The 144,179-nt window shown below is 36.3% G+C and overlaps 2 protein-coding genes across 3 annotated transcripts; one reads left to right on the forward strand and one right to left on the reverse strand.

The window, feature by feature from the left end:
* The first annotated feature begins 5,162 nt into the window (after positions 1-5,162).
* SERINC1 (serine incorporator 1) lies at positions 5,163-38,049 on the forward strand. Its single transcript, XM_007190777.3, has 10 exons — positions 5,163-5,306; positions 21,585-21,746; positions 24,626-24,795; positions 29,618-29,697; positions 29,950-30,087; positions 31,797-31,966; positions 32,072-32,162; positions 33,719-33,863; positions 33,979-34,209; positions 36,447-38,049. The coding sequence occupies exons 1-10, from the start codon at positions 5,268-5,270 to the stop codon at positions 36,580-36,582; spliced, it is 1,362 nt and encodes a 453-aa protein (XP_007190839.1). The 5' UTR covers positions 5,163-5,267; the 3' UTR covers positions 36,583-38,049.
* A 2,366-nt stretch (positions 38,050-40,415) lies between these two features.
* On the reverse strand, positions 40,416-79,159 carry HSF2 (heat shock transcription factor 2). 2 transcript variants are annotated; one of them, XM_057527971.1, is made up of 13 exons: positions 78,953-79,159; positions 63,467-63,575; positions 63,165-63,292; positions 62,184-62,308; positions 59,932-60,007; positions 56,582-56,643; positions 55,587-55,674; positions 53,922-54,070; positions 52,951-53,190; positions 52,191-52,296; positions 47,042-47,095; positions 44,224-44,305; positions 40,416-43,786 (listed from the first exon to the last, which is right to left on the reverse strand). In XM_057527971.1, exons 1-13 carry the CDS (start codon positions 79,043-79,045, stop codon positions 43,494-43,496), a joined length of 1,605 nt encoding a protein of 534 aa, XP_057383954.1. In that variant the 5' UTR covers positions 79,046-79,159; the 3' UTR covers positions 40,416-43,493. The 2 variants fall into 2 exon arrangements, with proteins under 2 accessions (XP_057383954.1, XP_057383955.1); XM_057527972.1 differs by lacking the exon at positions 47,042-47,095 and having other exon boundaries at positions 40,417-43,786.
* Positions 79,160-144,179: the final 65,020 nt, after the last annotated feature.

Here is a 144,179-nt window from a genome sequence, read left to right on the forward strand (position 1 = left end):
AGAGTGTGCCTTTAACATTATTACTATCATTATTTTAAATATCAAGATCACTGAAAAAAGCATATCTTAAATCAGGATATGGTCTCTTCCAATTCTAAGTTTATACTGACCTCTATAGGTTATTATGTCCTAATCTATTTCTGGCTTATTCTTAAAGAACATATGGTGAAATATTTAAACATGTTTACATTTAGGATTAGTCATAAAATACTTTTTTATAGGCCTTTTTTCTCCTTATAAATGCAAAATTTTACTCATCCTTTAAGACAATTTATTTCGAGGGCCCAAGGTGTTTTATCCCTCAATAGTTTCAGTGTTGGTCTACTGAGGACAGGGGAACTCAATAGCAAAATCCCTAATTTACAGCGAAATATGACCTGATTATTTTCCATTAAAAATCTGTTCTATTTTCACAATGTTTCATAGCTATAGTCCATTAAGAAATTAACTTTAAAGTTGATACAGAAATTTGTATAAAGGCAGGAAAACCTTGGGACCAAAGGTAAGTCTGATTTCAGTTAACCTTGATGGAGGGACACTAATTCTAGGTTAAACAGGGAATTTTTAAAGTGTTGTGCAAGATACTAAACCATTTCCTTATGGATATGGGTGAGGAATTACAGGAGAGGGTGAAAGGTTACAGACCGCTGGCTTCTGGGCACAGGCATCTCCAGTAACAATTAGTGGGGAAGGAATTTTCTGCGGATGACCACTAGACAATATAGAGAGGAGCATGGCAGCAGCAACCAGCCAAGGCAGCAGTGGAAATTGTCCCATAGGTCATCATTGGTAATCTACAACAGGAACTCTATATACTCCGTATGCTTCCTTAAATTGCCAGCACCTGAATGAGATACTGAACTAATTTCTTCCCAGTCTATACATAGATAGTAAGAAAGGGAAAATCTCCACCTCTTAAAAGAAGAGTTTCAAGTGTTAATTATCAAGGAGCAGGAACTACAGCAGCTCAGCAGTAAGTATGAGGTAGGCTCCAAAAGGTATAATGCCATGAAGTCCAGAATGTCCGTTCTATATTACTCTGTAATAACAAACACTCAAGAAGGAGTAGTGCATGACTATGAGACATCTATAACTAATGTTTAGAAAGATCTTTCATTATTCATGCTTATTCTGGAGGAAAAAATCAGTCATGGACTATGCTATATGAATTTAATATGAAGCCTGACTACTTTTGTTTTTCTTAAACTTGTACTTTAATCTAATCTGAGAATTAGGGATAATCGAACGGTCTCCTTCCAGATCAGATAGTAATTTCCAGAGTATTATAGAGCAAAGATGTGTTTTGATCCTGTTTATGACTTGAAACTAGGCATGGATTGCCAGAAAAAATATTAAGTATTTTCCTTTACACTGAAGATATGGTTTTATTGCCATACAGGTAAATTCTGAAACCAAAATTATTATTTGGGTAGATACTCTCACAATACTAATAACTGATAGTCAATAAGTCTAAATTTCAGAGTAACTTAGTTACATTAGGGTAAATTTTGTGCCCAGTTCATCCTGGGGATTACACTGGTCTAAGCTGATTTTTATTAATGTATTATTGAAACATTTACTATTAACAGGATAACCTTGGTAACCCTGCTTTACATTTTTCTCAGGCTAAAATCATCACAATCATGCTCTACGTGGGAACTTTGATTCTTTGTTCATCCATATGTGAGAATGAACCCAGAATGTTTCCTGAGGAAAATCTTAAGCCTGCCTACAGTATTCCAGAATTCTCTCAGCCCACTCCTGTGCATGTCTATTCTGATCTGTGTCTTGGTCTTACTCCTGAATTTCCCTGAGACTATTAATTTTAAATTCCATTTATTTTAATGCCGAAGTTTATATCTTGTCTTTAATTGGCAACATAGAGCATGCTCACATTCTTGCCAAAGAATATAACCTTGAGCTGCCTAATGCTCAAGAAGATCTAATCTTTTGATCTAATGATCAAAAGCTCAGTTATGAAAAATGATATTTTAGGAGGATTGCCAGAAGGCTCTGCAGTCCATCCTTTCCTCCATCAGCATATCTTAAACTATCTTCCACAGAATATTAATTATGATAGATATTAATACCTGTTTCTTGGAAAAGAAAAAAGGGTTTTTAAAAGTCAAATGTTTCAAATGTCAACATGCAACATCAATCACAAGAATATAATATGCAGTACCACCCAAACATATTTGAAATCTTTTCGGGGGTGGATACCTATTAGCATTTCTAATATTTTTGGAAATTGCCCACTTGAGATCTTCTAAAGTTGATCCCTGAATCAGGTCACACCATAGGAGAAATGAGCAATTAGCATTTTTTAAAACTCCTGATTTACTTACTTTTACTGATTTGTGCTTTGGCATTATGACTTTGACTTGTACTATAAGAAGTAGCCTGGAGAAACTGCTCCTACTGAATTGCTGATTTGTACTGAAAACATGTTTTGGGTTGTCTTCGAGTACAAATCTAAAAAAGCCATCATTTTAACTCTTTCACAGTTGGCAAGGAGACAATCTGTTAATTATAACTAATAATTCTTTCTTTGCTTTACTATTGGTTTACAACTAATGGTTATATTGTCCCTTAGTGGGTATCACAATAATTAGGAGTAGGGGATAATTCTGACAGTTAGTGAGTGGAAGTTAATAATACTAACAAATCTGTCTCATAAAGCATAATCTCACATAATAAAGTACTGTCTAATCTAAAATGAAAATAATGTCTCTTTGAGAAACACTTTAGCCACTAAGAAGCTTATAGTCAAATTTATCACACACCTCTAAAATATGATCAAACTCTTATGATTACTGAGGCTATATAATTTATTATCCAAACTTGACAACTTGACCCTAAAATATATATATTAAAAAAAAAGCATCAAGAACAGCCAAAACAAGTATGAAGGGTAAGGTATAAAAACCCTTCCAGATATCAAGACTTACTTTAAAGCAACTATAATTAAAACCATGTATTTAGAGACGCAACTATAAAACTATGTGTTAGTAAACTATGTATAGATGGACAACTCAATCCATAAAATAGAGTTCAGAAACAGACACGTGTATGAAATGTGACATATGACAGCAATGGTATTGCTGCCATATGAGATGAGAGAGAAAGGATTATTATTCTAAAATTCATACTAGAACAATTGGTTATCCATATGAAAAACTAGAATACAAGTGAACCTAGTGGTATGTTGGTGCTAGATCAAACCGACCAGTTGCTAAATAAATAGTCAAGAATTTCACAAGTGTATTGTTAAAACAATGGTAGATGGGAATCAGCCACAGTGGGAGTATTTATACTGGAAATCTGCAAATGCTACATATCAGGGCTATTTTTCCCCCCCTGGAGAGGCAGTTTACCATCACATCATTGATTGGATTTCTACCTCATACCATACACAAAAATCAGCTCTAAGTGGATTAAAAACCTAAGTGTTTAGGAGCAAAATGTTAAAACTAGAAGAAAATATACAGAGGAAAATATCTTTAAAATCTTGGTACTAGTAAGGAGTTCTAAACAACAAAATCATGTAACTTAAGGATCAAGTCTGTCAAATTTGACTACATTATAGTAAATTTAAAACTACGCTAAGGTGTCATCAAAGGACACCACAAAAAAGTGAAAGAATAAGTCCAGACTGGGAGATGTAATTGCTCCACACGTAACAAAGAATTTGTATCCAAAAACATATTAAAACCATCTACAAATCAATAAAGTATAGATGGATAACCCAACTGATAAATGGGCAAAGGACTTGAAAAGGCACTTTATTCAGAAGAGGATGTTGCAATGGTCAATAACAAAAGTTCTCAATCTTACTAGTTATCAGGGAAATGCAAATTGATAGTATAATGAGACATTTCACTTCTCTCATGTTAGCTAAAGTGTGACAAACCCAAGTGCTGAGAAAGATGTGGAGCAATTCTCATGCACTGCTGGAGAAAGTGTACATTGGGAAAACCACTTTGAAGAGCAGTTTGCAACAGTCAATAAATTGAAGACATTGTAGCAAGATTGCTAGTTGGTCCCTAACATTCATTCATTATGATCATCTCTTGGTGGAGGGGGAGGAGCAATTCTATTTGTAATGTTTTATTTCTTGAAGACAGGGGAAAGTTCATGGTTATGACGTTATTCTCTTTACCTTTTTGTAGGTCAAAATATTTCAAATTTTAAAGATGTTTGTATTAATAGCTTATTGGGTGATACTTCACTTTCTTACACTTTGCATTTAATTGCCCATTAGGCATCCAGATGAATCCCCTTACGGAGATGAAAATGTGGATCTGCCCCTCTGTCTTGAAACTCTGTACTACTTGCACGCCACTCCTTCTTAACTGGATTTGGTAGATCTTCTGATCTCCCATAATTGTAGAGTCCCTAAAATGTCTTCCCAAGGATTGTGATAAATCAAACTTGTGTAGAAGCTATGATCTTTATAGTGGAGATACCACTTTATTTTTGGATTGCATACAAGAGGTCGATCTCATATAAGTAACTATAAGCCTACCTGAGGAAAAGACACAGCTCTGCAATCATAAATTGCAACTGAGTAGCTCTCTAGATGATCAATTAAGATTAAGTGCTATATGGGTTTTATACATAAAGGTATCAAGGGATCTCTTTTCTCAGAATATCTTCAGGGACTAATCACTATAAAAATAACTGGAACTTTTAGTGAATACATTCCATGGAGATGTCCATTATCACCTATGGACAGGGTCTAAATGTTTCCTCAACAGCTCGTGACATTCAGTAGAATCAATAACATGTTTGAGTTATTACTAAGTCTTATCTAACTAATTTAAAATTTTTAAATGTGCAAACTTCTTGTAACATCTTAATAGGACAAGAAATTAAAGTGCGTTCTCAATCGCAAACAGTGATAGAACTGGAAGCACCCAAATGAGTAGAAATATCCCAGTAAAACTTGACCTAGGCACTGGCCTTCAGAAATAAGTTGAGAACATAAGTGGGAAAAAAAAGATGCAAAAGTTGAAAAACGAGACGCGTTCGGGAGTTGCATTGGAAGAATAATCGCGCCAAGAAGCTAGCCTCGGGTTCCAGGGTCGCGCATGCGCAACCCCAGTACTCCACCCTCCCCCTCCCCAGGCCACGAAGGAAGTGACGCAAGCTGAGGGGCGGGGTGCGCTCTGCGCCGGAAGTGGCTTGTAGTTAGTAAATAAGCACGAAAAGGCGAGAGGCGCTGTCTCCATCTTGTTGGCATCTGCTATTCCTGCGACGCTGTGGAGATGGGGAGCGTCTTGGGGCTGTGCTCCATGGCGAGCTGGGTAAGGTGGTTTTTAGCGGCCTTCGGGGTGCTAGCGTGAGAGACAGAAGAAAGGCACCAGAGCTGGGCTGGGTGAGGCCCAGCGGGACCGTGGTACCCCACCCAACGGGGAGTGCCTTCCTTCCCCATTTTCTCCCTGTCTCGCCTGGCCACTCCGACTCAGCTTCGGGGCCCTGAGTCTTTCGAAGAGCTGACCGGGGTGGCCGTGAGGAGCAATGGACATGAGAAGTTGACCCCGGTGGGAGAAGTGTAGCAGAGAGCTGGTGGTCTCCCTCCCCCACCCGTCTTTCGTGAAAGCTTTTCCCGATTCTTCCAGGCCCCTTTTTGTCCTATTTTTCTTATGTCTGCCTAGGCTATTTCTACAAAGGTTTTAGGCCCCTTCCTTTTGTGGAGTACCCCATCTCTTCTCGTCATCTCTTCCCAGCGACCTCAGACTGCAGCACTGTCATCCCAGGAGGCATGTCGGCCTCTTTGTTCTGTCACGCAGACTACAAATAAGTGACGGATATGTAGGGCAGCTTGGCAGTAATACTGATATAGTTATATCCTTTTTAAATAGTCCTAACTCTGCGACTGGGTCCTCGACCTCAATGGTATGAGAAAATTACGTACTTCTCAAGTAATAATTTATGTATCTGAAAAAGCTGGTCAGTTCTGTTGTATTAAATACCTGTTTTTTGACATAAAGATGCTTGTGTAATTTGACATCTCAGTTTTAATTAGGTGCACGTTGCATTTTGATTAGATAGCGTTGTTAGAGTGACACCATTCTTCATTATAGTGGCAAGATTTCTTGTTTCAGGTGGTACAAATAAATTTGAGTTTGATATAACCACTCCCCCGCTCCCCAATAGACAAAAATTGACTTTACAGTTAATAAAGATATTTGTAATATGGGGCGAGATATTTGGGTTCAAGTCATATTTCTTTAATCCATGATTTATAAATTCCACTTACAACAATTGCTGGCCTGACTTCTCAGATGACCCCATTATATACATTAGCCAGCATTTTTAGTGTTTTACATACCTTACCTCTTTTTAAAAAGTTTTTGATATGGCTTGAACTATAAGTGTTAAATTTTAGTTAAATAATACATAGAGGTTACTCCAACCCAGGTCATTGTCTTATGTTATTTTTTCTTGTAGTTCGGTGTGGAAAGCTGGTATATTTTTCTTTCTTTCAAAGCTCAGAAAGTAGAGAATCTACTTGAACCCATTGAGTATCTTATAAGAGGCATATTTAGTGTAATAATTTAAATGTATTACAAAATGATTATTATAGAATTGTCTTAATTTGGGGGATGTTTAATTCGGCTTGTAAAGTCAGATTTTGTCCATTTATCAAGTGGGCCTGTTATTTGTATATAGTAAGTCATTAATTTAGATCAGTTAAGCCAGAATTAAAATGAACCTCATTCTTCCCTTGCTCAAGTTTCTTTAGACTTAATCAATTTTTGTAAAGGTTTTTTGTTTTATAAAACTGTAGAAAATATCTCAACTATGAAAAAAAGTATAAAAAGATTACATGTAACACTACTATATAGAGATTAGAGTGTTGATTTTTTAATTTCATTTTGTGGTTTTCTTGTTTTGTGTTTTTGTTGTTAAGTGGCCTAGAATTAGATTGATCTTAATTCTTGGTTCAAGCATGGTTATTTGATTGATGATTACTTCAAGCATTATTATAAACATCTGTGGACCTCCTGCCTAATCCTGTAACTACAACATTACCAGCAATTTATGCCTACTTAAGTGCTTTTCCCCACCCCAATCTTACAATGCTGTTAGTGAATAACATTGATTTTTTTGAATCACTGTACTTTATATACAGTAACTATCATTTTTTGCCCAAGATATTTAATGTAGTTAAGTAATTGAGAAGAAGGAGCTTGTGATTCCTGACTGCTTATTTTGTGCAGCCTCTGCTAGATTTTTATTTTTTAGTACAATGACTTGATTTTGTAGGAATGATTCATAGTTGTTATGAATAGTCAAGTAGTGCAGAGTACAAAATGTAAATGTCACCAACAAAGTCCCACCACCAATAACATTTCTTCTCTCTCAATGCATATATACAGTTGGATGAATGAACAGACAGAAATACCTTGTTAAGGAACGGTAGCATGGTGGACATGTATTTTTAAAGAATTTATTTTTTTTTTTCTGAATTTAACAAAAGAATGCAAAAGTAAAGGAATAGCTGAATGTTAAGTAAACATTTCTTCTCAGGAGAGGTTCTGAAAAAGAGTTCTCTAAGGAGGTGTTTCTAGAGCAGTGGTTCTCAGCTGTCCCGCAGAGAATATTTGACAATGTCTGCAGGTATTTTTCATTGTCACAACTTGGGATAAGGGTTGCTAATAGCATCAAGTGGGTAGGATACTGCTAAATATTTCACAATACACAGGATAGTCCTCAACAACAAAGAATTATTTGGCCCAGGATGTCAGGAGTGCCATGGTTGAGAAATCCTGCTTTATCCTCTTCACTTGGCCAGTGTAAGAAAGGGAATGAAATTTAAAAGAGTCTTAACTGCTCTTTAAAAAGGCATTCACCTAATCATCCTATTTTCACCTCTGCCTTCAGCCTCACTTATGGAGGCACCTGGTGCCACCAATTCCTGATGTATATGAGGATTCTATACAAATTTTATTGCTTAACTTTTTCCTTTGATGGTTTATAATTCAACTTGCTTGACCCATTAAATCAGTTATTATTTTGTTCCTTCCAGGTTTATTCTCCTGGGTTTTGTTTTTTTTTTTTTTACTTTTTAAGTTTATTCTTTCTGTTAAAAATCCTTTTATTTTTCATTTTATTGGTGTTTCTAAAGTAATTCATATATTCAGTTTGCCATCTTTAACCAGAATTCCTTTGTATTATTTTTTATATATGGCTGTATTGTCTTATAACCATAATTCCCACAGTTGTTTAATCTTAGAACTGAACCAGTCATTCTTAAAATATCCCGGACCCAGTAGCATCAACACATTAGGAGACTTACTGGAAACAGTGACTGGGCCCCAGCATTCTGTTTTAATATGCTCTCCTCATGATTCTGATGGAAAACCACAGTTCTACACTTAAATGGATTCAAAGCTCAAAGCATTCTTTTCTACCATGGCTTCTCCCAGTTTTTTTTTAATGTTAATGTCATCTCATAATTGACCAAATTTGGTCCTCCAGTAGATTTTTTCAAAAAGGCTTTATGGATGATGAAATCCCTGAATTTTTTCATATTTAAAAATGCCTCGTATGTTCTTGAGAGACATTGTAGACTGGTATAATAGTGTACACATTTCCTTCAGGACTTTGTAGTTATTTCTATGAATTGTGTTCTGTCTTATCCCACCCTGGTAGTCATTCCCTTCCAACACATCTCATATACACAATTGACCTGTTTCTTCTGCTTGGGTATCTGAAGAGCTTTACTTATCTTTGAAATTAACCAAGTATGTCTGACTTTAAATCTTTTATCACTTTTTTTTTCTGGAAAATATTGTTCTTTTGAAAATACAGATTTATTTCTTTAAGGAAATTGTTATTGTATTATATCTTTGAATGTCCTTTTTTGTTTTATTTATTTAGAGGATTCTCTCTTTTAAAGGCATGAGTTACTTTCATGTTATATTGTCTTAGTTTTCCTTCCATATTATTTTTCCTATTTTTATTTTTGTTATTTTTTAGTTGATATAATTTATATAAAATTCATACTTTGTAGTATGTGGTTCTGTGAGTTTTGACAGATCATGTAGTTGTGTAACCACTACAGAACATTTATCACCTTAAAAAATTATGCCGTCCCCATCCTGGAGAATCCCTGTTTTTTTCAGAGTCCTCCCTTTTCAGAATGTCATGTAAATGGAATCATACAGCGTATAGCCTTTGGAGTCTGGCTTCTTTTACTTAGTGTAATCCATTTGAGATTCATTCATATTGTGGTGTGTATTAGTAGTTTTTTCCTTATTATTGTTGCATAGTATTCCATTGCTTGGATGTACCACAGCTTGTCTGTCTATTCACCAGTTGAGGGGCATTTCCAGATTTTGGTGATTAAGTAGCTGTAAGCACTGCTGTAAAGTCTTTTTCTGTGACTATATTCTTATTTTGTTTACCTAAATACCTTGCAGTAGGATTGCTAAATCATATGGTAAATATACATTTGACTTATAAGAAATTGCCAAACTGATTTCCAAAGTTTTTATTCCCACCAGCAAATATTTTCTTCAAGTCTGTGGCTTGTCTTTTCATTCTCGTAATGGTGTCTTTCAAAAAGTAGAAGTAATTGTTCTTTCTATATTGATTTGCTTTGGCACTTTTGTCAAAAACTTCTTTACCATATTTGTTTAAGTCTGTTTTTGAACTCTGTTCCTTTTATGTATCCATACTTTTGCCTAAATTACCCTATTTTAATTACTGTAGCTTTAAAGTTAGTCTTGAAATCAGGTAGTGTGAGTCTTCCAACTCTGTTCTTTTTCAAAATACTTCGGGCTACTCTACTTCTTTTGCCTTTCCATAAAAGTTTTAGAAGCAGCTGGTTTGTTTCTACCAAACTCCTGTTGAAATTATGATTGGAATTGGGTTGAATTCATAGATCAGTTTGGAAAGAATTGATATCTTAATATGGATCCTTCCAATCCATGAGCCCAGTTTATCTTGCCATTTATTTAGATATTTGATTTCTTTCATTAGTGTTTTTTAATTTTCATCATTTGAAAGCTAGTGTATATTTTATTAGATTTATACCTAAGTATTTCTTTTTGTTGGTTTAATTTCAGTTTCCAATTGTTTGTTGCTAGTACTCAGAAGTATAATTGATATGTCCATACTGATCTTGTGTCCTGTGACATATTAAACTTTCTTGTAGTTCTAGTAACATTCTTGTAAGTTCTTTGGGGTTTTTCATGTTGACAATTACGTGTGGAAGAAAGCAGTTTTATTTCTTCCTTTCCAAAGTATATACCTTTTCTTTCTTTTTCTTGCCTTGTTATATTGGCTGGGACCTCCAGTGTGCAGTCAAATACAAGTGGTGAGAGCAGAGATTCTTGGCCTTGTTTTGGATCTTAAGGGAAATCATTCAGATTTTCACCATGAAGTATGGGTGACAGCTATGGTTTTTTGTTTTTTGTTTTTTTGGTAAATGTACTTTATCAACTTGAGGATATTCTGTTTGTTTGCCGAAAGTTTTTTAGTTTGTTTTTTAATGAATGGGTATTGAGTATTTTTCAAATGATTTTTCTGCATTCACTGAGATGGCCAAAATGGTTATCCTTTAGTCTGTTAATGTGGTGAATTCATTTGATTGATTTTCAAAAGCTTAATCAGCCTTGCTTTTTCCCAGCTAAACAAACCCCACCTGATCACAATGTATCCTTTTGTATACTTTTTCTATTTTTTTTTTTAATTTATTTATTTTTATTTATTTATGGCTGTGTTGGGTCTTCGTTTCTGCGCGAGGGCTTTCTCCAGTTGTGGCAAGCGGGGGCCACTGTTCATCGCGGTGCGCGGGCCTCTCACTATCGCGGCCTCTCCTGTTACGGAGCACAGGCTCCAGACGCGCAGACTCAGTAATTGTGGCTCACGGGCCCAGTTGCTCCGCGGCATGTGGGATCCTCCCAGACCAGGGCTCGAACCGTGTACCCTGCATTGGCAGGCAGATTCTCAACCACTGCGCCACCAGGGAAGCCCTCTATTTTTTTTTTAAAGCAGTTTTAGTTTCACAGAAAAATTGAGAGGTAGAGATTTTCCATATATCCCCTGCCCCCACACGTGCATAGCCTCCCCCATTGCCAACATTCCCCACCAGAGTGGTGCATTTGTTACAATTAATGAACCTATCAATACATCAACACATCATAATCACCCAAAGTCTATAGTTTACATTAGAGTTCATTCTTGGTGCTAGACATTCTATGGATTTGGACAAATGTATAATGACATGTATCCACCATTATAGTAGCATACAGAGTAGTTTTCCTGCCCTAAAAATCCTCTCTGTGCTTTGCCTATTCATCCCTCCACCCACTCCCCACTCCTGATCTGTTTGCTGTCTCCATAGTTATGCCTTTTCCAGAATGTCATACAGGTGGAACCATACATGTATGTATGTAGCTTTTTCAGATTGGTTTCTTTCAGTTAGTAATATCTATTTAAGTTTCCTCCATGTCTTTTCATGGTTTAATAACTCATTTCCTTTTACCATTGAATTATATTCACTGTCTGAATGTACCAGAGTTTATTTATCCATTTACCTACTGAAGGACATCTCATTTGCTTCAGAGTTTGGGCATTTACAAATAAAGCTGCTATAAACATCCATGTGCAGGTTTTTGTGTGAACATAAGTTTTCAACTCCTTTAGTTAAATACCAAGGAATGCAATTGTTGGATTTTATGGTAAGAAATGTTTGGTTTTGTAAGAAACTGCCAAACTGTGGGGATTTTGATTTGGATTGCATTCAGTCTGTAGATCAAGTTTGAGGAACTGACATCTTAACAATATTGAGTCTTCCTAATCCATGAACATGGAATATCTGTCCATTTTTGTAGTTCTTTGATTTTGCTAATCAGAGTTTTGTAATTTTCCTGCTATCGATCTTGTACATACTTTGTTAGATTTATACTAAGTAATTTGTGTTTTTGGATGCTAACATAAATGTTATTGTGTTATTTCAAATTCCACTTTTTCATTGCTGGTGTATAGGAAAACAATCGACTTTTGTAAATTAACCTTGTATTCTGCAACCTTGCTGTAATCGCTTATTAGTTCCAGGAGTTTTTTTGTTGATTATTTTGCACTTTCTACGTAGATGACAATGTCATCTGTGAACGAAGACAATTTAATTTTTTTTTTACTAATATATGTATACCTTTAATTTCCTTTTCTTGTCTTATTACATTCTGGACCTTCCAGTAAAACGTTGAAAAGAAGTGGTGAAAGGGAACATCTTTGCCTGATTTTAACGGAAAAACTTCCAGTTTCTCACCATTGAATATGATGTTGGCTGTAGGTTTTTTTTTTTTTTTAAATCTGACAAATAGTGGCTTGTTTATTTATTTATTTATTTATTTATGGCTGTGTTGGGTCTTTGTTTCTGTGCGAGGGCTTTCTCTAGTTGTGGCAAGCGGGGGCCACTCTTCATCGCGGTGCGCGGGCCTCTCACTATCGCGGCCTCTCTTGTTGCGGAGCACAGGCTCCAGTCGCGCAGGCTCAGTAATTGTGGCTTACGGGCCCAATTGCTCCGCGGCATGTGGGATCTTCCCAGACCGGGGATTGAACCTGTGTCCCCTGCATTGGCAGGCAGATTCTCAACCACTGCACCACCAGGGAAGCCCCCTGGCTGTAGGTATTTTGATGATATTCTTTACCAAGTTCAGAAAGTTCTCCTCTATTCCTAGTTTGAGAGTTTTTATCATGAATGAGTGTTGGGTTTTGTCAACTGCATTTTCTGTATCTAAAATGTGATCATATAATTTTTCTTATTTTATCATCTTGATTTGATGGATTACATTAATTGATTTTTGAATGTTGAACCAGTCTTGCATTTCTGCGATAACTTGGTCATGGTGTGGAATTCTTTTTATACATTATTGGGTTTGATTTGCTAATGTTCTGTTAAGACTTATGTCTCTATGTTCATGAGAGAGGTTAATCTTTTATTTTCTTATAATGTGTTTGTCAGGTTTTGTTATTAGAGTAATGCTGACTTCATAGAATAAGTTAGGAGGTATTCCCTCTACTCCTGTTCTCTGAGATTGTAGAGAATTGATATAATTTGCTCCTTAAGTGTTTAGTAGAATTCACCAGTGAACCTCTCTGGGCGTAGTGCTTTCTGTTTTGGAAGGCTATTAATGATTGATTAATTTTCTTTAATAGAGGCCTGTTCAAATTGTCTCTTTCTTGTGTGAGTTTTGGCAGCTTGTATCTTTCAAGGAGTTGGTCCATTTATGAAGGTTATCAAATTTGTTGGCATAGAATTGTTCGTAGTATTCTTTCATTATCCTTTTAATGTCCATAGGACCTGTAGTGACATCCCCTCTTTCATTTCTGGTATTAGTAATTTGTGTTCTCTCTTTTTTTCTCAGTTAGCCTTGCTGGGGGCTTATCAATTCTGTTGATCCTTTCAAAGAACCAGCTTTTGGTTTCATTGATTTTTCACTATTTTCTATTCCTAATTGCATTGATATCTGATGTAGTTCTTATTTTTTCTGTTTATTTTTGATTTAATCTGCATTTCTTTTTCTAGTTTCCTATGATAGAAGCTTAGGTGGTTGATTTTAGATTTTCTTTTCTGATAAATGCATTCAATGCTATAAATTTTCCTTAAAGCACTGCTTTCATTGTATCCCACAAGTTTCTATAATTGTGTTATTTTCATTTAGTTCAAAAATTTTAAAAAATTTCTCTTGAGATTTCTTTGACCTATGTATTTATTTTAAAAAGTGTATTGTTTAATCTCTAAGAATTTTGGGATTTTCGTTATCTTTTTGCTGTTGATTTTTAGTTAATTTCATTGTAGTCTGAGAGTAGTCAGTGTGTGGTTTCTGCTGTTTTAAGCTTGATAATGTGTTTTATTGTCAAGAATGTGGTTTTGGTGAATGTTCTGTGTGATCTTGGAGAGGAATGTGTATTCTCTGGTTATTGGATAGAGTAGTCTATAAATGTCAGTTACCCATTTGGTGTTGTTGAGTTCAACTGTGTCCTTACTGGTTTTTTGCTTACTCAATGTCCATTTCTGAGAGACAGGTGTTGAAGTCTCTTAACTATGATAGTGGATTCATCTATTTTTCTTTGACGTTTTATCAGTTTTTGCGTTACACAGTTTGATGCTCTGCTGTTAGGTGCATACATATTAAGAATTGTTATGTCTTCTTGGAGAATTGACCCCTGTCATTATGGAATGCCTTTCTTTATCCCAGATAACTTTTGTTGTTTTGAAGTCTGCTCTGTCTGAAACTAATATAGCTATTCCTGCTTTCATTTAGTGTTAGCCTGTTGTATTTTTCTCCATCCATTTACTTTTATTCTGTATATGTGTTTATATTTAAAGTGGGTTTCTTGTGGATGACATAATTGGGTCTTATTTTTTGATCCACTCTGACAGTCTCTGTTTTTTAATTGATAAATTTAGACCTCTGATCTCCAAGGTGATTATTGATAGATTTGGATTCATATTTACCATATTCGTTAATGTTTTCTGTTTGTTGCCCTTGTTTTTCCTGTTGTGTGTTGGGGGAGGGGCTGTTTAAGCATTGTATATGATTCCATTTTCTCTCTTATTTAGCATATCAGTTAAACTTTTTTTAACTTCTGTAAAGTTTTATTTATTTACTTATTTTTGGGTTGTTGCCCTATTTATTAGTGCATTTGGGCTGCGGTAAAAAAAAGACCACAGACTGGGTGGCATGTAAAGAACAGAAATTTGTTTCTCACAGTTCTAGAGGCTGGTAGTCCAAGATTAGGGTGCCTGCGTGGTTATCTTCTCTGTCTGGTGAAGGCCCTCTTTGGGTTGCAGACTGTGAACTTCTTCATATGTCTTCACATGGCTGAAGGGGTGAGGATCTCTCTCGGGTCTCCTTTGTAAGAGCACTAATCCCATTCATGAGGTCTCTGCCCTTTTGAACTAATTCTTCCCAAAGGCCCTATCTCCTAACATCATCATATGCATTAGATTTTCAACATGAATTTCAGTCTGTAGCACCATAGGATTTGCAGTGTACGTTTACAATTAACCCACTTTCAAGTAACAGTATATCACTATACACACTTCAGTATAATGCTGTACCAGTTGATGGCTAGTATGAATACCTTGTAATAGCAGAACAGTCCTAATTCTTTCCTCCTTTCCCTTCTACATTACTGTCATTCACTTTGTGTGTGTGTGTGTGTATATAAACAATGTGTGTGTATATATATACCTGCATATATTTATGTATACAGAAGTATGTGTATAGGCATAACATATGTGCAGACATAATTTAATACATTGTTTCTCTTGTTATTTTGAGCAAACGTTAGTTCAACTAAGAAAAGTAAGTTTTAATTTCACTTTAATTTACTTTCTTTATGCTCTTTTTTATGTAGATTAGTTTCTGATCTATATTATTTTCCTCATCTCTAAAGAACTTTGAACACTTCTTGCAAGTAGGTCTACAATTTGGCAACAAATTCCATCAGCTTTAATTTGAGAAAGTGTTTCTACTTCTTTCAAAGGATAATTTGCAGAGTAGAGACCTATAGGTGGGTGAGTTTTTTTCTCTCAATGCTAAAATATTTCACTTCACTCTTGTTTGTGGTGTCTGAGGAGAACTTGGATATAATTTGTTACTTGTTTCTCTATAGGTAAGGTGTTTTTTCTTCTGGCTTCTTTCAGGAATTTTTATTTTCTGTAGTTTCAAGCGATTTATCTAGGTGTAGGGTTTGTTTATTTTGTGGCGGGTGGGGTATATATATCTGATGTTAATTTGGGAAAATTCTGTCATTTAAAAAAAATTTTTTTTTCCTTCTCCTGGTATTCCCATTATATTATACCATTTGTAGTTGTCTCACAATTCTTGGATATTTTGTTGAACAGAATATCAGTCTTTACTCTCTTGGCTTTTCAGTTTGGGAAATTTCTATTGAGATAGTCTACAGCTCAGAAATTATTTTCTCAGCAATGTCTGCATACTTCATTTCTGTTAGTGTTCTTTATTTCTAGCATTTCGTTTTGGTTCTTTTTTAGGATTTTCATGTCTGCTTCTTGTAGGCTGTCTACTTTATCCATTAGAACCCTTAACGTATTATAGTTGTTTTAAATTTTTGGTTGGTAAGTCTAACTTACCTGCCATGCTGGTTTTGATGCTTGCTCTGTCTCTTCAAATTGTGTTTTTTGCCTTTTGTTATGCCAGTAATTTTATTCCTAATAGCCAGACACTATGTACCAGCTAAAAGGAACTGCTATAAATAGACTTTGGATCATGTCACGGTGAGGTGTGGGGAAGGAGAAACATTCCATCATTCTCTGATTAGGTCTTAGTCTTTTAATAAGTCTATGCCTCTGGACTGTGAACTTCACAAGTGTTTCTCAGTTTTTTCCTCCCCCCTTAAATGGGGGAGGATGGCTAGAATAGGCTGGAGTTGAATATTTCTCTTCCCCTAGATTATTTATCCTCTGATAATACCCTAGCAAGGTAGACTCTATTTAACTAGTTTCTTTTGAGGTCGGGTGTTAAGAACAGTGTTCTAGTGTATTTCAAAATGGTTCCTTTTCCCCTTTGCTGCAAGAAGCAGGGGGGAATTTTTCTCTCATGTTTACTATGAGAACCTGGTTGAAGTCCTAGAGGAAAAGTTCACAAATTTGTGGGACCTTTGTATAACTGGGTTTTCCTGGAATTTTTAACTCTCAGACTTGTCCACAATGAGGCTCCAGCAATTCTTCAGTTATTCTCCAGGATATCCTTCCTGCACAGTGGTTCCCAAGTCAGTTTCCACTTGTGGGCTCTAGTAAGCCACGACTCCCTATACTCACCTGTCTGTCTCTTCAGTGTTGGGGGCAGTGACTTACCCTGTGTCCTCACCTAGTTTATGGATCCTAGAAGAATTGTTGATTTTTTTAGTCTGCTTGACTTTTTACTTGTTGTTAGGATGGAGTGGGGTTTCTAAGCTCCTTACCTGTGGAAATGGAAACTGGAAATCTTTGTATACTTTTTATATTGTTGACTTGACAAGATATTAGGGATTTTTTTTAATGCCCATAAAAGATATTGGTCTGTTGTTTCCTTATGATATCTTTGGATTTAGTATCAGTTTTTTGCCTTTTCAGTTTTCTGGAAGAATTTGGGTAGAGTGGTTTGATTTATTCTTTAAATGTTTAATGGAATTCACTACTGAAGCCATCTGTGCTTGCGAAGGTTTGTAACTACAAATTCAGTGTCTTGAATAGACACAGGGCTATTCATCCTATATATTTCTTATTGAATGATTTCTGGTAGTTTGGATTTTTCATGGAGCATGTCCATTTTATCTAAGCTGTTGAATTATTGAATAAAATTGCTCATAGTTTTCTCTCATAATCATTTGATGCTTGTAAGATCTGTAATGTTTTCTCATTTCCTACACTGATGATTTGTGTGTTCACTCTCTTGCTGTTTTTTATCCTGATCAGTCTGACTATATAGGTTTCTAAATTGTAATGTTCTTCTAAAACTAGCTTCACGGACTTCCTTGTTTACTGTTTTTTACCTCATTGATTTATCTTTATTCTGCCTATTTGGGCTACAATTTGCTCATTTAATAACTTAAGGTGGAAGCTCTGATCAGTGATTTGATATATTTATTCTTATTTAATATAGCCATTTAATGCTATAGGTTTCCTTTAAACACTGCTTTAGGTGCATTCCAAAAATGTGATATGTTATTTTCTTTCTCTTTAATTTATTCTTTGATGTCTTCTGCCTGTGGGTTAATTAGACTATGCTATTTAGTTTCCAGAGATATCTTTCTGTTATTGATCAGTATTTAATTCCATTGTGGATTAAGAATCCATGTATGATTTGAATAATTTTATATTTATTGAGATTTGTTTTATGGCCCAGAATATAGTCTGTTTTGGTTAAGTGTTCTCTGCTTTTGAAAATAGTTTTTACTGTGCTTTCATTAGATGGAGTATTTCCTAAATGTCAGACACAGTTGATTGATAATGTCGTTCAAGTTTTCTATATATTTATTGGGTTTTTTTCATTCTATTTCAGTTAATGAAAGAACATAAATGTGGATTTGTTTGTTACTCCTTTTAGTTTTATTAATTCTTTCCTTGATGCATTTTGAAGTTCTCTTTTAGATGCAGAAATATTTAGGATTGTATGTTGTATGTTTCCTCCCTGAATATCCCATATTTCCATGTATCGATATGTCCCCTTTTATTATGAAATGGCCCTCTTTATCCCTGGTAAAATTCTTTACTCTGAAGTCTACTTTGTCTGATACTGCTGTAGCATGGTATGTGTGTATTTAGTTTTTAGTATTTATCTTTAACTTAACTACAGTCTACCTTTGTGTGATATTCACTTTATTTCTAATTTAAGTGTACAGTAGTATAGTTGAATGTCTCCTCTTCCAGCCTATTTGTTTTTTTAAAAAATTAATTAATTTTTTTTTATTATTTATTTTTTGGCTGCATTGGGCCTTCATTGCTGCACGGGCTTTCTCTAGTTGCAGTGAGCGGGGGCTACTCTTTGTTGTGGTGCATGGGCTTCTCACTGCAGTGGCTTCTCTTGTTGCAGAGCACAGGCTCTAGGCTCATGGCCTCTAGAGCACAGCCTTAGTAGTTGTGGCCCATGGGCTTAGTTGCTCTGCGGCATGTGGGATCTTCCCGGACCAGGGCTTGAACCCGTGTCCCCTGCATTGGCAGGCGGATTCTTAACCACTGCGCCACCAGGGAAGTCCTTCCAGCCTATTTGTAATTGTCACACATTTTACTTCCATCTTTGTTATAACCACCAGAATACATTGCTATTATTTTTGCTTTAAAAAAATAATAATATTTTAAAGTAACCTTTTTGATGTAAGAAAAAATACACACTACTTCTTTTGTTCATTTCTGTTGTTTAGATCCACATTTCTGCTGGTGTAACTTTCCTTCTTGAAAGATAGTTTAGATTTGTTAGTTTTGGATTCATTTTTCTATGCCTAAAAATGTCTTCACTTTGCCTTAATTTTTGAAAGATATTTTTGCTGAGTATAAACTTCTGTGCTTACAGGTTTTTTTTTCATTCAGTAATGACGTTTGGCTTGCAGTATTTCTTACTAGAAGTCGATACCTTTCTTTGTTCCTCTTTATATAATGTGCCTTTATTATTTTGCCTGCTTTTAAGATTTTTCTGTTTATCATTGTTTTTCAGCAGTTTATGATGTGACTTGGTGTGTAGTTTTCATTATGTTTGTATCACTAGGGCTTTCTTGAGTTTCTTGGATCTGTGAGTTTATAGTTTTCATTAAATCAGGAACATTTTGGCAATTATTTCCTCAAAAGGACTTTCCTGTCTCCTGTCTCCTTCAGGAGCCCCAATTTCACATATATTAGGCTGTTTGAAATTGTGTCACAACACTAATCCTCTGTTATTTTTTTTTTAGTTTTTTTATCTCTTTAATTTTGGATCATTTCTTTTGCGATGTCTTCAAGTTCATTAGTCTTTTCTGCAGTGTCTTATCAAGTACTTTTTGGTTCAGAGATCTTATTTTTCATCTTCATAAGTTTGATATAGATCTTTTAAATTATCTTCTATATCTTTTCTTGACATGCTGTGTTCTCTATTTGAGCAAATGAAGTATAATTACAATAACATTAGAATACCATTATTTATAACTGAATTAAGTCATCTGTGTAATTTCAGGTTGGTTTTGATTTATTGACTTTTCTCCTCATTGTAGGTTGTTTTTTCCATACTGGCATGCGTACCAATTTTTTTATTAGCTGTTAGATATTGTAAATTTTACCTTGATGGGTGCTGGATGTGTTGTATTTTTAAAAAACATTCTTGGGCCCTATTCTTAGACACAGGTGAGTTATTTGAAGAGAATTTGATCTTTTCAGTGTTTGCTTTTAGGCTTTGTTAAGTGAGACTGGAGTGGTTTTAGCCTTATGGCTTATTCCACCCCCCCCCCCCAATACTGTGTAATAATAATAGCCTTATAACTCTGCTCAAGGCCTCATGGATTATAAAGTTCTTCCACTCTGGCTGGTAACACCACCCTCCCCACCCTCCCCACCCCCACCCCACAGAGTAATTTACTCAAACGCATGTACTGATCAGTGCTCTGCTGAAGACACAAGTTGAAGCTTCTGCAGATACCCGGAGCTCACTCTTGGTGTAGCTTTCTCCTCTCCTTGTTTCTGCCCTATGAACTTTAGCTGCCTTCACTTCCCTGAACTCTCAACTCTGTCCCAGCTCTGTCTCCTCAATTCAGTAGGCTGCTGTCCTCTGTCTGGATTCTCCTCCCTGCACTGGAAACTCTTTCCCAGGCAGAAAGATTGGGCCAATCATAGAGTTCACACTGTTTCATCTCTCTCAGAAACTAGTGTCCTACATTGCCTATTGTTTTCTGAAAAACCATTGTTTCATTAATTTTTTCCCTTGGATTAAGGCAGTAGGGTAAGTCTGGTCACTGTTACTCTATCTTGGCTTGAGTTTATGGTACTTATCCCAAACTTTATTTATCGATCAGATTTTATTTTCAGCTGTTTTTGTTTTGTTCCATGATGATTACTGTTTTTTTAAGCATGTTTTTCCCCTTCTCGTTTCTTCTCAGCCTTGCAATCCTCCTTTTCAACTTGTTCTATTCTTTTCATTTTGAGCTCTCCTTTTTGCTTCAGATATACCAATTTTAGGGAATTTCCTCTTCTTACTGAGTTATGTTTTATTTCAGATTGGATTTTTCAAATGCCTTTTTTTTTGTCTGAGGGGGCATGTTTGCTTATTTTTATGTTTTGCTAAAGTGTGTTTGCATTATTTCCACGACATTTATTTTTATCTTAACTGAAGTTTAGTGTAAGTGGTTCTTATCCTACCTTATATTGGTTACTATAGTGTGTCTGGCTTCTACAATACTCCCTTCCTGTGGTATCTGATGGTCTGGTGGAACTCAGCCTAGATTATGTTCAATTCTTTTGAGGATACTTTTCATTTTGCCTTTCTGAGATATTGTTAAGTTCCATTACTAGTATTCGCTTCTCCTGCTGAGGGAGATATTCTATTCCCCTAGGATATACTACTAGTTTAGTGTGGAGTTCTGTTAGACAATGCTTGCTAGCCCCACTTGTTCACTTATCCTGTTTCAGCTGATTCTAATAGAAAATTTTACTGTTATCAGTACCACCAAGTCAGAAGAGGGAAAAGATAAGGATACCAATTCACTTCTTTTCCTCCTCTGGCGTATCTGAGAAATATCAGACTTTTGTGAATTCACCAGCATGATTTCTGGGGTTAAAAGGCAGGAGTTGGAGATCAGCTTGTAATTATGAATATTCCATTCCTTTTCTCAGCTAAACTTTGGTTGCTGCTGCTGGGTTTTTTCCCCCTTTTGTTTTAACTGAGTTTACTCATTTTGCTTGATATAAAGGGCAAGCTTTACTTTGCTTCAGTTTTACCCAGAAGTTACTAAATTTTATAGTTTATAGATAATGTATGTGAACCAAATTTCTTGGTAATTACTTTAACTTCAATCCTTTCTTTTTTGAGTAGATAGAATGTAAATTTTCACTGTATCATTTTAAACTATACTGATTTTTAATGTTCTTTTTCCAGATACCATGTTTGTGTGGCAGTGCCCCATGTTTGCTGTGCCGATGCTGTCCTAGTGGAAACAACTCCACTGTAACTAGGTTGATCTATGCACTTTTTTTGCTTGTTGGAGTGTGTGTAGCTTGTGTAATGTTGATACCTGGAATGGAAGAACAACTAAATAAGGTTAGTTTTCTTTTTTTTTTTAAATGATTAACTGAACCTTTAGTATGTATATGCATAAAACTGCTTCTTGTGTATTGGAAACAGAATACTGTAAAAAGGAAGAATACTTAATCCCAGTTTTAGTAGTTCATGATCATTTAGGAAAGACAAACAGTGAAAGGCAGTTTATTAAAATTCTTTGATGATAGGGCAGAAAATGTGTTGTGTTAATATGAGGAAATCGGTAATTCTAACCAGGGAAATGTCGGAATCACTGTGGGTCTCATGGAAAAAGGGACATTGTAAGAATCAGTAAATTTTTGTATGCAGAAATTGAAAAATAGGAAGCAGAATGAGGATAAAAGCTTTTTGAGCTAAGTGTGTACGCCTTAGGAAGATTGATCTGAGAATTAGGATAGAAGGCAGCAGTTAAGTATGGTGGCTGTTGGAATGGTGTAATCAAGAAAGGCATAGAGGGCCTGAAATAATTATCTGAATGTAGAATTGACTGAATCTGGATTTAAATATTGGCAGTGATAGAATAATAAATAATAACTAGGTTCTGATCCTAGATAACTGAGAGGAAACTGTTGCTGTTAACTCAGGAAAAACAAGAAAGAAAAGGTGTTTTATTAAACTTTTTTTTTCCCCCAGGGAGTCAAGTTGTGCAAAGAGATGGGGAAAATATAATCTAGTATATAATATTGTTGGCTTGTGGGTACTGCACTACATTGTGTGTGTGTGTGTCCAGCAGGAAGTAAAAAATTTGGGTGTGTAACTCATAAAAGAAATCAGAGATAGAGATGAAATTCAAACTATGGCAGCATATGCTGAAGAAGACCATTTGGAGTGAGGAGAGCTAGAGCTTTGACAAAAGCTCTTAAGGGAGTTGGTGGAAAAAAGGGAACCTCTGAAGGAACAGTGAAAAAAGAGAACCAAGAACCTGTTTAGTAGGCCTTAGGAACAGAGTCTTAAGAATGACAGCATAATGTCTGTGTGAAAAAAGTCAAGGAGTGTGAGGATTAAGAAGTAGCCTTGGGATTTGACAGCCAGTATATGTCTAGTGTCTTGAAAAAGCATTTATAGAGTGCTGGCCTAGAAGGATTGGGAGGGAGAGTTAGATGGCTATGAGGAAATGTATCCAATGAGAATAGACTGCTGATTTAAGGAGTTTTGTAATGCAGATAGTAAGTCTTAGAGGGAGGCTGAATTAAAGAAGTTTTAGGCTGGGGAGATTTAATTATTTGTATTTTGAGAATAGTCATAAGGGATCTAACCTGTGAGAGAGAATGTGATCAAGAGAAGGCATATAGAAGTTACTTTTCCTCCAAGGAAAAATGAATGATAATAGAAAATTTGAGGTTGAGAGAGTGTTCATGTCAGATAACCTCCATTTTAAACCACAGTTGTCTGCTTAGGGTTGACTTTGGGGTAAGGAAAAATAGTGTAAGTTTGGGAAATGAGCTTATTACAGTTTGAAAGTAGCATTGCACATGGCATATGTAGATGCTCAGTTAATGTTATTCAAGTCCTTGGTATAAGCAGAAGACGTTCATATGGTTTTTGTCATGGATCCAGTTGACTGTTGTTATGAATGGTTTAGTTGATAGATGATAGTTTGTAACCCCCAATATTTCTGCTTCTTTGCTTTCTGAAGGTCATCAGAGAATTGCATTTCCTAGAGTGCTTGTGATATGTAGGGTCATGTCTCTAGTACTGGTCAGTGAGTTATGAGTAGAAGTGATAAACATCACCCTCTACTTGCTAATGCAGATTCTCCTTTCTTTTCTCTCACAACCTGTATATCATTTGAGATGGTGGCTTCTCTGGCAGCCTGGATTCTTTTAGTTGACTACTTAGAACCAACCATGTACATGTACGTGAGCAAGAAATACATCTTTGCTGTTTAAGCCACCTATATTTGGAGGTTGTTACTGTAGCAACTTAACCTGACTAATATAGGTGATTGAATTAAAACTTAATGATGGGAATTAGCCAGGTGGTGTGCTGCTCTCATTTAAGGGCATGGGATAATTAAGGGTGCTAGTGAGTACATGTTGCAAGTCAGTATGGGTAAGTACATATTGCCATAATTGTTAAACTAAGTTGGGAAAGTAGGGTTCAAGTGAGACCAAGAAAGAGCTTATAGATTGTACAGGAACTAGCAAAAAGGAAGTAGCACCTGCATTAACTTAAATATAATTTTAGGTTCTTGATTTTAAAGGCACACATTAACAGTTGTATGTTGGCATATTGGTTTACTTTAACGTTTCTGGAGGCAGTAATTCACTCTGATATATGTGAATAGTGTATCTACTCCCATTTGTTTCACTTAAAAATATTTTAAAAATACTTTCTTGTACTCTGATTCCAGTGTGATTTTCTGAAATGGTCATCAGTCTTTTTTAAGATTTTAAGTTAAAAAATAAAAATACAGCCAGCCATTTTGCTGTTAATCCAAATCCATCCATTATCAGAAATAACACTTGTAGAATGAGGGACCTAAACTCAAAATGCCATCATTGTTTTCTTTAGTATTTAGAAACTGATTTAGTTACTCTGTGATTCTTTACACTTTTATTGATTGTATTTTTCTCTTATACATGTGATTAGTATATCCCAGTGGAATGCAAGTTTTAAAAAAAACTTAGAATTAAGTCTGCAAGTTAAAATAAGCATCCACTTTAGGATTGACATTTGTAGCTTATCCGGTGCTCACATAAAGTAAAAAAAGAGTTACACTTCTGTCTTGTGAAAATGTGTAGACTTAACCTTGATTACATTTCAGCATAAACTGTAAAGTGAACTTCAATTTTCTAAACCTTAAACTATTTGATTACACAGAGTTTTCATTTTTTCTTGAAAAAATTCTGGATCACAAATTCTTGTTTTGTTTTCAGATTCCTGGATTTTGTGAGAATGAGAAAGGAGTGGTCCCTTGTAATATTCTGGTTGGCTATAAAGCTGTATACCGTTTGTGCTTTGGCTTGGCTATGTTCTACCTTCTCCTATCTCTGTTAATGATCAAAGTGAAGAGCAGCAGTGATCCTAGAGCTGCAGTCCACAATGGGTAAGGTTTTTAATAAACTTCAATATAAAGTCTGGATAGTCTCTTCTCAGTAATTTTGAGTCTGTCTAAAGAAAGTTTAAAGTGAAATAAACTTGAACAATTGCAGAATTATTTTATTCATGAATGACAAGGTAAGAAAATCCTCTTGTCTCTACTAGAGAATGTGTTGGAATTTGGAAATATAAATATTAAGTAGTAGCCTTGGGTCATTTATTGGTATAGTCTCTGCATAATGTTTAATAAAGTTGACCCTTGTGAACAACGCAGGTTTGAACTGTGCAGGTCCACTTATACGCAGATTTTTTTCAACAGTAAATACTACAGTGTACTACACAATCCATGTTGATCTCTAGTTGGTTGAATTCACAGATGAGGAACCTCGGATACAGAGGGCCGACTATAAGTTATACATGGATTTTCAACCATGCAGAGAGTTGGCACCCCTAACTCCAGCATTGTTCAAGGGTCAACTGTATTTTCATCCTAAAAAGGAAGATTTATCATATCTGTGACTAATAATGAGGAGCTTATTCCTCCTTCTCCTTTTAGCTTTTTGTAGGCCAATCTCACTACATAAAACTGAACTCAGTTCCTAAGACGTACAGTGAAACCAAAATGAAAAACTTTATTCCTTTGAAACAAGGTGATTGATTGATTTTCTAAATGGTTATACTGAACAACCTAGAAACTTCAGGGTCCCTTTTATCAGTCTCCCTTAATATAGAGCACTACTTCTCACACTCAATTTTGAATGTTTTGAATTTTATCACTGTTTTTTCCCCCCCATAAATTAAAAAATTTTTTTGGAATATCTGCTATCGCTTATCTATTAACATGCTACCAAAGACAGGAAGAATGAACAAGTGAAATATAAATATTAATGAAAAAAGATGTGCTGTGCCAGGTTGATTTTATTTTATTTTGTTCCCTTAGTCATTGGTTGTTTTAATTTTTTAATTTTAATTTTTTTTGCACTCTTAAAACATCTTTACTAAATGTGTTTTTAAACACTTCTCAAAGTGCATTACAGGATGGCTATCACAGTCATTTCATGAGATAACATTCTTCTCAAAGCATGCACTAAGCACTCATGTCACTGTTAATGTTTTTTTTTAAATTGAGATATAATTGATATATAACATCGTGTTAGGTTTAAGGTGTACAAAGTGCTAATTTCATACTTTTATATATTACAGTATGATTACCATCATAGTATTAGCTAACACCTCTATCACATCATGTAATTATTATTTCTTAGTTGTGACGAGAACAGTTAAGATCTAGTCTCTTAGAAGCTTTAAAGTACATTTTTCTTTTTCAGAGTCCACATATTGGTAATATCATAAATCTTTGTTTTTCTTTGTCTGGCTTATCTCACTTAGCATAATGCCCTCAAGGTCCACCCATGTTGTTGCAAATGACAGGATTTCCTTCTTTCTCATGGCTGAATAATATTCCATTGTGTATATATACTACAGTTTCTTTATTCATCTGTTGACAGATAATTAAGGTTGTTTTTATATCTTGCCAATTATGAATAATTCTGCAATAAACATGGATGTGCAGATATCGTTTCAGTACCCTATTTTCACTTTCTTTGGATATATATGTAGAAGTGGGATTGCTGGATTGTATGGTAGTTCCACTTTTATTTTTTTTTGAGGAACCTTCATACTGTTTTCCATAGTGGCTGAACTAGTGTACATTCCCCCTAACAGTGCATAAGGGTTCCCATTTCACCACGTTCTTACCAACACTTGTTATTTCTTGTCGTCATGATAGCCATTCTAATAGGTCTGAGGTGGTGATATCTCATAATGGTTTTGATTTACATTTCTCTGATGATTAGTGATGTTGAGCACCTTTTCATATGCCTGTTGGCCATTTGTATGCCTTCTTTGGAAAAATATTTAGTTCCTCTGTCCATTTTTTAATTGGATTGTTTGTTTTTTAATGAGTTGTATGAGTTCTTTATATATATTTGATATTAACCATTTTTTGATACATGGTTTGCAATATTTTCTCCTATTCTGTAGGTTGTCTTTTCATTTTGTTGATTGTTCCTTTTGCTTTGCAGAAGCTTGTTAGTTTGATGTAGTCCCACTTGTTTGATTTTCCTTTTGTTGCTTGTACTTTTGCTGTCTCATCTAAAAACTCATTGCCAAGACTAATGTTGTGGAGTTTCTTCCTTACTTTCTTCTTCCCAGTATCAGCATCTTTCTAGTATTGATATCTTTTGTGGTATCAGGTCTTAAATGTTTAAGTCTTTAATCCATTTTGAGTTAATTTTGTGAGTCATGTAATAAAGGAGTCCATTTTCATTTTTCTGTGGTTACCCAGTTTTCCAAAGACTGTTGAAGAGACTCCTTTCCCCATTGAGTGTTCTTGACTCCCTTGTCAAATATTCGTTGATCCAAAATGGAAGGGTTTATTACTAAGCTCTCTCTATTCTATTCCATTGGTCTATGTGTCTTCTTTTATGGTACGACTGTTTTACTTACTGTAGCTTTGTAGTATAGTTTGAAATCAGTAAGTGTGATATTTCCAGCTTTGTCCTTCTCATGACTGATTTGGCTATTTGGGGTCTTTTGTAGTTACATAACAAATTTTAGGATTGTTTTTTCTATTTTTTTTGTAAGTGGCATTGAAATTTTTATAGGGAGTACTTTGAATCTATAGGTGGCTTTGGGTAGTATGGACATTTTAACTATTCTTCAGATCCACAAACACAAGTTATCTTTCCATTTGTTTGTGTCTTTTTCAGTTTTTTTTTAAAATTCATCCAGCCACTGTGCCTTTTGGTTGGTGAATTCATTACATTTACATTTAGCGTAATTATTGATATGAAGGACTTACTGATGTCATCTTATTCATTGCTGTCTGGCTGTTTCATATTTCCATAATTTCTTTTTTCTTTGTTAACGCCTATGTAAATTGGTGATTTTCTTTGTAAATTGGTGGTATGGTCTGCTTCCCTATTTTCTGTAAATCTAGTTTAGGTTTTTGCTTTGTGGTTACCATGAGGCTTACATAAAACATCTTACAGATAAAACAGCCCATTTTAAGCTGATAGCAACTTCAGTTGCATACAAAAGACCTACCCATTTTACCCATTTACTCCTCTTTTATTTTTTTGATATCACAATTTATCTCTTTTTATATTGTATATTTATTAACCAATTATAATAGCTATTGTTTTTTAATACTCTCTTTAATCTTTATACTACAGTTACATAGTTAACACACCATCCTATTAAAGAATTAGATTCTTCTAAATCTGTGTATTTCCATTTACCAGTGTGTTGTATACTTTTGTATGTTTTCGTGTCACTAATTTAGTGTCTTTTCGTTTCAGCTTGAAGAATTCCTTTCACCATTTTTTACAAGACAAGTTTAGTGGTGGTGAATTCTTTGGATTTTGACTGGGAAAATCTTTATTTCTCCTTCGTATCTGAAGGATAACTTTGCTGGACAGAGTAATCTTGGCTGGCATGTTTTTCCTTTCAACACTTTGAGTATGTCTCTTAAAGTCATTCTACTCTCTCTTGGCCTATACGGTTTTCTACTGAGAAATCCACTGAGAGCCTGATGGAAATGACTTTGTAGATTACAATCTTTTTTTCATCTGGCTGCTTTTAGGATTCTCTCATGTTCTTTGATTTTTGACAGTTTTCATTATATAATATGGCTTAAAAGGTTTGTTTGCATTGAGCTGATAGTGTGATCTATTAGCTTTGTGAACTTGGATGTCCAGATTTAGGAAGTTCTCAGCTATTATTTCTTTAAATAAACTTTCTGCCCCCTTCTTCCTCTCTTCTCCTTCTGGAACCCAATCATTCTAATATTTGAATTCCATAGATTACTGAGGCTTTCTTCCCTCTTTTTCATTTTTTTCTCTGTTCACCCCTGATTGGGTTATATCAAAATTCCTGTCCGCTTTTTCTGTCTTCCATTTGATCTGCCCTTCTGCAGATCTCTATTGTATTTTTTTCATGTCTTTTGTTGAATTCTTCAGCTCCAGAGTATGTTTGGTTCTTTTTTATGATTTCTGTCTCTTTGTTAAATTTCTCATTCTTTCATATATTTTTTTCCTGGTTTTTGTTGAATTATCTTTGTGTTTTCTTATAGCTCATTGAGTTTTCTCAAAACAGCTGTTTTGAATTCTTTATCTGCTAGACTGCAAGATTTTATGCCTTTGTGCTCAATTATTGCAGGATTATTGTTTTCTTTTGGTGGTGAAATGTTTTCTTGATTCTTCATGTTCCTTGTAGTTTTGCATTGCTGCTTCCACATTTGAAGTAGCAGATGCCTCAAATCTCTACCAGTTGTCTTCAGGTAAGTTTATTGATCCTGTTATATCTAGGGTTCTCTCTGACTCTGAACACCTGCTTCTCACTTCTTGCTCCTTTCTGTGGCAGAATTCTTAAGCTTTTTATGTCTTCTCTGGTTCTTTCAACTCATCTGGCTAGCTAGTGGAAATCTGTTTTCCAGGCATTTATTGTGTGTTTCCAAAACTATTCATTTGTACAGTGTACCTTATTTACACTTTTCATGTACACCAATTATAATAGCTATTGGTGTAATGTAAAATAAACCTGTGAAATGAAACTAATATTCTCATTTTATCATAATGAATTAAAACTGTCCTAAAATAGTTTACATGATATTCTTCACTTCTCGTTTTCAGGATATCCTCAGAAAGAATAGAATAGTCACATAAAGTGTAGCTGTTCTTTAAGAATAGCTCTTCAAAGATTTCATATGTGAAATTACTTGTTGAATTAATCTTTATTAATAAAAAATTATTTCTTTTTGTTTTTAGATTCTGGTTCTTTAAATTTGCTGCAGCAGTTGCAATTATTATTGGGGCCTTCTTCATTCCAGAAGGAACTTTTACAACTGGTAAGAAATCTTTTTTTTTTTCTTTGTGTGATGTTGATATTTTATAAGGAAATTGAAATAATTGTTGCCTGGAACTGTAACTATTTGTTTTGTTTTTTCCTTTTCCTCCCCCCCCCCCCCCCCCCCGTTGGCCAAACCAAGGCATTTATGTAAAATTTTATTTTTCCTTTTGTGTATTGATTGTGAAAATGAAATAATGAAAAGTGAACCAGTCACTCATTTGTGGTTTTTTGCTTTTTTTTTTTCTTTCAGTGTGGTTTTACGTAGGCATGGCAGGTGCCTTTTGCTTCATTCTCATACAGCTAGTCTTACTCATTGATTTTGCCCATTCGTGGAATGAATCATGGGTTGAAAAAATGGAAGAAGGGAACTCAAGATGTTGGTATGCAGGTAAGCTTTTTGTCTTACAGAACATCTTCAAGATAGTTGAACTTTGAAAGTGAGAACAGATATGTAGACTATGGGAAAATCACGATTTTTATGGTATAATTTTCTGTGAGGAGGTTTTTAGCTTAAGTTTGTGAGTGGCATCTTATCACATTATATCAGCAACTTTACTTGTAGAGAGAGTTTTTGGCATGTCAACTAGGAACATACCCAAGAACCAGGAAATAATCCAGAAGACCATGAATGGCTAAAATAGAAGTTCCAAAGCCTATTGCTGAATGCGTATATTTTACAGCCTAATTTCCTGGGAAGCCTACAGAAGGTTAAAAGTAAAATATTAAAGGGACAAGGACTGCTAGAAATAGATGAACAAACAGTGGTACAATTCTTAAACATCAGCAAGCAGGAAAAATAAAAAAACAACTCTGAAACATTTTGCCTAAGTGCAAAGAATGCTCTTATGTGTAACTAACACCTAAGGGAATTTTTACAGTAGTGTATTTAATGTTTATTTATAATGATGAGCTTGAGTCCTGTGGTTAAACTCTAAAACAGGGATCAAAATTCAGATGCTTACAACAGGTAACAAAAATGAGGGAGGAGAACCAGGTTTAAGTGCATTTTCAATCCTTTTGCTAATAGAAGGGACTGTGATGAATTGGAGAATGTAAAGGCCTTTATCTAAAATGCATATAGCTACTGCTCGGTTCCATCTAGTAGTTGCCTTGTGGAAATGTGAACCCAGTGTTGCTTAATTTTTCTGATTTTTCCAAAAGAAGCCATAAATCTGGATTTTTATGTGTAATGATCTGAGTTTCAGCTAAAAAAAAGAACAATTTTTTTTTTTTTAATCAGAATGAAAGCTAAATCCAGCATGTCTGCTAGCTTCATATTTTCTCTCATACAACTAGTTTGTGGTATTTGATCTCAGTGGTTAAAATAAAGGGTTTGGTATTCAAAGAAATGAGCTTTGGTCATTTGGAAAATTTACTTATATAGAATATCTCATTTTTTAATGTTAAATCTAGTGTAAGAGTTTCTGCTTTGTTCCCTACTATATCCCTAGGGCCTTTGTAGGTACTCAGTAAATATTTGTTTGATGGATCCCCTGTCAGTGAGGCACATCGACATACATACATGTATATAATAGCATACATTAGCACAGAAACTAAAACGTGTGTGTGTGCTAGAAGAAGCTTAGGTTGTCTTACTAAATAATAATGACTTACTCTTGAATAATTTTTTTTTTTTTTAAGATTTTAGTTGATGAGGAAAAGCATTGTTTTGCAGGCTTAGCATTAACAAAATAATTTTCTTAATGCCCTTGTTTACAACTGAATGATTATCATTCTTTAAAAACCTTAATATTCTCCTCCTAGTTATTTTTCTGTATTTTGAAAATAATGGCTAATACATCTGAATGTGTTTTGGAAACTCTATGTAAATATTACTATAAATGAAGATCATATTAGTATGTTATTGTCCTTAAAAACACATCATCATAATGAGCTATATGTTAAGACTATAAAATTCTTAATGTGATAAAGCTGAGAATATCTTTACCTACTTATATAGCCTGTGTAATGCTGACACAATGTTAGTTGCTTAAAGTAATATTTTTGAATAAAATAAGATTGCTTGTAAAATGAGCCGTATGCCTAATTCCTAATATTAGTGATAAAATCTAATTGTCCAATGTATTTCTTTCACAGCTTTGTTATCAGCTACAGCTCTGAATTATCTGCTGTCTTTAGTTGCTATCGTCCTATTTTTTGTTTACTATACTCATCCAGCCAGTTGTGCAGAAAATAAAGCGTTCATCAGTGTCAACATGCTCCTCTGCCTTGGTGCTTCTGTAATGTCTATACTGCCAAAGATCCAAGTAAGCTTGGATTAGTTCATTAATTTTTATGAAGCTTCTATTTTTTAAGTTTTTCTAAATCTTGAATGATAACAATATTTTTCTGTTTTGCTTGTTTTTTTGTAGGAATCACAACCAAGATCTGGTTTGTTACAGTCTTCAGTAATTACAGTCTACACAATGTATTTGACATGGTCTGCTATGACTAATGAACCAGGTATGTTCGTTTGCCTGGATTTGTTTCTTTTTAATGAATCCTACAGCTTTTCGTTTTTCAAAGATGGTCATTTTGTAAAATTAAGCTTACAGAGAAATGAAGAGAATGGGAATAATACTATTTTCATCTTTGATGTATTGCTGTATTTTTTCACTTAGTTTCTTCTTTCACTAGCAAAACTATAAGAAATTATATGAAAATTATAAGAAATATACCTCATTTGTACAGTGCATATGATAGTATATGTAAAGAAATAAGAGCTGTTAAAATGTTTGTTGATTCTACTGTAAATAGTTTTTTTCACTTATTTTTTGTCTGTGATTACCTTAAAAGTGAATATAATTGGTCTTTGTAATCTTTTTATAGGCCAGTTTTATTGCATTCTGTGGGAGTAGAAGCCCGTATATGTCATTTGTGGTGAAACAAATTAGAAATTAATAATTACAGTCGATCCTTGAACAACAGAGTTTTGAACTGCACAGGTCCACTTATCCATGGATTTTTTTCAAATATATGTACTGCATTACTACACGATCTGCAGATATGAATGGCTGGATATGGAGGCCAGCCATAAAATTATATGCAGATTTTCGACTGTGTGAGGGGGTTGGGCCCCTAATCCACTTGTTGTTCAAGAGTCAACTATACTATTTTTTGAAAAGGAAAAAAATGGTCTCTCTTCCTCAGAATAAAGAAAAATTATAAAATATGTTTTCTGAATCTTATATTTCATTGAGTTTATAAATTTCATAGGTGCTTTATCACTAGTTGGAGAAAATTTTTTTTTTTTTTTTAGTATACTAGAGAAAGATTCCTTATATTTGTCCAGGTAAGTGTCTAGAAAAAAACTAATAGTAATTTGCTTTAGGGATTATCCTTATATGAATGGCTTAAGGATAAAAATCATTTTTCATTGATAAGGTGGCAATTGACATATCTGGCTTTGTGGGAGGAAAACATATGTGGGACACTTAAGTGAATACCAACCCCATTTAAATTCTTTATTTACGGGAGTCAAGAAGCTGAATAAGCATTAGGTCATTATGCCTTATTTGCTCATTTCCACAAACTATTTGCTAAAATTCTAGTAACTGATTTTATGTATAAACTATATAACAATGTAGTTTGACAAATTGATAATAACAATAGTCATTTTATAAAGTTTATCTCACAGTTTGTAATAGAAAAGCCAGTGCATTTTAGTTTAGAATATCTGAATTTTATTCTTGACTCTACTTGAACTTTACTATGCTTTAGAGAGGTCATCTAAATTTCACCAGTTTCCTGATCAACAAGAAGCTTAATGTCTCAGCTCCTGCATGAGGTTGAAAATGAAATTGTTTTCCAAGCACGTCTATAAAATTAGCACTATAAAATTTTTATAAAAAGGTGTCTATAAAGTTGTCTTAAAGTATTTTTTTGTTATGTTTGTGCCTTTTTCTAACAAAATGTTTTGAATTTGCAAGAGTATAAGAGTTAAAAAGAACTACATTGTGCTCTGAAAAAAATTTTTATACTATTCTAACATTTTAATTTGACCTTAATTTACATTATAGAAACAGAATGCAACCCAAGTCTACTGAGCATAATTGGATATAATACAACAAGCACTGTCCCAAAGGACGGGCAGTCTGTACAGTGGTGGCATGCTCAAGGAATTATTGGACTAATCCTCTTTTTACTGTGTGTGTTTTATTCAAGGTAAGAAAAGTTATGGATTTTCTTTTTTAAAAAAGAAGTCCAGCTATTATTCATATATGAATCTTTAAATTCCCCTTTTTTTTCCTTTTCTCTTTCTAAACTGTCTTCCATGCAGCATCCGTACTTCAAACAATAGTCAGGTTAATAAACTGACTCTAACAAGTGATGAATCAACATTAATAGAAGATGGTGGAGCCAGAAGTGATGGATCACTGGAGGACAGAGATGATGTTCACCGAGCTATAGATAATGAAAGGGATGGTGTCACTTACAGTTACTCCTTCTTTCACTTTATGCTTTTCCTGGCTTCGCTTTATATCATGATGACCCTTACCAACTGGTACAGGTACTTATATTTCATGAAAACTTTGCATGTGGAAACTGATGGCTTTTTTGTGATTCCATTGTTAAATGTGGTATGGAGTACTTTTTAATCCTCCAATATATTTCAAAATTTACAACTAAATGAATAGTGAGATCAGTTTCAGAAATGCAGGCTTTATTTCCTTGCTTCAGCAATAACAGTCATTGAAATATTTCCAAATCTTGAAGAGACTGAAATAAAGTTTCATGAAACTAACACATTGCTTAGGGAAATACATGTTGACAGTTGATCAAACACAGGGCTTGCTTTTTCTTTTTAATACTAACCAGTTCCCAACATAGTACAATAAAAAGATACGTTTCTTCTGTTTTGTTCAAACTTTGTCATTAAAATCTTTGAAGATTTCAAAATTGAGGTGCGAATACATTAACATAGATGGATTCTTAGAATTCTTCAAAACTAATTTGTTTTTTTATCACTTCAAAACTAATAAATCTTTTTCTGTTAGTTGTAAGATAGTGGTTTATATTTTGTTTTTAAAAATTCTGGGCTTCCCTGGTGGCGCAGTGGTTGAGAATCTGCCTGCCAATGCAGGGGACACGGGTTCGAGCCCTGGTCTGGGAAGATCCCACATGCCATGGAGCAACTGGGCCCGTGAGCCACAATTACTTGAGCCTGCGCGTCTGGAGCCTGTGCTCCGCAACAAGAGAGGCCGCGATAGTGAGAAGCCCGCGCACCGCGATGAAGAGTGGTCCCCACTTGCCACAACTAGAGAAAGCCCTCGCACAGAAACGAAGACTCAACACAGTCATAAATAAATAAAAGAACGTGAATTTCTTAAAAAAAAAAAAAAAATTCTAATTTTGGGACTTCCTTGGTGGCACAGTGGTTAAGAATCCGCCTGCCAATGCAGGGGACACGGGTTCGAGCCCTGGTCCGGGAAGATCCCACATGCCGCGGAGCAACTAAGCCCGTGAGCCACAACTCCTGAGCCTGTGCCTAGAGCCCATGCTCTGCAACAAAAGAAGCCACTGCAATGAGAAGCCCGTGCACCGCAGCGAAGAGTAGCCCCCTCCTCACCGCAACTAGAGAAAGCCCACGCACACAGCAACACACACCCAGTGCAGACAAAAATAAATAAATAAATTTTAAAAAAAAATTACGATTTTGTCCAAAGGATTACTGAAAGATTTAAGATTCAAGTTGAACTATATGGTTAGGGCAGTTCTATTTTTAATAATTTTTAATGCATAATATCCTTAACAGTTTGTAAGAGGGCTTTGAATACCAGCAAAACATGTAGAGAAAAGATTATTCTTTGCTTTCTTTCTTTGAGAGCAGCCTCTACCAGCATTTATTATTGAAAAATACATATACTTAAAAATTCCTACACTGCAGCTTCTTAAGGTATAAGAACCCAAATAGTTCTCAGTAATTCACAGCTTTGGCTGTCAGGTTAATAGTAAACGTTAAGATTAGATGAAAAATATTTTTGGTATGTTTCATCAACATAAAAGTCAGCTAACTTCGGGATGTATTTCCTTCCCAGTTTCTTAAATCTGAGAAGGTGGAAGGGGTTCCCATATACACTCTGAACAGATTATATTCTTATTTATTTATTTATTTATGGCTGTGCTGGGTCTTCGTTTCTGTGCGAGGGCTTTCTCTAGTTGTGGCAAGCGGGGCCACTCCTCATCGCGATGCACAGACCTCTCAGTGTCTCGGCCTCTCCTGTTGCGGAGCACAGGCTCCAGACGCACAGGCTCAGCAGTCGTGGCTCACGGGCCCAGTTGCTCTGTGGCATGTGGGATCTTCCCAGACCAGGGCTCGAACCCGTGTCCCCTGCATTGGCAGGCAGATTCTCAACCACTGCACCACCAGGGAAGCCCCAGATTATATTCTTTATACAGTTTAGAATTGCTAAGTCTTTATGTTATAATGTCTTATTTATCTAGAGGTCACACTCCCATTTCTCTATCTCGTAATTAGTGAGCCAGAAAAAGATATTCTCTGAGTATTATCTAAAAGAGCTATTTCAGAGGCCTATGTCCTCTACTCCTTTAAAGGAAATTGATTTTTTTTTATCTTCACATTAGCTATCAAAGTGGTGTGGAAAAGGAAGGCAACAGATTAGTCCAGCAACTGTGTATCTGTTATCACAAATTATTTACAAAGAATATTTCTGAAGTAATGAAGCCTGATGGCTTGATGACCGATATTCCAACCTCTCTCCCCTTTTTGTTTTCCTTAAATTTTAGGTATGAGCCTTCTCGTGAGATGAAAAGTCAGTGGACGGCTGTCTGGGTGAAAATCTCTTCTAGTTGGATTGGCATTGTGCTGTATGTTTGGACACTGGTGGCACCACTTGTTCTTACAAATCGTGATTTTGACTGAACGGGACTTCTGGCATGAAAGTCTCACTTTGATCATCACTTATTTGAAATTAACAGTATTCCCAACTTTCGTAAAGTTGCGTATATGTGTGCTTCCCATGTAACTTCTCCAGTGTTCTGGCATGAATTAGATTTTACCGCTTGCCATTTTATTCATTATAGTCTTGCCAAGCACATTGATAGGTGTTTTAGATTGAAGCAGAGTTTTGAGTATGTTGGTGGTGGTAAGTTAGGAGAAGTGGACATTGTTAGGTTTATCCTTTGCTCAGTACCTGTGAAAAGAATAAAAACAAAACTGCTTGACAGTTTGATTTTTAAATTGTTAGAACTTAAGCTGTTTTAGAAAAATACGAAAAGAAATGTATGGCTGCCTTCTGAAATATTTGATGCCTTGCCCTACAGGATACTGCAAAGAACATGGCTATCCTAAAATTGTATAAACAAGTCAGTTAAATGCCAGTTTTCTAAAAAATCTTTTCAGATTTTTCCCTTGATATGAAGAGAAGGAACTTACACAGGTATGGAGTGTTTGATTGACAACAGTGTAGCTTATGGTGGAGATTGAGACACAGAGCTTTCAAAGAAAGATTGCTGGTGGTGGGTACTAAATTGAATACCCAAGTTGGTTTGTAATGATTCCTGGGTAGGGATGGCCTTCCTTACTTACATAGTGAACTTTGTTTTGGTCATTATAAACACATGCAGATGTGTTAAAATGTGTTCAGTGGGTTCAGTGGAGTGGTTAGGAACTCTGAAGGATTTAGACAAAGGTCTTGAAAAGGATAATCATGGGTTAGAAGGAGGCTGAAAATCACTTGGAAATTTCGTTTTGAAAATCAGAGTTGATAAACTTTTGACAGAACAGGAAGAAACTGCAAAATAGGCTTCAGTAGACAAAGTCTAACTTAGTTTTCTCATTTAAAAAATGAAGAAACTGAAGCATAGGCTTAAACACAGCTAATCAGTGGCAAAGCTGGGAAATCCCAAGTCTGTCAAAAAAACTGGCATTCTTTCTGGCATTCAAAAATAATTACTATTCAAATATATGCATAATAGATTTTACACCTTGTGAGTGGTGGATAATTTATGTGATGTGAGTTGCTGGTGTCCAGCATGCCTTCTACACACAGACAGGCCAGGAGAATGATGGACTGCTGTAGAGTAAACTCCTGCTTACAGTCTACTATACAGTTCAAAAGATGCTTTTGTATTTGCTGCCATCCAATTGAAATATATAGGTTATTATAATCTTTCAACCTGAAAATCAAGCAGTATCAGTGTTAACGTAGGTAGAAACTCTTAGTTACTTGTGTCATTAGTGTCTTAATGAATCTTAAAATCTACATTTGCTTCTTTTAAGATATTTATTAATGTGAATGAAGTGTAACAATTTAATTTCCCACCTGTGTTGATATTGTGTTCATTTCAAATGGCTGTGTTCTATCTTTAAATAAATGAATTCAGAGAAGGTGTGTGGAGTATTAATTCTTTAGCAGTTCGAATTTAGGTAGTACAATATTCAGATCTACATTCTTCGTGTGTATTAAAGAACGTGACACTAAGGGTTAACTGACCATTTTCTGTACTGAAAAACTGAATTGTTTTTAAGGAGATAATTCACCCTTTTGGTCCTCTGTAAGAAACTCCTGAGTGGATCTCAAAGGTAATTCAAGTGGTGTTCTCCTAAAGAACCTTCAGGAGGGAGACCAGTTAAGTTTGGAGAATATTTTTAATTCATTTGATTGATTGATAGATATTCTACACTTGCTGTGTCCTCCAGGCATTTTTTCCCTGAGTGGCCAACTGATGCTTTTTTCTCTGACAATTAAGATAGATAGTATTAAAAAAAATAATAATAAAATGCTCTATTCCATAACAATGAAATACCAGGAAGAGAAATTAAAGAAACAATCCCGGGGCTTCCCTGGTGGCGCGACGGTTGGGAGTCTGCCTGCCAATGCAGGGCACACGGGTTCGGGCCCTAGTCTGGGAGGATCCCACATGCCATGGAGCAACTGGGCCCGTGAGCCACAGCTACTGAGCCTGCGCGTCTGGAGCCTGTGCTCCGCAACAAGAGAGGCCGCGATAGTGAGAGGCCCCCGCTTGCCGCAACTATAGAAAACACTCGCACAGAAATGAAGACCCAACACAGCCATAAATAAATAAATAAAACTTCTGCTAAGACTAAAAAAAAAAAAAAAAAAAAATCCCATTTACCTCATTTACCTTCACATCAAAAAGAATAAAATACCTAGAAATAAACCTACCTACGGAGGCAAAAGACCTGTACTCTGAAAACTTAAGATGCAGATGAGGGAAACTGAAGACAACACAAACAGATGGAAAGATATACCATATTTTTGGCTTGGAAGACTCAGTATTAAAATGACCATACTACCCACAGCAACCTACAGATTCAATGCAATCCCTATCAAATTGCCAATGGCATTCTTCACAGAACTGGAACAAAAAAATTAATTTGTATGGAAACACAAAAAGCCCCAAATAGCCAAAACAATCTTGGAAAAGAAAACTGGAGCTGGAGGAATCACGTTCCCTGATTTCAGACTATACTACAAAGCTACAGTAATCAAAGCAGTAATGGCACTGGGACAAAAAAACACATAGATCAATGGAACAGGATAGAAAGCCTGGAAATAAACCCATACACTTGTGGACAATCTATGACAAAGGCAAGAATATACAATGGAGAAAAGACAGTCTTCAGTAAGTGGTGCTGGGAAAACTGGACAGCTACATGTAAAAGAATGAAATTAGAACATTGTTTAATACCATATACAAAAATAAAATGGATTAAAGACCTAATGTAAGACCGGATACTATAAAACTCCTAGAGGAAAAACATAGGCAAAACACTCTGACATAAATTGCAGCACTTTTTTTTTGGACCCGTCTCCTAGAGTAATGGAAATAAAAGTAAATGAATGTGACCTAATTAAACTTAAAAGCTTTTGCACAGCAAAGGAAACCATAAACAAAAGACAAACTGCAGAATGGGAGAAACTATTTGCAAATGATGCTACTGACATGGGATTAATTTCCAAAATATACAAACAGCTCATACAGCTTAATATTAAAAAAGAAAAACCCAATCAAAAAATGGGCAGAAGACCTAAATAGACAACTTGTCACTATTTGGCCATTGTTACACCCTTTTTAGTACTGTCCTGTTCCAGAGAGACAGACCAATAGGGTATGTGTGTGTGTGTGTGTGTGTGTGTGTGTACAAATTACAGAGGCTGACTGGGCTGCTTGGGTTGGTTTTGAGACTGCACGAGGTATTACAGCAGCTCTGGGCTCAATTTAGTAAGTCAAGGTTAATATCAGCAGTGAAAAATCAGGTTGATGATAGCATTTACCTTTCATGTGTTGAAAGTGGCACTTCACTTCTATGATCTTTCCCAAAACTCATAATCCCAGTCTAATGGGAAGAAGCATCAGGTAAACCCAAATTGAGGGGCACTACAAAATATGCCAGTATGCCTCAAAATTGTCAAGGTCTAGCTTATTTGTATTGTAGTTAGTCTGTTTGAAACCAATTCCCTGAAATTTGACTTGCTTTACGGCCTAATATGCAACTGATTCTCAAAATATTTCATGTATGCTTGGTATTTCAATTAGGCTCTAATTGTCAAATGTAGCATTTTATGTATGTTCACCATGTGTCATTTTCCCAGTCTGTGGACCTTTTGTTCTCACACTTCGGCCTCTTAAGTTCCTGAGTATATACCATCCCTATGAAACACACAGTGACACACCCTAAAAGAACACTTAGCTCTAAGTCACAGGCTCTCCTATGGGCCTACTTGTATCCCACTGAGGCAAAAGAAGCTTGGAGGCGGGATGAAGATGAGGGGTACCCTCTAAAGTATTCATACTATGCTATTTGTTTTCCAAACAGCACACAGACTCTGCTGTAAACACAAGTTAGGTTACTGTTAAAGGAATCAGTTTCCAGATCTTCAATTTCCATGCGTACATTTTCCTAAAGTTGATGTGCCTGAAAAGATGCCTCAGGACAAGGCATCATCCCTCTGAACAATTACTCTTTTCACATTTGACAGAGGATATATAATACCTCTTAATTCATTCTGAATCTTAATACCAAGGCACTTTGGATAAAATTGCTCAACACAGAAGTAGAGACAATTTTAAATATTGGTAAGAGAACGACACTGGTTTAAAAAATCCTGAGGTGATTTTTATTTCTTTTCTTTCAATGAAATTGAATCAGGATGATCTAATGAAATTACTAGCTAATAAATTTTAAAATACTTAGTGAATTCTGAAGGACTTCAAATAATTGAGTGACACTGCTGTAACAAAATCCCTTCTATTCTCTTTTTTGTATTATAAAAGTTTCTTAGGACTTTATAGAAACAAAAAAAAATGATGCTCTTATTATATTGATACAAACTTACCCCCAGATAATAAAACATTTGGGGGAAAAAAGATCCCTGAGATCTGTGCACCCCACAAAAAGATGTATTTCTGGTAAAATTTTACTTTGTATGTTTAACAGTTCATCAAAATTTGGACTATATTCTGTTAGTGAACACTAAAATCTCTAACAGATCAGTCCCCCAAAATTCAGAGGCAGAACATAATGAAGGTTTGTCTCCCCCCACCCCACCTGAAGTCTAAATGAATATCCAAGATTGATGGGTGGCTCTCTAAGCGGAGATTCAGGAAGCCAGGTTTCTTCCTTCTCGTGTGTATACTTGGAAGCCACATACTCCTCTGCATCAAGCTAGTAGACGGGTAAAAAGGTGAGGAGGGTTGCATGGGGGAGATGTTCACAGACCAGACCTGCAAGTTCTGAACATCACTTTTCCTGATTTATTAGAATTCAATTACATAGCTACCCTGTTTACAAAGGTGGAAATAATCTAACTGCATGATAGGAAATGGTTCAGCAATCAGTTAACAGTCTCTGCCACATACGTTTATACTGTTTTGATCAACTGTGTATTTATAATCGGAGACAAACTTTAATGCTTAGAATCTTAAGGTTACAGGACGCAATTTCAAATTTAGTTGCAGAGAAGTGCAACAATTATTTTCAATGTATGACTGTCACGCATAATAAAAGTAGGATAAAACTCTTTGGAGGAAGTGGAATGGATGATGAAGAACATCAAATCACTATGGCATTTAGATTCTTTCAGATACATTTAAAAGCACATAACAACTATTTTTTAAAATGGCAGTATTAACAATATCCTAAATTCTTCCCGAATACTTAAGATGAAAAAATTTAAATGTCACCTTAAAAAGTACTAGGAGGTATAAGGTTTTCAAAATTATTTTTTAAATACTTCTCAAGTTATCCCCAAAGGAGAAGAAACTTAATCATATCCCACAGTGAGGAAAGGAAGCGAAAAAGAAAAAGTCTCTGAAGCTCTCTTCTCCTCAGTCTCTAAGCTCTTCGCACCTTAACAATCTCTAAGAAAGTGACCTCTAAAGCTTAGGCAGAAAACTGTTCTGGGTTCTTAAATTAGTTCACCAAGATCCCATTGTCAGAGCCAAGTATTTTAGGATCTGCTAAGGAAGGGTTTCTTATCCCTCTGTGCTACGCTTTATTTGAAATTTTACATGACAGTAAGAGAAGTTCCAAGATACTGAGAGACTATAACCAACAGGAAGGCCATCTTTGCAATTCCTCATCAAGCAGCCCTATAAAATATTCAGATGCTAGCTCAGTGCTTTCAGTCCTCTGCTTGAAGGTACAATTCTTCAAGTGATAGTGCCCTGGCCTTGCATTAAGTCTCTCTAATTCTTCTGAGCAAGTGTTCCAAAGGAAAGAAGTGATTTAACTGTTTCTCTTATCTTCTCTCAGGGCAAAAATTATAGGCCCTTGGCATCCAGTGATAATGTTCTTTACCTAATTTGGGACAATTGGAAGCATACTTTTCTCAGTTCTTTAATAGCAACATAGAAAGCAAGCCAGCATAATTTTTAAATTTGGAGGCATTGTATTTCTTCCTTGTTGCAATACACAGTCTATCCTCTGAGATGAGGCACAAAAATCTTGGTATGACTCATATTAAGAATAATGGACAACAGATAAAGTTTACAGTTTAAGTCTGTCTACTTCCTATGAAAAGGAAAAACTGTCACATGGATGTCACCTCCAAAGAAGACACATAACAGACACTAGTAAGCAACATTCATTATATTTATTTTACTAAATAGTATGCTTCAAAAAACCACAAACAAACCAGAAAACTTTTACTGAAAACTAGTCCAGTGAGTGGATGGGCTGACACCATCCCATCCCCTTCTTCTATGTATATGGAGCTGCAACTGCATCAGACAGCAAGCACTCAAGTATATGTTGCCTTTCCTGTTGAACATGAATGAACTTCTCTGAACCAAGAGAGACAAATGAAGTTTTACAAGATACAGGCACTTTATGTTCCCAGTTTTATAAAGAAGCCAAGTGAAAAATACTTAATAAAAGCAACTGGAACAGAGGAAGCTTTAGGAGTTCTACCATTAGTTATAGTGACTTACACTCAATGCAAACAAGACAGCATCAACAAGTAAAACAAACAAACAAAAAGTTTAACTGGGGTTAATGAACATACATGTAAAAAACAAATCCAATTTGCTGTAATTGGAGAAAAATGGCCATTTGAATCCAACTTAAAGATATGCCAATACTGTGATTTAACGCATCAAATCTTATGTACCTACGTAGCTGAGTAACATCTGAAAGCTTTGCAAGAGTGTGTGGTTAGTGAGAAAAGCAAAAGGTGCTTTTGATTCCACAGTATCTGATTAAACGAAAAAAGCAATTTACAAAAAAAAAAGTACCAAATGATACTTTAAAATAAATAGTTCATCATTTTGATGAATATATACACGTAGAGTCCACTTCTTGGGGATTTAGCTATCTAAAAGTGGCATATCACTATCCAGAGGTGCAGGAGCAAGTTCACATAAATAAAACAGTGTGGCTTCACTAGCTTCAGCTTCAGTCAATGGCTCCAGGCGAACAAGCTTACTTTGGGTTGGTTCTGGGTCCAAGCTGCTGTCCAGAAGCTCATCAACTTCTATGGGTTTATCTACAGAGGACATAACTTCTGATGATGCTGTACTCCCCTGTTCAACAGTAGAAGCAGGGCTCCCATCGAGGAATGCAAGAAGTGGAAAGGCAGTGTACTGTATAAGCTGCTTATCTATAACAAAGATAAGAAGACTGGTCTTTTATCACCAGCTTATATAGAGTTCAAGCTATATGGTGGAAAAAACAGAAGCAGATGTGCATATGCGGCAATCATTACCCTTATATAGCCAAACAAGAAATATCACACTTTGTGTCAGTAAATTTAAAAATGTACAAGTCAGAAAATGTATACTTTTATTCAATAATTAAGAACTGAGGGTTCTTTCAGTTCTCCTGAAGTTAAACAGGGGGGAAAAAATGACAATCTTTAAGAACTATTAATACACCAATTCAATTTCCTTTATATGCTGGAACCTTGATACGTTATGCATAGAACTCAGACTAATACAAATCTGTGTTCAATTGTTAAGCATGGCAAAACCTTCCTTGGCCCCCAGTTTCTACATAGAAATCTTTATTTAAAAAAACTAATACTACATTTATACCTACCTGTTTTGGGTTTAGATTTTCTTCCCTCTTCTGAAACTGGCTGAACTACATTGCTCTTGGTTTCTAATCCTTTATTCTCAGACTAAAAGAGAAAAAATAATATAAAAATACTTGTCTCACATTTTATATGTTCCTGAAAAATAGCAAAAAATTAAAAACTGGTACAGTATAAGAATATTGGTACATTCTCTGAAATATATGGGAAAGGGGAGCATCAGGAAAGATGAACTAGGGAGAGAAAGAGATTTGAGTAGAGGTAATGAAACTGGCTAAGAAAACTACTGCTGTCATCAGGTGGATGAAACAAAGAACCTAAACTAGGATGACACTAAGTACAAAAAGGAGGGAGCATTTCAACAGTAGAACAGACAGAATTTGACAAGAGTAGAAGATGGTAATGAATCAAAGATGGCTAGTTTCTAATTGCTAATGAAGAGATAATTCTTTAAACAATTAAATTCATTTTAAACAGCTTTGATTTAAAACGTATTACACATTTCTTTTCACTCACAAACAGAATATTTAGCATAAGTGAACATGTTTACAGTAACTCAGGATAACATCCTTCAAACTATTTATCCCTATATTTGGAAGCCTCAAAATTGAGGTGGTGTTTCTTCATTTCCTTTTTTGGCTCTTTCAATTCTTTTCTGTCATTTAAATTGCTTCTTTCAACCACTGTCTTCTCTCCTTACATCTGATTGTAAGGGGATTAATCTTTAAATGTTAAGGTCTTCAGTGCTCTTTTCAACGATGTTCAAACTGAGGTGCTGAGGTTCACAATTTTTCCTGAATAGCTGTGAGTCCCAGATATCTGCATGCTTGTAAATTATATATGATGTAACAAACATACTAATTCCTATAATTTCCCTGATATTCATCACAAAATTAAGCAGTACAAGTTTCCAGGCTTCATAGATAATAATGACTCCAAGACATAATAAAAACTACTTAGACTTCCCCAAAAATTTACATTAAAATATTTCTCATTTAGCATTCACAATAAATAAACATTAATGAAATAATACCTTCTGTATTTTTCTACTTCCTAAAATAGGTATTTTCCAAGGATGCCACTGTTGTTATTCTAAAGCATATGAGAACCAGGATGACAAATGGGTTTCATCTCCCATACAAATTGTTGCTTATTAGTAGTGACCACTTAGACTGCTATAGTGAGGAGTATAAGGCATCCTGACTCATTAGTAAAGAGTGCTGTAATACATGTCACATAATACCTGTCATGAGCAAGGGAATGACAGCTGATGTGTCAATTATTTAAAAACAATCTAGATTCTAAAACTATGATAAAAAAATCACTCTCAATTTTAATTTTTCTATAGTACTATAGAGCAATATGTAAACTTGATGTTTAACTGCTATTTCTAAAAGCTTTTGGGAACAGGAGATGATTCAAGAATAGAGAACAACTCAATGTCTAACAATAAACAAACAGTACAGCACATTCACTAAATGAATGCATGATATGGGTTTATTCAACTTAAGGTCTAACATTCAATAATATATTTACTGAAACACAGTACTGACGTGGTCCACAGATTCTTATAATATAAACCTAGCCAAACTATAGTCCAAATGCCAAATTCAGCATCCTGTCTGTTTCTGAAAGTAAAGTTTTACAGAAGCACAGCCATACTCATTCTTTTATGTATTGTCTACGGCTGCTTTTGCACTACAATTGCAGTTGACTAGTTGTGACAGAGAACACCTGGCTTCATGCAAAACCAAAAATATTTAGTCTTCAAAGAAAAAGTATGACAACCCCTGATATAAATCATCCAAATACTGAATGTATAATCAACCTTCTAGTTCAAAAATTCACAAATTCCTTCAACTTTAAGTTACCCAGGCTATAACTTTGAAAATGTAGAAAATGTGGTCAGGCCATCCTCACACATGACAATGGTCAGAAAAATTCCACCTCCTCACTCTAATACCTCATATTTATTTAATATGTGTTCATTTTTTACTATAAAGAACACGAATAAAAATTAAATTTTGATTCCACTAATCTAGAATTTGTACAGATTTCAGGGGACCCGATGTACCTTTTCATTCAACGAAAAACAGGGATTACAGAACAATTTGGTATAAATACAAGATAAATGAAGTATATACCTATTCAAGACAATAAGCTACACAATGAAACAATGATTTCTAAATGTCTGCTCTAACAACTTCACATTGTTCTTATTACTCATTAAAAACCAGTTCTAAAGAATTTGTTAACATCTGCTAATCCTAACTGCAGGTACTATACATTTAAGAAAATAAAACAATTACTTAAAAAAAAAGTCCAAAATCCATACTTCACTGTTTCAACTCACCTTACCTACAAATAGTATAAATCCCTGTGCTTTTACTGTATGCTAATAAAATGAAGGAACTTATTTTAAAATATGGGTACCCTTAAATTTTCAATAAAAAATGCTGAGAAGTTATTTATAGATGGAATAAGAATGTAAAATGAAGACACAGAACATGAAGAAATCATATTTTAATAATTTTTTTCAGTGATATACCTGAATATGCCAAATTTAGTCAGTTTATCTCCCAGCACATTGAGGGCTGATTTCACACTGGTACTTAATAGCACAAGGCACAGAAGAACTGGGCAATGATTCACCCCATAACCAAAAGCTAACTTTTCATCTAGAATTTTATTATCTTGATCACATGTACTAGGTAAGAATATAAAATGTTTTTTGTAACTGGGAGTGATACTGCTCTCTACTTACTAGGACTTTTTTCAAATTCTTACAGCTACGGGTCCTGAGCAACACAAATTAAAACTTACTTTTGTATTATTGATGTAATCTGTGGGATTCATCTGCACAGAACTAGTGAAAAGCTGAAAGACCAAACAAGAAAGATGATAAGTTTAAAAAATATTTTTAAAAAATTAACTGTGTGTTCAAAATTTTTATACAGCCATGTTGGGTGAAGAGATGTAGCTCCTGCACTAGGAAGTTTCCATATAGTAAAACAAGTTTGGAAGAGAAAAGCAGGAAAGCGGAAAGAAAAACGAACAAAAGCAGAGCAAGCTAGCCCATGCATTAGCTGTTTTAAGAATTTCTATTCTATAAAGTAGTAAGGTAAATCACTTGAGACAAATGGTGGTTTTCCCCACCTCCCCTCTCCTTCATTTCCTTTATTTTTTCCTCCCTAAAAGCCTCTGGCCTTAAATGGCACCCAAGGCTGAGTCCCTTGCCCTGACAAGAGCCTTCACTGACGACCTGCTAATTATGTGATACATTTCTAGAATCTGCTCTATGACAGTGGTTCCTAAATTACACCTCAAGTAGAGCCCTCTGACCAAATGGCTTAACTCCGTGTTGGTTCTTTTCACCTCACCTAGCAAGGGAAGCCATGAATGCAAAGACCACTGCCTACTGCTTACTGCACTCCTCAGACCAGCCACTTCACAAACATAACTTTTGTTTATGTCATAAGCTTCAAAGTCATCCAGTCCACAGGGATTTATTGAGCATCTAAGAAATAATTGACATCATGAAGAATACAAGATGAAGACACTATTCCTGCTCTCCAGGAGCTTACAATCTAAAAGGCAAAATAAGAACAACATCAAATAGCAACATATGATCAGATACAATCCAGTATTACAATAATAATGGATGGTGGGGCTCAAAAGTACTAAGGAGCTAAGAGAAAGGAAAACAGACAAACACACACACACACACCCCGTCCCTCAGAGGAAACAAAAAGTCTTGATAAAACTATGTGACATGTAGTTCCTGGAGAATGGTTAGGACTTAGAAAGGAGAGGATGAAGGAGTACATTGTTACAGCATTAGCAACAACAGAGAGGAAGAAATGCTTGTGAGGTAAGTTCTACACATAAGATGACAAGTCCAAATAATGCAGAAGTTCTGAGTTGAATAGTAAGTTGTATACATAAGGTTCAAAAGGTAAGGCAAGGCCAGTGAATGGACAGGACATTCTGTCAGCAATAAGAGACTTGGGAGTGGCCTGAGTAATGAAATATACTGACTAAAGCATTTTAAGAGAATGAGCACACCAAATGGTTTGCAGGATAGAATGAAATGCAGAGAGGCTCCTCCACCCTCTCTAAACACTGATTCCTCTCCTTCAAGTTCCACATTCATTGTAGCCCTAAAAATATCCCCAGCTCTTCCTTTCATTAACTTTTCCTCCTTTCATACCACCTACTGATCCATGAAGAGGAAGGGACTCAGTTTCTTAAGAGCAGGTAACTATACATCACTGCCAATCTCTACCAGTTCAGCTTGTACTTGCCTCAGAGGTCTGACCAGATTTTGTCCCTAATGAGAGTGGCATCTGAGGAGGACCAGCAGTATAAACTCCTCACTCCTTCTTTGCCCCAATCCCTCTACCCACTGACTCAGGGATACCTTCATGCAGTCCCAGCAGACACATGGTCTGAAGTCGGAAAATAGATCATGTATGAGGAGCTGACACGGTTGAATTCTAAGGTCAAGTCTCTCCTACTGATTCCACACTGGGTCACTTGCACTGAACTCTGCAGCAAGAACCCATGAGCTTCTCAGCATACTTAAGACTCCCACATGTTCTTACCATCTTTGCCATCTCAGAGAACAAGGCAACCTATGGGTAGATTTTTTATTTATGACAATACCCCATAATTCAAGGATGAAACAATAAACAATAAAGGTCTTAGATGAGAGAGGCAACAGTGAAAATATTGGGTTGGCCCAGAAGTTCGTTTGGTTTTTCTGTAAGATGGCTCTAGTAGCACTTAGTTGTCTTTAACTTCATTTGAAACAATCTTGCTAGACTGTATTGTGACAGCTGTCATATCAGCGTGTATTTAAAAAAAAAATTAAAATTGGTGAATTTTTATGTAGTCATTTTAATATTGAAGAGGGAAGAAAAAAAGCAACATCTTCAGCATATTATGCTTCACTATTTCAGGAAAGGTAAAAACGCAACTGAAATGCACAAAAAGATTTGTGCAGTGTATGGAGAAGGTGCTGTGACTGACTGAACGTGTCAAAAGTAGTTTGCAAAGTTTCGTGGAGATTTCTCGCTGGACCATGCTCCACGGTTGGGTAGACCAGTTGAAGTTGATAGCGATCAAATCGAGACATTAATTAGAACAAGCAACATTATACCATGCGGCAGATAGCTGACATATTCAAAATATTCAAATTGAGCACTGAAAGTCACTATGAAGTTTGTTATGTTAATACATATATAAATCGCTTAGAAGTTTGGGTTCCACATATATTAAATGAAAAGCATCCGGAATTAGTCAACAGAAAATTCATAATCTTTCCATCAGGATAATGCAAGACCACATGTTTCTTTGATATCCAGGCAAAAACTGTTACAGCTTGGCTGGGAAGTTTGGATTCATCAGCCATATTCACCAGATATTGTACCTTCAGATTTCCATTTACTTTGATCTTTACAGAATTCTCTTAATGGAAAAATATTCAATTCCCTGGAAGACTGTAAAAGGTACCTGGAGTAATTCTTTGCTCAAAAAGATAAAAAGTTTTGGGAAGATGGAATTACGAAGGTGTATGAAAAATGGCAGAAGGTAGTGGAACAAAACGGTGAATATATGTTGTTCAATAAAGTTCTTGGTGAAAATGAAAAATTGTCTTATTTTTACTTAAAAACCGAAGGCACTTTCTGGCCAACCCAATAGAAAGTAGGGATGGGTTGTGAATGTTATTTTGGGAAATACACAGGCTTGGTGAACAAGGAGATAAAGAAACCAAGATTACTGTGATTACTATCTTGTGTGGGTAAACAGAAGTCTGATACCACTACAGAAAATAAAACTTAAAAAGGTAGCTAGTTTAGAAAATAAACAAAGGTTTGGTGTTAAACACAAATAATTTAAGGCAAGATCTAACTGATGATCCCAAAGGCATGGAATTAGAATTCAAGCAAAGGTTACTTTAAAAAATATTAAGAGCTGGAAATATACATTTGAGAGCAATCCTACAAGCCAAAATCCCTCCAGAGAGGCAGGATAGAAAAAAGAAGAGAGGCAGGCAAAAACAGGATAAAAGACTGGGTACCTTGGGGAATATCCACAAGTAGAAGACAGCAAGAAAAAGAAAAGCTCTTAGAGGAAACAGAATGGTTAGGGAGATAGGAAGAGAACAAAGAGGTCCAGTGCCTTTAAAATCACCAGGAAAAGTTCTGTAGTAGAAAATCAATAGTGTTAAATAGTAATAGTGTTAATTACTTATAATCCTTACAAAAGCCCTTCATGTCAGGCATCAGCCATATTTAACAGATGGGGAAACAGAGCAAGAGAGGTTAACTTTCCCAAGATTAATAACTTAGCTAGTAAGTAACATGAGCCAAAAATGGAACCCAAATCTGTCTGATTCAAAACAAACCTTCTTCCACTAGCCCAGTGGCTTAATTTGGAGGAAGAAAAAAGAAAAAAAAAAAAAAGCTGCAGGCTACTTACAGTGGATATACCAAGACAGCACAGGCTTCGAGTAAATAAGCAAGACAATCCAGGGTTTCAAAAGAAATATAGAGTGGAAAAAAAAAAAGTAATGAATACAGCCACTCATTTCTACAGTTTTGTAGTGAAAGGATTAGAGGAGCAGAATGGTAAATGAGCAGAGCAACACATCAAAATGGAGATGATCTGTACCCACTGAAGGCAGTTGGAAAAGATCAAAGATAGAGAAAAACAGAGAGGCGGGGGGCAGGTGTACAAACTGGCTTTAAAAAGGAAGTACTTCCTCTAAGAAGAAAGGATATGAGATTCCACAGCTGATGAGAGTACCAGGGCATGGTGAATTATGCTCTGTGAATAGGGAAGTGTTGGCTGGATAAGGTCGTGAGGACAAAAGAATGTGATAACTGTTCCAAAGTTAAATTAAAATGACCTACTTGAAGACTGTGGGGATTTGTAGAGAGTCAGAATTACAGGATTTTATTTCCTTCTTAGTGATCTAAGGGAGAGATATTCTAAAAGGTCTCTAGATTCAGATTGGGGACAAAGACTGATAGAATCAAGAAGGGCTGTCAAGTTACTGTTAAACAAGTCCAAATAGGTCATTAACATGGATGTTGAATTCATTTAAGAGAGTAACATGGAAAGGAAATCTTCAAAGAAGGTGAAATCCATCCTGTGAGGCACTGATGATTTAGGAAAAATAAGTCATGTGACACTGACAAACTGTAGAATCTTCTGATGTGAGAGAAGCTGTATTTTAAGGAAAAAAATGCAAAACAAAGAACAACAAAACTTTTCAAGAAAAAGAACACAACAGAAAATGTTCACAACAGGAAATGGAAATAGGGGAAAGAACAAGATTCATCTGGATGAGACCAGGCCACATAGAAAGCTTTAGGTAAGAGAGAGAGGAGTGGTAGGAACAAGAGAAAAGAGAGCAAGGTTAGTACCAGAAATGACAGACAAGGATTCAAAGTCCAGACAACATAGGAATCAAGTTCATATAGGTGGTGGTGAGGACTGGAATAGGGGAATCTTAGGACTCAATACAAAAATTTTTTAAATATAATACCATATAATACATTTGACTGAAAAACATTAATTCCCAAAGTATTAGGAAGTGCCTCCATGCTGTTTCCTGGCTAATTATTTATACTATTTCCACTGATTTCTATTCAATGACAATTTACTCTAGAGCAAAACATAACACAGCAACAAGTCCAGACAAGACCTGGATTTAATAGTACTGTTGAACAGAGTTGATATGTTGTTACACAGGGATTAACTGAACTTCTACTCAGAGACGAATAGTGATCACCCTCCTTCACTGTCCTGAACCCATCTGTTCATTCTAATAAACAAAACCATTCAATTAAAAAAATAAACTGCAAAAACAGTGTAGAATTCAAGAATATGATGCATTGATTTATAAATACTATACATAAATACACAAACTGCCGGTACAACAAAGAATATTCAAAGTACCTACATCGACCAGGAGATCTGGGTCTATGCTAAACTGTCTTCCTGACAGCATGGCTTGGAAGTCCTCTAAACTGCAATCAATACTGTCAAGATAATCCAACAGCTCAACCCTAAGGAAAAAAGATTTTAAAAAAATCAAATATTAGGTTTCTTTGCTTTTATGTTTAAAATCACACTGCAGTCTAGCTAGGCAAAATATTCCTAGCAATTGCTGAATCCTTACCAATTCTTAACCTTAAGAGATCCTATTCAGTATTTAGGATTCAAAAAAACTTGGTTAATTGAGAACCCAAAGACTTTATACAAAACTTCAGTATTTAAAGAAAAAAGGTTCTGCAATAACCCAGTCTGATTTATCTTTTTCCTCTATACTATGAATTATAAAATGTTTAACCTCTTACTACTGGTTATTGCTACTAACTTCTAGTTTTCTTTTGCTATAAAATAAGTTCCTTCATAGAGATTGTATTATTCCACAGTCCTGATAAAAACACAAATACACACACTCACACACACTTTTAAGACATTCAAAAAGAAGTATTTCATTACAGAAATCTGAGGAATTGACAAGAAAATCCCAAGACTGCTCTTGGGATAATTAAATCTTTCTCAAAATACCATTTGCAGAGCTCAGCACTAACCAGAACAGAAAGGTTGACTACATAGGTTCATAACCTGAAAGGAAAATCATTCAAAGAGAAAAAGAACATGTGAAGTAAACAAAGAAAGCAAATAAATTTAGACAACCTTTAGATGAGACTCACTTTCCCAAAAGATTGATGTTATCATTTAAAATGGAATCCATCATGGTCACAGGATCTTCTGTGGTCAGACTAGACGAGCCATTTAGCTGGACGGCACTAGACATGAGAGGGCTGGTGCCATCACTGCCTGAACTTAGGGATTCTCTGGCTGGTCCACTCTGGTCTCCACTCTGAATGACAGGTGCATATTCATCTTCATTGTCATCTTCAACAATGACAATATCAGGGTACTGGCTACAGCTAGATCAGCAATATGAGAAAAAACCAATTACATTCTCAGACTAATCCAATAAATTCACCCTATCCAGTCACTCTCCATGGAAACTCTCTCCCAAAACCACCTGTCAAAAGGCTTTTCTTGGGTGTGTAGTTTAATGAAAAATATTGATACTTCATACAATATAAGACCACAAAGAATCAATTAAAGGTCTTTAACTCCAAACTTTAAAAGTAAGAATTAATTCTCATGACTTTTTGCTGGGAGTCTTTTTGCTGGAGGGAGGGCGGTTATGTGCTTGAATAATTTGGCTTAATTTTTCAGTTCAATAATTAAAATATGAGTCAGATATAAGTTTATCAAAGAATAAAGTAGTTTTAAATTTAGATCTCTGATAAAAAAAGAGTAATATTTTGGGGGCTTCCCTGGTGGCGCAGTGGTTGAGAATCTGCCTGCCAACGCAGGGGACACGGGTTCGAGCCCTGGTCTGGGAAGATCCCACATGCCGCAGAGCAGCTGGGCCCGTAGCCACAACTACTGAGCCTGCGCGTCTGGAGCCTGTGCTCCGCAACAAGAGAGGCCACGATAGTGAGAGGTCAGCGCACTGCGATGAAGAGTGGCCCCCGCTCGCCGCAACTGGAGAAAGCCCTCGCACAGAAACGAAGACCCAACACAGCCATAAATAAAATAAATTAAAAAAAAAAAAAAAAAAAAGAGTAATATTTTCAAAAATTTTATTTCACAATCTCCTTACTTGGAGGGATCAGATATAACATCCTCATTAGTTTCTGGAATAACTGGGATATTTTCTTCATCTGCATTATCATCAGTAACGTCATAAATAATGATATCGTCTGAAATCCGCTCCCTTGGCTTTAAACCTTCAGTCCTACTGTGGGGAACCTAAAAAATCAGGTAGCAAATATATCAAAAAAATGAAATTATTTTGACTACCAAACAACATACCATTTAAAAAATGTTACCTGGGCACTGAGATACAATGGTAAGCAAAACAGATATGTTTTCTGCCCTTATGGGACTTAATACACTAAATTGGTATTAACAGAGGTATGAGATGTATTATCTGCATGCTACTTAACTATTTCTTTTACTGTAAGGGACTTTAAAGATGACATGCCTCAGAATGTTTCTATGAAAAGATCTTCAAATTTTAAAGTATTTTTTATACCCAAAGAGTAAAAAAGTCTTAGGACTTCATCAGAAATCTCAAACATAACCAGATGGCCACTGGGCTGATGGGGATTATTTCATCTTAAGCTACTCTGTTTGACGCCATGTTTTATTCTTACTCATTAAATGGTTTCTTTAATAGGGGGAAATAAACACTTCAACTATTCCACAGCTAAATGTCAGTCTGGCATTTTAGCAATTATTATTTTTCTTAATTCAGCTACAGCTATATTCAGACTATGGATACACTAATAAAAAAACATTCAATTCTCCAAAGCAAACTAAAGTCATTATTATAATAGAAAATTCTATCAATTTCAACTCTAGATATTACAGAGGCAAAAGATGTAAATCAAGATAAATTAAGAAATCTTCACCCATTTACATGAGTCTTCAATCCTAAAAACAGGTATGCTTGATTATTTAAACAGTGGGAAGAGGAACCAGATGTCAGGTTAACTCTGACTTGCCTGAGAACAAAAATCTCAATACTTTAATAATAAATCTAAAGCAGTATTTAGAATTCTAAGATTTGAAAGTAACAATGATAATCAGGTATTAAAAGAAGTCTGGACTCAACTAATTGCCACTGGGTATAAGTTTGACAATTTATCCAGAGAGCTTGTGAAAAAATGAAGGTAAACAAAAATATTTTTTTTGAAATTGCTACAGTAAAAGAGTCTAGGTCTGTACACATTTGTAATAAAAGTTGGAAACAAAATAACCAATGGACAAGTGCATAATTACATTATCATAATATTCAATTAATCTCATATAGTAAAGATCAACTAAATCTCTATGTTTAATAAATCTCAAAAGCAAGACCAAGTGAAAGAAGCCACACTGCAAAATGATATGTACAAAATAATATCATCTATAAAAAGCTTAGACATATGCAAAATAATACCAAATATTGTTCATGGATTCACACATCAAATAGCCATGGGAATGATATATACTAATTCAAGATAGTGATTTATCTCTGGGTGACAGGGGAGACTGGAGAGGGAGAGAAAAATGAACTTGGGAACAGGCAACTGAGACAACTATATTTGTAATAGTTTATTTCTTAAAATAATCTAAAGCAAATGATAAAAAATGTCATGATTTTTAAAAGCTGGAGGATGAACAGTTAGATTATTCACTAAACTTTTTCAAATGCATGACATACTGCTGTAATAAAATTTAGTTTGAGATAATAAATATAAAACAGAATTTTAAAAATTACTTTATGATGGTGATTATCAGCTGGTTCTTTTACTATGTGCTGAAACAAATTCTTCTTTTGAGCTCCATTAGTGTTTAGAAGTAGCGGTCTGAAAATCAGAAGATATACATGAAGTTCAGTGAGCAAACATACATGGAGTTTAAATTGCTTCTAATAATTTAGCCACATATAAACACACTCATTTTAATAATGAATAAAAAATTTCAGTACACAAGAAACTCTTAAAAACGATTACCTCTTTGGAGGGGTATGGGGGATGAGTGTATCTACGGCTTTTATTTCTCCATTCTTCTGTGTTATCTTTGTTATAATAAACGCTATAAATTACTCTCCCCAAATCTACTTCATTGCTGACTGAACTATATAACTCTTTATGGTACTTACATAGTAAAAAGTAGGTAATATCACAAAGACTCAGTGGAAGTAGAGTTAATTCTACAGAATAAGCTGTAAGTATAACCAAGCTCTGCTAAAATCCTTTGCCTTACAAGATAATCTTTTTCTCCTTCTACTTATTCCTTTGTCCACTGTTTTCCTTATGTTTTAATTGTGACAAAGGTAGTTACTGACATTTATGGGTATCACAACTCATGGCCAATGTACAGGTTTTTAAAGACCCTTGTGAGTGGATTAAACATGAGATATCAAAAAATTTTTTATGCTTTTTTCAGCATGCATCCTCTTTTTAAGAGTTTCTCTCACTGAGGCCTTCTAATGCTACAATAATTTGCTAATGTGAATGGAAGATGAACTCTTTATAAACCGTATGTATGTAAAACGACCATTTAGGCTATCCTAATCTCTCAAAAACAGCAAGATGACAATAGTAGGAAACACCACCACTCTTGAAATGTTAGAAGTATAATTTAACAAGGGAGGACTGTTCATCTGGGACAACACGCATATAACTCAGCAAATGTAGACCATTCATGATTAAATTCTAACATGTCTGGTTGTCTATAGATAGGTCAAAATGTATTATCATAAAATCTTACCTTTTGCGTTTTAAACTCACAAGCTGGTTATTCTGAACCAACGTAACAATAAACTGGACAATCTAAAAGGAAAATATAAATAAGAAATACTCCATCACAGATTCTTAATTCTTTAGTCTATATTACAAGTCTTATAAAATTAATTCAGGTACTGTATGTCCTCTATTCTAAGTCACATAATTTCTCACATATTAACATTTTAAATTTGGATGCATCTTACAATGATATTTAAAGAAATATACCAGCATCCAGGCAGAAGAACAACCTGTGATAAAGTTGCTGCTACCTAAGATATAGAGGTACCTAGGACATCCATCTACCCATATATCTATCTATATATCTAGCTTCCTACCCACCCATCCATCTATTTATCTATCAAATATTCAGTTCAATTATTTGTCTTGATGATAAGTACCAAGCATGCCTGGATACAGATCCCTATTTTTACTTAAAATTCTTTCAAGAAGATTATGATGCAGAAAAGAAAACTGATGTTTGACAGATATTTTTCTTATACCAGGTAATACAATTAGAGGCAAAAGAAACTGCCAACTCTCTCAGAATAGATCTTAATATTTTCAAGTTAGAAAAAGTTTATTGGCTAACTCTAGAAAAATTATTATTGAGACACTGAACATCTGTCAAAGCTTCCTGCTGACAATCACAGGAAGCTGATTTAATCTTCAAAGTCTGATTAAATTTAGAAAAAGACTATTAAACAGATCAAGACATGCAAACAATCCTTCATATTTTATGATAGTGTTTCTTAAAGTGTGGTCCATGGACCAGCAGCACTGGCCTAGGAGCTTTTTAGACATGCAAATTCTCTGCCTCACTCCAGAATTGCTGAATCTTAAATACTGAGGATGAGGTCCAGCAACATGTGTTGTTTAGCAAGACCTCCAGGTGATACTGATGTGAATGTGAGAACCACTGGTTTAGGGTATGCCTTGAAATTATACTGCCTAAAGGAGTTAAAAAGGTAAACTATTAAAAGCAGTATAGGGGCTTCCCTGGTGGCGCAGTGATTAAGAATACGCCTGCCAATGCAGGGGACACAGGTTTGAGCCCTGGTCCGGGAAGATCCCACATGCCGCGGAGCAACTAAGCCTGTGCGCTGCAACTACTGAGCCTGCGCTCTAGAGCCCACGAGCCACAACTACTGAGCCCACGTGCCACAATTACTGAAGCCTGCGCGCCTAGAGCCCGTGCTCCGCAACAAGAGAAGCCACCGCAATGAGAAGCCTGCGCACCACAACAAACAGTGGCCCCCACTCGCCACAACCAGAGAAAGCCCGCATGCAGCAATGAAGACCCGAGGCAGCCCAAGATAAATAAATATTTTTTTAAAAAATTTATTTAAAAAAAAAGCAGCAGTATATCACTGAGATGTTATGAATAAAGGCCAAGTGACTGATGACAATTTAGACTCTGCAGAAGAGTTCCTTGTACAACCTTTATGAAATATAATTACGTAATTAAAACAGAGAACTGTCCATTGAAAATACACATTGTATAGCTTTAATATTGTACATTCTCCTCCAAACGAGGCTACTAAATGGTTTGCCTTACAATCAGTATTAACTTTGCCATGGAGAAAAATATAGACATTTTAGTTGAATAGTTAGACAGCATTAGAGTCTATGAAAAGGAGGTTAGCCACTAAATTGCTTATTCAAAAGAAAATGCTGACAGCTGATGAAAAGACAACATTTAACCTTAAAGGTATCTATGAAATAGTCCAATTACTTTTTTTAATTTATAAAAAAGTGTTAGGGAAAATTCTTAAAACATTAGTTGGCTGAATTTACAAGAACATGAATCTCTGGCTAAATTTCTCCTGAAATTTGCTGTGTATTTCAGGTCTCTTTTGACACTTTGGCATTATGTTTTAGAGTTCGTTTCCTGAAGGAGAAGATGAGGCATTTAACATTTACATCACTGGACTTCTTTAGCTGACAAGTTCTATAACAGACACCTCCCATATATTATTCCAATTAATCCAAGGCCAAACAGTAAATGGTAGAGTTAGAAACAAATTCCAGGAATAGAGAAAAAATTATCGCCTGTCATCATGCATTATGTAAACTCCCTAACCCCACTAAAACACATAGATTCAAACTCAAATTTGAGCAGAAAGAATGTTAGCTTTCATGAAAAACTGAAATGTTAAATAAGTATTTTACCAACTATCCTTGCTTTCAAGAAAAAAACCCCAACAAATTATGGAGTACTGTGAGTTGATATTTAACCATAACATTGTTTTCTGAAAAAGATAAACAGATTTAAAAAATAAAGCACAGGTTAAGGTAAACCTATCAGTTAAAATCAGGTATTCTTAAACAGGGCTTCAAGTTGGAATCGACTATGGAAGTTTTAAAAATACATGTACTTGGACTAAACACTTAAAGTTGAATCCTACATTCAACCTTCACTTGCATACTTATTTTTAAAAATCAGTATATCTGTTTTGACTATGGGCCAAAGGCTACAGCTACCATTCATCTCTGTGTTCTAAGCCTGCTCCACTACACCCATATCCTTTCAGTCATAACACTATTTTTAGCTAACGGCCTCTGACTAGGAACAAACTGAAGCTCTCCCACCCTCCCTGCCCCCATAAAACCTGTTGCTTAAACTTAGTCCAGTTTACTCATGAGCAAAAAATAGCTGCCTTAATTACTTTTATGTTTCACCTCTTATTAACATATGAAAGCTGATATGAGAAGATTAAACCACAAGGACACAATTGCAGCAGAGAGATTTTCTGTTCCCCCAGTAATTTTCAGCTTATATACTAAAATCTAGGATTTATTTTACAACACTACATTAACTGCTTTTCTGCACATACTAATAGTGGCATACACTTATAACTCATTTTTTTGAACACATAATTTGATCGACTGACTTGAAAATATTAGTCATTTATCTTCCAAGACCATATCTATGCCTTTTAGAATAAAAAATAGTAAGACAAAAAAAAAAAAAATCCCACACAGTAAAGCTATGTCTTTTATATAAAATGTTAAGAAATTGGTAGTATATTGATTATACTACCAAGAATGAAGTATAATAAAGTTGTTATATCAGGCAAAAATATTTTACTAAAAGTTAACGAAACATTATCTGGAGGTATGGAATGACTACATTTAGCTAATAAGAAATTTTTTTTATTACAAAGAATATGTAACACTTGGCTTAATTTGTTTGATTTCATAGTTTTACTTCTGTGTGCCCAATACATAAGAAACTAAGATCAATCACTGACTACTGAATAGAGATTTCTGGGGGGGTCACAAATGGTACTCATTAAACAAATGCAGATTACAGTCACAGAGAAAAAAGCTTACCTTTCGAATAACTTGTTGCTGTTGTGCATGTTTTGCTCGTAATTCTGACACCTCCTTCCAAAGGGACTCATTCTCACTATGTTATCATTTATGAAAAATAAAAATAAAAAAATTCAGTCAGACAAGCCAGACCTCAATATCTTTAATTAAGAATACCAGACTTGAACTAGTTTTTACTATATATCTTTATGAGACTAGGAAAACTTTGGTTCAATTACACAGACTGGCAACTAACCCTGACACAACTCCAGAATCCTTCCTTCCTAACTGTAGTATCTTCTACTCATGGCAATGTATGCACAAAAACTTAAGATTTATGCTTACATCCATACATAGTAGGCCATTTACTCCTCTGACAATCTGCTTCATTACTTCTTGTTTAAAAAATAAGCTAACTTTTCAACTATGGCTACCATGTGAATTCAGGACTTGTGCTTAGGAAACGATTCTTAAAGGGGAAATGACATTTACCCAACACTTGCTATGCCAGGCACTATTCTAAACATTTTATGTGTATTACTTAAACTTCTCTAAAATCTGTCAAGAAAGGAATTCTCTATTTTATAGATGAGAAGACAGACTCAGAGAACTGAGAAGACTTACCCAAGATCACACAGACAATTTGGTTAAGTATTGATGTTGAGCTAAAGTCTATAAGACTCTAAAACTGTCTAAAGATCTGTCTCAAACACAAGCATATAAATGTTTGGTTTTTTTAAAGCATATTAAAAAATGTGTTTTTTTAAAAGCATATCTAAATACATGACAAACCAATTATATGCCCAGCAGTAATAGTTTTTTTTTCTTTCATTCACCACCTTCTATTGAAATTGCAGTTATTAAATGTTAGCAGCAATGATAATTTTGAGAAGGCCTGAAAGATAATTCCTCTATTAAATGCTCTAATTTTTGCTCTTTTGTTAATTTACACAAAAGCCATCTTCCTCAATCCAAACTATTACAAAAGGGACTGAATTTAAATATAGAGGGCACAGAAAATAAGATTCTGATACTTACTGAATAACTACTGTACTTTTTCTGACTCAGAAATATAAAGATACTGTCATCTGCCTACTAAAGATAAGTAGGAGAATGGTTACCACTAAGACTTACAGGATGAATTTGGGATCCCATTCCTTAAAAGCTAAACCTGAGATTCAAGGAACTGGGTCAAAGGGCACTTCAACAGACACAAGATACATAGAGTAAACCAACGTAAGTGCTTAAATAAAACATGCAAAACAAGCAAGCTTCAAATTAAGGCTTATTGAAAAAGGGAATCAAAGTCCAAGGTTACTCTCAATGAAGATACTTGAGTTAAGAATAGCTAAACTAACGTCCCACAATTGAAATGGGACAGACAATACATAAAATAACTACTCTTAAGACCTTGGCGCCTATTTACTGTGAGAATTCCAAGTACTTACTAAGAAGAGAAATATAGGTCTACTCTATACACAAGTTGTTACTGTGGCATTAGGATAACGGTGCCAAAAATTGTACTAAAACAAAATACAGCACTTTTCTGTAGATAAAAGGTTTGAATATCACTTTCCCAAGTCTATGTAAAGTAAGTATCAAGTAGGACAAGTCTCTAGTGTCCTTTTTTCCCTATTTTTTGTGTCCTACTTTTTCCTAAAAGATAGGCCACATAGAAAATGTCCTAAGAAACTTCTATGAAAGAAAAGTTAGGTAACGTATGTGGTATTTTTTTTTTAAAGATTTTTTTATGTGGACTAATTTTAAAGTCTTTATTGCATCTGTTACAATATTGCTTCTGTTTTTTAATGTTTTTTGGCCATGAGGCATGTGGAATCTTAGCTCCCCAACCAGGGATCGAACCCACACCCCTGGCACTGGAAGGTGAAGTCTTAACCACTGGGTCCAGAGAAGTCCCTGTAGTATGGCTTGTGGTCCTCATATGTGCGTAAACATATGAAAGTCAACCTAAGTAGAATCATAGTTTCCTACACCAACTTAATGATCTATTATTTCATCAGTAACACTTGTGTATCAAATTGTTTTGACTGACCAGGTTTATATATTCTTTCGACACCATCATGAAAATACAATATTGGGGTAAAGTCTATGGCTACAAATAAAAAATAAAGGGAATCAATACTTAAGAAAAAGGCTTTTGATCTTGGCTTCAACAATGTAATCTAGGTACTTAAAGCACCAACCTCCAAACCTCAACACACACATACACACCAACCCCCATATTAGGATTGTATTTGGAAATAATACTTTACCTTTTTAATTCAGAAAGCCTGGACTCAATAGTTTCTTGTTTTACTTGAACCTTCTGAGCACTACTTATAATTTTTGTTAAATCTTCCTGACGAATTTTATTTTCTTCTGGTTTTGCAGATGAAACCTTTCAAAAAGTAAATGTAGGAAATTAAACAAATACTAAACACCATGATTATAATTCAAAACTTCCCTGTTATAAGATGTTTTTGTAGCCTGTCCAGGAAGTGAGATTTACTTCCAAAAGCCCAGGAAAAGAATAGACTTCATAGCTCAAAGAGAGGATAAGGAATAATCAGTTTATTTATATATTTTTAATGTGGAAAAGTTTCCATGAGCAGGAGCAACTTAAGGGCTTTTTTTTTGTTTTCATTTCCTTCTGTCAAATTCCCTGTAATTTCCCCAAGCCTATTTATTATTGCATTCCACTTTTAATTAAATTTATGTAGAATAGTTGCACGCTAAGACCATGTTCTTTCATGGCCCACTACCCTTTTACCGCCCCCCACCCCACCTTGTGAATTTAGTCAAAATATCTTATTTCAGCAAAACATATCATCCATTCAAAAATGTATTATTAAATTCCTACTATATATAAGGGACTTATTCTGAGCACTAGATATTCAGCAGTGAACTAAAAAAAAAGGCCCTCCAGACAGCTGACTTTCTAGTAGGAACTTATGTTTTTTAAGCTAAATTATAAGGAGTGAGCCATCACAATATAGATGACTCCTTATCCTAAGTCAGAATGTAAACATTTCCTTTCCTCTAAAAAGTGTTTAAAGACTGAGCCCTCCATACAGTTGAGCGCAGAGGAAAAAAAAAAATAGAGGACAAAATAATTAAAGCTTTATTAGTTTAAGTTGTCCCAACAAGAAAACCTGTGTATTTCAGTACCTTCTTAATTTCAACAAATGAAATATGTCTTGGCCAAGTATACTACATGTTAATGCCCTAATTAAATCATGTTAACAATAGCTCACCTTCCTTTTAATGTTCTCCAACAAGTCATCCTGGCCTTGTTTGAAGTAAGGATGCTGAAATTCAACAGGACCATCTCGTTCTTGCTTCACAATTCCAGAGTCAATATGTACTACTTTACGAAAACCATCTGAAAAAGATTCAAAATTCAGATTTTGAATAAAATTTTAAATAGACAAAAGTAAAAGCTTTAAAAATTAATGGTGCTTCTATGGAATATATTTTCCTTTATCAACCTAATGGGGGAAATGGTTTAATCAGTGACTGATGACAGTACTCCAATTAAACTGCTGTCCATACTTACACATATTTAGTTGCCTCACAAAACTTGCCATGTTATTGTGCTTGAAATATTTGGGAAGAATTTCTTTTGCAAATCTTTGTTCATCCAAAACCAGAAAACTTTGGCCATTCTGAAAAAAATTGAAAACGTCAATTAGTTAAGATCCTCTGAAATTAGGTGATACATATGAACCCCAAAACTTGGCAGTCCTTCCATGACACCTTCAGACCATCATTTTATTCCTGTTAATAGCAGCAAAAACAAACTGCAATTAAGTTACAAATTTCAATTAAGCTCCAAACTGCAATTAAACTTTCTGATGTCAATCTCAAAAGTTTAGGAGTATGTATCAAACCAAAAGCTGCATCAAACTTTATAGTTAAATATTAGAAAGATTTCCATTCTTCTAATCAAAAACAAATAAAATACAGTATGTAACTAGTATAATTACTTAACAATGTTTTAAAGCCAATGCAATTAAGACAAAAATAAGATAAAATTTGAAAGTCATATTTTATCAATAAACATAATTATATCTTTGTACAATCAACTGAAAAACCACAAGAGAATTCAGTAAGATATCTAGCTACTAATTAACACACTAATAACGAAAGTTCAGAAAGAAAAATTTTTTAAAAATCCCATTTACCACTGCAACAAAAAGAATAAAATACATAGAAATAAACCTACCTAAGGAGACAAAAGACCTGTACTCTGAAAACTGGAAGACGTTCATGAAAGAAATCAAAGATGACACAGATGAAAAGATATAACATATTCTTAAATTGGAAGAATCAATATTGTCAAAATGACTATACTACCCAAGACAATCTACAGATTCAATGCAATCCCTATCAAATTACCAATGGCGTTATTCACAGAACTAGAACAAAAAAATCTTAAAATCTGTGTGGAGACACAAAAGACCCTGAATAACCAAAGCAATCTTGAGAAAGAAAAAATGAAGCTGGAGGAATCAGGCCCCTTGATTTCAGACTATACTACAAAGCTACAGTTATCAAAATGGTATGGTACTGGCAAAATAACAGAAATATAGATCAATGGAACAGGACAGAAAAGCCCAGAAATAAACCCATGTACCTATGGTCAATTAATCTACAACATAGGAAACAAGACTATACAATACAGGAAAGACAGTCTCTTCAATAAATGGTGCTGGGAAAACTGGACAGCTACCTGTAAAAAAAAATGAAATTAGTATACTCTTTAAAACCATACACAAAAATAAACTCTAAATGGATTAAAGACCTAAATGTAAGACCAGATACTATAAAACTTTTAGAGAAAACATAGGCAGAACACTTGACATAAATCACAACAATATCTTTTTCAAGCCATCTCCTAGAGTAATGGAAATAAAACCAAAAATAAACAAATGGGACCTAATTAAATTCCTCTGCACAGCAAAGAAAACCACAGACAAAACAAAAAGACAAACCAAAGAACGGGAGAAAATATTTGCAAACTCCAAAATTTACAAACAGCTCATGGGGCTCAGTATCAAAAAAACAAGCAACTCAATCAAAAAATGGGCAGACGATATCACCTCACACCAGTCAGAACAACGATCATCAAAAAACCTACAAACAATAAATGCTGGAGAGAGTGTGGATCAAAAGGAAGCCTCCTACACTGTTGGTGGGAATGTAAATTGGTTCACCCACTACGGGAAACTATGAAGGTCCCCTAAAAAACTAAAAATAGAGCTACAATATGATCCAGCAATCCCATTCCTGGGTATATATCCAGAAGAAAACATGGTTTGAAAGGATTACATGCACCCCAATGTTCACTGCAGCACTGTTTACAATAGCCAAGACATGGAAGCAACCTAAATGTCCATCGACAGATGAATGGATAAAGAAAATGTGGTACATATACCCAATGGAATATTACTCAGCCATCAAAAAGAATGAAATAACGCCATTTGCAGCAACATGGATGGACCCTGAGATTACTATACTAAGTAAAGTAAGTCAGACAAATATCATACAATATTGCTTATATGCAGAATCCAAAAAAAAAAAAAGATACAAATGAACTTATTTTCAAAACAGAAACAAACTCACAGACTCAGGGAACAAATTTATGGTTACCGGGGGAAGGGTGGGAGGCAAGGGATAGATTGGGATTTGGGGATTGACATGTACACACTACTATATTTAAAATAGATAACCAACAAGAACCTACTGTATAGCACAGAAAACTATACTCAATATTATGTAACAACATAAATGGGAAAAGAAATTGAAGAAGAATAGACACACGTATAACTGAATCACTTTGCTGTACACCTGAAACTAACACATGGTTAATCAACTATGCTCCAATATAAAATAAGAATTAAAAAAATAGTCACTAGTGTATTTCCATATAAAAAATAAACAATTTGAAATTTCCTTCTAAAATAATCAAAATAATATGGTAGTGACATAAAAACAGACCAATCAATGGAACAGAATAGAGAACCCAGGAATGAACCCTCATATATACAGTCCAAGAATTTTTGACAAGGATGCCAAGACAATTCAATGGAGGGACTTCCCTGGTGGCGCAGTGGTTAAGAATCCACCTGCCAATGCAGGGGACATGGGTTTGAGCCCTGGTCCAGAAGATCCCACATGCCGTGGAGCAACTAAGTCCACGCGCCACAACTACTGAGCCTGCGCTCTAGAGCCCACGAGCCACAACTACTGAGCCCGCGTACCACAACTACCGAAGCCTGCACGCCTAGAGCCCGTGCTCTGCAACGAGAAGCCCGCGCACTGCAACGAAGAGTAGCCCCTGCTCGCCGCAACTAGAGAAAGCCCGCGCGCAGCAACGAAAACCCAACTCAGCCAAAAAAAAAGACAATTCAACGGAAAAAGAACAGCCTTTGCAACAAACAATGCTGGTAAAACTGGATACTCACATGCAAAAGAATGAAGTTGACTCCTTACCTTATACCATATACAAAAATCAACTCAAAACAGATCAAAGGCTTAAACGTGACAGCTAAAACTATAAAAGTCTTAGAAGAAAACACAAGGGGGAAAAGCTTCATGACAACGGATTTGGCAAAAATTTCTTGGATAACGCCAAAAGCACAGGCAACAAAAGCAAAAACACACAAATGAGGCTGAGGCTACCTCAAACTTAAAAACTTTTGCATAAAGAACACTATCAAGAGAGTGAAAGGGTAACCCACAAAATCGGAGAAAATATTTGCAAATCATACATCTGATAAGGGGTTAATACCCATAACATACATTAAAAAAAACTTCAACTCAACAACAACGAAAAACAAGCCACCTGATTAGCAAAGGGCAAAGGACTCGAATAGATATTTCTTCCCAAAAAAGATACACAAATGTTCAATAAACACATAAGATGCCTAGCATCACTAATCATTAGGGAAATAAAAAGCAAAACCACAATGAGATATCACTTCACTCATTAAGATGGCTATTAAAAAAAAATACAAAAACCCAAAAAATAAGTATTGGTCAGGATGTGGAGAAACTGGAACCCTTTTGCACTGCCGGTGGGAATATAAAATAGTGCAGCTGCTATGGAAAACAATACAGTCGTTCCTCAAAAAATTAAACACATAATGACTAAATGATCCTAAAATTCTACATATAGATCCAGAAGAATTAAAAGCAGGGGCTCAAAAAGATATTTGTACACCGATGTTCACAGCAGTATTATGCACAATAGCCAGAAGATGGAAGCAACCCAAACGTCCACTGACAGATGAATGGATTAACAAAATGTGGTACATACATACAATGGACTATTATTCACCCTTAAAAAGAAAGAACACATGCTACAATGTGGATGAAACTTAAAGACATTATGCTAAGTTAGACTAGTCACAAGAGGACAAATACTGTATGATTCCACTTATATGAGGTATCTAGAATACTCAACTTCAAAAAGACAGAAAGTAGAATGGTTACCAGGGGCTAAGGAGGAGGGGATTGGAAATTACTGTCTAATGAGTATGAAGTTTCAGTTTGGGAAAATGAAAAACATTCTGGAGATGGATGGTAGTGACGGCTGCATAACAAGTGAATGTACTTAAGGTCACTGAACTGTACACATAAAAATGGTTAAAATGGTTAATCTTAAGATATATGTATTTTACAACAAAAACCTAAAACTAAAATGGAATAAAAAACTCCAACAGAAAAATATCAAGTATCTAAAAATAAATTTTAAGACTACACAAGACCTTTAAGGAAATATTAAACTACAGAGAGACAGTGTTGTAAAGATGTCAAGTCTAATTAAGTTAACCAGTGCATTGACTTCTCTCTCAATTAAAAAAAAGTTTTTGGAGACAAGGTGAATAGATGCTAACACAACCAAATATTAGATACTAAAGTTCATTTCATAAAAATTATGTAACAAATAGGCAAGAAAATACTGAAAACAATGGAGAGAGAGGTGTTAACCCTACCTTACACAGACAACAGAATTATAGTGTCTACAAGAGTTTGGTACTAAAGAAGGGATACTCAAATAGCTGAATGGACAGACTAGAGAGAACAGAAGCAGCAGCAAATCTATTTGAGAATTTAATAGGTAATAAGTAAGGGCAGCATTCAAATCAGGAGGAAAAATTAGGAGGGAAAAGGATTAGTTAATAAACTTTCCATTTGGAAGGAAAAAACAAAAGCTCAATGCTAACTCAAAGCTACCTCACTCTTTATAACCAAGCTTTTGAAAGCATCACATAAAAAACCCCAGAAGTCATACAGGTAAAAATTAATAAATGTATTCATGGAGACTACTAGCTGCCTACCTTATCTTCAGATTTCTCTACTTTTTTTATTTTTTAAAACTAAAATTGTATATATTTAAGGTGTACATGATGATTTAACATATATTCACACATGCACAGTGAAATGACTACTACAAGTCAAGCTAATTCACCAAACTAAAAAGCTTCTGCACAGCAAAGAATAATCAACAGAATGAAAAGACAACTTAATGGAATAAAAATACTTGCAAATACATATCTGATAAAGGATTAATATCTAAAATACATAAGGAACTCTCACAACTCAACAGCAAAAAGATGCAACCCAATTAAAAAATGGGCAAAGGATTCGATTAGACATTTTCCCAAAGAATACATACAAATGGGCAACAAGTATGTGAAGAGGTGCTCAACATCACTGATCACCAGGGAAATGCAAATCAAAACCACAATGAGATATCACCTCATACTTTTTAGGATGGCTATTCCTAAAAAAACAAAAAAACGAACCAGCAAGTGTTGGTGAGGGATGAAGAGAAAAGGGAACCTTTGTATACTGTCAGTGGGAATGTAAATTGGTAATGTCATTATGGAAAATGGTATGAAGGTTCCTCAAAAAGTTAAAAATAGAACTACCATATGATCCAGCAGCCCTCTTCTGGGTATATACCCAAAGGAAATGAAATCAGTATCTCTAAGAGATATCTGTGCTCCTATGTTCACTGCAGCATTATTCACAATAACCAAGACACAGAAACAACCTAAATGTCCAACAAAGAAAGAATGGATAAAGAAATTGTGAGATATATATATACATACTTTATACATATATTGATATATTTTATACATACATACCCAATGAAACATCATTCAGCCTTAAAAAGAAAAGAGATCCTGCCACTTGCAACAACATGGATGCTCCTCTAATTTCTTACTAACACAATTTTGTCTGATGCTACAAATACATTTCTCAGTCCCTCTTAGAAGCAAAGGTGGCCAAATAACACATCTGGCAAACAAGATATAAGCAAAATGGATTGAGCGGAGCTTCCACAAAAGCTTCTAAAAGGGAAAAGACTCAAAGTGTCAAACCCCTACATCTCATATTCCTGCTCAGAACCTGGAGCCAACGGCTAGAGCTCCAGCAATTACTGAAGTAGAGGAACTAAGTATGGCTGAAAGGTTGAGAAGGTGACTCAGTATCTTCAGATGTAAGAGAAAAATACAGTACATCTCTATTTTGTTTAAGCCATTGTTGTCTGGATTTCTATTACTTGTGTCTGAACTTAAACTTAACTGGCAACAGACATTTAAAAAATTCAATAAAGTTGAAAGCTTACTAACATAAAAATATATCCAACATTTATGACAAACGATTAACTGCATTAATTAAAATTTTTCTAACAAATCAGTAAGATGCAACACCCAATGTGAAATTTAGAAGATCGGATCTCATTCATAATAAAATGTACAGCAAAATAATGATTTTCACTTATTAGATTGGCAAAATTTTTAAAGTTTAAAAATAACCACTGTTGGTTATTAGGTAGTAGCTATTAAAATTTAAAAATGCATACATCTTTTTCTATCTTAAAAGGACTTTCCCTCTACCTTACTTCCTCTCAATCTACCCATCCCATCTGTCTTTTCATTCACTGAAAAATTTGACAAACAAATATTTTAAAGCCCCCTTCTCCAATTCAGGGCCATCTATTTACTCTCACTAAAATTTGGTTTCAGTTTTTGTGCCTCTACTGAAACTGTTTTTTCTAAAATGCCAAATGCCAAATTCAATGCCCTCTTTTCAGTCCTCATCTTCCTACACCTCTCTGTGGCATTTCATTTGGCACTTCTGACACTCCCCTTCTTAAATGCTCTGCTCTTATGCCTTTGAAACTATACATTGGGTCTCCTATCTCTCATATTTCTTTTCAATTGTCTTCCAGCTATCAAGAGGTAGTGGGTTTTTTAAGTTTCTATCCTTGATTATGATACCTTTTATACTCTTTCCTTAGGCAGTCTCATCCACACCAATTTCTCTAATTACTGACTTTATTATGTATAATGATTATCACAACTATACCTCTGCCCCTGACCATCTCAAATTTCCCACTTGAATTTTTTCAATCGTTAACATTTTTACACAATGTTCTTTGACTCACTCACTTGTCTATTTCAAACCCATCATCCTACTCCAAAATCAACTTTTTCCTGTATTCTCCATCCCGGCATGCTCTGTCCCCTCTAAGCTACCCAATTAATTTTGTCATCAATAACAAAAAGGCAAATTAAAAATTCTCAATTTTAGGGCTTCCCTGGTGGCGCAGTGGTTGAGAATCTGCCTGCTAATGCAGGGGACACGGGTTCGAGCCCTGGTCTGGGAAGATCCCACATGCCACGGAGCAGCTGGGCCCGTGAGCCACAATTGCTGAGCCTGCGCGTCTGGAGCCTGTGCCCCGCGACGGGAGGGGCCGCGATAGAGAAAGGCCCGCGCACCGCGATGAAGAGCGGTCCCCGCACCGCGATGAAGAGTGGCCCCCGCTTGCCGCAACTGGAGAAAGCCCTCTCACGAACCGAAGACCCAACACAGCCAAAAATAAATAAATAAATAAATAAATAAGAAAATTGTTTAAAAAAAAAAAAAATTCTCAATTTTAACAGCTAGTAACTTAAAGGGGAAATATTTAAAACATTTCCTTTAAAAATAAGAAAAAGGGATCCCATGATCGCTGCTTCTATCTGACACCCTGAGGTGTCTTAGCCACTGCAAAAAAGAAAACAGAAGGTATAAGGGTCTGAAAATAAGAACAAAACTGCCATATCCAGACACCTATGGATGTACACTTAGAGAATCCAAATCAGTAAAATGATTAGCTCACTGGTTTATTATCCATATACAAATGTTACTTGTATTTCTAATTACCAGCAACAGCAATTATTTTTCATTAAAGGATATCATTTAAAATATCTCTAAAATCTAACAAAGCTGTGCAAGATCTAATTGCAAAAAATATAAAACTTTATTAAATAACAAAATGAATTTAGAAAAATGCCTTGTTCCCATGAATATATCATATCATAAAGATACCTATTTTCCCTAATCTGATTTACAGTTTCAGTACAATTGCAATTAAAAAAATCCTAATAGGTTTGCTTTTTTTCTTTAATGGAACTTGATTTTAAAACATATATGGAAGAGCAAAGACCAATAGTAGTCAAGGCACTCCTGAACACTAGGTTGCCCTCCCAAAAAGCTTTACAGAGCTACAGTAATTAAGACATGTGATACAGGAAAAAGGATAAATTATCCAGTGGAACAGAATAGAGAACCTAGACACAAAAACACAATCTACATATAATTTTGCTTATAAGACAGAGGTAGCAACACAAATCACTAGAGGAAGAAGAAACTGTTCAATAAAGAGGCTAAAACAACTAAATATGGAAAACAATGAAACAGGATCCCTTATACCACACACAAAAATCAATTCCAGTGAATTAAAGATTTAGATATAAAATTCAAACCTTTAAAACTTTCAGAAGAAAAAAAAAAAAAGAGATGGAAAAGTATTTTTCTCTCCTTGGGGTAGGAAAGCAAAAACATCCTGAAGAAACAAAGAACATGAACCACAAAAAAGGCTGATCTATTAAATTATACTAAAATTAAGAACTTATACTCATCAAAAGAAAGTAAAAAAAAAAGCCACAACTAGGAGACGACAGAGGCAACACATACATCCAAAAAGATGCAGAATTACGAGTAATTCCTACAAATAATAAAAGATAAATCACCCAATAGAAAAATGGTCAAACATTTCATAGAATACGAAACACAAATGGCCAATAAATATGAAAAAGTGTTTGAACACATTAATTATGAGGGAAATATAAATTAAGACCTCACTGAGATAATATTTTATATCCACTAGATTGGTAAAAACTCAGAAGAATGAGAATATCAAGTTTTGAAGAGACAAATTAATGGGAAATCTCATGCATGGCTAAAAGGAGTACAAGCTGATTTGACTTCTTTGGAAAATAATTTAATCTTGAGGTTGAGCATGTCTTACCTTATTTTCCAGAAATTCTACTCTTCAATGTAGGTGTAACTACCTTAGAGAAATTTTTGCTTATATACACCAGAAGAGGTGTATAAGAAAAGTCAAAACAGCATTTGACATGGTTGATCATCTCTTTCTTGAACCATTTTCTTCCATTAACTTATATGACCTCACTCCCTTGTGTTTTCTCCTTTCTCACTGTTCCTTCTCAATCTCTCTTGCTGGCTTTTTCTTGTCTTCATACCCTCTAAATATTAGAATACCCTATCTTGCAGGTCCTTGTATCTTCATCTGTCTCCCTGGATGATCTCATCCAGTCCCATGGCTTTACCACTCACAAGCTCCAAACTCCACCTTGAATGCCAGAGTGTTACATCATCTAAATAACCTACTCAACATTGCCACTTGAAGGTCTTGGAGTACAGAAGTCATTCATGCTGTTCTCCTTTCCAGCACTGCACTTCCCCAGCTCCTTTGAGATAAGGTGTGGTCGTATGATCACGTGTGGTCAGTGAAATGCAAGCAAAACAAAACATGTCTGAAGTAATACTAGCGATCCATTTGTAATCTCAAAGTTAACATGGCCAAACAGAATCCCCACCTGCACTTTTCCGAATCTTCCCGCATCTCAGCAAATGGCACCATCATCCATCCGTTGCTCAGGCCAAATACATGAGTCATTCTAATTCTTTTCTATCTCTCCTCCAACTCCAGAAAATTTATCATTAAGATCCGTGACCTTGCCTTCAAAGTAGATATTACATCTGCTGCTCACCACCTCCACTGCTATTACCCTAGTCTCAGCCACGCTATTTTCAATCCCATAGTGGAAAACTGTGATAGTCTTCTAACTAGTTCCCTCAATTCCAATCTCCTTACCATGCCCTAAGGCCCTATACCATCTGCTTCTGCCTACCTCTCTGACCTCACTCTCATGTTATCTAAAGATAATCCAACCACATGGGGCTTCTGCAATCATATGAACATGCTATGCTCAAGGCCTTTACATTTTCCATTCCCCTTTGCCAGACCCATCTTTTCTAATCATTCAGATCTCTGCTCACATATCACCTCCCCAAAGAGGCTTCATCGTCACTCTACCTAAAATACAACAGATTCCAGTCATTTTACATGCTAGTTATGAACTTACTGCGCCAAATTCATTCTTCAATGTCTGCTCTGCAAATATGGAGCCGGAGTCTTAACTATCTTTCTTTTCGAGCACGAGCACGGTGTTAAGCTTTGTCATGGGAGATACTAGAGAGATATTACAAGAGGAAGGGATTACCCTTCCTGGTTCCAGTGTGTCCTTGGCAGGTTCCTGCTGTGCAGGAAGGTTCTCCAGCACCTAGCTCTTGCAGTGCACAGAAGGCAGCAGCACCCTAAGGCCAGCAGCTTCCCCCAACACTCCCTCTCCTTTGGGAGGGTTCAAATCAGAGTATCTCTGGCCAGGCATCTCTCCATGAATAGCTTTCTAGGGTACCCTAGAGCACAGGTTAACAAACATGTTCTTAAAGGGTTAGACAATAAATATTTTAGGCTTGCAGGTCATAAGGTCGTAACTCTGCCCCTGTAGCAAGAAAGCAACTACAGACAATATGTAAGTAGACTGAGCATGGCTATATTCCAAATAAACTTTACTTTTAAAACACATGGTTGGCCCACAGGCCATAATCTGCCAACCCCTGCCCTAGAAAGCATATTTCCCGGCAAGTTCTGAAGGATGGATTTCTAGTAAGTCTCACTAGTGTGGCATCAGTGAAGTCTTTGCCATTCAGTGAGATATGGTCATTCTCTCTCCAACAAGGTCTTAGACTTCGGGGAAGGGCTCTTACTTGGGCACTCGCTCTTAGGCCTACCAGTGATGGTTGCTTCTTATAACTGCTATTCCTATCTTCTTTAGAGTTTTCTTTACCCCAATTCTCCTGATATAGTTATCCTATTAAACTTTCTCTGTTCAAAATACTGTGTGATTTCTGTCTCCTAATTGCACTCTCTCTTTACCCTGCTTTATTTTGTTACTTATCACTAACTGAAATTATATTATTTGTGTTTGCTTACTTCTTAATTATCAGTATCCTTCACTAAAATGTAAGATCTATGAAGGCAGCTATTTTGTTAACTACTGAATGAATTCCTACTACCTAGCACACTGTCTGGTTGTAACAGAGTCACAACTATTTGTGAGTGACAATAAATGAGTCTTTGATCACAGTGGACCAAATTATATTTTTAGAATTTCAACTCTTGGATTATATATATCAAATGAGAAGATGAATGCCTCTTGTTTATATTGCTCTTTCTCTCAAACACACACAACCCTAACTCACTAATATCGTTCTGTGTCTCTGCTTATGGTATTCCTTCAGTCTCTACTTCAAAATTAGTAAATAACTTCTTTGAGTGCAAAATTTCTACCTTACTGCTGTTTAAACCTGTGAAGCTTAAGCACTGCAACACAGAACTCTCCCTATGCATTTTATAAGGGACAAAAAGCCACTATTACTCAGTAGGGTGAGAAGGATGGTAGCTTCTCTTTAGGCCTAACCCATAAATGTTAGCAAGCTTCCAAATAGTAATTGTTTCTGCTCAAACTGGTACTCTTGGTTATAAACGTCCAAAATACTCTTAATAATAATCTAATACTTCAGCCCCATTACTTTAAAACAGTTTCCAAAATAGAAATCTCTTTTTTAAACAACCAGTCTATAATTTCTTAATGTTTACCAACCATTCCTTGTGAGTCTCTAGCTCTTTCTCTTACGTATACAAATAAAAAATACTTGTCGGGCTTCCCTGGTGGTGCAGTGGTTGAGCATCTGCCTGCCAACGCAGGGGACACGGGTTCGAGCCCTGGTCTGGGAAGATCCCACATGCCGCGGAGCAACTGGGCCCGTGAGCCACAACTACTGAGCCTGCGTGTCTGGAGCCTGTGCTCCGCAACAAGAGAGGCCGCGATAGCGAGAGGCCCGCGCACCGCGATGAAGAGTGGCCCCCGCTCGCCACAACTAGAGAAAGCCCTCGCACAGAAACAAAGACCCAACACAGCCAAAAATAAATAAATAAATAAATTTATAAAAAAAAAAAAAAAAAAAACTTGTCTGTGAATCAGTCAACTTTTCTGTAGGTCCATCTAAAGTGGATTTAACCCCTATTCTGCCACATTTGTGCCCTTTCTTGTTTTCACTTGAGAGTACTGCTGGGAAATTCAAAACAATACCATAACACTGGCAAGTCTAAAGATCTACTGTTCAAATTCATCCAAAACAGCTAGAAAACACTGGACAAATTCTGGTTTTGCTCCCTTTCCCTCCTGTTTCCTGATTTGTCTCTGCTGACTTGAGATGGATAGGGAAGTAGAGACTGCCATAGGGCACAAAAAGGTGGAACAGATGGGTATGAAGTCTTTAGTGGAAATCCCTTCTTGGTATTCTCAAGCAACCTGAAGAACTGAGACAAAGGCAGTAACACTGGTAAAACAGTGACTTTACAGTTCTTTCTTTTTTTAATATTGCTTCACTTTAACATACACTGAGTATCATATATCAGTAACAGTAAAGGCTGTTCCTTACGATCAATGGCAAGAACTTCCATTCAACTTCCACAACTTCTTGCCCCTGAAGATCAAGTTTCCCCAGTTGCTACCAAGCTAAACCTGTGCCCTCTGTTTAGGACTCTGTTACATTTAAAACAGCTTTAGGTTGTTCAACAGTACTATCCCTGTCCTCGATTCTGGTAACAGACTGCCTACCAGAGCCAAAATAGCTATAGGAAATGTAAAAACAGGCAAAAAAAGAAAGAGAAATATCAGTGGGGAATTTGGGGGATGTTCTGTATGTTTTAAAGACACTCAGAATCTAAAGACATTTCTATTATTTGAGTCTATAACAGTATAGTTTTGATTGTTCAGAATATTATATTTCTACAATTAATGACATCAATGGGGGTATTAGTTCATTTCTGTCATACTACAAATTTCAAGGAAAACTACAGTTATATAAGTCTTCAGGAATATTAAGCCAAGCTTTTCAAACTGCAGTTGGTAAGTTTTCTCCCCTTGCCTTATACTCTAGGTAGAGTAAATTATTTTCCACAAGTGAAAACAATTGCATAAAAGATCGCCTCCTTTCCCAAACATCTGCTACTTCTAAAAGGTCTTAATATGATTTTCACTCAGAGAGTATAAATGCTAAATTACCTCAACAGAAGTCCAGCAAAACAAGTTTGAAGGAAACCAGAAACAATCATAAACAGCAACTTATGAAAGATGAGAGTAAATTATTTGGTTTTTCCATCTAACATCATTGTTCAATTAAAGTTTTACCTTTCATTGTTAACACTGTTTTCGGAAAAATCTGTGGGAATGTAAGACAACTTCCTTAGGCAACTAAGCATAGCCCTAGACATTAATCCAGAATTGTCCACTGACTTGTGGAGGAGTAACATTTTGGTATAAAAACTAAATACTGTGACGACCTGTATTAAGTGTAGGGCCGTTGATGGAAGAATGATCTGGGAGCTCAGAAATCTCTGTTAGAGCCCCACCTCCAATAATGCTAGCTTTGTAATTATAGATAAATAATCTAACCTAAGCTTCTAAGCTTCAAATCCTCATCTATATAATGAGACTAAACCAGATGATCTTTGAGATTCTTTTCAGGCATCATTCCACTTTTATCATTCCTACCATTTCCATTACATAGTCCAAGGATTTCACTGCTTCATCAAACATTTATTAAGTACCTACTGTGTCCCTTGGCACAGATACTGTCCCTGTCCTCACTGAATTTATACTTTAATTGTCCCACTATGTGTTTAAAAAATGAGTAGCCAAAACATAAGCTTAGACTTAATAATGGAAAAAAAAATAAGAATGATTTTTAAGTGGTTTGTTTATTTGGCTTAGAATGCATAAAATGATGCATTTATGGATTAGTATGAAACTCTACACACTTAATACTGCCCATAAAATAAAAATATTATTAAAATATTTGGCTAATGAGAATTTATTAGACCTGCTGACAGAATACCCTTTAACTAAAACCAATTTCCAATATATTTAGGTACCATTTCTAGGCAATAAAAACAAGAAGGCCCACCCAAGACAAATAGGTGTGATAAAGTCAGCTTGGGAGTGGGGAGACTCTCAGTCCAATCTCTTACACATGCACAAGGCTGAGTAACTGCAGTCTGTGCTGATCCATCCTTGTCAACTTTTAATCCTTATGACTGATGAAAAGCATGAGACATCTGTTTATTTTTAAGTGTATACTGGTGGCTGGCTTCCTTATTTTCACCCCTTCTTTGTACAACTGCGCAGAATTCATCAAATGCCTAATGCACAACATCCACTCGATGCTACTGACCTTCAAGAAAATTAAGTCCTAGAGGGAGATAAAGAAAATAAACAAATGACAGCAATATAAGGCAGACCGTGGTGTTACAGTAGTCAAAACTTCACGTACTCAATACAGTGCTCCCTGTTAAGGTAAAATAATAAAACTGAGGGTTCCTAGCATAGGAAACAGAACAGAAAAGGAACAGACAAGAAAGTGAGAAAGAGGAGAGAGAACATTTACTCAGCACTTAACAGGTGCCAGGCACTGTGCAGGTAGTTTTCACTTACTCTTTTCCAGGCCTCTAAACAAGATAATACCCAAAACAGATGACCATCTAAAATAAGAGAACTCCACTCCCCTTCACAAAACGATTCCAATAGCCTAAGTGTATTGTAACACAAATGCTCTGTTTGTGTAATAATCATTCTAATTAGAATCAATATTTGGAACTAGACGGGGTCTTGGATCACCTAAGTAACCTATTCATCTTATGGACGACGACATTTGGGTCAGACGAGATAAGGAGCCTGTTTAGTGGCAGAATTGGGATCAAACCAATAATCAAGACATCTATACACCACACTGCCGGCAACTGTTTAGTGAAATTCAGTGATTCGTTTTTGCTCTCCACTATGGTACTGAACACCTGTCTACTGGCACTTTTATTAAAGTAATCATAAAAATCCGTTTATAAAAATGGCTCAGAATCGCGAAAGAATAACGTACCATTTTCTATATAATATTTTCAAGCCCCCTGATAAGCAGTAACCTGCGTTTGAACATTTGCCTCCTTCCCTGACTGCCGTCCTCATAAAGATCTCAGATGCGAGGCGGCCTGTGTGTCTGTTTTAGGGGCGAGAATCAGGTCGCGAAGGTAAAGACTGCCTCACATAAACCCCGCGTTGAAGATCCCGGCCAGAGCTGCCCGTGCCCCCAGCGAGCCGCAGCCCGCGAGCCCGGCGGGAGGACGGAGGATGAGTGTGCAGTAACGTGGCTCCCGCTCCCTCGGCTCGTCGGCCGCCCTCGTTCCGCCGGGCTGGTTCCGAACGCCGCCCGGGTCGGACCGTTACGGGGTCTCCCGGGCCGCGGCGCCCCGCGCCGGCCGCCCCTCCCCCACCGCGGCCTGAGCCAGCGGCGCCGGCCGGGACCCCCGCGGCTCCCCGCGCGAACAATACCGGGGTCCCCCGCGAGGCTGCACGCCGAGGCCCGTGCCACCCCCGCGCCGCGGGCCTCACAGAGGGCGTCGAGCCGCAGGCCGCGAGAGACAACCCCGCGGGAGAGCGCGAGAGAGGAGGACGTTAGTTAAGGGGTTCGGAGGCCGCCGTGCCCTCACCCTTACCTGACTCCAGGTGATGAACTCGTTCGTGTGGGTTTCCTCCACAAGCGTCCACAGCTTGCTGAGGAAAGCCGGCACGTTCGAACTCTGCTTCATTGTTAACGAGGCGCAGGAATTCTTAATTCTACACCCAAACGCGGCGGTAGCGGCGGAGGCGGAGGCGGCGGCGGCGGCGGCGGCGGAGGCGGTGGCGGTGGCGGCAGCAGCTGCTCCGCGAGAACGCCCACAACGCAGGCGCAGCAGCTCCCGGGCCCCGCCCACCTCACCCCGCCCCGCCCCGCCAGGCGCGCAGTGAGGCGGGGTAACCGGGCGGCCGCACGTGACTGACCAGTCTCCCCGCTCGGCCTGTGCTCACTGGTCCCGCGCCGGTCCCGATCCCGACCAATCCCAGGAGCCGACCGCACAACAGAGGAAAGCAATTGGATGCTGCGGATGGGGAGGGGTGGGAGCAAAGGGGGACGCTGCTTTCTCATTTGCCCTGTCTATAGGAGCTCTCGCTGTAGCGGATCTTCTGCTTGTGGGACTGTGTTTGGTTGTTTCACGTGGAAGCAGCTTTGGATGTTTGGGCTATGTCTGCAAGGCTACAGAAAGTCCTCAGGGGCCTTTGAGTCATAAGTTTGGTAGGCAAAGTGTGGGTTGCGCCAGTCAGGCAGGAGGAAGGAGTGTAATAGTTCACACGGGGGGAAAAAAAACAGCTTTCAAGCATGATTCGCTAGGCCCCAAATTGAAACTGTGTTAATAATAATGAACCTTGTCCTTAAATTTTCATTAGGAAAAAAATCGTTCCTATAAAACGCGTTTATCAAATAGAGGAATTTAAATAAGTCACTCTTTACTAAACACGTACTACAGTGAACCAAGAACTGTAATAGGCAGCTTACATGCTGTTTAACAGACATGGAATGCGCACTATGTGCGCAGCATAAAAAGAAATAGTATCATTTATTCTGTTTTAATCAATTAAAATAATTGTTCCTGTAAGTACTTTACAGGTATGTTCTTAAGATAATTATCCCTGTATGTCCTTTACAGATTTGGCATAGTGGAAAAAATATTGGACAAGGAGTCAGCATATGAGTTTAGACCCAGCTTCAAGGACACATTAGTGGATATTTAATTACACTGGTAGTGTATGTAATTAGAGCTATCCCTTAACCTGTCTGTGCCGGTCTTTCCCATCTCCTCATTGGGAATAAAACTGTCTCTCTTTTCACCCCTTAAGATAACATTAATAACATAGGAGGTTTGAAAATATAAAGAATTGTACAAAATTTAAAATTTTTTATGAGTCAGAATGTAAACATAAGAATGTACAAAAAGTCAGATAATAATTAACATTTTATAAGAAATTCAACATAGGATTGGTTTACCTCCTGGGTACATGTAATTTAATACAATAAAAAATAAAATACAATTTCCAACAAGCATATATTTATTGAAATTTGTGTTTGACTTTGTGTCTAGCAATGATCTGTTTGCTGAAACAAAATCAGGTGTGTGGTGGGAGACATCCAATAAATGAACTAATATTTGATGAGCACTTACATATGCCCAGGGTTTTACATATATTATATCATTTAATCCTCACAACAACCCAGTGCAGTAGGTCTTATTAACCCGTTTTTCCAATGAAGATTCTGAGACTCAAGAGCAAATTTACCTATATCACAGCTAGTAAACAAGAGAGGGTATTTACACTCAGGCTTTATTGAGTTTGAAAGCCTATGTTCTTTCCATTGTATGATGATGACACCATCTCAATACTTAAGATGTTTATACTCTGACTTAAGACACAAGAGGAACACAATGATGAGCAATCATTAATATTTTAAAAAGAGCTAAATATGTCATATAACTAGTACTGAAACGTTTAGAAAGAGTTGAGTGAGTTAAGGTCGTAAGGGAAGAATTCTCAGAAGATGGGGACCTTAAGTTGGGTCTTGAAGTACAAATGCATTTGGCTAGCTAAAAAGAAGACAACACTGAGCAAAGATGGGGAGGCCAATGAGCACCGTCCGCCTGTGGAGACTGACAGCACAGGAGGTAGTGTCTGAGGAGAAAATGTGGCCCACTTTCATGGCATTGTATTGTTTCCATCTAAAAACAAAACAAAATGGTGTGGTTAGATACAAGCAAAAACTCCTCTTTGGGCATTCAACCTGTGTAGTTGTAGGCCTGTGCTTAGTAGGGCCCCTTACTTGGTTTAATGCTCTGCTGTCACCGTCTTGAAATTCTTAGTTTTTGAACAAAGGACCCTGTATTTTCATGTTGCTTTGGGCCTCTCAAATTACGTAGCTGGTCTGCTTCCAATATATTACACTTATAGACCAGTGGTTCTCAAACTTAAGCATGTATCCAAATCACTTGGAGGCGGAAGACTGTCACTGTAACAGATGATCAGGTATCACGAGGCCAGCTATGCGGTTATTAACCAGATAATGTGATGATGGCACCAGGAACTAGATGATGTGTCTAAAATCAAATGTCTGAGGTTGGAATGGAAACCATGTCTTTCATAGTCTGAAACATATGCTTTCTTCCTTTATATCAATGTGCCTCAAGCTTTAACCTACATCAGCATCACCTGGAGGGCTTCTGAAAAAACAGACTGCTGCTTCTCCCCCACTCCCCAGCTCCACTCAGTAGGTCTGGGGTTCAGGCTAAGAATTTTTATTTCTAACAAGTTCCCAGGTAACGCAGAAACTGTTGGCCCTCGGACCACACTTTGAGAACCATTGTTATATAGGAAAAATTAGTAAACTGACTTTCCCTTGCTAACATTTACAGACTTATTGCTACTTACCCTCACAAAATCCAGACTTTCCAGGAATAATTTAAACTACTGTGTTTTCTTTTTCTGTGAACATAATCTTTAATATTTATTGTAATTAATAAACTCTTTGAAAACTTTAAGTACTGATTAGAGACATTTGGGGGAAAAGAAAATCATTATTGGCTCGTTTGCACCTAAATATAAAACTGAGAAGGGAAGAAAACCAAATCAAACTAATTCTCAATTATTTGCCACCTACAATATCCCACAAATATCAGAAGAAATATATTTGAGCCAGGGTCAACAATTTTGAAATGTTTATAATATTAGAGGATAAAAATGTCATTTCCTTAAAGTGAGTTGCCTCCTGTTGGCTACAAATTAGAAAAGTTGGAATATTTCCATGGCTCACTTGCAGCCTGGAATGTAAGATTTAGAAGATATAGAATAACATTAGAAAATATGAGTGACCCAGACCTTTGCCTAGGAAATAGAAAAGCACACTGTGGTGTGCTTTGAAGCTTCAAAGTGTCTGATTCAAATTGAATCAATTCTACCTAATCGATTATGCAAAACTACTTAGAGTCGGCACTGCAACCGGAACTAGCTTGTAATTATTATTTTCGAGGGTAGCAAGACTGAAGCCAAAGGCTAACTGCATAGAAGTTCCCAGCTATTTATATTCCTATCTGGACCAAGTGTTGATTTTCGTCAATTTTGGAATGGCCTATGGGGCCTTAAGCCAATCACTTGACACCTCTAAATCTTAGATTCTTCTATGTAAAATGTGAGTAAAAATACCTGTTATAATCATTTCACAGAGTGGTTTTGAGAATTCGATAAAGCGCTTCTTCCTTCAGTCCACGCTCACAATCTTTACAGAGATCTTTCCAAGACACAAATCTGAAAAGGTCACTTCCTGACTTAAAACTGTTCAGCGGCTTCCCATTATTTTCAGAATAAATCCAAACCCCTTAAAGATGGCATAAAATGACCTTCTATGATCTGATGCCACCTACAGTTTCAGTCATTGTCTACCACTCTCCACAAATACCTAACCCTTAGCCACACCCAGTTCTTGTACTTACCTTGCAGATCCTGTGCTTCCATACCTTTACATATGTCCATGAGCTGTTGCCTCTGTGTGGAGAGCCCTTCTTCTTCCCCATTGTCCCAAAAGAAAGTTCCTCCTTAACCTTCAAGGTCAAATACAATTCCATACAGAAGTCACCTCTTTCAGTCAAACTCTCCCCGGAGGCCTTTATAATAGCACTTATTAATAACTAAATAACTACTTGTTATTTATTTACATGTGTTTTTTTCATACTAGACTATGAAACACTTTCAGCATAAAGACTAAGTCATATTTACATTTATTCTCATCTAAAATGGCTCTCACAGTGCTGGTACACATAAGACTCTCAATAAATATTTATTCAATTAAGCAATGAATACATGAACAGATGAGTGCTAACCATCCGCTTAATCTTCCATGACCCCCAAATTTGGATGACTCGTTCCTCCCCTGTGCCCCCATAGCATGTGGAACTTGACCCTCATGGTATTTGCCACGTTGCAGTTGCTCATTTACTTCTCAGCAACCCTCACTAGCCTAGCAGATTGTGCTTGTGTTGTTCACTCTTGTATCCTTAGCTGTTAGCACAGTGCTATAATATAGCAACAGCTCAATAAATATTTGTTAATGAATAATTTTAGTTTCTGATACCTTTTGCATAAAATGTACTCTACTTAATAATAAAGAAACACCTTACAACTTATTAGGGCTCAGTCCATACAAACTTTTTAGTTTATAGGAGAAGAAAATGAAGGGAAGGGGAGCTTAAGGATAGCTCAGCTGAAAGGTATGTGATTGAGGAGCTATTTGTGGAATAAGTATCAGAATCCTGGAAATGCCAGACATTAATGGAATGTCATAGAGTCCCAGGCTTGAGGTCATTTGTCTTTGAAACAAACAAACCTTTGGCGATGGCAGCAAAATGCTTAAAGACCCTATGGCTTTTGAATAAGTAGAGGGCTAGGAGACTGTGAAAGTTAATTTCTTAAAATTTTCAAGAAGGTCAAAGAAGAATCTTCTTTCTTTCTAAGGCTACAACTTGGATGTAAAAGGGACTGGCCGGAGGAGCTTTTTAAGTAGGAAATGTGTTAGTATCACTGTACCAGCCTTGGGCGGGCACTGCTGTACATGAAACTTCCATTGTATGCCACATGTGCTAAAATCCAGCCAATCACCCAATTACAGTAACAAACTGGTCCAGATTTGTGCAGGACTTTCCCATTTTAGTACTGCAAATCCTATGTCCCGGGTACTACCTCAGCCCCAGGAAAACCAGGAATGTTCATCACCCTAACTCCAGCCTCTTCAAGCTACCAATGTTGGACAGGAAGCGTTGACTTATCAAGCTAAGCCAGGTGACTTGTATAGCAGCTAGCACAAATGAGAGATCTACAACTTTAATGCAGTTCTTAGCCTTTCTGGAAGCAAGTTGGAGGTAGTCTTTCACAGGCACACCAACAGATAGCTGATTAAAAGAAGGAATCTATGTACCCCACAAACCAATATCCTAGCGGAGGCCCAGACCCAAGCTGAAAGATATTGATAAGGAAGAGAACTCAAGGCCAGAAAACTTAAAAGAACTGGAAGCATTAGAAAAATGTAGTAGATTGGTGACATGGCCTGTGATGTAAGCCTTCCACTAGAATAGCATCGTGCTAGGGGTCCGGTTTCCATTCCCTTGGGACTGGTTTTGCTCCAAGTGGAGGTGGTAGCCAAGATAGGTGTTTGGACTTCATCTTTCTAGACAGTGGGGTTTAAATGATCATTTTATTCAAATCATTTGACGGTGGAGATCTGAGCCCCCTCAAATGAGTTGGGTGGGTTATATGGCGTGTGTACAGAAATTTACCCATACCTTGAACCCAAGATTGAACTGGAGAAATTGGCTTCAGTGAGGAGATACCACTGTCAGCGATGTGTGCCATGACCTGAGAGGTGTGTAGGGAGAGGTGGCAACCACTTCTAACCTGTTTACAGTTTAGCCAATTACTATGAGCAGCATCGAGGGACCAGCTGGAAAGGGAGCTGTCCTTTCTAGTCTCTGGGCTCACAGTGTGGGTTCTGAACAGCAGATATCAAATTGAGGTCTGTTAGGATAGAGTTGAATGACTTCTGACCTTTCAGAGAAAAGTCTGGGCATTGTTTGAATGCAAGAACATATTAAAGACCTGCTAGTTAATGGCAGAACTCATGATTATAAAGCCCTTATATACGGTGATTGTTACATTTGCTATAATTTACTTTAAAATACTGCTATTTAAACAGTGGTATATAGTGTGATAGTTCAGTGTAATTTGCACCGTAAGGGCAGTTAGTTAACATTTGAATTACCCTAGTTAGGTATGCAGACTCCAGGGGTGTTAGTTAGCACTTGAAAGATTAAGCAAAGCTCACTCTCTGAAGGCTTTATCTTAATTTCATTAAAAAAAAAAAAATTAACCAAAACCCAAAGTTCTGTTAATTAGGAAAATGGATGTGGAAGTGATTTTTCCTTGGCGAAATGAATGAACTTCAGGATACATGTATCGACTAGAAACATCAACTAGAAACAGAAAGCCAATAGGCTTTCTCCACTCCCAACTGAACTGAGTAACAAGATATCTTGAGCCAGTAGCCTCTGCCATCCTGTAGGTGCTCTAACCTTAGGACTCTCATAAATCCTGTATTCAGAGTGCTTTCCAGGCCCATTCAGGAGATTCGGGTAGCCTGGGTCAAAAGTAAAAATAGAGGCCCGCATACGCATTTTAGAACCTTTGAACATCACAAATCAAGTTAACAAACTGTAAAACCAAGGTAGAAATCCTCCTACCTTGACAAATATATCTTCATAATAACATTTGAAAGATATGTGTAAAACTATAGTTTTATAAGGACCGTAAGTTGGCAAAATATCCAAAAGACCAAATTTAGTTATTTTTGTCTGGTGTCCATTGAATAGGAAGTGTTTTACATGACTAATAAAATAAAGACATATATAATTCATAATTCATTATATGTTTATTCTATAAACTTTTTTTCTTGCCTTTATTTCAACAAAATCATTAGTTAGGTTGTCAAGATTTGATCTTGTCAAGATCAAGATTTTTGCATAATCTGTGTTCTAATGGTAATGATCAAATAATTTAAAATGTAATTGTATTCAAAGCATGATTGCATTTAAAATCCAAATTTGAATATATTTTACAAAATGTATTTTAAAGCAAATGTAAAAGTATTTAAAATTAAGGTTATATTAATATGTTTTAAAGTTATAAAATATTAAGAATTACAGGGCTTCGCTGGTGGCGCAGTGGTTGAGAATCTGCCTGCCGATGCAGGGGACACGGGTTCGAGCCCTGGTCTGGGAAGATCCCACATGCTGCAGAGCGACTAAGCCCGTGAGCCACAACTACTGAGCCTGCGCGTCTGGAGCCTGTGCTCCGCAACAAGAGAGGCCGCGATAGCGAGCGGCCCGCGCACCGTGATGAAGAGTGGCCCCCACTTGCCACAACTAGAGAAAGCCCTCGCACAGAAACGAAGACTCAACGCAACCAAAAAAAAAAAAAAAAAAAAAGGATTACATAATCAAATTTTAAATGCTTCCACCTTTTGGCTATTGTGAATAATGTTGCTATGAACATTACTATAGATACATAGTTTTATGCATTTTGCTTTCTTCACTTGACAACGCAGGGTGGAAATTCTTTCAAGTCAACTGACATAGCTGTAATTTACTTCTTTTTTTTTTTTTTTTTTTTTAATTTATTTATTTATTTTATTTATGGCTGTGTTGGGTCTTCGTTTCTCTGCGAGGGCTTTCTCTAGTTGTGGCAAGCGGGGGCTACTCTTCATCGCGGTGTGCGGGCCTCTCACTATCGCGGCCTCTCTTGTTGCGGAGCACAGGCTCCAGATGCGCAGGCTCAGTAATTGTGGCTCACGGGCCCAGTTGCTCCGCGGCATGTGGGATCTTCCCAGATCAGGGCTCGAACCCGTGTCCCCTGCATTGGCAGGCAGATTCTCAACCACTGTGCCACCAGGGAAGCCCTGTAATTTACTTCTTTTAAAGACTCCATGGTATCCGAAGTGTGTGTGCAGCACAATATATTCAGCCATTATGTTACTGGCGGGCATCCATTTTGTTTCAGGGCTTTTATTTATTTTTTCACTCTGAAAGATGCTGAAAAAAAATCCTTAAATATAAGTTATTAAATACTCGTGTTTTATCTCTCTGGATTAGTGAGTTCAGATATTCATGTATAATTTGCATGGTAAATCTATACATTCGATTATTGTACCAGCATAGAAAAAGAAAGTCCTGCTGATTAAAATGTCCCACATCTGAGCTGACAGAATGCTATTGTATACGTACCCAACACTATGACACTCCTAGCAACCAGAAATGTCAACACTACGCTACTATGGCAATAAGCAAATGTTTAAGCTTAACAGAAAATACTCTAATATGTGGTGTTCAGGGAAGTTTTGACTATTAGATAGACATTAAAGGAGATACCTTTGTTCTTAGATATTTCCATAACATATTAATGCAAAGTCAGTAAACTGTAGATTTATTACATGTGACTTGGTGACACTGGTGGCTGAAGATACATTCCATGTTGCTACTGGCCCGATTTAGTTCTGGTTTACTTTTCACTAGATTACATTTATAATTGGTAATTATCTCCTCGAGTCCTACTCAGCTGTGCAAAAAGGGTAAAGAAAAAGAACTAGTGTTTATGGAGATATTTACTGAATTTGAGACCCAAAGAGGTGTGATCACATTTTCATAGATTCACAAACAGTATGATTCATATTTAGTGTCTTGATTCAGAACTTTTTCACTTTAAAGCTGATGTCTTTCCACCACTTTGTTTAGGATTTACCCTTCGGGGACTCTAAAGGAATCCAAACCAAACCTGGTATCCCAGGCCTCCTATCTGATGTGCGTGGAGTGAGGGTGTGGCTTTCCCGGTCCACAGTGGCAGCCTTCCCTTTCAACTCTCTTAACTCCTGTGGACCCTATAACTGGAATTCAGTCATAGTCTTCTGATTTGCATTCTAATTCCCATGTTAGGTCAGAGCCCTGCCTTGTCTACCCATCCACTTACCTGGGCTGCTCCCTTAGCCCTTAGCCAGGATTGACCACAGACTGGCTAAGACCCTTAGAGGCCAATTAACAAGACTGTTATCATAAGTATAAGAAAATGCAAAAAAGTTCTGCTTTTTCCATGATGACTGTTTTGATGCTTTTTAAAAATATCAAAATCTGCAAAAACAAAACAAAACAAAAACCCCAAAATACAAACAAAAACATGTTTTGGTTCTCCTGCTTTGCCTAGTGCTTAGTTAGGTAATTGAGTGCTACAGTTCAAGTCTTGCTTTAACCAGATAGATGACTCAGATCTTGATGCTAGGTGTTATGGGCTGGATTGTGTCTTCCCCCACCCCCCCTGGCAAAAATTTCTATGTTGAAATTCTAACTACCAGGACCTCAAAATGTGACTGTTTGAAGGCAGGGCCCTTAAAGAAGTAATTAATAAGGTCAGATGGATGGGCCCTAATCCAATATGACTTGTGTCCTTGTAAGAAGAAGAGGGTTAGGACACAGACAACACGCAGACCAAGGGACGAGCACGTGAGGACATAATGAGAAGGTGACCATCTGCAACCCAAGGCGAGAGGTCTCAGAAGAAACCAAACCTGTCAACACATTGATCTTGGACTTCTAGCCTCCAGAATAGTGAGAAAATAAACTTCTGTTGTTTAAGACATCTAGTTTGTGATATTTTGTTATGGCAGTTTTAGCAAACTATACCTCAGGTGAGCATTACAGCACCCCAACTACTCCTTGGGTTAGCTTTCTTGGGCATCAGTCCTGGCCCAGGTAAGGAAGAAGTTCACCTTACTCTGTGATATTTGTCGTTAGCTAGAAAATGTTTAATGAATAAGCAATACTTGATACGTAAAAAGAAAAAAATGGAACTGGTGGAAAGACAGGCTCCATTTAATAATGTATTAGCCCTACTCCAAGTTATCAAAGAAATGACCCACTAATGGGGTCAATAAAAAGTTTAGGTTGACCCTTAAAAACATGAAATACAAATCAAGGTACTTTACTGCTATTACTTGTTCCCTCAATAAACATGTATCTAAGATTTTCCATACCACTTGTAAAAAATATTTCAGTAGTAATGATTTGAGACTTTACAATAAATTTACAGAGTTCTAATCTTTTATATTAGTTACTTTTTGACATTTGATAATTCTTGCTAAATTTCCTTGGATAACTCTAGAAATATGCATTTTGATTTTTTATTCTCACTTTATTGGTATTTCCATAGTTGTTTTGCCTGTGTAATATAACTGTTTAATCCAAAAAAATTATTTATCCAATTTATCTTACTTCTTTTATAGAAGAGCACATACTTGGAGTTTGGTAGACACGGATTTGAACCCCAGCTCTGTCATTAATGACAGTGTGACTATAGACCTTTCTGAGCCTCACTCACAAAATCTCATAAGATGGTTGTGAAAATTCAATTAAATAATTAATTCATTGTGGATAAATAGATATGTAAAAGTAAAATATCTGACAAATGTTCCCTGATACTGTCAAATAACCCTGAAACAGTGAAATACTGTTTATTTATTTGAGCAGTTCTCAGGTTTCTTCTGAGCTTACTAATAATTTTCACTTTCCACTAATGAATGTGCAGGCTTACATGTCATACTAGTCACTTATTCACTTCTAAGACATGGAATACATTGATGAGTTTAGCTGATGCTTCTTTGAGTGTCTCTTAGGTGCCCTCAATTATATTAGTTTCATGGACCAATCAAGCAAGCATACAATACTTTGTGGGACCTGCCAAAAGGAATTTATGATCCAATGAAGACACAAAATGAAAATACATAAAATAATTAGAGAATAAATATTAACTGGGTAACAGTGTCTAGGAGTACAGTGAAATTAAAAGTCAGAGTGAGTTGGAGAGATTAGAAAAAACTTCATGGAAAGAGTGTAGAGTACTATTTGAATTGGCCTCAATTAACTCTTAAGATAACAAAAACACCAACAGTAAGAAATACTTTTACAGCACTTAATATGTTCCAGGAACAATTAAAGTACTTTACATTTATTAACTCACTTAATTCTCACCAAACCCCTATGAATTAAGTACTATTTTAACCCATTTTATGAAGGGGGAACGAGGCAAAGGAAGGGTGAGGATTAGTAATTGTGATATTCAGTCTTTCCTACCAAGTCTACAGGAAGGTGGAAGAGGTTAACCGAAAGGGAGAGTCTATTATGAATATTGCAGACGGACCATCCTCGTTGTTTGACAAATAATGTACAAAACCCCCAGTTATTCTTTAACACGCTTAAACTTCTCCCTCTCTCACCTCTTGTAATTATTCATTTTATTCTCTCCATTTCCACTCATTGATAACCCTCCATCCCTCAAGATTCCTCACAGAGGTTGTGTCCTTAGAAAGTTTTCACGTTAATCCCTTATATCTCCATAGAAAAATATTATATTTTCCTGATAGTACTGATATTATACTGCCTTGATATTTATTTGTGTCTATTATTATATTATGAGCAGCAAAGGAAATGAATAATGTCTTTTTCATTTTTATTTTCTTCATTCATTCCTTATTGCTACCCCACCCTGCAACCGTGTTGCCTACTACGTATTTTTCATAGTGTGGGCATGCCTTAAGCATTTATAAAATAAGTAAATCAGTGATTACAGCAGCAGATTTTGTTATTCCCATTTCACAAAAGTGGAAAAGAGGTAGCTTTTTCAATAAATGTGAAAAGAGAAAGAGGAAAAGAAAAATTTTGAAACAATGGCTGATTATAAAAGAGGGGAAGCTTGCAGATGGAAGAAAAGGATGAATGAAAAAAGGAGTAAATTATGAAAAAGAAATTAAAGAGCAATAAAAATAGGGGTTGAAATAAAATGTGATTGGAACAAAAGATAAAAATAGAAAAGAAAACATGGGTGTCATTTGGAGAAAAGGAGTTGTAGAAATGAAAGAAAGATTAAAAGAAGTAAAATACAAAGGAAAATAAATATATGAAAAAATAAGTGAGAAAAACATGAGACAATAGAGAAGGGAGTAGTGAATAGGCATTTTAAAATGCCTCACTTGCTGGAATAAATCTGTAACTGGGCCACCCTAGCAAGTCCTTCTTTGTAGAAGTCATGAGTCAGATGATTTGTTTTGGCTTAATTCCCCACCCAGGGCGTCAAGTCTTCATATAAGTATCCCAGACTCTGCACTGATTGATGATACTCACCATGACGATCACGGAGTTGGAAATATTTGCTAATGGTGTTTCCAAAATATTAAAAAAATATAATTTCCTAATTATATTTGCCCAAGAAATAATATTTGGCAAGAATGACCTCCATTAAGGATAGTTTGAAATTTTCATACAATTTTTGAGAATAAAGAAATCTCTCAATTATTTCCACCAGTATGCATTGTACACCCTCACAGTGCGGAGTTTTGCACATGCATGCCATGCCTCCTAGGAGTTTGAGCGTGGTTCAGCTGTAGTGGTGAGACACTAGGCTCACTGACATTCCCAGGTTGGCCTGTGCCTCTAGCTCCCTCTGCTGTTCACGCTGCATTACTGCTGCGACCTGTGAATCCACGCGTTATTTTTGGCCGCTCAGTGAAAAATATATACAGCAGAAAAAGACTACTTATAAGAAAAAATGCCTATTAAAGAAAGATGAATCTCATTTTAAGAAGCCCCAAATGGTATTTAATTTGATTAATTTCCTAAGTTCCACTATCCCAGCACTAGAATTGCTCATTCTTAGCAAAGCCACATCACTGAATATAGTACTTCAGAGAGTTGTTTCCTAGGATCAGATTTTTCTCACCTTGGTTAGTATCAGTTTTATATTTAGTGATAAGACATGAATGCATAGCAAGTGATTCTATTTGTAGGTATGTTTTTTTTTAAAAAGTGTCTACATGATGCTAAAGGCACATGATTTCTCTGAGTATTTCAATGATTCACTAGAACAATAGAGTTTTGTAATACCCTTAGAGTATGGTTAATATTTATTTAAACATTTTAAAAAGGTTATTTTCTTACACTTTAAAAGTGTGGTCATTTCTGAGATCCTAGGAAATGATGCCAGCATTATAATATAGAATAAATTGCATTTATAATATGATTACAATAACTATGTTATGTTATTGATATAAATTTTAATTTCTGAGAAAACTATTTCCATGGTCACCAATCCACTGAGTATTAAATACCCCCAAGAGGGATAAGTTAGCACTGTGAGACAGGCCACTAACATCCTAACGCTTAGGGAGGGCAACCAGTATAGAGGGAGAGAAGACAGTGAAAGAGAAAAAGGGATGGGTGGGTTCGGGGGGAGGGGTAGGGGTGGGGAATGAAAGGAAGTGAAGGGGAAAAAGAAAGGAACAATTGATGTATGTAGCAAAGGGGAGTAGAGCACCAAAACATTTTTGCCTGGAAGATCATAGAAGGATGAGAATTTGGGTTAATTGCACTCATATTAATCCTTTAATTCAATTTGACTTTATAGAGGTGTTTACTACTATTATGAGAGAGCTTAAAAATTCATCATATAAATTTAAATTTGGCTTTTCTAAGCTTTGGAATTAACCTTAATCAATGGTAAGACATGATTTTGAAAGTTATTTTAAACAAGTACTTTTCCTGTTATCAGAGCAATACTTATTCTTGTTAAAAGAAATAAAATAATAAGAAAGGTAAATAATGAAAATTAAGAGCCCTGTGACTCCCTTCCCCATCTCCACCCGCATTACTCATCAAGAGGCATAAAATACACACACACAAACACACACACACGCACACGCACACGCACACACACATTTGTATTTGGCACCCACAATATACCAAGCAGTACAGTTGGCCTTCTATAGCCACATGTTACGATCTGTGGATTCAATCAACCCTAGATCAAAAATATTAGAAACAAAAATCCAGAAAATTCCAAAAAACAAAACTTGAACTTGCCATGCACACGTAACTATTTACATGGCCTTCACATTGTATCAGATATTATGAGTACTCTAGAGATGATTTAATTATACACGAGGATGAGGTAGGTTATATGCAAATATCACATCATTTTATATTAGGGACTTGAGTGTCTTGAGTATGATTTTCATATCCGAGGAAGTTCCAGAACTAATACCCTGAAGACACCGAGGGATGGTAAGGGATTTTACGTATATTAACTCATTTAATCCTCACAATAAACACCATGAGGTATGTACTATTATTGTTCTTATTTTACAGATGAGGAGATAGGCATAGTGGTTAAGTTAATTTAGCTCTCACACAGTAAACCTCTATCGCTAAAATATGCTTATATATCTATTGCTAGATTTATCAGTTTTATTCTTTTTTTTTTTTTTTTTTAAGGATTTTCTTTTTAATTAATTAATTAATTTATTTTTGTCTGTATTGGGTCTTCGGTTCGTGCGAGGGCTTTCTCCAGTTGCGGCAAGCGGGGGCCACTCTTCATCGCGGTGCGGGGACCGCTGTTCATCGCGGTGCGCGGGCCTTTCTCCATCGCGGCCCCTCCCGTTGCGGGGCACAGGCTCCAGACGCGCAGGCTCAGCAATTGTGGCTCACGGGCCCAGCTGCTCCGCGGCATGTGGGATCTTCCCAGACCAGGGCTCGAACCCGTGTCCCCTGCATTAGCAGGCAGATTCTCAACCACTGCGCCACCAGGGAAGCCCCCAGTTTTATTCTTTATTGACTTCTTGCTATGATAGATCAGGATTTAGCTCATTTTTGCCAAGTTTTCCAGTATTCCCCTGCTTCTCAGTATATTTTTATCAAAAATTTAATCTTCTATGTAATAGCTTTAGTTTAGCTAGTATAATTTTTTACTATCTTGATTTCTTGTTTCTCCAACTATAGAGTATCTTTTGACACTTCTCTATAAACACAAACAGTAGCCCTGTTCTTCAGTTTTCCTAGTTTCCCTTCCGCCTTCACCTTTTGTCACTGAACTTTACTTTTTTCACGGTTCACACCACATACATTCTATGCTATAACCACGATAATTTTATACTTTATCCATAAGTTGATTTTAACATATAAAATTCAGTAGACACTGTACATGTTTTTAGTGATTGTGTAAAATATAAATGTCATTCACTGAAGAGGCAAGTAGTGCATTATATTTATATTTCCTTTTACAATTGTTTCTTTCTTGTAGAGTTTCTAACTGGTTTTGTTTTTTCCTTGATCATTTGCCTTTACTGCATTTTACATTTTGTTCAAACTACCCATCATGCGGTCTATGACACTGTGAACATTTTTTTCCTGCCAAGCTCTCTTGCTTGGAGCCCTCCATCATCCTCATGATTAGCCAGTATGACTTGCTGTTCGGGTGCTCCACTGTCATCCTGCAGCTTATCTTTACTGCCCTTCTGAGAAGAAGCCACTCTTTGCTGGTATTTTACTTTTTCTTGGATTATCCCTTCTCTTTTTTGGCGTATATCCTAGAAGGAATTTCATCAGAAAGCACCATGGTAGCTGAACTTTCCGACTGCATACATGTCTGAAAATATTTCTTGTTTCTGCCCTCATAGTTCATGGGTGGTTTTGCTGTATACAGACTTCTAGGTGGAAAATCATTTTCCCTCAGAATTTTAAACATTCATCCACTGGTTTCTATCATCGGGTACTGCTGATAATTCTGACGACAGTCTGTGTTTTGTTCCTTTTTATGGAATTTGTTTTTATTTCCACACTAGAAATTTAAAGTATATTCTCTTTGTTTATTGTTTTGAGGTTTTAAAATGCTATGGCTCAGTGAATGTCTTCCTTTTAGTAATTGAGCCAGACATATCACTGAGCAGACTTTCACTGAAGTACTTTAGCTGTAGGAGATTTCTTCTAGGATGATTATTAGTATTTATTATTATTATCACCTCTCTTCTATGATCTCTGTTCTCTCTTTCTAATGTTGGGCATCTTGTTTTATATTTTTTATTTCTTGTCTTTTAGTTCTATTACGCTGGAAGATTTTTAGTATTCATATTTTAATTTCACATATATTGTAACACATTTGCTTTATGATATTTAATCTTTAATAGCATCCTGTTCTTGTTTTTTTGTTTGCTTTATACATGCAATAGATATGGTATCTTCTTGAATATTTCTGAGGATACAAGTTTTTTAAAAAAAATCTCCTTGTTGAGGAATTACCTCTGTTTTTCCTAGAGTCATTTTTGCTTATTTTGATCTTTTTCATTCATAGTGCAGGTTTCTTTCTTCAGATATTTGGTGGTTCTTGCTTGTTTGTTTATATTTTAGAAAGAGGTAATAGAAAAGCTGAGTGAGTTTTTGTCAAAGGCCGTTACAGCCCTGACAAGCCTTGTTGAAGGTGTGTGGGTGCGGAGATGAACATTATAATTTGGGACTCTTAAATGTCAGAGTTCCAACTCCTACACAAGCTGCCCTACTTCTTCTTAAGCACCGTATTCAATTTTTATAGAGAAGAATGGCTAATTTTACTACTTCCTTTCTTCTTTTCTCCCTCCCTCCCTCCCCCCGCCTTCCTTCCTTCCTTCTTCTTTCTTTCTTCTTTTTTTTCTTCCTTTCACCCAGCTTTGGGATGAGGGTGAATGCTAGGTAATTGGACCTTCTGAGAAAGATGTTGGCTGAGAGAGGAGGGTGCAGGGGGAGATAACATGTTTTCTCTGAAGTCTTTCAATGAATCTCTTCATTTTTAGTCCAGGCCTCACTTCTGCTCTCCACTGTAGTTGGCACTTCAAAGTTCTCAGTCATCTGGATTCCACCGGGCAGATTAGCTTTCTTCTACAGCTCACTCTGTGTGCATACGTATAGCATCTTCCTTTGCCTTAATTTATCAGTCACTAGTTCATCATCATCTGCTTTCGGTCGTCCCCAAATTTGTTGCAATCATTTGGTGAGTGCCACACTTTCGATCTCTTTCTCATTGTCCATGTATATCATTTCTGTGTATACCTCTATATTGTTTTTATTGAGTCTTGGGAAAGAGAGGAGATAAACATAGGTACTCTGTCTTTCATCTTGATTTTTTTTTCTTGGAATGAGGACAAAAATGGCCTTTGTCGTTCATGTATTTATTCATTCATTCAAGAAATATTAAGTGTTTGCTAACTCTATGCCACGCACTGAAAATACAATGATAAGCAAAACCAGAGAGTTTTCCTATGCTCATGAGGACAACAAAGGGGGCAGATAAGAGAGGGCATCTGGCCTAATCTCAGAGGGCAAGTTCCCTGAGAAAGTGAATTTGAGTTGAGATCTGAGGAATAGGCTGAGAATGAGGTGATTAGATTAAAATGGGGTAAGAGGAAGCATGTTCTAGAAAAAGCAAAAGTTATTTACAAAGGTCCAGGCTGGGAAAAGAGAATGGTGCTTAGAGGAACTGAAAGAATTCTGGTGGCTACAATGTGGAGGACAAGGGGAAGAGCAGTGTGACCTGAGATGGGTAAAGCAGGTACTGGCCGGATATGATCAGTGAAACTAGCCTTCTTAGGTAGATTCAAGACTGGAGTATTGATCCCTAGGAGCACTGGGAAGCCACTGAAGGATCGTAAGAGGGTTTCGGGGGTGGGAGCAATGTGATGAGAATGGCCTAGCTGTTGAGTGGTAAACTGAGTGTGGGTGGGAGTGATGAAGGGAGATGAGTTTGGACATTGGGACAGCTGCCCTATTCAGAAGTGTTGGTTGTTTGAACTAGGGCTGCAGAAGTGGACATGGACAGCAGTGAACAGATTTCAGAACTATTTAGTGGTTTGGACAATGGAGTAGATTTGAAGAGCAAGGAAGAGGCAGTTTTTAAGGATGACTTTCAAGTTTCATGGTGTCATAGCCTCAACAAAGGGGAGCTGCAAGAGAAGGAGGCTTGGGGGGGAAAGAACATAATGGTTCTGAACAGGTTGAGTTGAACTGTCCTTGAGATATGCAAATAGAGATACTGAGTTGGCTTTTGAATATGTAGATGTAAGATCTGTATACTGTATACGGATACTAATTTGGAGTCAATAATGTAAAACTATTAACTGAGACTTTATTTTTGAATGAGACTAATTAGGAAGAGAGAGTATAAGTGAGAAGAGTTGAAGGCATAGCGTTTTAGTCTTGATTAAGTATTTTCAATATAGCATAGTAAGGAGCCTCTTCTCATTTAAAAAAATTGTGTTTATAAGTAATATCAATAATTTTTCTAGAAAACAAATTGAATATATGCCATAAAGACAGAGTTGCATATTAAAAATGTTTACTCATAGAGGGTAGTGTAACTATTAATTGAACACACTTTGCTACATAGAGGCTATGAGGCCCAGAAAGATATCTGGTAAAAATGGTCATGAAATTCAGTTATTTTTCCTTCTCTTTTTTGGTAATAAAACATTTAGGTTTGGAAGTTTTTATAATCTACATTTCAGTTTCCCTGTCAGTAATACAGTTTTGTTTTGTTTTGTTTTTTTTGGTAAGGAGAATAAAAGAGAGAGAAGTTTGTCCTTGTTATTTAAACTATTTGTTGGTAACACAAGTGTTACATTTAATTTTAAATAGATAGACTTTGGTATAATGTTAGAAGAAAATCTAGCTGTAGGCTTTCCAATTTACGAAGGGAAATTAGAGTTTAAATTATGTTCAAGAAAAAATTTTTAGTAACTGCAACTATAAGTATTTATGCTAGACTCCAACTGACATCTACTTCATCTAGATAAGATTGGAAGTCATTCCAGCAGGACTACCTGAAGATCACTGCAGGCAGATGAAAGTAGTTTCTCTTTTATAACTCTAATGGTGAGATTGTTCACTCAGTCTCTATAACCAATGCAACTATGTTCAATATAAATTTTACATATTTCCTCTAGGTGGTGCACAAAGCACAGTTTTTTGTTGTTATTGGAAAATCAATAGAAAACTCCTAAAGCCTTCCTCGATTTTATCTTGCATCTGAATAAAACCAAATCTTCTCCATCTATCTATTATAATTTGATAATTGAGATGACATTTTGTCATATCTTTGAGATAGTGGCATGATTACAATAACTGCTTGGAGTATACTAAGTTGCAGATATAATTTTTTTCTTGGTATTATTATAAAATTAATTTCTAGCCCTCAGTGAAGAAAAATTTAATATATCCTATCCATTTCTTTTAGTTATTTCAAGTGAATCATACATTTTCAAATATCATTACCATCATTAATCATACCGCTATCAATGTAAAATGCAAAGTAGTCTACATTCAAGTACTTCATATGAGCTCTTAGAGGTGTTTACTGTTGCTGTGCCTTCAGATACATTAAGTAATTCCCATCTCTTCCCTAACAGCAATGAAAGATACAGGAAGTCTGAATGCCGTGGCTTATACAGTTTGGATTAATTTTCTTCCCGTTTGTTGCATAGGTCAGAAGCCACCACAAGAGTGCAGGGCAGGCTTTTGTAAGAAATTGTACGGCAGTGGATTGGTGAGCACTGGACTGGTGTGGCTGGACAGAATCCCTTTTTAGGTGTTAATCTGAGTTTTCATAATTTTTAAAACTTAGGTTGTTTTTCTAAAAGAAGTAGCAGTATTCAAACAACCCTTAAAATCTTTCTTTATTAAATCTGAATAATTCTTTAAGGTTGCATTTTGTTTTCTTCTGATGACTAATTGACCCAGAAGTTTAAGACTATGGTACTTAATTAAGGTCTGTGTTTTTCAGATTAGGATCTTCTTTATTCTTCTCTTTGTGGTAGACAATATGGTACAGCTATTTTGTGAACAATCCATTTTTAGCAAATATAAAGTATTAGTATTGCCATGATAAACATTTCTTGAGAACCCTGCTATCCCAGGGTTTAGTATTTCAAGGAAGACTTTTCTAAATCCCAAATACATAGTGTAAACAATAAGTAAATACCTCTGGAGTTCAGAGTTCTATTGAGACCTCAGGCCCTCTGTTGGGCCTTGAAGAAATGGCACGAGCAAAGGTTCAGACGAGAAAAATTCCTTCTTTCCCTTTCTTTTCTCTTTCAGTTTCTTCCTACTCATTATCCTCCTGATCAATTTTAAGTTATAAATGAAATACATGCTAATACAAAAGAAAGTAAAACAATAAAGAGCTGGCCCCCAACTCTTCCTAACATTGCCTAGAGGTAGCCAGTATCAAGACTTAGCTGAGGATATTCCCTGATATTTTAATACATAAATATTCTTATATTTTACACCAATGAGATATACCAATCTGTCTATTTTGCAACTTGTTCTCTTTATTTTTGTTTACTAAAAGGTTTATTAAAAGATCATAAGGTTATGTCAGCATGCTCTATAATTCTTACCTTCTTTATACAAAAGTGATCTCTTAGTGTACTAACTATATTCAGCCTTCCTTTCTAGTAAGACTTGCACAGTTGTTACACTCACTATTATATTATATTTTGTGTGAACACAGAAAGAGTGCCTATATATTTAAAAATTTTTTTAATTTTAACATAATTATATATTCACAGGAAATGGCAAATATGTGTATGCGGAGGTCCCATGCACCCTTCACCTACACTTCCTCAATCTGTAGTACAGTGTCAAAACCAGGAAATTGATATTGGTACAATCTGCAGAGCTTATTCAGACTTTGCTAGTTATATATGCACCCATTTGTGTGTGAGTGTGTTTGTGGGTGTATACTTCAGTGCAATTTCATCATAAATGCAGCTTCCTGTAGTTACCACCAGAATTACAGTACAGAACTGTTCCCTCACCACAGGCTCCCTGGTGCTATCCTGTTACAGCTACACCCGCAGTCCCTCAACCCTGACCATAAGTAACCTGCTCAACTCTATAATTTTATTTCATGAACGTTCTGTAAATGGAATTGTATACTTTGTAAACTTTTGAGATTGCCTTTTTTTAAAACTCAGCATAAGTCCCTTGAGATTCATTGATGTTATTGCAGCAACTTTTTCTTTTTACTTAACGACATATCATAAATATATTTCCATATTAGCACATACAGATCAATCATATATATATATGTATATTTGTTAATTTCCAAAGTGCATTGTGCCATTGTGTAGATGCATCATAATTTATTTAGCTGGTTACTTATTTCTTATTTGACCTTTGGGTTGTTTCCTAGATAGTATTTTTAATAGCACAATAATGTTTAGTAAGTAAATTTGTATATATATATATGTGTATATATATATATATAGGCATATATTATATTTGCCTACTTGTGTTAGAGAATTTATAGCACAAGTTCTTAGAGTTATAAAGGATGCCTTTTAAATTTTTGAGAGAAATAGCCCTCCAAACACTGAAGTAATTTGTGTTGTCAATGAATTAGAGTGCCTATTTTCCCACCTCCTTATTAACACTGAATGCTATCAACCTTTTAATTTCATCTTTGTCTATGTCTTGGATTAAAATTTTATTTCATTGTTTTAACTAATGTATCTTTAATTGTGCGTAAGGATGAACCCATTTTTTTGTGTATTATTTGTTGTTTGCATTTCACTTAGGAGAAAGAAATGTAAGCATATATTCAGGGAACTATGAAAAGGCAGTTTGGAGCTGAGTCTTTGATCTGGGGATCAATAGGATATTAGATTTGAGATGTAGGTCCAGATTGTGACAAAATAATGAGAAGTTTAGTCTAAAGGCAATGGTAAAGGATCTAACTGAAGGGCTGATGTAAAATTGATATGTAGTGTGTCAAATCTACTATAATTGGGAAACTAGAAACAGGAATTCCATTAAGGTGCTATTGTGGTGCTTCATGATCTAAAATGATGGGGGTCTAGGCTAGGCAGGATAGTGGTCCTGAAAAGATTGATGAGAGGGGCAGTCTTAAGAATCAACAGGAGAGGCCAACAACAGATTCTGTGAGAGTGGACTCCAGATTGATGTTGTGACCTAGGGGTAGAGGGATGTGGGAAATGATATACTTTATAGAAGAAGGAAAGTTGGCAGCAACTGATTTGGAGGCTAAGAACTGGATGGAGGTATATGATTTTGTTTCAAATATTATAAGTCAAATGAGTGAATATTACTCCAGTGCGTACAATGTGTTGGCACCACGTCCATGCTTTTATATACCGTGTGATGTTCCAAGCACTTTAAGATTCCTGATATTTTGCCCTGGAAAATGTTGAAAACAATTGGAATTTGGGGGGAAGGTGATGGGAAGAAAAGGGCAAGGCTGTCAGGGACTAAACAAGAAATGAAAATGTTAAGGGTTCCCAAGTCAGGCAGACCCAGCTTCCAGTTCTGGCTTTGCTTCTTTCTAGCTTTGTGACCTTGGGCAACATTTAACTCCTAAGCCTTATCACCCTTCTCTCTAAAACAGAAATAGTTACAGCCATTATCTCAAAAAACTGGTACATCAAGCGAAATAGTCCATGTAAGAGTGCTCAGCATACGTCCTTGTTTATTATTATAATTATGATTGGATAAAATTGTATAAGTGTTTTCAGTTCTACCCCTCTCATTTCCCCTGAAGAGGATTCTGGCTGTGCTCACTTAGCCTCTTCCCCTCAACCACCTTCCAAAGGGATTCTGATATTTCCAGAAAGGATTTTAGGTTGTTTGTGATGCTGAGTGATGAGAACAGGTGCAGATATGGAAAGGATAAAGTCAGTGGGCTGATTCTTGCAGAGAAAAGTCATGGACATTTTAGATGACATCCCTCAGGAAGACAAAATTTCAGGAGCATCAGGTGTGAAGGTAGATGAAGAGAGAAGAAGAACCGGGCTCAAGAGGAGGCAGCAACAAAATCTCTGAGTTAAAAATTGGGAGTTTAGAGACTGAGAGTTTCTGGAAACCTTGGGGGAGCAAGAGAATTGAGGAGAAAAACGAACTCTGCTGTGTTTTTGTGGACCATGCATTTAGATCTCCTTTTTCTGTTCTTTGATGAATGCAAGTAAAGGATTTGGATCAGACATCTTACACTGTGCTGTATGTTATGTGCTACTGTTGCTACTGCTGGTGCTGCCAGGCAGGAGACAATGGGGTGACTGGCAAAGAGCTTCCTTCATGCTTTTTCATCTGTGTACCACTAACTCATAACATAGTTCCTGGCACATGGATGTGCTAAGGGTAGTGATATCATGCTGAGCTCTGCTTTCCCATTTCTTTTAACAGGAGCACCGTCATTTTTCAGGTTCCTTTCTGTTTCCCCAAATAAAATGTTTGGCATCATCCATGAAGTTTCCTTCCTTTTACCAAACTGGTACCAACCTATCACTAAATCCCATCCATGCTTCTGCTGTGATTATACTGTTCCAGGGGTCATATTTAAATATCTACTTGGGTCAGATCGGTACCAGAGCTGTCTGGTGTGAGGCAATATGGTTTTGATTCATCTTGTAGAATCAGAGAGATCTGGGGTTTGGAGGGGAGCAGTGCATAACATCCACCTGAATCTTTCCTCTTAATTCTGATTCAACTAGGATAGACAAAGAAGTCTAGCTGAGGAGAATCTAAATGTTAGTTGTATTATTGCCAGGGCTGCTGGGACACTCGTCTTGGGTATGTGGCAAAGATACTGAACCCCATAAATATTGAATCCCATAAATATCCAGACTTTCCAACCCACAGGCCTGTCTAGACTCTGGCAGGCCTCCTCCCCCAGGGCAGAGATGTAACGTTATAGTTGTGTTAAGGATAGAGGATAATGTGTACTCTCTGCAAACAAATTATTCCTAAAAGGAAGGTGAGGAGGGGAAGGATCTCAGCTCTGCTTGTCTGGTTCTTGTTCCCAAACTTGTCAGTTGAATACTGAGTTTCCCCCATTCTCTATTTGCCACATTCCATGGAGTTATTTTTTTTGTTGTTTTTAACCCATTGGGTTTAACCATTAAGGCTATGGTCGGGACTTCCCTGGTGGTATAGTGGTTAAGACTCTGCGCTTCCCCTGCAGTGGGCCCGGGTTTGATCCCTGGTTGGGGAACTAAGATCCCACATGCCATGTGAGTGGCGTGGCCAAAAAAAAAAAAAAAGACTCTGGTCAATTAGGAGTGTGGCTCTCCCTTTTTTAGGGAGAAGATGAACATCTTGAGACAGCTTCACTCCTCTCGAGGGCACTCTCCTCCTACTTGTTATTGAACTTCTGCCACCACTGGTTGTCAGTATAGATTTAGCACTCAAGGCTCTGAAATAAGTCAGAACATCATACCAATTAAATTGACATTTTGTAACCAAGGCTGACCATAGTATCCACAATCGCTTAGCAGGGTTTTGCCGTGAGGTTGAATTCAAACATTAAGATACTCTGGTAATTAAGTGCTATCAACACAGAGATGTCCTACATTTGAATATAAATCCCTTCTATGTATAACATTTCTGGGGAGATTCCAAAGATTTAAAGTCTCGAATCACATTGTATTGCTGAGGTTAAATTAAAATCAAAGGACTTCAAGTCTTCCCCAATTTCTTATTCTCTCTCTGGTGCCTGGGTTGTGTCAGGTTTTCTTTAGCATCTCTGGCTAGGGTTTTTCACCAAAAAACATGTAGTGCCTTCAGTTGTAAGAGTTAAGTCTTTCATATCCTTGTCTTTAAAAAAGTGTCCAAATAGTTAACAGAACAGAAAAATCATCTGAGCACCAACCCCTCACTAGCCTAATTGAGAAAGTGAGCCAATTCCCATCTCCTAGAGCAGTGGTCCCAAGTAAAAGTTTGTCTCCAGGGCCTTTCACTTAGTGTTGCCAAAGTCCAAGTAGTATTTGAGAGGAGAAAGTTAGATTTTTCTCTGTTTAGAGTTGCTGCAATTCCTGTCCATGATTAGTTCTTTGAAATCCAAATCTACAACCAGGGAACTCAAAAGCCTGAGATGTCTCCTAGCAAGAGGTAATTTTGGCAAAATCCCATGGCCAGAATTGGGGAGCGGAACGTATCCATGTGCTGTGTATTTTTTCTCCAAGCTTAGGAGTTATGATGGTGGCAACTTAGGCCCATGGGTCTCATTTGAAATGTTTTTCTTTACCTTCTGTGTATTTAAACTCTTTCAACTCCCAGTTTTCCTTTTGAATCTTGTGCTTCTGGCACTCCAGAGCTTAATGTGTGTGGACTCTTACCACAGGTACAGCCATCCAATGTCTTGTCAGCAGGCATTTTCAGACCCATACCTGTTCTTTCCTTTTAATATGAACAGCCTGATCCCAGAAACCTGTTGCTAGGGAAGTTTTCCCCTGGCACCTACTTGAGAATCACTCAATAGATTTTTCAACTGAAGACCCTTTTGATAACTGTGAAAACTGCACCCCTAAGGGCCGGCTGTTTAAGGCATTGTACTTAGTTTTTAAATGTCTTGAGTAACATTATTTTCTCCCAAATATTTTTCTGTAGTTGTAGAATATTTGTCTCTAGTTTCACTTATCTCTACTATTTTGTTACATCTTCAGAGAAGCTCAACTGAATTTTTAATCAGCTTCTTAAGTTGTTTTCTTTCCTTTTCTAACACGGTTTGCTTGATCTATTCACTTTTTTACTTTTAATTTATTCTTTCTATTTCTACCCTATTCCTCCAGATTACTTGTAGATGCTAATAGTGGTATAGTATGATTCCAGGACTGCCAAAACCTTTGCTTGTCAAATATATCTTGCCCAATTTATATGTTTTGGGTTGGATAATCTTACCCAGGAGCTATTCTCCCATCAGACCAAGATCGAATTCAGACTCCATCTGCTTTGGTCTTGCTTGGCTCCACATTTATGTGCCCCTTCTTTGCTTTACCATCCCTTACAGTCCTAATTTCACCCATATTTCTGGTATGTGCTTTCAGGGCACTGTATTACTCTGAAACTCACCTGATAGTTCTTGGAGTATTTTACTGTGGTAATCCCGATGTTCTCCCCTCAAATATACGCAGATTTTTACGTTCTTTAACAATTTAATATTGCTGTCCTAAACTTAAGAGTTTGTTCCCCAATTACTTTTACAATGAAATCCGTATTTGTAGCTTAAGAAACCACATCTTAACAGTTTCCAGGATCCTGGCCTCCTTGGGGAAATCATTCCTTTCTTTCTTTTCTGAGACTTTACATCTCTCTTCCTCTCTCAGATGTTTTTGGGCTCTAGTAGCCATTAGATGTTTCTTCCTTTTCTAATGACTTCTTTAACATCAAACATTCCTGGATACGTCTCTTTTTCCTTTTTATATATTTCTATTCAGACCTTCAGAATCTCATTTTTTTCCATCATATTTGTTTATCCTTTCTTCCATATTTCAATTTTCTCTTGTGAAGATGTCTCTCTTTCTTCAGCTTAGTTAGTCTCTTATTTGTGTTCAGTTTTCTACTTGGAAAATAAGTTTGAAAAGGCAAATTTGAGTCAGATTTTAGAGGGCCTTGAATGCAAATTCTATCCTATAGGTTGCTCTAACGTGGCTGCATATTATAATTATTTGAGGAGCTTTAAACAAGCCAAAAACTCGGGCTCATTTCCAGAGATTTTGAGTTAATTGATTTGATGGAGACTGGACACGGTGTTTTTAAATATCTCCCAAGATGGTTCTAATTCTTAAGAAGAGTGAAGTGTCTGAAATTTTACTCATTTGCTAGCTAAAAAGTTAGTCTGCCACAGTTTCAAGGATGCTGGTATAAAACATGAGATTCCTTAGTTAGAGATGAAGGGCAGCTTATTATTCATAGAAATATCAACGTTTTTGGTGCTGGTTCCTCGAGCCATAAGTCCCATAGGGTGATACAAAGAGGGCCAGATGATACCTTTACACAGAGTAGGTTTCATTACAGAAGAGGATTCATGAGTTTAGGGGACCTGCATATTTTATACTAGAAAGTAGCATGCCTACCCTTTGCTCCAGAGGGAGAGACGCTATCTCTATCTTCTATATAAACATCCTTGAAAGATAATGTGAAACAAAGGGCAGTCAGTGCTTTGTTTCTCATGATGAACCTGTGGTAGACCTGTGCAAAATTAACTCTCAACAGAGTTGAGACCACATCTATGGACAAAGGGGAATCTTAAAATTATTTTAAGCAGATGAATAAAAGAAATGCTTTAAATAATATATTTAACCAGGAAAGAAAGAAAGCAGAGTCACAACTTAGAAGCTATTATACTAATTCAGGCAAGACTTGAAAAAGGCTTTGACCAGGTAGTTGTAGAAGACAGAGATTAATGCAAGAAGAAATTTTAAAGAAAAATTGATAAGCATGGGTTATTGATTAGATGTAGGGGAGAAAGTGACTGACAATGAAATCTAGTGTTCTTTGTGGGAAAGTTATTTTTGGTTTCTTTAATAGATAATGAGATATTCAGGTTATCAGTTTCTTCTTGAGTGAGCTTTGGTAGTTTATATTTTTTAAGGAATTTATCCATTTTATCTAACTTGTTGAATTTACAAGCATGAAGTTTTTCATTAGTCAGACAGGGATGGGATATAAAAATAATTGCCCATTACAAGGATGTGGAGAAAAGGGAACCCTCGTGCACTGCTGGTAGGATTGTAAATTGGTGCAGCCATTATGAAGTTTCCTCAAAAAATTTAAAATAGAATTGCCATATCATCTGGCATTTTCACTTCTGGGTGTTTATCCGAAGGAAAAAAACCATTAATTTGAAAAGACATATGTGCAAAAATGTTCATTACAGCATTATTTTTAATAGCCAAGATATGGAAGCAACTTGTGTCCATCAATAGATGAATGGATAAAGAAGTTGGGGAATATATACACACACATATATATATATATATATATATATATGCCTACTATGCAATATTACTCAGCCATAAATAATTGAAATCGTGCCATTTGGGATACCATGAATGGATCCAGAGAGTATTATGCTAAATGAAGTAAGTCAGACACAGAGAGATATATATCATATGATTTCTCTTTTATATGGAATCTAATAAACAAGACAAATAAATAAAACAAAACAAAATCAGACTCATAGATGCAGAGAACAAACCAGTGGTTACCAGAAGGGAAGGGATGTGGTGGGGAGAAATAGGTGAAGGGGATTAAGAGGTGCAAACCTCCAGTTAAAAAAAGAAACCATGGGGATGTAACATACAGCCTAAAGAATACAGTCAGTAATATTGTAATAACTTTGTATGGGGACAGATGGTTACTAGACTTATTGTGGTTATCATTTCATAATGTATACAAATGTCAAATCACTATGTAGTATATCTGAAACTAACATAATACTGTAAGTCATTTCAATTAAAAAAAATTGCTCATTCGTTTTAAGCAGTTGAAAATATAGAAGTTTTTTTCCCACTAAGAAAATGATACTTTTTTCTCTTCCTTCCCTCCCTCCCTTCCTACCTTCCTTCCTTCCTTCCTTCCTTCTCTCTTTCTTTCTTTCCTTGTCTTCCTACGTGTCTGGAGAAGTAGCATGGCACAGGAGAAAGTGTCTTCAACTTTGGAAGTGTTCAGACCATCCATCAACAATTATTGATCGAACATCTGTTGTGTGCCCGGCACTGTTTTTGGAGCTAAACTCACATTAGTAAATTGTACCATGTTGGCCCTGATGGAGATAATATTCAAGTGATTGAAGACACTATCTGATGTCTGAACTCTAGTTTCCTCATCTCTAAGGCAGAGTTTTCCTAAAATAAAGGTATTGTGACTTAATGAGGTAATGAATGTGAAGTTCTTGAAACATAACATGTACTTATGAAATGGTACCTATTATTATTATTAGCATATTTTCTTTGGTCTATAACTAAGCTTTTTCAATTTTTTTTGTTGAAATTTACTAAATTCCAGGTAGAACAAGTGGAAGTCTGAGGTTCCTTGGCAACAGGTACAGTTGTCATGAGTAGCTCTCTTGAGCTACCCAAGCAGGTAACTCAAAACTACCTGTTGAAAATTGGTGATTAATCTTCTCTAAAAGTTCTTTGAGGCTAACATTTTCCTTCTGAATGTATGAAAAACACCTTTCCCTTCTTTACCTCACTGCACACATGGTCTTTTTGACTCACTTGTCACATGAGTGACTTTAACAGTGTATCAATGGCTAATTTACTTAGTATGTGGCCAGAAACCACATACAAGCCACAGAATTTCTGTTTAAGCTGGAGAGTTATATCCATACTTTCTATCCTGTGGTACATTTCCAACCAAAGTTTGTGAACATGAGGAGAAAACACCTAATAGATTGTTTTCTTCTTTAGTCTGTATTAATTCCATTTTACAATATCAGTATGAAAGCCAAACAGAATAATTTCTTGCTGTTTCATGCAGTTCTTGTGAATCATTTTGCTTTTGGCCTCAGGCCTTAAAACAGCCACTTAAGGTATGGTCTGTGATAACCACTCAGAAATGTGCTGCCTAGCGGGCTGCCGTGCTTAGATAATCCAGTTTTGTTATTTCACTCAGCAGTAATGTGGCTTTGAGCAAGACGAACTTAATACCAAACACTCCTTTCTAAAGGAAAGCAAAGTTTAGAGTCTTAAAGGAGAGGATATCTCATTTTAAGAGGCTTCTGATCATTGAATGGTATGTGGATTATTGCCTTCTCTGTATGATAAAGGAGTAACCAACACTTTCATTCTCTTCCTTAAATCAGAACGTGTTTCTGGATTAAAGTAGATTTGAAGGCTTTTTCTAACATTTTCATGCATGACTGAGGTTTTTGGTAACTGAATATATGACTATATTTGGAACTAATGCATATAGCTAACTCTTGGGTTTTTGGAGGGGCCATCAAGAGTTCGTAGATCATTCTACCCAGATAGTTTACTTGATGACAGATTGATTTCAGTGAGGTCAACATGACTGGCTCTCTCTATGTGTTGGTTAGTGTCACACAGAGACACACATTGTTCCTTAGCCACAGGCTGTATTCAAGTTTCTGGTTGGCTGTTCCCCATATGCTTGTTCAAAATTGAAGGTTGGAGCAAACACATCTATTAATAGAAATCAACTTGAAGTTGCATCTTGTACGAGTTCTTTGGAATTTCATCTGTGAAATCATCTTATCACTAACTATTCTTTCTAGTAGGGAAATGTAGAGGAAAATAAGAGAGCAATTAAATGCATATTCACAAATATGATGCACTGAATAGTGTGGGGATTTTTCTAAATTACTTAGAAGAATTTATTAGTTGTATGTGCATCGGTGATATTTTAAGAAAAAAATAATCATGGTATTTTCTCCGAATAGCCTATCTGTTAAAGTAATTACATAAGTAGTTTTTCTGTAGTTATCAGCAAATGCAATTAAATGACCATATGTGGTCTTCACAGTAAATGCAATAACTCATTGTCTAATTCACATTTTTGGTGGATCACCTGCATTTATTGATACTAGCGGCAGCACAGAGCTGTGGAAAGAAAATTTCTTTTTAATTTTTAAAAATATTTATTTATTTATTTATTTTTGGTCGTGCACCATGGGGCATGTGGGATCTTAGTTCCCCGACCAGGGACGGAACCCGTGCCCCTTGCAATGGAAGTGCAGAATCTTAACCACTGGACCACCAGGGAAGTCCCGAGAATAGGTTTTGGAGTCAGAAAAATTTAGATTAGAATTCTCATCCCCTTCATTGGCTCACATTGAGTCATGATAGTCTTTAACAGAAGGTCAATAATATCTATTTCCTAAGGTTGCTGTAAATATTGTATTTAATGCCCTTAGCATCAAAACAGGAACACAGTAGTTGTTCAGTGAATTGGGTTACTTTTCGTCCTGAGATTTTCAGAAGTGTAGCAAGGGGGATTGACCTATGCCCAGGCTTTTTGCCATTACCATGAATATTTGCATGATTAAAACTGTAAGAAAAAAGATCATCCATGCCACTCTAACTTACTGATGGAGAAAACATCTAACAGAGACATAGTAATTTCTGATGTTGGACATAAATGTGAAATATCTTCTTACCTTTCATTAGTTCAGAAGTCTGTATAGTATCTATATTCCTCAAAGCAAAAAAAAAAAAAAAAACAAAAGCCAAAAACTAATAAATCTTCTGATTGAAGTTGATTTTGTTAATTTTATAAAGGCATTTTATAAGAAGCCTTGTTATTTTCATGTATTTCTATTTTCTCTATTTAAAGATGCACACAAAAAAGAGTTTTTAGCAAAAACGAGCACCCACTCCTGAGAGTAAGTGAGAAACCAAGCAAGCCTCAGCTTTTATCTTTTTTCTCTATTGATATATTTCTATTGAGGGTTTGAGAGGTTAGATGTTCAAATTTTTATTCTTCCCATCTCATTATTTATGCCTAGTCTTCTCCTCTGGGACCTGCTATGGAAAGTAGAAAAGGGTGAGGAAAATAATACATTGACCTGGATTCTGAATCCTTACTCTTTTGTGCAAAACATTTTTTCACCATCTCTTGATTTATTTCCCTGTCAAGCATCCAATAAGTCTTTTGCACAAAAACCATGCTAGCTTTGAAGCACTTAAATTAGTGTTTTGGTTTTCAGTGGGGAAGGATAAAATTCATGTGGGTTATTGCTGGAACAAGATGTGTATTTGAGACTCTGGAGTTCTACTATGATTTTTATCCTTTTTTTTTTTCTTTTTTGGTAACAACGATCAGGGCTGGGTTATAACATTTGTGTTGTTGTTGCTTGTTTAATTTATCTTTAAATGGAATTGAAGTCTGTACACAAAACGAGTTTCTGCTTGTTAGAGCATCAGTGTTGGCGATTTAGAATGGGGAATTATTCTTTTGAAACAGTTCTGAATCAGTACCTTACAATTGAATTAGTCCTGTGCTCCTGGGAAATCTTAAAGTTCTGACTTCTTAAAACCTCATGAAATTTCTCCTTGATGGTAGCAGTTCTCTAAGAACATTACTAAGGTGACAATTATTTGAGCTGTATCTACTTTTTCATTTTGATAGTTACTCAGCATCATTTAGATTCCCCATGTCCTTTCAAATTGGTAACGTTATAGTCTGTCATTTGAATTTAATTTGTTTTTAGTGATTTGCTTCAGTAGCTATTATATTTCATCCTAGGAGTATCTCAGTTTTACAGGTGAAAATGAATTACCTGTATCTTGTAAATGAAGCTTAGTAAGAGGATACAAATGATAGGATGATATATATGGTAAAGATCAAAATACAATTATTGTTAAACTTGGTCTCAGCACTGAGACAACAGCTAAGGAATAAAGCTTTTGTGGTAAACAAAGCCTTGAACTAGAAGACATAACATTTGGCTCCTAGTCTTAATGCTGCCACAAATTTGCTATATGATTCTGACTAATTAAACTATCTGGGCTTAGTTTCTTCATCTATAAAATTAGTGTGTGTTCCACAAGAGTTTTTCCTACTTTAACATTACGATTTGAGTCGTAAGAAGCCCAGAAGCATTCCTGAGTACAAAAGACTTAGTTTGACATGCCATTAGAACCTAGGATGAAAAACAAGAGCATGGGTGTACTTGAATATGGATGTCAGGTCTCTGGTCGGACTCAGGAGGAAACACATGGCCCAGGGCAAAGCAGGCTGGAGGATTCGAAATCTGATCAGTCTGAACTTAGGGAACTGACAAGAGCCATAAGTGTAGGACAAATGAATAGAAAGATAGATTTAAGGCTCTATTCCAACATTTCGCCTCCTCCAATCTCTCATACACTTCCTGTTCAGGCAATGACAAACCCCAATTAAGTCTGGCTTAAGAATTGAAAGAAGAGAGAGTAAAGCAGGAATATATTGCTGATGTAAACTGAATCTAGGTAAAAAAAGAAGACAGACTAACCCTTACATATGTAAATCAAGCCATTTTTCTCCTTCATTTACGATTTTTAACGAAAATTGCTTTCTTATATTGAATTTAGGCATGTCTTGATATCTAAGGTGACATACTGTAAACCATCCCTTAAATTCATAATTTTCCTGGTGTTGAATATTTAATTTTTAAAAAACAATGTCAAGTTAATCACATAAATATTTTGAACCTCCATGTCTTTGCAACTGGGACTATAAACCAGAAATTTGATACTTCTACAAAAATGGAAGGATTCATTTCATTGAGTTTTCTTTTCTCTGGATCTAAAGGTATGTAAGAGATAACAGACAATATAGATATGACTTTTAGAAATGAAAAATGAAAGGGAAGGATTCAGTTCCTAGGCAAAAATAGAAATTAAAATACCTATTGGATATGTCCATTTGAAGATCATGCCATCAAGCCATCTTCCGAACTCCCCTCTCTCTTACTCTATAATTCCTTTTATGTTTCTTATTTCTTCCAGGTATCCAAGTCTAAAACTCAAAAATCATCCTTTACCTTTTCCCCTCTCTGGCCTTTTGTAGGCAGGTAGTTCTAAGACCTTTTAGTTCTCCATCTAAAATGTATCTAACATCTAACTTATTTTTTTTTCATGTCCATTCCCCAAACTACCATTGCCTTCTTAATTTATTCTCAATATATTCTAATTCAGAGGTTACTTCTGCACATCCCTTTATTAATTTTCTCATTCTGAATTTTATATTTTGAAAAGTTCTAACCATAAAATAAACTGCATTTATAAGTTGGCATGGTACTTAGTTAATTTACCTATATTTTATAAATCCAAGATATGTAATGTGTAACTACCATAAAAGTTTGATCCACCTGTAATAATCAGCATAACCACACAAAGAAAATATGCTCTTTTAGCACCCTGTGCAGTCCTCCATTTGTGGACCACACAACTTGGGGCTACAGGCTACATATCACTGTTCTAATCCATTTGAGTGAAATACTAATTTCATTATGTTTAGAGCAACTATAGAATTTATTGTTCAAACTGGATCCCTTTGAACAATGAAAGGGAGGATATTAATCATTATTATAATTACTCCTAGTGGTATAAACTAGAACTGTCCCAGGCAAAGTGGGAAGTAGGCTCATCCTAGTCATGTCACTCCCATCTATAACCTCAGTGCCTTCCATCACCAATGAATAGAACTAATTTTTCTAGCTTGGCATTCAGGAACTTCATATTAACCCTTCGTGTCTCTCTGATGGGTGTATTCACTGATCTCCTCACATCCTTTGTTTAAACTTTTCGACCCTTGCACCTTTGCTTACATTATTCTCTCTCCTTGGAATGCTATCCCCATACTACTTCACCAATCTAATCCCTAAACAAATTTTAAAGTAGAGTTTATCCCTTCTATTTCTGATAAAGCTCCCATACTTTTAGTCTGCTGAGATTACTTTCTCTTCTCTCTGAACTCCTAAGCACTGGTTGATCACTTGTCTTATACATGTAAGCTTGCATTGATACCAGATTTTTAGGTTTAATTATCTGATAACTCTCAAATGGATTTCAGATTCACCAAAGGCACCTTTCCTATCTTATACTTCCTTTTGGTACTTTAGGGTCTTCTTTTATTCTTTCTCTTCACTCTTGTTATCTAGACAAGAAGCTCTGGAGGTGATGTTAAAATGAAGGAAGGGATTCTAGAGATCAGAGACTACAAGAGATACTCTCCATTGAGATGAGAAACATGGAGGCTGGACAGATGGACAAAGAGACAAACTGTGTGGCTACACCAATAGTTAATAGAAGGGGAATTGATGTGAGGCATCATGACAGTGGGTCATGGAGAAGAGAATAAGTATGTTGGGAACAAATCATGGGAAAAGTTGAGAGAAATGGCTGTAGTAGAATTCTGAATATTGTCTAGCCCTTGAAACTTGTTATTCAAAATGTTTCACAGTCCAGAAGCATTGGTATCACCTAGGAGCTTGTTAGAAATGCATATCATCAGGGCCTGTTCTAGACCTGCTGAGTCAGAATCTTTATATTAATAAGATCGCTAGGCAATTCCTTTGGGAAGTACTGGCCTAAAGTATCCATTTGTCTTTGCATATAGATTTTATGGTCAAGCTGGGTTCTGGTGCATGAGTGGATCTGTCTGAGTTGAATATTCAGGGGTGACCCTCAGTATATCCAGTAATAAAGGTGAGTTGATTAAATGCTAAGTTTAAATCTAGTTTTAATTCCCCATTATTTCCTTAGTGCTTCAAATGATGGTATAGGACTTGTATAGACTTTCACAAAGATGCGGATGGAGGAGATTTGAGCTCTGTGTGTGTTAGAATAATATTTTTCAGATAACAAACTGTGAATTAATAAGAGTTGGGTGGAGAATAACTGAAATCATCTAATTATTGATGAACCAGAGTTTTCAAGTGTCTGTTCATGTCATTAGGATCTGTAAGGTTTTTGACCTCATATATATTCTTGCCAGTTTCAAGTGCTTCAGTACAGGAAAACAGTTGGCCATCTGGTTTTACTAAACACTTTCTCATGTACAAGGACAAGATGTATTACTTGGAGCAGCTAGAATTGCACTGTTGGAAGAATTTAGGACACTTCTCTATACAAACGATTACTCAAAGATGAAGAGCTTGGCCTGCATCAAAAATTAAAGAAATTTTTGTTGAGAGTACTTCTGATTCTTTCTTCATATGCTTCAGTTTTCTGCAGCTGTGTATAAATAAGCATTTGTTTAACTAGAGAAGGTATTTCACAGTTTGAGCTACACATAGCCACTTACCCACCCTTCCCTTCGTGGAATAGAGGATTTGCTCTCCAAATCTTTAAGTGAATCGGTTATGTTTTTCTTGTTGCTTTCATCATTAAATTGGAAATGACACTTAACTAGTTAAAATTTTGTTACTTAACAAGAAAAAAGTGAAGTCACAGATTGAAAAAGACTAATGGTAAATTTCTGATAAAACATTAGTTGTATTGTCCTATAGAAAAAAAAGCAACATTAAATAATAGAAAGTAACAAAATTCAGGGTATGGTGGTAAACATACTGTTTCCACTAAGGATGTAACAAACTCAGAAACACGGAAACCTTTCAACATTACTTAAAATAAATAAATCTTTTCCCCCCATGATTTGATCTAACTAGTTTTCAGCAGACTTTCTTTTTTCCAATGATCCCTGTACAATTTGTCATAGGATGCTTTGATCACGGTTAACAGCAGCAGAAAAATATAAGGTCAAAACTACCAATTTATATCTAGGAGGACAGAATCAAACAGATGTCAGCTGGCATATGTATTTGTTCAACCACAGGCAAGATTACTCAGCAAATAGTTAGTTGATGTGTTTCTCGACTTTTGTATTTGATCCAATTGTTTGTTTAGCTAATAATTTGTGCTTGAGGCAGTAACATACAGGCATTTGTCAAAATATTGCTTATTGTAAGATATTAGCCAGTAGCTAAATTTTAAATGTAATTTAACAGGAGGAGCAGGATATTTAAACTGGGGATCAAGAGAACTGGCGGAAAACAGTGGCATAATGTCCTCAAATTCAGTCAGATTGGAGTAAATGTATTTATAGAGAATTTGTGACCTCAAGGACTCCTTACGCATGTACAGGCATAACTCAGAGATATTGTGGGTTCAGTTCCAGACCACTGCAATAAAGTGAGTATCGCAGTAAACCAAGTCACATGAATTTTTTGGTTTCCCAGTGCATATAAAAGTTATTTACACAATACTGCAGTCTATTAAGTGTGTAACAGTATTATGTCAAAAAAAAGTACATACCTTAATTAAAAATACTTTATTGCTAAAAAATGCTAACCATCATCTGACACCCCTACCCCTCATCTCTGGGAAATTAAAGATTGTTCATGTAAGAGGCCTAACTCCTGATACTTTCAATTTCAATACTTGTACTGGTTCCTTTCAATCAAAATTCTAACTAATTTAGAATCATGGAAAATTTATTATGCTGATGTTTAAACTTATTTGGTGGTAAATGTGGCAAATTCTTTTTAAATACCATGATGATGAAAAATACTGACAAAAATCATTTTATGGGTTTTCACGTATTTTTTTAAAAACAGTAATGGTGACACATTTTTGAACACTAAAAAAAAATGAAATGTCATATTTAAAGTCAGACTCCAGGCATTTTGTTTGAATAACAAATCTGGTTCTAAAACCAGCAAAACAATTGAGTTTTAAAAAATTCAGATGCTAGGTTAGTACAATAAAGTATACTGTATTGTTACGTGCAGGAATCACTGCCGTCAATAGAGAGACCCCTGCAGCATCTACACAACTCATAGCTTAAAATGAAGTAGCAATTCAGGGAAAAAGTGTCACTCGAATATTTCCTTTTCTTTTCCTTTTAATCCACTTGCTCATTGTATATACAGTAATCCACTTTTATTTATTTATTTACCTATTTATTTATTTGGTTGCACAGGGTCTTAGTTGTGGAAGGCAGGCTCCTTAGTTGTGGTACGTGGGCTTCTTAGTTGTGGCATGCATGTGGGATCTAGTTCCCTGACCAGGGATTGAACCTGGGTCCCCTGCACTGGGAGAGCAGAGTCATATCCACCTTACCAACAGGGAAGTCCCAATATTTTCTACTTTTTTTAAAAAAAGAGAGAGCTATGATATTTTTTAGACCATTAGAGTTAGCTCTTTAGTTATCCAGTGACAAACGTCATGAGGCAGGTATATTAGTTTTCTATTGCTGCTGTAACAAATAACTACAGATTTAGGGGCTTAACACAGCACAAATTTATTATCTTACAGTTCTGTAGGGTAGAAGTCTGACACCAGTCACTGGACTAAAATCAAGGTATTAGCTGGGCTATGTTCCTTTTTGGAAGTTCTAGGAAAAAATATGTTTCCTTGCCTTTTTTTAACTTCTAGAGACTGTTCACATTCCTTGGCTCCTGACCCCCTTTCTCCGTCTTCAAAGCCAGCAATACTGTATCTCCATGACAATTCTTCAAGACTCACATCTCTCTCTTCCTCTGATTTACTCTTCCATCTTTAAGGACTACATTGTGATTACATTGAATTACATTGGATCTACCTAGATAACCTCCCTATTTTAAGGTCAGTTGATTAACAACATTAATTACAGTGGATCTACCTGGATAACCTCCCTATTTTACATTGGATCTACCTGGATAACCTCCCTATTTTAAGGTCAGTTGATTAACAACATTAATTCCATCTGCAAACTTAATTCCCCTTTGCCATGTAAACCTAACATATTCACAGGTTCCAAGTATTAGGACACATCATTGTTGGGGGCATAATTGTGCCTACCATAGAGGGAGATGAAGTGGAGCTATTAGAAAACAGGTGGAAATGCTAGAGCCACATGAAGTATAATTCTTTGGGGGAATCTTTGGAATACTGTGAAGATGGCCCAGGGTCCTGCTTTTCAAGGTCTGGTCCATGGATCAGAACATGGGCATCACCTTGGACTTTGTTAGAAAGCAGAATCTTGGACCCCACCACAGACCTACTGATTTGGGAATTGAAGTTTAACAAGATCCTCAGGTGAGATTCATATGCATATAAAAGTGTGAGAGGCAAGGTTCTATAAGAGGGGCTCTGTTCCTTTAACCAGAGAAACTTTCAGTTGTATGTGCTTCAGTTATTGGGCTACTACTAAGTTTTCACTTGAAGAAATTGTATGGGAGCTGAAATAAAAGTTTGATAATCCCAGCTGTAAAAGATGCAGAGACATTCTCTTCTCAGACGTTTCTATTCCCACTGTAAGTCCATGACTTCATTTGGCATTACTGACCTGCTTCTTTAAGTATCACAATTTTCTTATGGGGGCGGGTGGGTGCTGGGGAGGAATGGGAGATGAAAAGTGACAGAAAAGTGTAGACAGCTAATTGTTAAACTTCCGGAGGATGAAAAGAGATGGTTAAGTCTAGTATAGAGATTTAGAATGAGGCTCTATTTAGTGACACACTGAGCAAATTTAACTTTACTATTTCTAATATATTGGTTTCTGCCAGACTTTTTTTGGCTCAACTTATCCATTTTAAGTACCTTTTCAGTCTCAATTTAACATGCCATTCTTTTTTTTTTAAAACATCTTTATTAGAGTATAATTGCTTTACAATGGTATACCATTCTTATAATATATAACCTTATTAATGTTTACTGAGTTTTAATGTTTTCCATGTGACTCTCAACTATATGTATTATTATAAATTATTTTTGGTATAAGCTTATGCTTTAATAAATATGTCAGCACATAAAGTTAGAAAACAGTAGTTTCCTAAGCCTTGAGAACAAGACCTGAAAACATAATCTCAATCTCTAGGAAAAGTGTAGAATGCAGTAACAAGAAAACGGCGAGCACTTTGGAGAATTTTGGAGAATTGTGACATCACAAGGCTTCAAAATAAGTTCATTGGAAACAAGCCATAATATATTTTATATCCTTCTGTAATAGAGTTGTTAATATGGTAAATCAGGAAAATATGTGCACAACATCACTTGAGTAAAGTACTTGATATGCTTCGTGTAATTTTCATTTGTAAATCAATTGATAAAATGCAGGGTGAATGACAGAAGTGATAAATTCTGGTCTGGTTAAAAACACTGTACTCAAGGTGTGTTGCATGGTGATTTACAGAGCAGAGAGGTCGAAGGCTCATGATAGGTGTCTGTCCTTGACTCCAAGCTACTCATTTTTATAAAAGCCATTTAAGAAGATGAAAAATGATGTTTTTTTCTAATCTTTGGTTTAAGGGTTTAACGGGGTGATGAATAGAATATACAGTACGGGGAACTGGAATTAAAAATTGTCATTCTTAAAGGGAATGCTGTGATTAAAGTCACAGTGAGTTTCATCAGTGTGGAGGAAAATTTCTTTACATATCAGTAGACAGAGATGGTGATCTACTTGTAGAAACACAAATGAAAAAGAACTAGGGTTCTAACTGATCATAAGTTTCCCATGAGCTAATAGTGCAATACAGCTATATGAGGGCAGGGACTACTTGATTTTGAATCCCCAAAGTCTAGCCTAAAACGTAGCACTTAGGTACTTGGTAAATGTTTGCTGAATGAATAATTACTGAATTATATAAAACCTAGCATTATGTCTGGTTGTAGTAATAGAAGTCTAGAGTCTATAGTATAAGATGATTTACACCCAAAATAGTACATCTGCTCTGGGTACCATGTTTTTAGAGTTACACTGACAAAATGCTATGCAGGAGAATAAAATGGAAACTCGAAGAAAAACTAAAAACTGTGTCCTATGGGGAATGTTATAGTGGAACAAAAGAGAAAATGGAGACATTTTAAATAGTCATTATTTTAAAAACTTTATGTAAACATGAGGACAAGTTTGTTATTATAATAGGTTAAAAGCAAAACCAAAAGTAGGAAAAATGCAAAGCTATAAATTACAGTTTAACCTAAGAATTTTCTAACAAGGCTGTCCACTGATGGAACGGGCCTCCCTTGATGGTGATGCCTTTCCCATCACTGGAGGTTATATGACCATTGGTCAGAGATGCTGGGTAAAGGAGTGTTCATGACATGGAAGGATGCCTTAAAGAAACTTCTGATTCTCAAGCATGTTAGGGTGTGGTTTGCAGATTTTTATTTTTAATCTATCATACTAATCAGGAAATATTTATTGACTTGGCATTTGTTAACTTTTATGGGGTTAACGTCTCTTTAGTTTGCATCTGTAAATTTGAATGAGTCAAAGGGAGAAGGTATGGTGCATAAGGAATGGGAAGGAATAGGACTCTTCAAGACATTTAGGAAATTCAGAAATTTCTAGTTAACCCCTGGCTGCTAAATTTCTATGCAGTCCTCTTATTGATTTCTCTCCTACAGTGAATAAGTAAAAAATTTAGACATGCAAATGAAGCATCTCTGGGTTTCTTCTAATTCCTAGTAATTACATTAGATTTGTATTGCTTGAAAACTTTTTGTTTAATCATTCACTCATATCTCTTACTTTTAGGAATAAAAAAATATTTGACATAATCCCTCAAAACATGAAGGGGGACACAAAACTTACTCTTGTAATAGAAAAGTGGAGGGGGGCTTCCCTGGTGGCACAGTGGTTGAGAATCTGCCTGCCAATGCAGGGGACATGGGTTCGAGCCCTGGTCTGGGAGGATCCCACATGCCGCGGAGCAACTAGGCCCGTGAGCCACAACTACTGAGCCTGTGCGTCTGTAGCCTGTGCCCTGCAACAAGAGAGGCCGCGACAGTGAAAAGCCACGCACCGCAATGAAGAGTGGCCCCTGCTTGCCACAACTAGAGAAAGCCCTCACATAGAAACGAAGACCCAACACAGCCAAAAAAATAAAATAAATAAATAAATAAATAAAATCCAGCCATTCATTAAAAAAAAAAAAAAAAAAAGAAAAGTGGAGGGGGACATTCAAGATGGCAGAGGAGTAAGACATAGAGATCACCTTCCTCCCCACAAATACATCAGAAATACATCTACATATGGAAAAACTCCTACAGAACACCTACTGAACGCTGACAGAATACCTCAGACCTCCCAAAAGGCAAGAAACTCCCCATGTACCTGGGTAGGGCAAAAGAAAAAAGAAAAACCCAGAGACAAAAGAATAGGGATGGGACCTGTGCCTCTGGGAGGGAGCTGTGAAGGAGGAAAGGTTTCCACACACTAGGAAGACCCTTCACTGGTGGAGACGGGGGATGGCGGGGGGGAAGCTTCAGAGCCAGGGAGGAGAGTGCTGCTAGAGGGGTGCAAAGGGCAAAGCGGAGAGATTCCTGCACAGAGGATTGGTGCCGACCAGCACTCCCAGCCCGAGAGGCTTGTCTGCTCACCCACCGGGGCGGGCGGGGGCTGGGAGCTGAGGCTCGGGCTTCGGAGGTCGGATCGCAGGGAGAGGACTGGGGTTGGCTGCGTGAACACAGCCTGAAGGGGCTAGTGCGCCACAGCTAGCCGAGAGGGAGTCTGGGAAAAAGTCTGGACCTGCCTAAGAGGCAAGAGACCATTGTTTCTGGGTGCTCGAGGAGAGGGGATTCAAAGCACTGCCTAAATGAGCTCCAGAGACCAGTGTGAGCCGTGGCTATCATCACGGACCCCAGAGACAGGCATGAAATGCTAAGGTTGCTACTGCAGCCACCAATAAGCCTGTGTGCAAGCACAGGTCACTCCTAACCCCCCAACCCCAGGAGCCTGTGCAGCATGCCACTGCCAGGGTCCCAAGATCCAGGGACAACTTCCCTGGGGGGAACACATGGTGTGCCTCATGCTGCTGCGATGTCATGCTGGCCTCTGCCATAACAGGCTCGCCCTGCATTCCAGTTGTCACTGCCGTACCCCTCCGCCTCCCTGGCCTGAGAGAACAAGATAGCCCTAATCAGTCGCTGCTTTAAAGCCCTCTTGTCTGGGCGGGGAAAAGATGCCTGAGGGCAAACTACATGCAGAGGCGGGGCCAAAACCAAAGCTGAACACCAGGAACTGTGCGAACAAAGAAGAGAAAGGGAAATTTCTCCATGCAGCCTCAGGAGCAGGGGATTAAATCCCCACAATCAACTTGATGAATCTTGCATCTGCGGAATACCTGAATAGACAATGAATATTCCCAAAATTGAGGTGGTAGACTTTTGGAGCAACTGTAGACTTGGGGTTTGCTGTCTGTGACTGATTTGTCTCCGATTTTTATGTTTATCTTAGTTTAGTTTTAGTGCTTGTTATCATTGGTGGATTTGTTTATTGGTTTGGTTGTTCTCTTCTTTTATTTTTTTAATTAAAAAATTTTATTTTATTTTACTACTTTAAAATTTTATTATTATTTATTTCTTATTTTTTACTTTTTTTATGTTATGTTATTTATTTTTTTTCTTCCTTTTCTTCTGAGCCGTGTGGCTGACAGGGTCTTGGTGCTCCAGCTGGGTGTCAGGCCTGAGCCTCTGAGGTGGGAGAGCTGAGTCCATGACAGTGGACCCCAGAGACCTCCTGGCCCCACGTAATATCAATTGGCGAGAGCTCTCTCAGAGATCTCCATCTCAACACTAAGACCCAGATCCACCCAACGGCCAGTAAGCTCCAGTGCTGGATGGCCCATGACAAACAACTAGAAAGACAGGAACACAACCCCACCCATTAGCAGAGAGGCTGCCTAAAATAATACTAAGTTCACAGACACCCCAAAACACACCACCAGACATGGCCCTGCCCACCAGAAAGACAGGACCCAGTCCCACCCACCAGAACACAGGCACCAGTCCCCTCCACCAGGAAGCCTACACAAGCCACTGAACCAACCTCACCAACGGCGGGCAGACACCAAAAACAATGGGAACTATGAATCTGCAGGCTGTGAAAAGGAGACCCCAAACACAGTAAGTTAAACAAAATGAGAAGACAGAGAAATATGCAGCAGATGAAAGAGTAAGGTAAAAACCCACCAGACCAAACAAATGAAGAGGAAATAGGCAGTGTACCTGAAAAACAATTCAGAATAATGATAGTAAAGATGATCCAAAATCTTGGAAATAGAATGGAGAAAATACTAGAAATGTTTAACAAGGACCTAGAAGAACTAAAGAGCAAACAAACAATGCTGAACAGCACAATAAATGAAATTAAAAATTCTCTAGAAGGAATCAATAGCAGAATAACTGAGGCAGAAGAACAGATAAGTGACCTGGAAGATAAAATAGTGGAAAAACTACCACAGAGCAGAATAAAGAAAAAAGAATGAAGAGAATTGAGAACAGTCTCAGAGACCTCTGGGACAACATTAAATGCACCAACATTCGAATTATAGGGGTCCCAGAAGAAGAAAGGAAAAAGAAAGGATCTGAGAAAATATTTGAAGAGATTATAGTTGAAAACTTCCCTATCATGGGAAAGGAAATACCCAATTAAGTCCAGGAAACACAGAGAATCCCATACAGGATAAATCCAAGTAGAAACACGCCAAGACAAATATTAATCAAACTATCAAAAATTAAATACAAAGAAAAATATTAAAAGCAGCAAGGGAAAAGCAACAAATCACATACAAGGGAATCCCCATAAGGTTAACAGCTGATCTTTCAGCAGAAACTCTGCAAGCCAGAAGGGAGTGGCAGGACATATTTAAAGTGATGGAAGGGAAAAACCTACAACCAAGATTACTCTACCCAGCAAGGATCTCATTCAGATTTGATGGAGAAATTAAAACCTTTACAGACAAGCAAAAGCTGAGAGAGTTCAGCACCACCAAACCAGCTTTGCAACAAATGCTAAAGGAACTTCTCTAGGCAAGAAACACAAGAGAAGGAAAACACCTACAATAACAAACCCAAAACATTTAAGAAAATGGGAATAGGAACATACATATTGATAATTACCTTAAATGTAAATGGATTAAATGCTCCCACCAAAACACACAGAGTGGCTGAATGGATACAAAAACAAGACCCATATATATGCTGTCTACAAGAGACCCACTTCAGACCTAGAGACACATACAGACTGAAAGTGAGGGGATGGAAAAAGATATTCCATGCAAATGGAAATCAAAAGAAAGCTGGAGTAGCAATTCTCATATCAGACAAAATAGACTTTAAAATAAAGACTATTACAAGAGACAAAGAAGGACACTATATAATGATCAAGGGACTGATCCAAGAGGAAGGTATAACAATTGTAAATATTTATGCACCCAGCATAGGAGCACCTCAATACATAAGGCAAATACTAACAGCCATAAAAGGGGAAATCGACAGCAACACAATCATAGTAGGGGACTTTAACACCCCACTTTCATCAATGGACAGATCATCCAAAATGAAAATAAATAAGGAAACATAAGCTTTAAATAACACATTAAACAAGATGGACTTAACTGCTATTTATAGGACATTCCATTCAAAAACAACAGAATACACTTTCTTCTCAAGTGCTTGTGGAACATTCTCCAGGATAGATCATATCTTGGGTCACAAATCAAGCCTCGGTAAATTTATGAAAACTGAAATTGTATCAAGTATCTTTTCCGACCATCACGCTATGAGAATAGATATCAATTACAGGAAAAAATTAAAAAATACAAACACATGGAGGCTAAACAATACACTACTAAATAACCCAGAGATCACTGAAGAAATCAAACAGGGAATTAACAAATACCTAGAAAAAGATGACAATGAAAACACAACCACCCAAAACCTATGGGATGCAGCAAAAGCAGTTCTAAGAGGAAAGTTTATAGCAATACAATATTACCTCATGAAACAAGAAAAATCTCAAATAAACAACCTAACCTTACACCTAAAGCAATTAGAGAAAAAAGAACAAAAAACCCCCAAAGTTAGCAGAGGCAAAGAAATCATAAAGATTAGATCAGAAATAAATGAAAAAGAAATGAAGGAAACAACAGCAAAGATCAATAAAACTAAAAGCTGGTTCATTGAGAAGATAAACAAAATTGATAAACCATTAGCCAGACTCATCATGAAAAAAGGGAGAAGACTCAAATCAACAGAATTAGAAATGAAAAAGGAGAAGTAACAACTGACACTGCAGAAATACAAAGGATCATGAGAGATTATTACAAGCAACTATGTGCCAACAAAATGGACAACCTGGAAGAAATGGACAAATTCTTAGAAAAGCACAACCTTCCAAGCTGAACCAGGAAATAGAAAATATGAACAGACCAATCACAAGCACAGAAATTGAGACTGTGATTAAAAATCTTCCAACAAACCACAGCCCAGCACCAGATGGCTTCACAGACGAATTCTATCAAACATTTAGAGAGGAGCTAACACCTAATCTTCTCAAACTCTTCCAAAATATAGTAGAGGGAGGAACACTCCTAAACTCGTTTTACGAGGCCACCATCACCCTGATAGCAAAACCTGACAAAGATGTCACAAAGAAAGAAAACTACAGGCCAATGTCACTGATAAACACAGATGAAAAAATCCTCAATAAAATACTAGCAAACAGAAACCAACAGCGCATTAAAAGGATCATACACCATGATCAAGTGGGATTTATCCCAGGAATGCAAGGATTCTTCAATATACGCAAATCAGTCTTTGTGATACACCATATTAACAAACTGAAGGATAAAAACCATATGATAATCTCAAGAGATGCAGAAAAAGCTTTCAACAGAATTCAACACCCATTTATGATAAAAACTCTCCAGAAAGTCAGCATAGAGGGAACCTGCCTCAACATAATAAAGGCCATATATGACAAACCCACAGCCAACATCATTCTCAATGGTGAAAAACTGAAACCATTTCCTCTAAAATCAGGAACAAGATTGCCCAACCTTTGGTAAACAACAAGGTTGCCCACTCTCAACATTATTATTCAACATAGTTTTGGAAGTTTTAGCCACAGCAATCAGAGAAGAAAAAGAAATAAAAGCAATCCAAATTGGAAAAGAGGAAGTAAAGCTGTCACTTTTTGCAGATGACATGATATTATACATAGAGAATCCTAAAGATGTTACCAGAAAAATACAGAGCTAATCAATGAATTTGGTAAAGTAGCAGGACACAAAATTAACACACAGAAATCTCTTGCATTCCTATACACTAATGATGAAAAATCTGAAAGAGAAATTAAGGAAACACTCCCATTTACCACTGCAACAAAAATAATAAAATACCTAGGAATAAACCTACCTAAGGAGACAAAAGACCTGTATGCAGAAAACTATAAGCACTGAAGAAATTAAAGATGATACAGACAGATGGAGAGACATAACATGTTCTTGGATTGGAAGAATCAACATTGTTAAAATGATTATAGTACCCAAAGCAATCTACAGATTCAGTGCAATCCCTATCAAACTACCAATGGCATTTTTCACAGAACCAGAACAAAAAATTTCACAATTTGTTTGGAAACACAAAAGACCCCAAATAGCCAAAGCAATCTTGAGAAAGAAAAACAGAGCTGGAGGTATCAGGCTCCCTGACTTTAGACTATACTACAAAACTACAATAATCAGACAGTATGTACTGGCACAAAAAGAGAAAAATAGGTCAATGGAACAGGATAGAAAGCCCAGAGATAAACCCACAGACATGTGGTCACCTTATCTTTGATAAAGGAGGGAAGAATTTACAGTGGAGAAAAGACAGCCTCTTCAATAAGTGTTGCTGGGAAAACTGGACAGCTACATGTAAAGGAATGAGAACACTCCCTAACACCCTACACAAAAATGAACTCAAAATGGGTTAAAGAGCTAAATGTAAGGCCAGACACTATAAAACTCTTAGAAGAAAACATAGGCAGAACACTCTATGACATAAATCACAGCAAGATCCTTTTTGACCCACCTCCTAGAGAAATGGAAATAAAAACAAATGGGATCTAATGAAACTTAAAAGCTTTTGCACAGCAAAGGAAGCCATAAACAAGATGAAAAGACAACCCTCAGAATGGGAGAAAAGATTTGCAAATGAAGCAACTGACAAAGGATTAATCTCCAAAATATACAAGCAGCTCATGCAGCTCAATATCAAAAAAACAAACAACCCAGTCCAAAATTGGGCAGAAGACCTAAATAGACATCTCTCCAAAGAAGAAGTACACATTGCCAACAAACACATGAAAGGATGCTAGACATCACTAATCATTAGAGAAATGCAAATCAAAACCACAATGAGGTATCACCTCATTCCGGTCAGAATCAAAATATCTACAAACAATAAGTGCTGGAGAGGGTTTGGAGAATAGGGAACCCTCTTGCACTGTTGGTGGGAATGTAAATTAATACAGCCACTATGGAGGTTCCTTAAAAAACTAAAAAAAAAACTACCATATCACCCAGCAATCCCATTACTGGGCATATACCCTGAGAAAAACATAATTCAAAAGGAGACATGTACCACAATGTTCATTGCAGCACTATTTACAATAGCCAGGACATGGAAGCAACTTAAGTGTCCATTAACAGATGAATGGATAAAGAAGATGTGGCACATATATACAATGGAATATTACTCCACAATAAAAAGAAACAAAATTGAGTTATTTGCAAAGAGGTGGATGGACCTAGAGTCTGTCATACAGAGTGAAGTTAAGTCAGAAAGAGAAAAACAGATACCATATGCTAACACATATATATGGAATCTAAAAAAAAAAAGGTTCTGAAGAACCTATGGGTAGGACAGGAATAAAGACGCAGACGTAGAGAATGGACTTGACATTTGGAGGGGGAAGGGTAAGTTGGGATGGAGTGAGAGAGTGGCATTGGCATATATACACTGCCAAATGTAAAATAGATAGCTAGTGGGAAGCAGCTGCATCTCACAGGGAGATCAGCTCAGTGCTTTGTGACCACCTAGAGGGGTGGGATAGGAAGGGTGGGAGGGAGGCACAAGAGGGAGGGGATATGGGGACATATGTATACATATAGCTCATTCACTTTGTTATACATCAGAAACTAACACAACATTGTAAAGCAATTATACTCCAATAAAGATGTTAATAAAAAAAGTGGATATTTAAAATTCATAGATATAAGGATCACTTCCACTAGAAGTGTTCTGTTGTTATTCAGGGACATGCTTTACTTTTGATGTGACCTTATAGTGCAAACATTACCTCTGGACTAGAACGATTTCCTAAGGGAGACATGCATTCAGAAAAAAGACTGGCACGTATGACGGTAATATGCTAGAATATCTATGGCGATGGGGGGAATAGCGACAAAATCTCTTGGTAGGAAATGGGAAATTACAGGCTCAAGATTTTCAAGGTACATTGTAGTTTCTAATAACCTTTGTATTAAATCAAAGTGTAAAGGTTCTGTACCACAATCAGACTACATAAAGTTCTGGAAATGCTCTTTGTGACAAAGTTGCTGCAAAAATACATAGAAAAACCAAACAAAAACACTTGAATTGATGTTTGTCATAACTTTTCCCCTCCTACTTGTCCCTGGTGGATTTGAAGACAAAGCCAGTGTTCTGGTTAAACAAAGAAATTGTTCGGGCATAACAATGTGAAATAAAAGATCTTCTGTCTAATTCTTCCCATATGTTGGACAAACTAAGTTTATTGTTTAGAGTACTTTGATAGAGCAAAAAAGTTAATGAAGTAAAAACAAGTAATGAATCCAGTAAAGTCATTATAATTCTAAGTCTCCCACTGTCAGATGTTGCTATTAGTTGTTATGACATTGCCATTTCTCTAGGGTAGGATCTACAAATCATGTTTACATCTAACTAGAACAAGATTTTTTTCTAAAAAGAAAAGTTTTTTAAGGCTGCCATTTTTGAACACTTTTATTATCAGTTAAAAAATATGCTACTTGCTACGTAACAAGAATATATGTAACTTATATGTGAATTCTAATGTATAATTATATAATGGACACCAAAGAACTTTGCATTGAATTAAAAAATGCTACCAATGTTTTATACCTAAACTGGATGCTTGCTTCCTCTCTTCTCTTCACTCTGAGAATCAACACAGAGATTTATCATTCTCTTGTCTTAAATTAAAAAAAATATGTGTATGTAAGCCTAGATGATATAGTATTATTTTTGCTTGTTTTGAGCTATAACATTTGTGTCATACTGGAAATAGCCTGCAGATTTTTGCTTTTTTCATTTAATTATGTATGTAAGAGACCATCTATGTTGTTACAACTTGTAGTTATCCATCTATACTATTTTATTATTCCATGTGGGAGCACACTACAATTTATTTATCTATTTTCTTTTAGATGACCACTGGGTTTTTCTAATTTTACTTTATTACTATAAACATTGCTACTGTGAGCTTTTTGGAGCACATGTGCAAGAGTTTCTCTAGTGTACGTGTAAAAATTTCTTTAGAAGTGGAAATTCTAGGTTATGGGCTATGCACATGTTCTGCCTTTACAAAGTAACACCACACTGTTTTCCACAGTGATTGTTCCAACTTACCCTAGTCCTCATGTAAGTGTTAAAGTTAACCCTTATCTTCTCTAACACTTGATATTGTCAGACGTCTCCATTTTTGCCATTCAAGTTGTCATAAGTAAAATGTATTATTATAAATGGGAACATTCACAGACATTTTAAAACAAAAGGAGATAGTAATAAAATGGCAATCAAGGAAAAATTGATGTTGTTCATTCATTCAACAAGTATTTATTGAATGCCTACTGCTATGAAAAACATGAGTATATAAAGGAAAAAATGTAAAAAAAATGTTCTCCCTTTAAGGAGATTACAATATACATAAAACTGAAACATTCAAATAATAGTACAAGACAGTATTATTATCATTTTTCAGATTTCCTTCTCCTCTCCCTTTATATTCTTTGTCTCTATAACTTAGGACTTCCCAAGAAAGAAACTTAAGTTGTTTCTACCTTCAAAATGACTTTGACTGTGTTCTGTTTTATTCCTGCCATTTATTCTATCAGCTTACACTCAGACCATTGTCACAATCTTCTATTGAAGGATGATCCAGATCTGAATATGAGCAGAATGGAGAGTTGGATGAGTGAGGCTTTTCTACATGGTGAAAAGATATGTAAGAAGGTAAAAGAAAACAAGGTGCAGGGCCTTAAATGGAAGAATGAAAGAATTTGAACTTTATCCTGTAGACAGAAGGGAGCAGCTAAAGGATTAAAATTTTTTTTTCTTAGTTACTGATTTACTCAGAAGGGATAAGAGATTATATTTAGAAGAGATTTGATGAAGCTAAATGTACAAGGAAAAAAGGCCATATATGTAAGTCCCTGGAGTATATTTTTTAAAATTTTTATTGGAATATATATGATTTACAATGTTGTGTTAGTTTTAGGTGTACAGCAAAGTGAATCAGTTATACATATGCATATATCCTCTTCTCTTTTTTTTAGATTCTTTTCCCATATAGGCCATTACAGAGTTTTTTTCTTTTTTCTAAATAAATTTATTTATTTAATTTTGGCTGCTTTGGGTTTTCGTTGCTTCGTTCAGGCTTTCTCTAGTTGTGGTCAGCAGGGGCTACTCTTTGTTGCGGTGTGCGGGCTTTTCATTTAGGTGGCTTCTCTTGTTGTGGAGCACGGGCTCTAGGCACGTGGGCTTCAGAAGTTGTGGCACGTGGGCTCAGTAGTTGTGGCTCGCGGGCTCTAGAGCACAGGTTCAGTAGTTGTGGTGCATGGGCTTAGTTGCTCTGTGGCATGTGGGATCTTCCCAAACCAGGGATTCAACTCATGTACCCTGTGTTGGCAGGTGGATTCTTAACCACTGCACCACCAGGGACGTTCCTGGAATATTTCTTTCACGAAAAAAAAAAAAGAGTAAAATAGCATATGGTACCAAAAAGCAGTGTCTAAGACAATCTCTAAATTAGCATTTTCAATAAATACAGTAAATTATACAGACAACATTATCCTGGAAAAAAATAAAATAAAATCAACCTTCTTTACTTCTTACCTGGTATTAATTATTCTGGATAAATTTAATGCCTACCATAAAGCAGTAGTATTCTGTTTCTAAATAGTTTATTGCTTTATTTTTAAACTTTTGTATTGTTTTAATGTCAAATATGATTAGCTACTTTCCTAATTTGTATATAACACAAATTCCTACCAAACCCTGTAGCTCAGTATTCACTGATTTGGATTCTTAGTTTATACATATCAAACATGTTTTTGTAAAGAATATGCAAAAAGATCCAGAGTTCGAATGAAGTATGGAATGAATGAGAATCAGGCATTTGGCTGAATGACATTCAAAATGTCCTATTTCTCTTAATACTTCTTTATAGCATAGTTTTTATGAGACTATTTTCCTGTGAGAATCTTTTCTAGTGAGTTGTGATGCCTTGGGGAGAAAAAATATTATTAGTTAAGATAAAGTTCTGTAAGTAGATCCACTGTGGTTCAAGGATAACAATGAAGGGAAGAGAGAAGAAAATTTCACGGTAGAAACCAGTCTGGAAACTCTTTTATGCTGTAAATGGAGTACGACATTGTTTTTGGCTTCATTGTATAATGTTTACAGACCTAACTTTACAAAGTAGATATTAACCTTTCAAAAGTAAACAATGAAACCTAAACATACATACAATCTTAAAATTACAATTTAGTTTACTCAATCAAGTCTGGGACATATTTGCTTATGATTGAAGGAAGCTGTTTTATGCCTTTATTAGAATAGTTTATTTTTGTATTTTATTCATTCCCTTTTATTCCTATTCTCTTTTTCCGATCCCCACATAGCCAATAACTCTAATGTGTTTGATGTGTATGTTTTACATTGTATGTTTGAAGTAGTCTATACAACTTTCACTATTAAAGCAGACTTCTAAAAGCAAACTAAGCTAAAATTTGTACCTTACTCTTTCTCAATTACATTATTCTTGACCTAAAAAAATAGCAATAATTTTCTTTATTTGGTGTGTGGCTATGTTCTGGCTGGTTTTTTTTGGAGAAAAATGTGGAAAGTCCTAATCAGGATAAAGTATGGGAAAAATAAATCACACATAATTCTACTGCCCAGAGGTGACCAGTTAACATATTGGTTTACTTCCTTTTAACTTTTAAAAATGGTTCTTTAAAAACAGACTTGAGATCATATTTTAAAAGGAATTTTGTGATTTTTCTACATGGGCATTATAATATAAACATTTCAATTAAGTATTTTAAACAAAGTTTTATTGGCTATATAATATTCCATGTATAGATATATCATAATTTATTTAATTACCCACTATTGTTAGAATTTTTAGTTGTTTTTGATTTTTGTTATAAATAATATTGAACCTTTTTGTACATAAATATTGGTCTTATATTTTATTTATTCCTTATGATAAACTATTAGGCATGGAAATACATTGCCAAGTTATTTTTAGAAAGGCTCTACCAGTTGACATTTTTATCAGCACTTATAAGAGTGCTCCATTATTAAGCTCTGGCAAATATTGAGTATAATCTCTTTTCTTATTTGGTGGGTTAAACTAAGGTAGCGTTACATTTTTACTTATTTTGCATTTTTTTCAAATATTCACTATCCATTTGTAATTCTTCTTTATGCATTGTCCATCCACTGCCTTCGTTCATTTATCAATGAAGGCTTAGTATTTTTCTTATTTATAAGCATGAGTTTTTGTTGTATTTGCAAAGTATTTAAAATTGTTTTTCAGATTTTGATCAATTTTTGCATTTTTATTTACTATTTAATGTTGCAAAGTTTTAAATTTTGGGTTATTCAAAAACTTTAAACTTTTGTTCTTTATTATTTTCATTGCTTTTATTTTAGAAAACTTTTTCCTTTCCATAGATTAGATAAGTATATATTTACTGACTAGTAACTTGAATCCATGTGTAATTTATACTTACTGAGTATCTAAATTATATATTTCCCAAAACTCATGTACCTCAGCCTTGTCTCCTCTTCATCTCTAATTTATGATGTCTCCTCTATTGTATCTGAGATTTGCTGGCAGTTTTTCTATTTCTCTGATCTGTCTGTTCTTACTATGCTGATTTAATTTAATTTCTGTAGTATTTAGCAGCTATGTTGCATATATCTGATGGGATTTGCCCTGAAAGCTTGGATTTGAGGAATTTTACCCAGTGGTTGCCCTCAGTTTTAGGATTGTTTGGCCTCAGGACACTTCTTCACTGCTTTTCCCTCAGCACATGGATGCACCTTCATTGTGTTTCATCCAAGGACAATAGACTAATAACACTCTGGTCAAATCCTAGGAGCTATAGGATTCTTGGCTATTAAAACAAAACAAAACCAAAAAAATGAGTCAGCAAAGCAGCTGCTAGTGACTACATCACAAAACAGAACTAGGCAAGAATTACCTGCAGCCTCTGAATCATCTGTGAGGAAGTGATGGGGAAAAAGAACTCTTAGAACAACATATGGCCTGTGACCTGACTAGGAAGGAAATGGCCAATGGGTAAATATCCACATGAACCTTGAGAGAATTTTGTGAGTGTGAAACTGTTAGGAAAGTTCAAGAGAATGAATATAATTGTCTCTACTGATTAAGACAGCTTCAGATAAGCTGGGGTACTCAAATCTTTAATGCAGTATAAACTCTCTGAAAGTAGTTTAGTAAGTTATATGATTACTGTAGTCAATTAGACGTGAGATAAAAAGTAAGACAATTTAAATTCCAGGTAGAATTGCATTTCGGATCACCAATTGGAATGAGACTTGCATAAATGATCGTCGTGATGCATTCTCTCATACATTATGCTAGTGAAAAGGAGGTAAGAAGAAAGAGAGCTCAATGTTTTCCCTTCCCTACATGCACAAGCAAGGAGGAGTAGAAGCTTAACTGGCACAGAAAAGCATCTAAAGGCCAAAACTCCTTTGGAGGGAGTAATACTGATTATTGTTGGCTGTCTAATGTACAGGCTTTAAGAGGAGGACTAAGACTGTGATTTCCCCAAAAGAGGGGCTAAGGTAACCCCATGTTGTTGTTAATTCCTTCTTATATCCAGGCTGCTTCTTACCCAGAGGTCATTATCTTGAATATGAAGCCTCCTTTAGCCCTGTTTAGCATCTACTGTCTTCATCCTAAAGCAGGAAATAGGCAGTGGAAGAAATATATATATATATATATATATATATATATATATATATATATAAATATATATATCCCAATTTCCCATCTCTCAAGAAAACTAGCCAGCAGGATACTGAGTGAATAAACAGAGCTGGAATTTTGAGCATTCATTTGGTTTGATTTTTCTAGCATTCCAAGTTATGTAGAAAAGATTTTACCATTATCTTGACAATTGACTTAGTACTTCCTATTTCCCATAAGGTAGGATGTTAAAGAGAAACAGCAGCACAGCCCCCAATACCACAGAGTCAATACCCTCATGTCCTTTCTTTAGTAAGAAATATATTTTAAAATATTATCTTTTAGAGCCATCAATTCTCCCATTACCTTAAGCCAAAGGCTTTTGCTGGCTAGCTGTAGTCTTATTTATGCACATAATTAACTATTTTTCCAGCAGATGGTTATTTCGGCTAATGGTTCATAGTAAACCTTCTTAACTATCTATTTATTATCAGACTATGGAAGGTGTGGCCAGTACTACCACAGGACGCTAGAAGTTAGTTTTATGCAACCATTAACATTACTAGAATAGGATATCTTGAACAAGAGATTTTTAAAAATCTAAGGCTTACATAATTTTAAATCATGAACAATCTTGTGATATCTATCAGCCTTCCAACCATCTCCCATAACAGAAGCCATTGTGCAAGGCCTTACTGTGGTGTGTGCCAAAAGAGGGTGAGTCTCCCTAAGCTGGCGCAATGTCAGTGTTAGGAATACCCAACTGTGATGTAAAAGTACTAATCTCTCCTAGTGTTTTTATAGAACCTTTTCCTAGAGAGCCAAAGGCACAGAATCAATACCAACACCCTTTCCTGATGGTAGGCTTCTTGATTTAGGCTCATCAGCACTTACTCTCTATTAGCCAGATACTGTGCTTGGTGATGAGACACAGAGAACAACACATAAAATATGGGCCTTGCAGTTTAGTGACTTTCAAACTTCAGTGTGCCTAGGAATCATTTTGGAGGCTTGTTAAAAACGTATATAGCTGGTTCTCTTCCTCAGAGATACTAATTCAAAAGATCTGGGCTGGGCCTAGAAGCCTAAATTTTATCAGGTATTTCAGGTAATTCTGGTGCAGACAGTTGTCAGGAATCAGTTGATGAAGGTTTAAGGCAGGACACAGACTTTGCGATCAGATTGGTCATGTACTGGTTCCCCAGTTACTATCTGTGTGATGAAATGAGTTTCTAGTTCCTGGACTCAGTCTCAGTTTCCTTATTTGTAAATTCCTACTTTATAGAATTATTGGGAAGATGTATGGAAGGTACTTAGCAAAGGGCCTCATCTGGAGTAGAAACTCATTAAGCGAGTGTCTTTGTTAGTATTAAAAAGCAAATCTGGACCAACTTTACTACTTTGTGCAATCCAGTTGGGAAATGTTCAAAGTAGGAGTCTGGGGATAATTGAAGAGTCTAGGAGGAATCCACTTATGATGAAAGGCAGGAATGATTCAGCATTTACATCTGTAAAAAGTTAAAAGGTTTAGAGTGGTTGTGGGAAGAGACATAGCTGAAAGGCATAGAGAAGACATCCCTGACCAAAATGCCGAATAAGATGATTAGAGTATTTGATGCAACTAAAGAAAGGAAAGGGAAATTGCAACAGTCTTCCTAACAATTGGCAGGGAGGGTTATGGTCATCCTGATATGTGGGAAGGAACAATAATCTAAAAAAAATGTTAAAATACCATTTCAACAAGAGCAAAAAAAAAAAAAAAGCTGTTCTTTGTTGATTAAAAAAAAATAAATAAACAGACAAACAAACAACCACCCTAGGGAACTTTGTCTCCAAAGAGCAAAGAAACAACAAATTGAGGACTTGGTAAGGGATGGAGATCATCAGATTACAGATCCACATCCTGGGATTATTATTATTTTTCAAATGTCATGCAGTTAGAGTGAAAATAATGAACTATATCTGTTTTTCATAACATTTTAGTGGTCTTATTAATTTATAATATAATTAAACCAAAAATTATTATTTTAATTTTTTTCAAAAATTTTTTATTGCATTATTTTTTATTGTACTATTTTTAGTACTTTATTTGCAAACTTTTATATAGTGCTTGAGTAAGGAGTTTCTGAACAATGGAAATAACCACTGTTTTTGTAAAAGCTTATACAGTATGTGGTGTATGAGGCAATAAAGGTAAGTAAAAAAGTCATTAAAAGTGAATCATTGGAAAAATAATTTACCTTTGTGAATTGCTTGAACCCTAAAGCAGAGGACTGGATTGTCTTTTATTGAAACAGGAAAACCCATATGGCCCTAACCTACCTGGAAATCTTTAAGCTATGTTCCAGTATAGGGAACCAATCTAAAGCTGCCAAAAGCCAATCGGAAAGTCTCCTCATCTTACTTCCCCAAATCCCACCCACTAGAAAACCCCACCTTAACAGAACACTGACCAAAGACTTTCTTAAAATATCCTCCTTTTGCTCTATAAAATTTACTCTCCTTTCAAGCCCCTTGCAGTCTACCAGAACTAAACAGATAGTAGCTAACTTTTCACTAGAGTTAGCTCTGAATAAACAGCATTTGATTAATTCTGTATGTGGTTTTCAACCTTCTGACAATTTTAATAAGGATTAATTTTTAGTATTCCTTATTCACGGCCATATACTGTGATAATGTATCACTCGAGATCACAGAACCTGTGTCACATCATCGTCCCCATACATGTAGAGACACATCACAAAACATACACGAATTTTTTCAGCAAGCAGCTTCCCCCATAGAAGCAGAATATACAATCCTTCAGTGTTTTACCAGAAATAACTCCAGAGAAAGTACCTTTATGTTGGAACATTTGGTTCATTCTGGATGACAGTGTCATAACTTCACTGAATCGTTGGTTTTTTCCCAGTTTACTGCCATTGGCCTACCTCTTGCCAATCTCTTCCGCCGGGTGATGGACATGATCCATCCTCATACCTTTATTGTCTGTCAGTTTTGAAGAAGGGGGGAAAGACGAGGAGACGGGACAGGAGCAAGTGTCAGCTGTGAGAATGGAAAAAGGTATAGTTAAATACAGGGTGAAACAAAAATCAAATAATGATTTGTAACTAAGCAGGTTAATGCTTGCCTGATACATTGTAATGCTTTGTAAATATTTTAAAATAAATAAATTGGTCATTAATAAGAAGAGTATACGTTCTTAGTCCTCAAATTAAGTTAATTCCTCTCCCACCCATGATTATAACATGAAACAGGTAGTGGATGGGATTGAGGGTACTTTCAGAGCCAATCTCACCTATACATGAGTCAGATAGTTAATGTGGTTTGGTAGATTCCTAAAAGTCTGTTCCTCCAGAATTTCTCCCATACTCAATGGCCATGGTGACTAAAACTTTTAGCACAGGAGGAATTTACTTTTAGAGAATCCTGGTGAATTGATTATATCTAATTTAGGGGCCATTTAGAAGTATCAATAAGGTATCTGGAAACGACGACACATTGTTATGTTAGTATCCATTAATCCTTAATATTGACTTGTTTATAGGATTGAGAGTTTCAAAGGACATGATTCTGAGGGAATGGGAGTAATTATTCAAACAGGGACAGGAGTCATAAAAGAGCTGTAGGTAAGAGTGGGACACAAAATTTACTCATGCTGAAATTTTGGATAGGGTTGCCAAAAGCATTTCTCTATGTTGTTAATTACATGCAGTTGGAATCTCTTCTTTCAATTTCCCTTCCCTCCCCTCCCTTTCTTTCTTCCTTCTCTCTTTCATTTTACATTTAATTAAAGTAAAATCTTACAATTGAAGATCCTGCTAAGGGGTAAAATTGAAATGCCTAATTGGTATGATTTAGCATTCATTAATCACATAGATCAAAATATTGATAGTTTTAAGAACATTGGCAGACCTCACTGGGGAGAATGTAAAATGGGATAGTTTCCCAGCTCACCTCTGGAGAAAAGGTTTAGCATAAACATGACCTGAGAGGATGAGCAAGTCCCACCCAGATCACAGCAGGCCTGACTGCAGTCTTATTACATGGCCAGCTGACTTGTCTGGGACCTAGGGAACTACTCATTAAATGAGGTCAGCAGTTGTGAAGAAAAGAAAGCTTGCAAAGGAAAATACCTCAAGTACTGAGCCTAGGGCGTATGCCGGGAATCAAAATAATGTAAGGGGATTTATTAACAACAGCTAACGCTTATTGAGCACTTGCACGATTTCAGGTACTGTTCTAAGGATTTACATGTTCTAACTCATTTATTCCTTACAACAACCCTGTTAGGTAAGTATTAATTTTATCCCCTGTTATGGATGAGAACCTCATCAATATTAACAGTAGAGCAATGACCCTTCTTGTGCGTGTCTCATGGTGGTCCATCCAAGAGTTTCTTTAGGGTACCTACTTAGGAGTGGAAGTGCTGGATCAGAGAGAACGCACATCTTCTCCTCACTAGATAAGACCAAATTGTTTTCCAAACAGATTGCACCATTTTACCCTCCCAGTAACACATGAAATCTCCCAATTTCTTTATGTGGTCAGGCTTTCAAACTTTTGCCAGTTTGAGGGGTGTGAAATTGTATCTTATTTAACTTTGGATTTCTCTGATTACTAATGCTTTATCATATTTTCATATGTTTATTGGCCATTCCGGTTTCCTTTTCTAGGAATTTACTCTTTTTATTCTTTCCTCATTTTTATCGTTGTACTTTTTTATTGATCACATGTGATTATACGCTTTGGCTACTAATTTTCTGCTGGTTATATGTAATGCAAATATCCTTTCCAAGACTTCCTCCCTCCCTTCCTTCCTCTTTTCCTCCCTCTTACTCTATTTTTCTCATAGTGTTTTTTGATGTACATAAAATGTTTTACATTTTAATATGGTCAGTTTATCAATCTTTTCCTTAATGGTTTATTCTTCCCATCCTGAAGGCCTAAAGATATTTTCCAGTATATGGTAACCTCATCTTCATCATGTCCTAAGTTCTCAAATATTCTGTTTCTGGGCGTTCTTTCTGATCTATTTTTCTTCTTTTTTTCTTAAATCCCTGAGCCAATATCACATTGTCTCAATTAGTTTATAGTTAGCCAAGAGATCACAAGGGTGATTCTCCATACCTTATTATTCTTCTTCAGTATTGTATTTCTTTATCTTGAATCTTACTATTTTTCTTCAATATTATATTTAGTATTCTTGGGTCTTTGCTTATTCTTATACATTTGATAAAAAGTTTTGTTAACTTCAATAAACTGACCTTCTGTGAGTTTGGATGTAACTGGATGATTTAATAGATTAATTTGGGGGTGTAGATTTCCATTTATTTAGATCTTCTTCAATGTTTTCCAATAATATTTTATCATTTTTTTCATGACATCTTTTGTTAGCTTTATCTCTGGTATCTTATTGCTGTTATAAATGGAAACTAAAAAATTTCATTCTCTAGCTGTTTGCTATTGGTGTATGGGAGTATGATTGATTTTCTGCATTGATTGTTACATTGACCATGCATCTAGCAACATTACTAAATCTCTGATTAATTGTAGTTATTTGGCTATCAGTTCTCTTGTGAAAAGAGCACTTTTATTTTACCTTTCATATATGTGTGTATACATATATATATACAATAACAAAAGCACACACACATATATATATAACATATATGTAGATATCATAATATAAATAAACATCTACGTATCTATGTATCTATAACCTATATACCTATCATCTATCATCTATTATCCATCTTCCTATTCTTGTCTTACAGAGCTAGCTAGGTCTTCCAATACAATATTATATGGCATTGTTGACAGGGAGCGTACTTCCAGTGTTTCACTCTTTAGTCTCATCTTTGCTTTAGGCAAAGAGGAAATTTCCTCCTACTTTTGGATAGGCTAGGTTAGGCTGTAATAACAAATGACCTTAACATTTCAGTGGCTTTCAAAGAAAAGTTTATGTCTGGCTCACACTTTTTCTCCATTATAGGTCAGTTGTGACTCTGCTTCCATCACCTTATGCCAGGTAAAATGATAATGGAGTTGTCTCTGTAATATTACCAGTAACATGGTGAACAGTGTCTTGGCTCCTAAAGCTTCTGCCTGGGAGGGGCAGGACACATCTCTTATGCTTATATTTCATTGGCCAAAGGATGTCTAATGGCCATGCCTGATTTAAATAGGTTGGGAATATACAATCCTCCCTTAGTGGGAGGGTATCATAAAGAGAGGCTGCAAATATTTTGAACACTAGTATAATTGCCCACAGAGGGTAGAGTCAACTGCTTTAATACCTATGTCTATTTAAGTTTTATAAAGACTTTTGCCCACAGTTTAAAATTTATGGAGTTATTTTATTCTCCCCCCTTTCTCTTTTTCTAAACCCAAGAAAGAATTTATGAATAAACAAGTAAACTTTCCTAAGTCTAAAATGTCTTGTTTAAATAATCAACATCATTCTTCACTTAGTTAAAAAGCTTTTGGGGTGAGAATCCTTAACCTTTGAAGCTAACTTGTTGGCATTCTTCTCTGTCTTGGGTCTGCTTATAACTGTTGTGATAGACACAGGAGAGCTAAAAAAATGCATACTTTTTTTCTTGATATAAAACCTATGCCCCTGGGCTTCCCTCGTGGCACAGTGGTTAAGAATCCGCCTGCCAATGCAGGAGACACGGGTTCAAGCCCTGGTCCGGGAAGATCCCATATGCCATGGAGCAGCTAAGCCTGTGAGACACAACTACTGAGCCCGCGTGCCACAACTACTGAAGCCTGCGCACCTAGAGCCTGTGCTCTGCAACAAGAGAAGCCACCGCAATGAGAAGCCCACACACTGCAACGAAGAGTAGCCCCCGCTCACCACAGCTAGAGAAAGCCTGCACACAGCAACGAAGACCCAATGCAGCCAAAAATAAATTTAAAAAATAAATAAACAGACAAACAAAGCTGTGCCCCTGAGATTAGAATTAGATTCTGGATATTAGAATTAGATTCTGGATATTAGAATTAGTACTGGATATTAGAATATTGTCTTCCATGATTGACATTGTCTTAGGGGACAGCATTAGGGAATCCATAATGGTTTGAGATTATGATTGATTGTATTTTAGGAAATAATATATTTTTTAAAAGATAGGAAAAGCAAAAGGGAAATATTGGAAGACTCATTTGTCAAATATTATAGATTATCACTATGGAATGTGAATTAGTATAGTAATGGGAAGGTATATGTGTGTGTGTGTGCCTGTGTGTGTGTATATGTGTGAAGAGAAGAAAGTTAGAGAAGAGATTGTAATAGCTGCCAGAGTCATCTATAAAAACATTTTATGCAAGTTTTCTGCTGTGTCAGACTTGAGAAGAGTACAGTCCGCTTCCATGGTGTTCCTGGGCATGAATGTCAGTTGAACAGCCCAGGACTCTGAGGTACTCTGGCTGAGTAGAGAACCTCAGTATGCTTGCATCTCAAAGACTGAGATCAGAGTTTTTTACACTCTTCTTTCTCATCTATTTTACTTTTTCCTTCTTTTGAGTAAGAAACCCAGGGCCAAATCATTTACTCATATGTATTATATTAGATTTCTAAAACTGCACTCTCATTTTGAACACTTACCTTAAAAGTTTTACCTATTTTTAAAAATAATATTTCAAATATTTTAAATATAAAAACTTCTTTAGTTTTCAAACATCATTATGTGAAAACTACAAAAGTAACTGAAGGCATAGGTAGAAAGATTCTTGGAATGGGGGTCAGAATGCTTGAATCCAGACTCTTAATAAGCTTCTTTCTAGTTATGGGACTTAGGTAAATAGTGTAACCTCTCTGGGTCCCCTTATTCCCAGTGGTTAAAATATGTGGGTGGGAACAGGTAAAATTCATTGAGTAGTTTTTCACTAGGGTTTCTAAAATAACTTTTCTTATTGCATGTATTCTCTTCAAGGTAGGTCAACCTCCTTCAACACAAGAATGAGGAAGTAGGTGGCAAAGAGAAAAGGGTCTATTCTTATAATTAAAGTTAAAATATTTTTGGAACAGCTAGCACAAGTCTGTAATTCCTTAGCTAAGCATACAAGTTCTTCCATTGACTGACTGCTGCTTGTCTCTTCAATGTTACCATCTTTTCTCATGCCAAGCTAGTATACCTGTAACTTTCCCAGATAAACCGCATTGTTTCATGCTCTCAAGACTTAATACACACTATTTTCTCTGCTTTGAATGTTCCTCTTTATCTTATCTGTCTTATGAGTCCTTAGTTAATCTTCAATTTAACAGCTCAAACCTTCTCAATCTCCTTCATGAGCCATGTTTGCTAGTTTCTTTGTACCATAAGTGTTGCCTAATATATTCACTTATCATGTCCTTCATCGTGGACTTATCTGTTTGTTGAAAAGGAGAATAGATAAAATCCTAGCACAACACTTGGCACATAAGTTGTACCCAAAAAATGTTGGTCATTATTATTGGGATTATTGTTCATCTGTCTTCTGAACTCCTTGAGGATAGAGACTATACATGGTTTATTTTTACATTGCTAACAACACATTAAGAGTCTGGTACATGATAGGTGCTCAAAACACATTTGTTAAATTAATTAATTAGGAAATCTTTAGGAAAAAGTCTTTCCTTTAATTCATTAGCCCGTTCATTATTTTGAATTCTTATTTTTATACTTAAAATTTCAATTTGAAAAGGAAATTATTAAATCCATGTTTTACTTCTAGATTCACATAAAAATGGTTTCCACAGGCTGCAATCAGAGAAAATATATCTGTTACTTGGTTAAAATGAATGGCATTCCCATAACAAGATGATTTCTGATGCCAAATGTCTTTCCAAAGGCTTTTTGTTTTTTTCAACATGATATTAGTTTTTTATTGCGTGTAACAATTTACCACAAACTTAGTGGCTTAAAACAATAGTTGTGTATTATTTCATTACATAACTTACTGTTATATAAGTCAAAAAACCAGGTGGGCTCAGCTAGTTACGCTAGTCTCACAAGGCTGAAATTAAAGGGGCAAATACTGTAGGCTTTTATCTGGTGGCTTTACTGGAGAGGCAATGTGCTTCCAGGCTTATTCAGGTTTTAACAGTGAGGGCTGCTGGTTGGAGGTGGTTCTCAGCTTCTAGAGAGTTATCTGCATGCCTTGACTCATGCGTATTCCATCTTCAAAGTCAACAAAGGCATGTTGAATCCTTCTCCTGACTTTCTCTTCTCCCACCAGCTAGAAAAGTTCTCTTCTTTTATGGTCAGAGTAGATTACATTAGGACTTGCGTGATCCCTCTAGTTTAAGGTCAATCATGCTCTACAATATTATATAATCATCGGAGTGATAATAATATCATATTCATAGATTCTGGGGGATTAGAACAAGACATCTTTGGATGACCATAGTTTTATCTACCCCAGTCTACTGTCCCCCTCCAAAGGTTCATATCCATTTCACATGTAAAATACATTCACCCCATTTCAAGATCTCCAAAAGTCTCATTCCAATACAACATCATCTCAAAAATCAAAATCTCATCATCTAAAGCATCTGAATCAGTGCAGATGAGGCTCCTGTGCACAATTCCTATCATCTGTGGACTGTGATACTAAATAAACATCGAATCTGTTTCAAACAGAAACTGGTGGGACATCAAGAAGATAATAGTTACAGACAGTATGGCTCAAAATGGGAGAAAAGGAAAATAAAAGGGAGTTTCTATTCCAAAGAAGTTTTGAAATCCATCTGGGCAGACTCCCTTAGGTTTCAAACCCTGGGAACAGTTCTCTGTGGCTCTCAGCTCTCCCCACTGAGCTCTCAGTTCTACTCTCTGGGCTCTAGGCCCACTTCCAACCAATGGAATTTCAGGGGTCCAATAACCTTTCATTTTGTAATTTTTTTCCTTTTTCTTTTTTTGGTCTATACTAGCAGTATTTCTGTTGACATAGATTTCTCAAGAAACTTGTGTGTCTCCCTGGCACAGGGATTCATCTCAATAGACAGATCTCAAGTCCATAACACATTTTGAGATAATCTTTTCTCTATCTTTGGCTTCTGTTGAAATGGCTGATGGAGAGTACCCTTAAGCTTCCTAGAAATTCCCTGTTTTAAGAAGATCTGTGAAGCAAACCCTTAATCTCTTGAGACTTAATATTCTGACCTTCTGGTCTTTCCAAAATTTGAGCAAAGGGGTGCCCAGACACACTCAGCTTTTTCTCTGTGCTTCACTTTCAGAAACAATCTCTTAATTTTAGCAGTTTTTGCCATCAGGATAGGCTGAGGATTTCCCAGAGCAAGTCCTGGTTCCTTTTTGTTTACTGTTCTTTCATCAATTTTTCTCTCTCCTCTCACATTTTACTATAAGCAGCAGGTAAAAAACTAGGCAGCACCTCCAACACTTCGCTTGGAAATCTACTCACCTAAATAATTAAGTTTATCATTTAGAAATTCTGCTTTCCACATAAATTCAGGACAAAATTCTGCTAATCTTTATGCCACAGTATGATATTGATCCTCCTTCCATAGTTTTCATTAACATGTTCCATGCTTCATTCTGAGCTGTCCCCAGTCTATGTACTTGACATCCATGGTTCAACTAACAGTTTATTCATGGCAGTCTAGGCTTCCTCTACAGTGCTCCTTAAGGTTCTCCTCAAACTTCTTTCAGCCTCCACTCACTGCCTAATTCCAGAGCCACTCCCATATTTTGTGTATTTGTTCTGGGAGCACCCCACTCCTGACACCAACATCTGTATCAGTTCTCTATTTCTGTGTAACAGATTACCACATATAAAACAGCTTAGAGCAACACAAATTTATTAGCTTACAGTTTTGCAGATCAGAAGGCCAATGTGCTGAATTTTCTGCTTAGGGTCTCCAAAGGCTGAAATCAAGATGTTGTCTTGATGGGCTGTATCTGGGGGATCTGGAGAAGAATCTGCTTCCAACTCATTCTTGTTGTTGGCAGAATAAGTTCCTTGGAGTTGTAGGACTGAGGTTCCTGTTTCCTTGCTGGCTGCTAGCTGGGGGTGGCTTTCTGCTCCTAGAGGCTCCTTGCATTCTTTCTCTTATGTCCCCATCCATCTTCAAACCAGCAATGGTGTATTGAATACTTCCTCAGGCTTTGAGTCTATCTGACTTCCTCTT

This window comes from Balaenoptera acutorostrata, chromosome 14, assembly GCF_949987535.1.
Source record: "Balaenoptera acutorostrata chromosome 14, mBalAcu1.1, whole genome shotgun sequence".
Lineage (NCBI taxonomy): Eukaryota > Metazoa > Chordata > Mammalia > Artiodactyla > Balaenopteridae > Balaenoptera > Balaenoptera acutorostrata.

Bases quoted from the DNA above. Each gene is read 5' to 3' on its own strand.
- SERINC1 (XM_007190777.3), top strand. From the start codon at position 5,268: ATGGGGAGCGTCTTGGGGCTGTGCTCCATGGCGAGCTGG. The intron at 24,796-29,617 runs GTAAGGTTTTTA...TTTTGTTTTTAG, and splicing joins AGAGCTGCAGTCCACAATGG to ATTCTGGTTCTTTAAATTTG. The intron at 33,864-33,978 runs GTAAGAAAAGTT...TCTTCCATGCAG, and splicing joins CTGTGTGTGTTTTATTCAAG to CATCCGTACTTCAAACAATA.
- HSF2 (XM_057527971.1), bottom strand. From the start codon at position 79,045: ATGAAGCAGAGTTCGAACGTGCCGGCTTTCCTCAGCAAGCTGTGGACG. The intron at 44,306-47,041 runs GTAAGTTTTAAT...TTTCTCTTTTAG, and splicing joins ATTACATCAATAATACAAAA to TCTGAGAATAAAGGATTAGA. The intron at 43,787-44,223 runs GTAGGTATAAAT...TCTTTGTTATAG, and splicing joins AAAATCTAAACCCAAAACAG to ATAAGCAGCTTATACAGTAC.